This window comes from Podarcis vaucheri (genome assembly GCF_965113315.1).
Source record: "Podarcis vaucheri genome assembly, chromosome: 9".
In the NCBI taxonomy this organism is placed as follows: domain Eukaryota; kingdom Metazoa; phylum Chordata; class Lepidosauria; order Squamata; family Lacertidae; genus Podarcis; species Podarcis vaucheri.
This window is the reverse complement of record NC_138767.1, coordinates 76,471,546-76,611,337: the sequence shown is the minus strand read 5'-3', so window position 1 is coordinate 76,611,337 and position 139,792 is coordinate 76,471,546. Positions and strand designations below refer to the sequence as shown.

At 48.7% G+C, this 139,792-nt stretch overlaps 7 protein-coding genes, 1 long non-coding RNA gene and 2 pseudogenes across 12 annotated transcripts; all 10 read right to left on the bottom strand.

The window, feature by feature from the left end:
• Positions 1-8,669: 8,669 nt before the first annotated feature.
• On the bottom strand, positions 8,670-9,738 carry LOC309540213 (elongation factor 2-like). Its single transcript, XM_082236836.1, has 2 exons — positions 9,597-9,738; positions 8,670-8,930 (listed from the first exon to the last, which is right to left on the bottom strand). The coding sequence occupies exons 1-2, from the start codon at positions 9,637-9,639 to the stop codon at positions 8,737-8,739; spliced, it is 237 nt and encodes a 78-aa protein (XP_082092962.1). The 5' UTR covers positions 9,640-9,738; the 3' UTR covers positions 8,670-8,736.
• Positions 9,739-14,296: 4,558 nt separating this feature from the next.
• On the bottom strand, positions 14,297-16,339 carry LOC309541085 (elongation factor 2 pseudogene; annotated as a pseudogene). The gene is made up of 2 exons (XR_014224557.1): positions 16,075-16,339; positions 14,297-14,539 (listed from the first exon to the last, which is right to left on the bottom strand). The product of XR_014224557.1 is annotated as an elongation factor 2 pseudogene (transcript).
• A 12,613-nt stretch (positions 16,340-28,952) lies between these two features.
• LOC309540211 (elongation factor 2-like) lies at positions 28,953-80,166 on the bottom strand. 3 transcript variants are annotated; one of them, XM_082236833.1, is made up of 5 exons: positions 79,884-80,166; positions 77,950-78,034; positions 44,330-44,427; positions 44,092-44,224; positions 43,170-43,429 (listed from the first exon to the last, which is right to left on the bottom strand). In XM_082236833.1, the coding sequence occupies exons 1-5, from the start codon at positions 80,139-80,141 to the stop codon at positions 43,236-43,238; spliced, it is 768 nt and encodes a 255-aa protein (XP_082092959.1). In that variant the 5' UTR covers positions 80,142-80,166; the 3' UTR covers positions 43,170-43,235. The 3 variants fall into 3 exon arrangements, with proteins under 3 accessions (XP_082092960.1, XP_082092959.1, XP_082092958.1); XM_082236834.1 differs by lacking the exons at positions 43,170-43,429; positions 77,950-78,034; positions 79,884-80,166 and adding exons at positions 28,953-29,444; positions 46,024-46,322 and having other exon boundaries at positions 44,330-44,512; XM_082236832.1 differs by lacking the exons at positions 77,950-78,034; positions 79,884-80,166 and adding an exon at positions 46,024-46,319 and having other exon boundaries at positions 44,330-44,512.
• LOC309541058 (elongation factor 2-like) lies at positions 29,473-35,934 on the bottom strand (the record flags this gene model as incomplete). Its single annotated transcript, XM_082238468.1, has 6 exons — positions 29,473-29,479; positions 29,758-29,870; positions 31,712-31,997; positions 33,007-33,083; positions 33,744-33,805; positions 35,922-35,934. The coding sequence occupies 6 exons, from the start codon at positions 35,932-35,934 to the stop codon at positions 29,473-29,475; spliced, it is 558 nt and encodes a 185-aa protein (XP_082094594.1).
• Positions 48,973-52,265, bottom strand: LOC309540589. The gene is made up of 3 exons (XR_014223372.1): positions 52,175-52,265; positions 49,832-49,899; positions 48,973-49,025 (listed from the first exon to the last, which is right to left on the bottom strand). It is a non-coding gene; the product is annotated as an uncharacterized lncRNA (long non-coding RNA).
• Positions 60,731-64,437, bottom strand: LOC309540212 (elongation factor 2-like). Its single transcript, XM_082236835.1, has 4 exons — positions 64,155-64,437; positions 62,437-62,619; positions 62,199-62,331; positions 60,731-61,534 (listed from the first exon to the last, which is right to left on the bottom strand). Exons 1-4 carry the CDS (start codon positions 64,410-64,412, stop codon positions 61,341-61,343), a joined length of 768 nt encoding a protein of 255 aa, XP_082092961.1. The 5' UTR covers positions 64,413-64,437; the 3' UTR covers positions 60,731-61,340.
• Positions 80,167-93,603: 13,437 nt separating the features above from the next.
• LOC309540526 (elongation factor 2-like) lies at positions 93,604-96,748 on the bottom strand. The gene is made up of 4 exons (XM_082237466.1): positions 96,457-96,748; positions 94,764-94,946; positions 94,526-94,658; positions 93,604-93,863 (listed from the first exon to the last, which is right to left on the bottom strand). Exons 1-4 carry the CDS (start codon positions 96,712-96,714, stop codon positions 93,670-93,672), a joined length of 768 nt encoding a protein of 255 aa, XP_082093592.1. The 5' UTR covers positions 96,715-96,748; the 3' UTR covers positions 93,604-93,669.
• A 7,278-nt stretch (positions 96,749-104,026) lies between these two features.
• Positions 104,027-107,190, bottom strand: LOC309540527 (elongation factor 2-like). Its single transcript, XM_082237467.1, has 4 exons — positions 106,908-107,190; positions 105,190-105,372; positions 104,952-105,084; positions 104,027-104,287 (listed from the first exon to the last, which is right to left on the bottom strand). The coding sequence occupies exons 1-4, from the start codon at positions 107,163-107,165 to the stop codon at positions 104,094-104,096; spliced, it is 768 nt and encodes a 255-aa protein (XP_082093593.1). The 5' UTR covers positions 107,166-107,190; the 3' UTR covers positions 104,027-104,093.
• A 12,978-nt stretch (positions 107,191-120,168) lies between these two features.
• On the bottom strand, positions 120,169-122,919 carry LOC309541084 (elongation factor 2 pseudogene; annotated as a pseudogene). The gene is made up of 3 exons (XR_014224556.1): positions 122,637-122,919; positions 120,651-120,788; positions 120,169-120,291 (listed from the first exon to the last, which is right to left on the bottom strand). The product of XR_014224556.1 is annotated as an elongation factor 2 pseudogene (transcript).
• A 13,433-nt stretch (positions 122,920-136,352) lies between these two features.
• Positions 136,353-139,478, bottom strand: LOC309540525 (elongation factor 2-like). Its single transcript, XM_082237465.1, has 4 exons — positions 139,206-139,478; positions 137,513-137,695; positions 137,275-137,407; positions 136,353-136,612 (listed from the first exon to the last, which is right to left on the bottom strand). The coding sequence occupies exons 1-4, from the start codon at positions 139,461-139,463 to the stop codon at positions 136,419-136,421; spliced, it is 768 nt and encodes a 255-aa protein (XP_082093591.1). The 5' UTR covers positions 139,464-139,478; the 3' UTR covers positions 136,353-136,418.
• Positions 139,479-139,792: the final 314 nt, after the last annotated feature.

The following is a 139,792-nucleotide window of genomic DNA, read 5'->3' as shown; positions in this document are numbered from 1 at the left end:
AAGCCAAGCCCTGGCTCCATGGCTCACCTGAATCAAAAGAATCTTCTTGCTTCCAAGTCTGGAGAGACCCCTTTCTTGCTGCGTTAAACGGCCACATTCTCGGAGAAATGACGGCTGTGTGCAGCTCAGCTTCAGCCCCCCCCCTCGTGCCGCCTTCTAGAACCCACCGCTCTCAACCGACTCTCACCTGCAGATGTGCCGTCGCTAGTTACGTTCGCTTCTGGATGCGAATGGGGCTCCGGAACGGATCCCGTTCGCATGGTGAGATACCACTGTACTGTAGCATATATTCAACACAAAAAACAGCGGCAATTTGTTTTTGACAAAGGACAGCTGGCCATATAAAGGGCCCCATTACCTTCAGTAGCTTCGGGCCTCATCAATCCTAAATCTGGCCCTGCGTCGGACGTTTGGCTTCCAAAGAACGTTTGCAAACCAGAACACTCATTCCGGGGTTGCAGTATTTGGGGACCGGAATGCAAGGCGTTTGAGATCCAAGGTATAACTGTATGTTCTTTTAAATATTTATTTTTCTCCGTGAAAAAGACCCTGATGTTGGGAAAGATGGAGGGCGCAAGGAGAAGGGGATGACAGAGGACGAGATGGTGGGACAGTGTTCTTGAAGTGTTCATAAGTTTGACCAAACTGCGGGAGGCAATGGAAGACAGGAGTGCCTGGCGTGCTCTGGTCCAGGGGGTCACGAAGAGTCGGACACAACTAAGCGACTCAACAACAACAACCATGTCTGGTCTTCAATATGAAGTTTCAGATTGAGTGTAGCAATTTCGAAGAGACGTTTTATTAACAAGCGAACACCCATTTATGTACAACATCCATCAATGAACTTCACCTTCTCTAACAGAACAAGCTAACTGACAGCCAGGCTCTTTAGAGTCTATTCAGCTTAAAGATACAGTACTGTGGCTGTGCAACAGGAGAGGGGGGAAGGAATGGAAATGGGTTGTGATCTGGGTTCAAGGGAGAGTTGAGAAAAGCAAGGAGGGGTCAAGGGAGAAAATGGGGTGCAAAGGTTGTATTTTTTGTTGTTGCAAAAATGGAGAGAGCAAGTTGGCATGGGAATGGGGTTGAAGAACAGGTGCGGACGATGGCTCCATAATTGTCAAGGCTGGGTTCAGATGCAGGTTGAGACACAAGAAGCAGAGCCTGTCAGTGCAACTGATTCTTTGTTCAAGAAAACAGCATAGAGTCGGACATGACTAAACAAAAACAAGTCACCATGTTCCCTAAAGCGGTGGGGATCAGCTTGTCCAGACCTTACAACCAGCCTCTGACTTCCCAAGCTACAACATGGGACCGACGTCCGCATTTCTGCTTACAGTTTACACTTAATGTAGAGGGGGAGGAAACCCGGGGGGGGGGGAATTCACTGGCATCACTTGGGTTTCAGACAGAACGTGGGTAAAGGTATTTTAATTTCACCATCTGCAGTGATCATGGAGCCCAAGAAAGTAAAATCTCTCACTTCCTCCATTTCTTCCCCTTCTATTTGCCAGGAGGTGATGGGACCAGTGGCCATGATCTTCGTTTTTTGGATGTTGAGCTTCAGACCATATTTTGTACTCTCCCCTTTCACCCTCATTTAGAGGTTCTTTAATGGTGACTTTATGGGACAATAAACTCCATCACCCGTGCCAACAAAGATCTGTATAGTTCAAGCTATGGTTTTCCCAGTAGTGATGTATGGAAGTGAGAGCTGGACCATCAAGAAGGCTGATCGCCAAAGAATGGATGCTTTTGAATTATGGTGCTGGAGGAGACTCTTGAGAGTCCCGTGGACTGCAAGAAGATCCAACCTCTCCATCCTGAAGGAAATCAGCCCTGAGTGCTCACTGGAAGGACAGATCCTGAAGCTGAGGCTCCAAGACTTTGGCCACCTCATGAGAAGAGAAGACTCCCTGGAAAAGACCCTGATGTTGGGAAAAATGGAGGGCACAAGGAGAAGGGGATGGAAGAGGACGAGATGGTTGGACACTGTTCTCGAAGCTACCAGCATGAGTCTGACCAAACTGCGGGAGGCAGTGGAAGACAGGAGTGCCTGGCGTGCTCTGGTCCAGGGGGGTCACGAAGAGGCGGACACGACTAAACAACAACAAGTTGCTTTGGGAGACGATAATCAGGCATAGCCCAGTTCTGTGAAGCTTGGAGGGGGGTGTGAGGCATCTGGGCTTTAGCAGCACAGTGGTGGCTCGGGTTAAGAACTTAATTCGTTCTGGAGGTCTGTTCTTAACCTGAAACTGTTCTTAACCTGAGGTACCACTTTTGCTAATGGGGCCTTCCGCTGCCGCCGCGCCGCCAGAGCACGATTTCTGTCCTCATCCTGAAGCAAAGTTCTTAACCTGAGGTACAATTTCTGTACAAGCCAAGCCCTGGCTCCATGGCTCACCTGAATCAAAAGAATCTTCTTGCTTCCAATTTTGGAGAGAGACCCTTCTTGCTGCGTTAAACGGCCACATTCTTGCAGAAATGACGGCTGTGTGCAGCTCAGCTTCAGCCCCCCCCCTCGTGCCGCCTTCTAGAACCCACCGCTCTCAGCCGACTCTCACCTGCTCCCCGTTCAAACTCCCTTTCCAAGCCTCCTTCCATCTTCCATCTCCACCAGAATTCCTCTCTCTTCCCCCTCCCTCCCTGCTTTGGAATTGTAATAGCACCTCCGCACAATAATAATATTGCCACTCATCTCCTCTAGGCCTCCTACCTGGAGAACCCATCTTTCTCTACCAACTCTCACTGTCATCTGACAGGCATCCCCCTTGCAGGGCATTATCAGGCTTGCTTGCATAGCAGCACTTTGTGACATCAGCTGGCAAACAGGGGCCAGGCTGCTGGGTTGTCTGGTAGCTGAATGAAGAAAAATAAAACTAGGGGGGTCAAAGTGTGCTGGGATGAGGCCCCCGTGGGTCAGGCCAGAGGGGGCTGTTGGGGGTGTGGTTGTGCCTCCCCTTCTTCTGAATCTTGCTCCCCCACCCGTTCCTTCTGGTGCTCGAAAGAATCAGAGCATGGCAGAGTTGGAAGGGGTGCCAAGGGGCATCTAATCCAACCCCCGGCAGTGCAAGGATCCTGCCCACAACCAGCCCTGTTACGGAAAAGGAGCAATGCGGCAGCGAGCTGCAGCTGGCTGGAAAGCAAAACATGATGGGAATGTTTGGGACTGTACCATGGGAACAAAGGGACAGTCTATTCACTGTGCTGAGCACCGGATTTAGCTCGGAGTGTAATTTGACCTGTACAGGAAGTACAGGAGGTGGAGTTTGTCTCTCTGCTGTTGGAGTTTGAAGAGAGCAGACACGTTTCTCTGTAATGCTGCAAAGACAGAAATAAAGGCATGTAAATACATTCCTGTCTATCTCTTTCCCCTCCCTGGGGGGAGCAGGGAAGAGTGGTGTGTTCTTCTCACGCTTGAGGAGGATCGCCGATCATGACCTGGCCTGTATCCTGCCGGGAAACGCAGACAGGGAGGTCAACCGGGATTCAAGCCGGGTGCCTGGAGAGTGGCCAGTTTCTCCTGATAAGGCTTGAATTTCCTGACAGGCTCCACACTCCCACCACCTTCTTCCCAGCCGGATGCACAGACCCCTTGCCCTTCTGCATGGGGTGGGGAAAGGGGAGAGAGAGATGTTTTGCTCCCTATCCCTCCGGACATGGATATGAGAGCCCTGCCAACATCTCAAAGGCATCCCAGGGAGGAAACTTGTCTTCTCCTGCTCCAGAGGCCCTCAGGACCTGAAGCCCTGGCTTCAAGCGACCAGGAAGGAGAGTCCGACTCCAGGAAGAACTTTCTGACAGCAAGAGCTGTTTGACAGTGAGAGGAAATCCCTCAGAAGGTGATAGACTCTCCTTCCTTGGAGGTTTTCAGCAGAGCTTGGGGCGGCCATCTGCCATGGGTTCTTGAGCTGAGATTCCGGCATTGCAAGGGGTTGGACTAGAGCGTGTTACTTCCAGGTTTCGACGCTCATGCATACGCCGACACTCAAAATGATGTCACGCGCATGCGCAGAAAGGCGAAAAGCGACGCATGTGTGCACGCGCAGATGTGCAGTCGCTAGTTACATTCGCTTCTGGATGCGAATGGGGCTCCGGAACGGATCCCGTTCGCATGGTGAGATACCACTGTACTGTAGCATATATTCAACACAAAAAACAGCGGCAATTTGTTTTTGACAAAGGACAGCTGGACATATAAAGGGCCCCATTACCTTCAGTAGCTTCGGGCCTCATCAATCCTAAATCTGGCCCTGCGTCGGACGTTTGGCTTCCAAAGAACGTTTGCAAACCAGAACACTCATTCCGGGGTTGCAGTATTTGGGGACCGGAATGCAAGGCGTTTGAGATCCAAGGTATAACTGTATGTTCTTTTAAATATTTATTTTTCTCCATGAAAAAGACCCTGAAGTTGGGAAAGATGGAGGGCGCAAGGAGAAGGGGATGACAGAGGACGAGATGGTGGGACAGTGTTCTCGAAGCTACTAACATGAGTTTGACCAAACTGAAGACAGTAGTGCATGGCGTGCTCTGGTCCAGGGGGTCACGAAGAGTCGGACACGACTAAGCGACTCAACAACCACCACCCTGTCTGGTCTTCAACATGAAGTTTCAGATTGAGTGTAGCAATTTCGAAGAGACGTTTTATTAACAAGCGAACACCCATTTATGTACAACATCCATCAATGAACCTTCTCTAACAGAACAAGCTAACTGACAGCCAGGCAGTGGCGTAGTGTGGGTTGTTAGTACCCGGGGCAAGACAAGTAATTTGCACCCTCTAACCCGTGGATTTGCGACCCCTAACCCTAACCCCCAGATGTTGTGCCCGATGCGGCTGGCCCCCCCTGCACCCCCCCACGCTACGCCACTGCAGCCAGGCTCTTTAAAATCTGTTCAGCTTAAAGATACAGTACTGTGGCTGTGCAACGGGAGAGGGGGAAAGGAATGGAAATGGGTTGTGATCTGGGTTCAAGGGAGAGTTGAGAAAAGCAAGGAGGGGTCAAGGAGAAAATGGGGTGCAAAGGTTGTATTTGTTGTTGTTGCAAAAATGGAGAGAGCAAGTTGGCATGGGAATGCGGTTGAAGAACAGGTGCAGACGATGGCTCCATAATTGTCAAGGCTGGGTTCAGATGCAGGTTGAGACACAAGAAGCAGAGCCTGTCAGTGCAACTGATTCTTTGTTCAAGAAAACAGCATACAGAGTCAGACATGACTAAACAAAAACAAGTCACCATGTTCCCTAAAGCGGTGGGGATCAGCTTGTCCAGACCTTACAACCAGCCTCTGACTTCCCAAGCTGGAAAATGGGACCGACGTCCGCATTTCTGCTTACAGTTTACACTTAATGTAGAGGGGGAGGAAAGCGGGGGTTGGGGGATTCACTGGCATCCCTTGGGTTTCAGACAGTACGTGGGTAAAGGTATTTTAATTTCACCATCTGCAGTGATCATGGAGCCCAAGAAAGTAAAATCTCTCACTGCCTCCATTTCTTCCCCTTCTATTTGCCAGGAGGTGATGGGACCAGTGGCCATGATCTTCATTTTTTTGATGTTGAGCTTCAGACCATAGTTTTTTGACCCGTGCTAGATAGCAAACACAGATCGCAAGGGACGGGTCGATTGTTCCTTTTTGCTTGGAGCAGTGTGTTCCCGGTGCCCATCAGCTGGTAAAATGCAGGGTTGGGACTGGCAATACACAACGCCCTTTGTGCAGCCAGCTGTTGGGAGCCCTCCATAAGGAATTTTGACAGGTGGAGAAAACTCACGTGTACATGATGCCATGCGATTTGACCTGTGGGTTGCCCCACACAGCCAGTCCGCCCACTTGGTGGGGTCAGGTAGTAAAGATCCGGACCCCAAAGCCCAAACGATTCCCCACCTGAATATATCTAACATGAGCCTCCCCAAACACAAACTTCAGGCTGAGTCTATCTTAAGAGCCATTAGGCTGGCAGGTACTAGCAGGTCAGATGCGGGTGGCGCTGTGGGTTAAACCACAGAGCCTAGGACTTGCCAATCAGGTCGGCGGTTGAAATCCCCGCAATGGGGTGAGCTCCCGTTGCTCGGTCCCTGCTCCTGCCAACCTAGCAGTTCAAAAGGACACCAGTGCAAGTAGATAAATAGGTACCGCTCCGGCAGGAAGGGAAACGGCGTTTCCGTGCGCTGCTCTGGTTCGCCAGAAGCGGCTTAGTCCTGCTGGCCACATGACCCAGAAGCTGTACGCCGGCTCCCTTGGCCGATAAAGTGAGATGAGCGCCGCAAGCCCAGAGTCGGCCACGACTGGACCTAAAGGTCAGGGGTCCCTTTACCTTTGCTTTTTACCAGCAGGCCAGACTGCGTGACCTCAATGCTTGTAGATATCAGGCTGTCTCAAAAGACAATGGAGTGCACCTCCAGGGGTGAAATCAAACCACTGCGTTAGCAACACCCAAGTAACAACCCCAGGGGGGCGTAAGCCTGGGCAGCGAATATGGGGGTCCTGCGCTGCCCAGATGACAAGACTCGCTGATGGGGTCGAAAGGAAAGCAGAGCAAGACACCTGGATGCAGGTGTTGCCAGTGTACAAGCACCACCCAACCATTTTAGGGAATCCATTTAGGATTTGTGCACTTTACTCCTTAACCCTTTCTTTTCCCCCAAGGTATCTTCGCAAGGCATGGGAGGTTTAGAATCAGTTTCCCTTATCTTCCCAGGTTAATAAGCCCTATCTGGCCATACCATAATTAGTGATTAAGACAAATGACAATTTGATAGAAGAAATTTAAAGAATATTTAACTAAATATTGTGATATAAGGGAATTAGAAAATTCTTGGAACAAATAGGCTTAGGGGCAGAATAAGAATAGGTGGTAGTAAATATTAAGGATTTGAATATTAATAAAAGAGATGAAGATAGTAAATGAAAGGAGTGAATATTATTATAAATACGAATTTGGAGAACTACTATACAGGGGTTATAATGAAATTCAGTTACAGGGGATTTGAGGAAGTCAGGTATCAATGTAACGAGAATTAGAGATTTGAAATTTTGTGTTTTTCTTTCATTGGTGTGTGTTTTGTAGTATTTTCTTTTTTTCTGCGATATGTGGAAACGAATAAGGAATGGCAATTTGTTTCCCATCTTTCCCAATCACACATTCAGTTGCACATTTGTTTTTTCGGGGTGGGGCGTTAGCTTGTTTGTTAAAAGTTCTAATGAAAATTTCTCCCAATATCCAGATTTTCATATGCAATTTTGCTCATACACACATTATGCAAGCAATTTCCTGTAATATACAGCAATGCAGTTTTCTGCCATTCGTTTCCATGTCCACTTTAGCCTAATTTAGGCATTTCGGCATACGCTGGGCTGGATTTGCTAAATTCAGAGAAGTGTGACTTTCAAAGGATAGCCATTGTTTTGGTTAGCCTATTGTTTCAGGAAACATGAAACAAGTCCACTTATTTATTCAGTGAAGTGTATATACATCTTAATTATCGCAAAGGTATCATTCACTCAATCACTACTGGTCTTTATTCATGTCTGTGAGTCCCCAGGCGACTTATTTTGATTGCTTGCAAACAGGTTAGATTATATCTATTCCTCATGGAGCCAGCTGTTTGCAAGGGAAGAGGGGGTGGTTACAAGTTAATGAGCACTCATCCTGATTTGCTTGCTGGGGCTTTGCGAAAACCATCCTGTGTGTTTTTGACCAGCTATTCACAAAAATTAAACCCAGAGGCCTTCAGCCGCTAATGCTCAACAGGCTTCAATTCTATTGTCTTTTGAAAAGACCAACCCTGGGTCGTATGACAGCAACCTACGCCAAAATCAGGGAGCTGTGAAGCTTCAAGTCAAGGGCCACTCATCTTTTTGAGGCCTGTGGGCATTATCTGCCGAACCAGATAAACTGTTGTGGGCACCACAAACTGCAGCCTGGTCTATGGGCTACAGCTGAATGCTTGCCGCACGCCTCATTGCAACAGCCCTGTAGGCGCCAGCGAAGGACTGTGTGCACACATACAACCCCAGTTTTCTAAATAAAACTGCTTTCGTACAGCACAGATGGAGCTCCCCCCTTGCTTCCAAGTGTGTGGGGCTCAGGTCTCAACAGCTGTTAAAGACATCCAACACAACAGCCAGCCTCGTCTTATTAAATTTATTATTCCAGTGGTACTAATACATTGATTTGAACAAGGACACCCATTTAGCAGAGAGGCTGCTTTTGCCCAACTAGAAAAGCCTCCCCCCCCCTTTTCTCTCCCAATCCTAAAAGAAAATTCCTCCAGACTGCCCCCCTCCTCCCCATCGAATCCAGTATTTGAGTATGGAATGAAATTTCACGCACCCTTTTCTTTTCAGAAGTTTGCCTGTCCTCCCCAATCTGCAAACCAAGGGAGGAAAAACCCCCCTTCACTTGGCTCTGAGCGTCAAATAAATATGGAGACGGGCAACGTTTCAGTTGCATCAAATGGAAATGTATTTTTGGAAGTTATAATGGCACTGGGTGAGCGGCCCCGCTGGTTCGTGTGCAGACGGCTTGGAACCTCTAAGGCTGAATGCAGACACGGCTCTTTTTAAAATCTGCCCCGAGACGGAAGATCAAGCAAGGAAGTGGCCCAATGCCTTTTGCAAGACACCTGCAGCACTGATGTTATTATGCAAGTTAAATTTGGAGTCCCACAACATACATTTTTAAATTTATTCTTTTACATCTGGTGTTGCATTTTTAATTCAGCTTGGTTGATTGGTTTTTTACAATTTGTCCAGGAAGTTATCTAGTGCGGGAATGCCCTCCTTCAGCCCTTTGCGCTTGCGGGTCTCAGCGACCACCTGGCAGGGGCGGCTGGTGTTGTCGAACGGGTCTCCGGGCAGGATCTGCCAGTGGTCGAACACACACTGGGGGAAAGCCTGGCCACCCGTGTTGGATCTCAAGTCAGCAGTGAAGCCTGTGAAGAGAGAGGGAGAGAGAGAGAAGAGTTTATACTATAAGCAAACAAAACTGTAAGACAGAAATACAGGTGTTCAAGTTTACCCACACACCCCACAACCAGCTAAAAGCAGCATCTTAGCTAAAAGCAGCATCCTGGAGGCATCTACCTTAATAAATAATATTAGTAATGATTTATTAATTTATACCCCACCCATCTGGCTGAGTTTCCCCAGCCACTGTAGGCGGCTCTCAACAAAATATTAAAAGCACAAGAAAACATCAAACATTGAAAACTTCCCTAAACAGGGTTGCCTTCAGATGTCTTCTAAAAGTTTATTTCCTTGACATCTGATAGGAAGACGTTCCACGGGGAGGGCGCCACTACCGAGAAGGCCCTCAGAGCTGGGCCTCAGTGTCCAAGCTGAACCATGGGGGTAGAGATGTTCCTTCAGGTATAACGGGCCATTTAGGGCTTTTAAAGGTCATTCCCAAACTTTGAATTGTGCTCAGAAATGTACTTAAGAGGAACAGAAGTCTGCTACCAGGGCAAGACCTGCTCAACTTTGTAGCAGCCATCTCAGATTAGCCTGGGAGACAACCTCTGATCGATCCTTCACACCTCCAGCTGCTGACAAAGGTTACCTGGAAGATGCAAGTGCAAGTGATAAAAGCTGACACTTACCAAAGGACTCGTTGACAGGGAGATAGGCCTTGACCACAAACATGGGGGTGCCGGCCACCTGGGACTCCTCAAAGACGTGCCCCCGCTTCCTGTTCAGCACGCCATAGATGCCACCCACAACCTGTTCTGGGCACTGGAAGGGGAAGAAAGTGGGTATAATAATAATAATAATAATAATAAATTTTATTTATATCCCGCCCTCCCCAGCCAAAGCCGGGCTCAGGGCGGCTAACAACAATCAAATAATCAGTCAAATAATCACACAATCTAAAATATTTCATTATAAAATTAATTAAATCAAATTGATGGCAACCAATTATGCAGAATTATGTGCAGGTTGCCAGAGGAGGGAGTCAGGCTGCGCCCTGACCAAAGGCCTGGCGGAACAACTCTGTCTTGCAGGCCCTGCGGAAAGATGTCAGGTCCCGCAGGGCCCTAGTCTCTTTTGACAGAGCATTCCACCAATTTGGAGCTACAGCCGAGAAGGCCCTGGCTCTAGTTGAGGCCAGCCTAACCTCTCTGAGGCCTGGGACCTTGAGGATGTTATTATTTGCAGACCGTAGGTTTCTCTGTGGGGCATACCAGGAGAGGCGGTCCCGTAGGTACGAGGGTCCTAGGCCGTATAGGGCTTTAAAGGTTAAAACCAGCACCTTAAACCTGATCCTGTACTCCACCGGGAGCCAGTGCAGCTGGTATAATACCGGATGAATGTGCTCTCGCAGCGAAGACCCCATAAGGAGTCTCGCCGCGGCATTCTGCACCCGCTGGAGTTTCTGGGTCAGTCTCAAGGGCAGCCCCACGTAGAGCGAGTTACAATAATCCAGTCTGGAGGTGACCGTCGCATGGATCACAGTGGCTAGGTCAGGACGAGAGAGATAAGGGGCCAACTGCTTAGCTTGGCGGAGATGAAAAAATGCCGCCTTTGTTATAGCTGTAATCTGCGACTCCATAGAGAGGGAGGTATCGAAGATTACACCCAAACTCTTAACGGACGGTGCTGGCACTAATTGCACCCCCGCAAGAGATGGGAGTTGCCCCCCTGATCCCATATCTTCCCGCCCCAGCCAGAGGACCTCTGTCTTCGCAGGATTTAACTTCAACCGGCTCCCACGTAACCATCCAGCCACAGCTTCCAGACATCTGGTCAGTGTGTCGGGGGCCGAGTCAGGATGGCCATCCATCAACAGATAGAGTTGGGTGTCATCAGCATACTGATGGCAACCCAGCCCAAAACTCCGGACAAGCTGGGCGAGGGGGCGCATAAAGATGTTAAAAAGCATCGGGGAGAGAATTGCACCCTGAGGCACTCCACACACCAAGGAGTGGCGTGATGACAATTCCCCCCCAAGCGCCACCCTCTGTCCCCGACCAGAGAGAAACGAGCGCAGCCATTGAAGGACTGTGCCCTGGATCCCCACGTCGGCAAGGCGGTGGTCCAGGAGTTCGTGATCGACCATGTCAAAGGCTGCTGACAGATCTAGAAGAATCAGCAGCCCTGACCCGCCTCGATCCAGCTGCCTGCGGAGATCATCTGTTAGGGCGACCAGAGCCGTCTCGGTCCCATGACCAGCGCGGAAGCCGGACTGGAATGGGTCCAGAGCAGATGTTTCATCCAGAAACCTACCAAGCTGTTCAGCAACCGCTCTCTCAATCACCTTACCCAGGAATGGAAGATTCGAGACCGGGCGGTAATTGGATAGATCTGAGGGATCTAATGATGTTTTCTTTAAGAGCGGACGCACCACCGCCTCCTTCAGTTCCCCTGGGAATATCCCGGTGCCAAGGGACAAATTGATGATATCCCCCAGGGGGCCCCGCACCTCGTCTGGACACGCTCTAATCAGCCATGACGGGCACGGGTCAAGAGGACAGGTGGTGGGCTTTCCAGCTTGGAGGAATCTGTCCACATCAGCTGGAGATATCCGGTCAAAGTGGTCCAATACTGGACCCGAGGACAGTCGAGGGGCCTCCAGTTCCTTTATTGTATCCAAATTGGCAGAGAGGTCATGGCGGAGCAACAGGACCTTCTCCGCAAAAAAGCTCGCAAATGCCTCACAGCTGTGTGTCAGATTGTTATTTAAATTTGGCTGTCCTTCAAGGGACGTTAAAGACCGAATTATACTAAATAATTGCGCCGGGCGAGAGCTAGCGGATGCAATGGAGGCCGAGAAGTAAGACTTCTTAGCAGCCTTCACTGCCATCTCATAGGTTTTCATAAAAACCCTATAAGATGTTCTTGAGGCTCCGTCACGGGCACCCTGCCATACTCGCTCTAGCCGTCTGAGGTCCCGCTTCATTTTCCGAAGCTCCTCGGTAAACCAGGGAGCCCGGTTTCTGCGGGGTCGCAGAGGGCGCTTAGGTGCGATCTCATCGATGGCTGCCAGGAGCTGGGTATTCCAGCCCTCAACAAGCTCAGTCAATGAGTCGCCAGGGGGAGCAAGGTCCCGCAAGGCTTGACGGAATCTATCCGGGTCCATCAGCCTCCGCGGGCGAGCCCAAATCGGCTCGCCACCTAAGCAGGGTGGGGGTGGAAAGTCAATCCTGGCTTTCAGAGCGTAGTGATCAGACCATGGCACCTTCATCGAAGGAGACATGATCACATCTATACCGGCGCCAAAGATCAAATCCAGCGTGTGGCCTGCTTGATGTGTGGGGCCCGAAACAAACTGGGAGAGCCCTAGTGTCGCCATGGAAGACACCAGGTCCAGAGCCTGTGAGGAGGGAGTGGCATCAGTGTGGAAGTTGAAGTCTCCCAATACCAATAGGTTAGGGAACTCCAAGGCCCAGCCGGCCACCGCCTCCAGCAGGCCTGACAGGGTGGCTGCTGGTGCGCTAGGTGGCCGGTACACCAGCCAGACAGCCAAGCTCTCCTCGGAGCCCCACACTAGGCCAACACATTCAATGCCGGGGATCGATGGCGATGGTAGAGCCCTGAAAGAACAATCTTCCCGGATTAATACTGCCACCCCTCCCCCCCGGCCCACAGTCCGTGACTGGTGGAGGACGGAGAAACCCGGGGGCGCCATCTCTCGTAAGGTAACAGTTACCCCTTCGCGCACCCAGGTCTCCGTCACACAAGCCAGGTCAACTCCCTGCGAGATAAAGAAATCTCGCAGGGTAGCAGTTTTGTTGCCTATAGACCTGGCATTGCACAACACCAGTGAAGGAGGTGAGTAATCCTTGCTCACCCTACCCTCGTCTCTCGGGATGGGGCGCAGATTGGAAGGGGTACGAGCATATCCATATCTCGATCCCCTTCGCCTATAACATCTGCCCCCACCGCCATACCTCCCTCGCCCCTCCACGGTCGCAATCCCAAGCCTCATACTAACCTCCATTTACAAATAGAAACAAAACAACCAAAACAATTATGCCCAAACAAAACCAATCCCCGCCCCACTCAGTGTCCAACCCCAAAAACAAAACAAAATGGAACAACAAAAATACATAAATAAAAACCACCATTCACGGTGGTACAACAAAGTAAACAATAAAAGCACCTTTAAAACACCTTAAAATATATATAAACATCTTTAACATTTGCAGCAGATAATGAAATAATATAATATTATAAAAAACAACAACCCCCATTTAAGGTGCTGCAAATTAAAAGCAATTAAAACATTTAAAACTATTTTGTCCATTGCTGCCGGTAGCTGCTCTGTCCTCTAAACTGTGATGGTAGTGCAGGCCCCGCCCCCTAGGCCGGATGGAGTTGGCAGGAGAGGGAGCGGTCTTCCCAGCACTCACGAAGCAGCAACAGCAGTCGTGTCCCGGAGGCCTCTCCCAGACCTCTTATGCTGTGGCGATGAATGCAGGCCCCGCCCCCTAGGCCAGATGGAGTTGGCAGAAAGGGAGCGGTCCTCCCAGCACTCACACAAGCAGCAGCACCAGCAGTCGTGTCCCGGAGGCCTCTCCCAGGCCTCTTATGCTGTGGCGATGAATGCAGGCCCCGCCCCCTAGGCCAGATGGAGTTGGCAGAAAGGGAGCGGTCCTCCCAGCACTCACGCAAGCAGCAGCACCAGCAGTCGTGTCCCGGAGGCCTCTCCCAGACCTCTTATGCTGTGGCGATGAATGCAGGCCCCGCCCCCTAGGCCAGATGGAGTTGGCAGAAAGGGAGCGGTCCTCCCAGCACTCACGCAAGCAGCAGCACCAGCAGTCGTGTCCCGGAGGCCTCTCCCAGACCTCTTATGCTGTGGCGATGAATGCAGGCCCCGCCCCCTAGGCCAGATGGAGTTGGCAGAAAGGGAGCGGTCCTCCCAGCACTCACGCAAGCAGCAGCACCAGCAGTCGTGTCCCGGAGGCCTCTCCCAGACCTCTTATGCTGTGGCGATGAATGCAGGCCCCGCCCCCTAGGCCAGATGGAGTTGGCAGAAAGGGAGCGGTCCTCCCAGCACTCACGCAAGCAGCAGCACCAGCAGTCGTGTCCCGGAGGCCTCTCCCAGACCTCTTATGCTGTGGCGATGAATGCAGGCCCCGCCCCCTAGGCCAGATGGAGTTGGCAGAAAGGGAGCGGTCCTCCCAGCACTCACGCAAGCAGCAGCACCAGCAGTCGTGTCCCGGAGGCCTCTCCCAGGCCTCTTATGCTGTGGCGATGAATGCAGGCCCCGCCCCCTAGGCCAGATGGAGTTGGCAGAAAGGGAGCGGTCCTCCCAGCACTCACGCAAGCAGCAGCACCAGCAGCACAGCACTGCACAGAGTCAAGCCAGTGGGCTGCCGGCGCCGCCTCTTAAGAACACAGCCTGCCTCCCGTTACCCACCTGGATCTCCACCAGGTAGATGGGCTCCATGAGGCGGGGCTGAGCCGTCAACACGCAGGCATAGAGGCACCTTCTGGCCGTGGGAATGATTTGGCCACCTCCGCGGTGGATGGCGTCCGCGTGCAGGGTCACGTCGTGCACGTCAAAGCGGATGGCGCGCATGTTTTCCTCGCAAAGGGCACCCTGGAGAAAAGAGAGAGGTTGAGGGTGGGAGAGAAAATCATTTTCCAGTTTGCATTCAACCCAACTTTTCTGTCCTTCCTCTCTGAAGCAGGCAACGTAGTTTTTTTTTTAAAAAAAGCAATTAAGCACTCTGCCATAGCAGCCAAGAAGCAAAGGCAGGGCCAATGCTTCCTTCGGCTCACGGTCAGCCTTCTTCCTGCAAACTGTCAGAGCCAGGAGGAGGAGGAGGAGTTGCCCAGGGGGACCAGAGGATGGGAAGAGCGTGATCTACTAAGGGGCAGAGAATCGGAGTCTAGATATGATGGAGAGCAACAACAACTGAGAAAGGATAGGCATAATATTTTACAAGGATGGGAAGGAACATCATGGACAGAATAACTGTCACACACAGGAGGTTTACGGTAACATGTCAATACGAATAGATGTCGTTAGTACTGCAGTTGTTGTAAGAGGGATTGTTATTTTAACTGGAGTGTAATTGAGATGGGTAAGATTTTGGAACGCAGAAATAAAGCAAATAATCAAACCATCAATTCTAGCACATGGGAGGCCACCTAAGTTATTTAATTTGGCATCTGAATAATTGGAATTAGCAATTGTATATAATTTGGTATTGCTATAATGAGGCCATTACAGGGTTATTGTAATTGAAAACTAATGATGATTATTATATATAAAAAGAGAGAATTGGAGACTAGAAACAGGGGAGATGCAAATGATGATTATTATATATAAAAAGAGAGAATTGGAGACTAGAAACAGGGGAGATGCAAATATCCGTTGATTCCCTTTCCATCCCTGCCCCGCAGCACAGGCGTCCCATGAAATCGGAAGGGATCCCAGAGGTCATCTTGTCCTCTTGCAATGCAGGAATCTTTCCCCCCATGTGGGACCAGAACTCATGACCCTGAGATTGAAAGCCTCATCCTCTACCATCTCCCCACTGCCCATGGCAGCTCCTCCTGAGGAAGAGGTAGTGTGTGGGGGGACGGACAGAGCACCTAGCAGGAGGAAGGGGAATTCGGAGACGACACCCCCACCCCCCTCGATCAAGGAGGAGAAACGCAGGCCAAGCAACCCCCAGCAAGGAAAAGTGAGCACCTGAAAAGGACGCCCCATCGCAACTCAGGGGGAGGGGGCAAGAGGAAATCACATACGAGGCTGATTCAACTTCCTAAAGCTGGAACACAGCCTTGAGGGGCTGATGTGACAAAGCGCTCAAAAGTTACAGGGAACCAGGCAGAGGGCCTGTGGAACGCCCTCCCACCAGATGTCAAAGAGGAAAACAACTGCCAGACTTTTAGAAGACATCTGAAGGCAGCCCTGTTTAGGGAAGCTTTTAATGTTTGACGGACTATTGTATTTTAATATTTTGTTGGAAGCTGCCCAGAACGGCTGGGGAAACCCAGCCAGATGAGCGGGGTGCAAGTAATAAATTATTATTTGGAAACTGCAGCAAGTCTCGGCTCCGTTCCAAGAAGGCAGGACGCAGACAGCCCACCGCCCTGCAATGAGGGGCGCCCACTCCTGCTTACCTCCTTCGTGGCCCACTGGAAGCCTGCCACAACGCTGTCCTTGATCTCGTTGAGGTACTGCACCCCCTTGGTGATGTCCGTCAGGATGTTGGGGCCAGTGCCGTCCGGGCCGAAGCACCAGATCTTGCGGGCCTCGGCCGCGTCCCACTCGCACTTCTCAGCCAGGTAACGGGCCCGTGTTTTCAGCTCCTGGCAGGCGGAGACGTCTCCTTTGTCGATGTCCTCGGCCAGGCCGCCGGGGAAGGGACGGGCTTTCATGTACAGGCGGTTGCATACACAACGTGGCCTGTGGGAGAAGAAGACTCACTTTAGCTCAGGTCTGTGTTACGATATGGATGCAATGCGGCAGCGAGCTGCAGCTGGCTGGAAAGCAAAACATGATGGGAATGTTGGGATTGTACCGTGGGAACAAAGGGACAGTCTATTCACAGTGCGGAGCACTGGATTTAGCTCAGAGTGTAATTTGACCTGTACAGGAAGTACAGGAGGTGGAGTTTGTCTCTCTGCTGTTGGTGTTTGAAGAAAGCAGACGTGTTTCTCTGTAACGCTGCAAAGACAGAAATAAAGGCATGTAAATACATTTCTGTCTATCTCTTTCCCCTGCCTGGGGGCAGGGAAGAGTGGTGTGTTCTTCTCACGCTTGAGGAGGATCGCCGATCGTGACCTAGCCTGGATCCTGCCAGAGAATGCAGACAGGGAGGTCAACTGGGATTCAAGCCGGGTGCCTGGAGAGTGGCCAGTTTCTCCTGATAAGGCTTGATTTCCTAACAGTCTGTCCTCCTTGCCCAAACCTTGAGCACTGCATTCCTTATCAGCTATAGTTCCGCCTTATCCATTTCTGTGATTTTGATACCAGCTCTCATAGGAACGCCTTGGTTTTAAGTATGAGAGTTCGTCTGGAAGTCTGGAGCAGGGTGTTCTCTGTGCAAATCCTCCCTTCGTCCTCTTACCTGTATTACTTGCGGGGAGGGGGTTTCGGCAGCAGCCTCAGCGGTGCAGGAGCCATACCCTGCAAGAAAGAAGGAATCCCTGAATGTGTGAATGGTCTGTCACTGACCAAACAACCAGGGACGGGCTTCAAGAAGCCGTTGCAGGAAGTCAAGTCCCAGGTGAGCAGAGGGCTCTTGGGTTCGAATCCTGTTTCTGGCGAGGGGCGTACTGATGGGGGCAGGGGGGCGGGCTGCCCCAGGTGCCATCCTGAAGGGGGGTGACATTCTGACGCGCCCCCCAAACCCGCAAATCGCGAGTGGCAAAGCATAGAGCGGCACAGCAATGAAATCCCCCTGTCCCCTTACCTGTGAGGCGAGAGGCCGTTGTCTCGGCTCCAGGCCCTCCCGGGACGCGGCGGCTCCCAAGCTGAGCCTTCTCCTCGCTGCAATACAAAGGGAGACATCAGCCGGCGCCTGGCTCCCAGCCATGCAAGCCCCAGTCTGGGACAGGAGGGTGGGGACCTGGGAAGGGGGCATATTCTCCTACCTGATCTTATTAACTGCCCCACCCTGAACTCCTCCGTGCGGGCATCTGGGCTCCATCCCGACCGGTCTGCCACAGAGGCAGCAGCCATAGTCTCCCCCGCCTCCGGAATCACTCGGGTGGCGTTCTTAATGGGGGGAAACCTTGGCTGCTGCTTCTGCGCCAGGAACGGCCGGGAAGGAGCCATTCCCGCACGGGGAACGGAGGGAGGGTGAGGCAGGCGAGAATCGGGAACAGCTGGGAACCGCCAATATGCTCTGTCGATCTTCACCCCGGGAGCAGGCACTGAAGCCTCGTTCTTGCCAGCCTCTCGCCTAAGAAAGAAACAAGCTCTGTTATTCTGATTCCTTGGAGGAGTTCCAGATAAATATATATATAATATTTCTTATTGTTGTTGTTGTTTAGGCGTTTAGTCGTGTCCGACTCTTCGTGACCCCATGGACCAGAGCACGCCAGGCACTCCTGTCTTCCACTGCCTCCCACAGTTTGGTCAGACTCATGTTTGTAGCTTCGAGAACACTGTCCCACCATCTCGTCCTCTGCCGTTCCCTCCTCCTTGTGCCCTCCATCTTTCCCAACATCAGGGTCTTTTCCAGGGAGTCTTCTCTTCTCATGAGGTGGCCAAAGTCTTGGAGCCTCAGCTTCAGGATCTGTCCTTCCAGTGAGCACTCAGGGCTGATTTTCTTCAGAATGGAGAGGTTTGATCTTCTTGCAGTCCATGGGACTCTCAAGAGTCTCCTCCAGCACCATAATTCAAAAGCATCGATTCTTTGGCGATCAGCCTTCTCTATGGTCCAGCTCTCACTTCCATACATCACTACTGGGAAAACCATGGCTTTTACTATACGGACATTTGTTGGCAAGGTGATGTCTCTGCTTTTTAAGATGTTGTCTAGGTTTGCCATCGCCTTTCTCCCAAGAAGCAGGTGTCGTTTAATTTTGTGACTGCTGTCACCATCTGCAGTGATCATGCAGCCCAAGAAAGTAAAATCTCTCACTGCCTCCATTTCTTTCCCTTCTACTTGCCAGGCGGTGATGGGACCAGTGGCCATGATCTTAGTCTTTTTTATGTTGAGCTTCAGACCATATTTTGCGCTCTCCTCTTTCACCCTCATTAAAAGGTTCTTTAATTCCTCCTCACTTTCTGCCATCGAGGTTGTGTCATCTGCATATCTGAGGTTGTTGATGTTTCTTATTATCATCTATATATTTATATATCTATATATTTATAATATTTCTTATTGTCATCTATATATTTAGACATATCTATGAGCCAATTTTGTGCCCCACCCCTCACCTGCGCCCCTGGCGGGGGCCCATCTCACCACCCCCTAGCTAGGGCCCTGCTTGGACCACAGAGAAACCCTCTCCATAAAACTACAGGGATCTCTAAATCAGGTCTTCCTCCTCCACCCCCATGATCCCTGGGAAACACTTCCCCTGCCACACAAAGTCACAACATACCTCCGGATGTTCCTGGGTTTTCCTGCACCGCTGGGCTGCTGCTCCTTCCCCAAACCACGGCCCTGCAAAAGAAGAAGGACACTGTACTCTCTAGGGGGGCAGAACTAGCACCCCTGGCAGGCTGCCCATGCCCACGTCACCACAGGCTGCCAGCCTGCTCTTGCCTGGGCGCCTGACCCCTGGCTTGGAAGGAGGGGGGCGAGGGGCTGGGGCGAGACGGGACTGCAACCCCCCAACCCAGCCCTGTTTCACTCAGGTCAGCGCCATGACCTCCCTGCACATGTGGGGAATGGATTCCCCACGGAATTAACCTACCCCAATTAATGAGTGTTAGAATGGCGCTGGTTCTATAAATTAAGGGGTTTACAGCTGTAAAGATTAAGATTGAAAAGAAGAAAGGAGGTTATAAATTTGAGAAGATTGAGAGTAAGAATTTGTTGGGGGAAAAGTTTGAAATTAGAATGCAATAAGGGGAGGTATGGGGGAGTCTGGGAAATAAGTTATATGGAAATAAGGATTTGAAATTATACATGTTTTTGGTCTGTTTTGTGTTTGTTTGTTTGTGTTGTTTTGTTTGTTAAATTTTTTTTGTGAAATTTGAATAAATTTTTTTTAAAAAAGGAATTGCTGAAACAATTAACAGAAGTGGAATACAAAAAGGGAGGTGTGAGGAGGTCGTTGAAATAAGTGGATGAAAGATAAGATATTGAAATTGTTTGATGTGTTTTAAACGGTTTTTGCTTTGTTTTGTTAGTTTAGTGTTAGTGTTATATAGTGTCTTTGTATTGTATTGTGTTGTCTTTCTTTCTTTCTTTTTGGGTTTAAATTGTTGGAAAAGTAATAAATATTATTATTTTTTTTAAAAAAAGGAATTAACCTACCACAATCTCGAGAGGTGGTGCCCCTCCAGCCTCCCTCAGGTTCGGGCGCCTCAGGAGCCTTTTATTTCCTAGGAGACAGAAAGGAAAATAAAAAACAGAGGAAGAGGTTACAGGTGGGAAGACTTATAACACCTTATAGAAATGACACCAAAGAAGGATGTTCTTCTCATTATAGGGGATTGGAATGCTAAATTAGGGAGTCAAGAAATAAAAGGAACAAGTGGCAAGTTTGGCCTTGGAGTTCAAAACGAAGCAGGGCAAAGGCTAATAGAGTTCTGCCAAGAGAACAAGCTGGTCATCGCAAACACTCTTTTCCAAGAACACAAGAGACGACTCTACACATGGACATCACCAGATGGGCAGCATCGAAATCAGATTGATTATATTCTCTGCAGCCAAAGATGGAGAAGCTCTATACAGTCAGCAAAAACAAGACCTGGAGCTGACTGTGGCTCAGATCATCGGCTTCTTATAGCAAAATTCAAGCTTAAACTGAAGAAAGTAGGAAAAACCACTGGGCCGGTTAGATACAATCAAAATCAAATCCCTTATGAATACACAGGGGAAATGAGGAACAGGTTTAAGGATTTAGATTTGGTGGACAGAGTGCCTGAAGAACTATGGATGGAGGCTCGCAACATTATACAGGAGGCAGCAACTAAAACCATCCCAATGAAAAGGAAATGCAAGAAAACAAAGTGGCTGTCCAACGAAGCCTTACAAATAGCGGGGGAGAGAAGGCAAGCAAAATGCGAGGGAGATAGTGAAAGATACAGGAAATTGAATGCAGATTTCCAAAAAATAGCAAGGAGAGACAAGAAGGCCTTCTTAAATGAGCAATGCAAAGAAATAGAGGAAAACAATAGAATGGAAAAAAACAGAGATCTGTTCAAGAAACTGGAGATATGAAAGGAACATTTCGCTCAAAGATTACCATAATAAAAGACAAAAGTGGAAAGGACCTAACAGAAGCAGAAGACATCAAAAAGAGGTGGCAAGAATACACAGAGGAATTATACCAGAAAGATATGGATGTCTCATACACCCCAGGTAGTGTGGTTGCTGACCTTGAGCCAGACATCCTGGAGAGTGAAGTCAAATGGGCCTTAGAAAGCACTGCTAATAACAAGGCCAGTGGAAGTGATGATATTCCAGCTGAACTATTTAAATTTTTAAACGATGATGCTGTTAAGGTGCTACACTCAATATGCCAGCAAGTTTGGAAAACTCAGCAGTGGCCAGAGGATTGGAGAAGATCAGTCTACATCCCAATCCCAAAGAAGGGCAGTGCCAAAGAATGCTCCAACTAGCGCACAATTGCACTCATTTCACACACTAGCAAGGTTATGCTTAAAATTCTACAAGACAGGCTTAAGCAGTATGTGGACCGAGAACGAAAACAAAAAAACATCCCAATGAAAAGGAAATGCAAGAAGGGGGAGAAATGGAGGCAGTGAGAGATTTTACTTTCTTGGGTTCCATGATCACTGCAGATGGTGACAGCAGTCACGAAATTAAAAGACGCCTGCTTCTTGGGAGAAAAGCAATGACAAACCTGGACAGCATCTTAAAAAGCAGAGACATCACCTTGCCAACAAAGGTCCGTATAGTTCAAGCTATGGTTTTCCCAGCAGTGATGAACGGAAGTGAGAGCTGGACCATAAAGAAGGCTGATCGCCAAAGAATGGATGCTTTTGAATTATGGTGCTGGAAGGAGACTCTTGAGGGTCCCATGGAGTGCAAGAAGATCAAACCTCTCCATTCTGAAGGAAATTAGCCCTGAGTGCTCACTGGAAGGACAGATCCTGAAACTGAGGCTGCAAGACTTTGGCCACCTCAGGAGAAGAGAAGACTCCCTGGAAAAGACCCTGATGTTGGGAAAAATGGAGGGCACAAGGAGAAGGGGATGGAAGAGGACGAGATGGTTGGACACTGTTCTCGAAGCTACCAGCATGAGTCTGACCAAACTGCGGGAGGCAGTGGAAGGCAGGAGTGCCTGGCGTGCTCTGGTCCAGGGGGGTCATGAAGAGGCGGACACGACTAAACAACAACAAGTTGCTTTGGGAGACGATAATCAGGCATAGCCCAGTTCTGTGAAGCTTGGAGGGGGGTGTGAGGCATCTGGGCTTTAGCAGCACAGTGGTGGCTCGGGTTAAGAACTTAATTCGTTCTGGAGGTCTGTTCTTAACCTGAAACTGTTCTTAACCTGAGGTACCACTTTTGCTAATGGGGCCTTCCGCTGCCGCCGCGCCGCCAGAGCACGATTTCTGTCCTCATCCTGAAGCAAAGTTCTTAACCTGAGGTACAATTTCTGTACAAGCCAAGCCCTGGCTCCATGGCTCACCTGAATCAAAAGAATCTTCTCGCTTCCAAGTCTGGAGAGAGCCTTTTCTTGCTGCGTTAAACAGCCACATTCTCGGAGAAATGACGGCTGTGTGCAGCTCAGCTTCAGCCCCCCCTCGTGCCGCCTTCTAGAACCCACCGCTCTCAACCGCCTCTCACCTGCCCCCCTTTCAAACTGCTTTTAAAAGCCTCCTTCCATCTTCCATCTCCACCAGAATTCCACTCTCTCTCTCTCTCTCTTCCCCCTCCCTCCCTGCTTTGGAATTGTAATAGCATCACCTCACAATAATAATATTGCCACTCATCTCCTCTGGGCCTCCTACCTTCAGCATTCATTTTCTCTACAAATCTCTCACCATCATCTGACAGGCATCCCCCTTGCAGGGCATTATCAGGCTTGCTTGCAAAGCAGCACTTTGTGACATAGGCTGGCAAACAGGGGCCAGGCTGCTGGGTTGTCTGGTAGCTGAATGAAGAAAAATAAAACTAGGGGCGTCAAAGTGTGCTGGGATGAGGCCCCCGTGGATCAGGCCAGAGGGGGCTGGTGGGGGTGTGTGGTTGTGCCTCCCTTTCTTCTACATCTTGCTCCCCCGCCCATTCCTTCTGGTGCTCGAAAGAATCAGAGCATGGCAGAGTTGGAAGGGGTGCCAAGGGGCATCTAGTCCAACCCCCGGCAGTGCAAGGATCCTGCCCACAGCCAGCCCCTGGCTGGACTCCACACTCCCACCACCTTCTTCCCAGCCAGATGCACAGACCCCTTGCCCTTCTGCATGGGGTGGGGAAAGGGGAGAGAGAGATGTTTTGCTCCCTATCCCTCCGGACATGGATATGAGAGCCCTGCCAATATATCAAGGGCGTCACAGGGAGGAAGCTTGTCTTCTCCTGCTCCAGAGGCCCTCAGGACCTGAAGCCCTGGCTTCAAGCGACCAGGAAGGAGAGTCCGACTCCAGGAAGAACTTTCTGACAGCAAGAGCTGTTTGACAGTGAGAGGAAATCCCTCAGAAGGTGATAGACTCTCCTTCCTTGGAGGTTTTCAGCAGAGCTTGGGGCGGCCACCTGCCATGGGTTCGCAGGGTGTTGGACTAGAGCGTGTTACTTCCAGGTTTCGACGCTCATGCATACGCCGACGCTCAAAATGATGTCACGCGCATGCGCAGAAAGGCAAAAACGACGTGTGTGTGTGTACGCAGATGTGCCGTCGCTAGTTACGTTCGCTTCTGGATGCGAATGGGGCTCTGGAACGGATCCCGTTCGCATGGTGAGATACAGTGGTGCCTCGCAAGACGAAATTAATTCGTTCCGCAAGTCTCTTCGTCTTGCGGTTTTTTCGTCTTGCGATGCACGGTTTCCCATAGGAATGCATTGAAAATCAATTAATGCGTTCCTAGGGAAACCGCCTTCAGACCAGGTCCGGGGACAGTCTGTCCCCGGACCTCTTCTGAAGGCTGGGGGGGGGGGAGACAAGGGCTTTTCTTTCCACCCCCAGCATTTAAAAAAACCCCGGGACAGCGGAGGACTTCTCCGCTGTCCGGGCGATCTTAAAATGCTGGCGGGCGGCATTTTAAAATCGCCCCGGACAGCAGAGGACTTCTCCGCTGTCCGGGGCGATTTAAAAGCCCCTGAGAAGGCAGGCAGGGGCACAAAGACTTTGGCCCCCCGCCAGCCTTCAGAAGAGGTCCTGGACCTCTTCTGAAGGCGGGCGGGGGGCCAAAGTCTTTGCTCCCCCCGCCTGCCTTCAAAAGGTGTCCCTGCTGCGGCGGGAGGTGTCCCCTGCCCCCCCGCCCAGCTTCCCCGCTTCCCCCGGACGTATTTTGCAGCAAGGGGCTGCAGGGAGATTGCTATCTCCCCGCAGCCCCTTGCTTCAAAAGAGAAGACCCGCTGTCCCCGGGGCAAGCTTCATTTTGCGAAGCAAGCCCATAGGGAAATTCGTCTTGCGAGGGAACTCGAAAACGAAAAAACCTTTCGTTTTGCGAGTTTTTCGTCTCGCGAGGCGTTCGTCTTGCGGGGTAGCACTGTACCACTGTACTGTAGCATATATTCAACACAAAAAACAGCGGCAATTTGTTTTTGACAAAGGACAGCTGGACATATAAATGCCCCCATTACCTTCAGTAGCTTCGGGCCTCATCAATCCTAAATCTGGCCCTGCGTCGGACGTTTGGCTTCCAAATAATGTTTGCAAACCAGAACACTCATTCTGGGGTTGCAGTATTTGGGGACTGGAATGCAAGGCGTTTGAGATCCAAGGTATAACTGTATGTTCTTTTAAATATTTTTTTTTCTCCGTGAGAAAGACCCTGATGTTGGGAAAGATGGAGGGCACAAGGAGAAGGGGATGACAGAGGACGAGATGGTGGGACAGTGTTCTCGAAGCTACCAGCATGAGTCTGACCAAACTGCGGGAGGCAGTGGAAGACAGGAGGGCCTGGCGTGCTCTGGTCCAGGGGGTCACGAAGAGTCGGACACGACTAAGCGACTCAACAACAACAACCATGTCTGGTCTTCAACATGAAGTTTCAGACTGAGTGTAGCAATTTCGAAGAGACGTTTTATTAACAAGCGAACACCCATTTATGTACAACATCCATCAATGAACTTAACCTTCTCTAACAGAACAAGCTAACTGACAGCCAGGCTCTTTAGAGTCTATTCAGCTTAAAGATACAGTACTGTGTGTGGAAGAGGACTGGAAGAAATTTAAGGATTATTTGCAAAAGTATTGTAAGCTGTATGAATGTTAGAATGATGCAGGATATAAAGATAATGTGGCATTAGTGATATACTTGAAAGGAGTATGCAAAATTGGTTTAAAAGAATAAAAGTAAAATTGGAATAATATTATGTCAAGCTAAAAAAAATAGATAATAAAAGGGAAAAATTGGAGACACAATAGTTGAAGGGTATAACATAAAATAAGATTTGAAAAAAGGTGAAATATTGCTGAATAAGATTTTGTAAATGGGAACACAGAAAAGGGAGATGTGAGGGAGTCAAAAAAGAGGGTTATGGAAACAACATTTAAGAAAGTGAATATTCTCTTTTTATCTATGCTTTTTCTTATGTCTTTTTTTCCTTTTTTTCTTTTCCTTTATGTGTTTAATGTTTGTATTTTTTGTATTGTATTTTTTGTCATTTTGTATTCTCTCTGTTTTTTATTGTGAAAACTTAATAAAACATTTATTAAAAAAAAGATACAGTACTGTGGCTGTGCAACAGGAGAGGGGGGAAAGGAATGGAAATGGGTTGTGATCTGGGTTCAAGGGAGAGTTGAGAAAAGCAAGGAGGGGGTCAAGGAGAAAATGGGGTGCGAAGGTTGTTTTTTGTTGTTGTTGCAAAAATGGAGAGAGCAAGTTGGCATGGGAATGGGGTTGAAGAACAGGTGCAGACGATGGCTCCATAATTGTCAAGGCTGGGTTCAGATGCAGGTTGAGACACAAGAAGCAGAGCCTGTCAGTGCAACTGATTCTTGGTTCAAGAAAACAGCATACAGAGTCGGACATGACTAAACAAAAGCAAGTCACCATGTTCCCTAAAGCGGTGGGGGTCAGCCTGTCCAGACCTTACAACCAACCTCTGACTTCCCAAGCTGGAAAATGGGACCGACGTCCGCATTTCTGCTTACAGTTTACACTTAATGTAGAGGGGGAGGAAAGCGGGGGGGGGGGGATGCACTGGCATCCCTTGGGTTTCAGACAGTACGTGGGTAAAGGTATTTTAATTTCACCATCTGCAGTGATCATGGAGCCCAAGAAAGTAAAATCTCTCACTGCCTCCATTTCTTCCCCTTCTATTTGCCAGGAGGTGATGGGACCAGTGGCCATGATCTTCGTTTTTTTGATGTTGAGCTTCAGACCATAGTTTTTTGACCCGTGCTAGATAGCAAACACAGATCGCAAGGGACGGGTCGATTGTTCCTTTTTGCTTGGAGCAGTGTGTTCCCGGTGCCCATCAGCTGGTAAAATGCAGGGTTGGGACTGGCAATACACAACGCCCTTTGTGCAGCCAGCTGTTGGGAGCCCTCCATAAGGAATTTTGACAGGTGGAGAAAACTCACGTGTACATGATGCCATGCGATTTGACCTGTGGGTTGCCCCACACAGCCAGTCCGCCCACTTGGTGGGGTCAGGTAGTAAAGATCCGGACCCCAAAGCCCAAACGATTCCCCACCTGAATATATCTAACATGAGCCTCCCCAAACACAAACTTCAGGCTGAGTCTACCTTAAGAGCCATTAGGCTGACAGGTACCAGCAGGTCAGATGCGGGTGGCGCTGTGGGTTAAACCACAGAGCCTAGGACTTGCCAATCAGGTCGGCGGTTGAAATCCCCGCAATGGGGTGAGCTCCCGTTGCTCGGTCCCTGCTCCTGCCAACCTAGCAGTTCAAAAGGACACCAGTGCAAGTAGATAAATAGGTACCGCTCCGGCAGGAAGGGAAACGGCGTTTCCGTGCGCTGCTCTGGTTCGCCAGAAGCGGCTTAGTCCTGCTGGCCACATGACCCAGAAGCTGTACGCCGGCTCCCTTGGCCGATAAAGTGAGATGAGCGCCGCAAGCCCAGAGTCGGCCACGACTGGACCTAATGGTCAGGGGTCCCTTTACCTTTGCTTTTTACCAGCAGGCCAGACTGCGTGACCTCAATGCTTGTAGATATCAGGCTGTCTCAAAAGACAATGGAGTGCACTTCCAGGGGTGAAATCAAACTACTGTGTTAGCAACACCCAAGTAACAACCGCAGGGCGTAAGCCTGGGCAGCGAATATGGGGGTCCTGCACTGCCTAGATGACAAGACCCGCTGATGGGGTCCAAAGGAAAGCAGAGCAAGACACCTGGATGCAGGTGTTGCCAGTGTACAAGCACCACCCAACCATTTTAGGGAATCCATTTAGGATTTGTGCACTTTACTCCTTAACCCTTTCTTTTCCCCAAGGTATCTTCGCAAGGCATGGGAGGTTTAGGATCAGTTTCCCTTATCTTCCCAGGTTAATAAGCCCTATCTGGCCATACCATGATTAGTGATTAAGACAAATGACAATGTGATAGAAGAAATTTAAAGAATATTTAGCTAAATATTGTGATATAAGGGAATTAGAAAATTCTTGGAAGTAACAGGCTTAGGGGCAGAATAAGAATAGGTGGTAGTAAATATTAAGGATTTGAATATTAATAAAAGAGATGAAGATAGTAAATGAAAGGAGTGAATATTATTAGAAATACGAATTTGGAGAACTACTATACAGGGGTTATAATGAAATTCAGTTAGAGGGGATTTGAGGAAGTCAGGTATCAATGTAACGAGAATTAGAGATTTGAAGAATTCTGTTTTGTGTTTTTCTTTTCTTGGTGTGTGCTTTGTAATATTTTCTTTTTTTCTGTGATATGTGGAAACAAATAGGAAATGGCAATTTGTTTCCCATTTTTCCCAATCACACATTCAGTTGCACATTTGTTTTTTCGGGGTGGGGCGTTTGCTTGTTTGTTAAAAGTTCTAATGAAAATTTCTCCCAATATCCAGATTTTCATATGCAATTTTGCTCATACACACATTATGCAAGCAATTTCCTGTAATATACAGTAATGCAGTTTTCTGCCGTTCATTTCAATGTCCACTTTAGCCTAATTTAGACGTTTCGGCATACACTGGGCTGGATTTGCTAAATTCAGAGAAGTGTGACTTTTTGTTTTGGTTTGCCTATTGTTTCAGGAAACATGAAACAAGTCCACTTATTTATTCAGTGAAGTGTATATACATCTTAATTATCGCAAAGGTATCATTCGCTCAATCACTACTGGTCTTTATTCATGTCTGTGAGAGTCCCCAGGCGACTTATTTTGATTGCTTGCAAACAGGTTAGATTATATCTATTCCTCATGGAGCCAGCTGTTTGCAAGGGAAGAGGGGGTGGTTACAAGTTAATGAGCACTCATCCTGATTTGCTTGCTGGGACTTTGCGAAAACCATCCTGTGTGTTTTTGACCAGCTATTCACAAAAATTAAACCCAGAGGCCTTCAGCCGCTAATGCTCTACAGGCTTCAAATCTATTGTCTTTTGAAAAGACCAACCCTGGGTCGTATGACAGCAACCTACGCCAAAATCAGGGAGCTGTGAAGCTTCAAGTCAAGGACCACTCATCTTTTTGAGGCCTGTGGGCATTATCTGCCGAACCAGATAAACTGTTGTGGGCACCACAAACTGCAGCCTGGTCTATGGGCTACAGCTGAATGCTTGCCGCACGCCTCATTGCAACAGCCCTGTAGGCGCCAGCGAAGGACTGTGTGCACACATACAACCCCAGTTTTCTAAATAAAACTGCTTTCGTACAGCACAGATGGAGCTCCCCCCTTGCTTCCAAGTGTGTGGGGCTCAGGTCTCAACAGCTGTTAAAGACATCCAACACAACAGCCAGCCTCGTCTTATTAAATTTATTATTCCAGTGGTACTAATACATTGATTTGCACAAGGACACCCATTTAGCAGAGAGGCTGCTTTTGCCCAACTAGAAAAGCCTCCCCCCCCCTTTTCTCTCCCAATCCTAAAAGAAAATTCCTCCAGACTGCCCCCCTCCTCCCCATCGAATCCAGTATTTGAGTATGGAATGAAATTTCACGCACCCTTTTCTTTTCGGAAGTTTGCCTGTCCTCCCCAATCTGCAAACCAAGGGAGGAAAAAACCCCCTTTCACTTGGCTCTGAGCGTCAAATAAATATGGAGACGGGCAACGTTTCAGTTGCATCAAATGGAAATGTATTTTTGGAAGTTATAATGGCACTGGGTGAGCGGCCCCGCTAGTTCGTGTGCAGACGGCCTGGAACCTCTAAGGCTGAATGCAGACACGGCTCTTTTTAAAATCTGCCCCGAGACGGAAGATCAAGCAAGGAAGTGGCCCAATGCCTTTTGCAAGACACCTGCAGCACTGATGTTATTATGCAAGTTAAATTTGGAGTCCCACAACATACATTTTTAAATTTATTCTTTTACATCTGGTGTTGCATTTTAAATTCAGCTTGGTTGATTGGTTTTTACAATTTGTCCAGGAAGTTATCTAGTGCGGGAATGCCCTCCTTCAGCCCTTTGCGCTTGCGGGTCTCAGCGACCACCTGGCAGGGGCGGCTGGTGTTGTCGAACGGGTCTCCGGGCAGGATCTGCCAGTGGTCGAACACACACTGGGGGAAAGCCTGGCCCCCTGTGTTGGATCTCAAGTCAGCAGTGAAGCCTGTGAAGAGAGAGGGAGAGAGAAGAGTTTATACTCTAAGCAAACAAAACTGTAAGACAGAAATACGGGTGTTCCAAGTTTACCCACACATCCCACAACCAGCTCATTGTCTTAGCTAAAAGCAGCATCCTGGAGGCATCTACCTTAATAAATAATATTAGTAATGATTTATTAATTTATACCCCACCCATCTGGCTGAGTTTCCCCAGCCACTGTAGGCGGCTCTCAACAAAATATTAAAAGCACAAGAAAACATCAAACATTGAAAACTTCCCTAAACAGGGTTGCCTTCATAAGCCCCATCTGGCCATACCTTCTGGCCGTGGGAATGATTTGGCCACCTCCGCGGTGGATGGCGTCCGCGTGCAGGGTCACGTCGTGCACGTCAAAGCGGACGGCGCGCATGTTTTCCTCGCAAAGGGCACCCTGGAGAAAAGAGAGAGGTTGAGGGTGGGAGAGAAAATCATTTTCCAGTTTGCATTCAACCCAACTTTGCTGTCCTTCCTCTCTGAAGCAGGAAACATAGTTTTTTTTTTTTTTAAAAAAAAGCAATTAAGCACTCTGCCATAGCAGCCAAGAAGAGGAGTCGACGCCCAGGGGGACCAGAGGATGGGAAGAGCGTGATCTACTAAGGGGCGGAGAATCGGAGTCTAGATATGATGGAGAGCAGCAACAACTGAGAAAGGATAGGCATAATATTTTACAAGGATGGGAAGGAACATCATGGACAGAATAACTGTCACACACAGGAGGTTTAAGGTAACATGTCAATACGAATAGATGTCGTTAGTACTGCAGTTGTTGTAAGAGGGATTGTTATTTTAACTGGAGTGTAATTGAGATGGGCAAGATTTTGGAACGCAGAAATAAAGCAAATAATCAAACCATCGATTCTAGCACATGGGAGGCCACCTATTTAATTTGGCATCTGAATAATTGGAATTAGCAATTGTATATAATTTGGCATTGCTATAACGAGGCAATTACCGGGTTATTGAAATTGAAAACTAATGATGATTATTATATATAAAAAGAGAGAATTGGAGACTAGAAACAGGGGAGATGCAAATATCCGTTGATTCCCTTTCCATCCCTGCCCCGCAGTACAGTCGTCCCATGGAATCGGAAGGGATCCCAGAGGTCATCTTCTCCTCTTGCAATGCAGGAATCTTTCCCCCTATGTGAGACCAGAACTCATGACCCTGAGGTTGAAAGCCTCATCCTCTACCATCTCCCCACTGCCCATGGCAGCTCCTCCTGAGGAAGAGGTAGTGTGTGTGTGCTGGGCAGTACTGGTCAAAGGCCTGGAAACGATGCCTTATGAGGAACGGCTAAGGGAGCTGGGCATGTTTAGCCTGGAGAAGAGGAGGTTAAGGGGTGATATGATAGCCATGTTCAAATATATAAAAGGAGGTCACCTAGAGGAGGGAGAAAGGTTGTTTTCTGCTGCTCCAGAGAAGCGGACACGGAGCAATGGATCCAAACTACAAGAAAGAAGATTCCACCTAAACATTAGGAAGAACTTCCTGACAGTAAGAGCTGTTCGACAGTGGAATTTGCTGCCAAGGAGTGTGGTGGAGTCTCCTGCTTTGGAGGTCTTTAAGCAGAGGCTTGACAACCATATGTCAGGAGTGCTCTGATGGTGTTTCCTGCTTGGCAGGGGGTTGGACTCGATGGCCCTTGCGGTCTCTTCCAACTCTATGATTCTATTCTATGATTCTAACCCATGCCCTCAGAGGGGGAATGGACAGAGCACCTAGCAGGAGGAAGGGGAATTCGGAGACGACACCCCCACCCCCCTCGATCAAGGAGGAGAATCGCAGGCCAAGCAACCCCCAGCAAGGAAAAGTGAACACCTGAAAAGGACGCCCCATCGCAACTCAGGGGGAGGGCCAAGAGGAAATCACATACGAGGCTGATTCAACTTCCTAAAGCTGGAACACAGCCTTGAGGGGCTGATGTGACAAAGCACTCAAAAGCTACAGGGAACCAGGCAGAGGGCCTGTGGAACGCCCTCCCACCAGATGTCAAAGAGGAAAACAACTGCCAGACTTTTAGAAGACATCTGAAGGCAGCCCTGTTTAGGGAAGCTTTTAATGTTTGACAGACTATTGTATTTTACTATTTTGTTGGAAACCCAGCCAGATGAGCAGGGTGCAAGTAATAAATTATTATTCGGAAACTGCAGCAAGTCTCTGCTCCGTTCCAAGAAGGCAGGACGCAGACAGCCCACCGCCCTGCGATGAGGGGCGCCCACTCTTGCTTACCTTCTTCGTGGCCCACTGGAAGCCTGCCACAACGCTGTCCTTGATCTCGTTGAGGTACTGCACCCCCTTGGTGATGTCCGTCAGGATGTTGGGGCCAGTGCCGTCCGGGCCGAAGCACCAGATCTTGCGGGCCTCGGCCACGTCACACTCATACTTCTCGGCCAGGTAACGGGCCCGTGTTTTCAGCTCCTGGCGGGCGGAGATGTCGCCTTTGTCGATGTCCTCGGCCAGGCCGCCGGGGAAGGGGTGGGCTTTCATGTACAGGTGGTTGCATACACGACGTGGCCTGTGGGAGAAGAAGACTCGCTTTAGCTCAGGTCTGTGTTACGATATGGATGCAATGCGGCAGCGAGCTGCAGCTGGCTGGAAAGCAAAACATGATGGGAATGTTGGGATTGTACCGTGGGAACAAAGGGACAGTCTATTCACAGTGCGGAGCACTGGATTTAGCTCAGAGTGTAATTTGACCTGTACAGGAAGTACAGGAGGTGGAGTTTGTCTCTCTGCTGTTGGTGTTTGAAGAAAGCAGACGTGTTTCTCTGTAACGCTGCAAAGACAGAAATAAAGGCATGTAAATACATTTCTGTCTATCTCTTTCCCCTGCCTGGGGGCAGGGAAGAGTGGTGTGTTCTTCTCACGCTTGAGGAGGATCGCCGATCGTGACCTAGCCTGGATCCTGCCAGAGAATGCAGACAGGGAGGTCAACCGGGATTCAAGCCGGGTGCCTGGAGAGTGGCCAGTTTCTCCTGATAAGGCTTGATTTCCTAACAGTCTGTCCTCCTTGCCCAAACCTTGAGCACTGCATTCCTTATCAGCTATAGTTCCGCCTTATCCATTTCTGTGATTTTGATACCAGCTCTCATAGGAACGCCTTGGTTTTAAGTATGAGAGTTCGTCTGGAAGTCTGGAGCAGGGTGTTCTCTGTGCAAATCCTCCCTTCGTCCTCTTACCTGTATTACTTGCGGGGAGGGGGTTTCGGCAGCAGCCTCAGCGGTGCAGGAGCCATACCCTGCAAGAAAGAAGGAATCCCTGAATGTGTGAATGGTCTGTCACTGACCAAACAACCAGGGACGGGCTTCAAGAAGCCGTTGCAGGAAGTCAAGTCCCAGGTGAGCAGAGGGCTCTTGGGTTCGAATCCTGTTTCTGGCGAGGGGCGTACTGATGGGGGCAGGGGGGCGGGCTGCCCCAGGTGCTATCCTGAAGGGGGGTGACATTCTGACGCGCCCCCCAAACCCGCAAATCGCGAGTGGCAAAGCATAGAGTGGCACAGCAATGAAATCCCCCTGTCCCCTTACCTGTGAGGCGAGAGGCCGTTGTCTCGGCTCCAGGCCCTCCCGGGACGCGGCGGCTCCCAAGCTGAGCCTTCTCCTCGCTGCAATACAAAGGGAGACATCAGCCGGCGCCTGGCTCCCAGCCAGACCTTTGTTGGCAAGGTGATGTCTCTGCTTTTTAAGATGTTGTCTAGGTTTGCCATCGCCTTTCTCCCAAGAAGCAGGCATCTTTTAATTTCGTGACTGCTGTCACCATCTGCAGTGATCATGGAGCCCAAGAAAGTAAAATCTCTCACTGCCTCCATTTCTTCCCCTTCTATTTGCCAGGCGGTGATGGGCCCAGTGGCCATGATCTTCGTTTTTTTGAGGTTGAGCTTCAGACCATCTTTTGCACTCTCCTCTTTCACCCCCATTAAAAGGTTCTTTAATTCCTCCTCACTTTCTGCCATCAAGGTTGTGTCATCTGCATATCTGAGGTTGTTGATATTTCTTATTATCATCTATATATTTATATATCTATATATTTGTAATATTTCTTATTGTCATCTATATATTTAGACATATCTATGAGCCAATTTTGTGCCCCACCTCTCACCTGCGCCCCTGGTGGGGGCCCATCTCACCACCCCCTAGCTAGGGCCCTGCCTGGACCACAGAGAAACCCTCTCCATAAAACTATAGGGATCTCTAAATCAGGTTTCCTCCTCCACCCCCATGATCCCTGGGAAACACTTCCCCGGCCACACAAAGTCACAACATACCTCCGGATGTTCCTGGGTTTTCCTGCACCGCTGGGCTGCTGCTCCTTCCCCAAACCACGGCCCTGCAAAAGAAGAAGGACACTGTACTCTCTAGGGGGGCAGAACCAACACCCCTGGCAGGCTGCCCATGCCCACGTCGCCACAGGCTGCCAGCCTGCTCTTGCCTGGGCGCCTGACCCCTGGCTTGGAAGGAGGGGAGCAAGGGGCTGGGGCGAGACGGGACTGCAACCCCCCAACCCAGCCCTGTTTCACTCAGGTCAGCGCCACGACCTCCCTGCACATGTGGGGAATGGATTCCCCACGGAATTAACCTACCACAATTAATGAGTGTTAGAATGGCGCTGGTTCTATAAATTAAGGGGTTTACAGCTGTAAAGATTAAGATTGAAAAGAAGAAAGGAGGTTCTAAATTTGAGAAGATTGAGAGTAAGAATTTGTTGGGAAAAAAGTTTGAAATTAGAATGCAGTAAGGGGAGGTATGGGGGAGTCTGGGAAATAAGTTATATGGAAATAAGGATTTGAAATTATACATGTTTTTGGTCTGTTTTGTGTTTGTTTGTGTTGTTTTGTTTGTTAAAATTGTTTGAGCCAGACATCCTGGAGAGTGAAGTCAAATGGGCCTTAGAAAGCTCTGCTAATAACAAGGCCAGTGGAAGTGATGATATTCCAGCTGAACTATTTAAATTTTTAAACGATGATGCTGTTAAGGTGCTACACTCAATATGCCAGCAAGTTTGGAAAACTCAGCAGTGGCCAGAGGATTGGAGAAGATCAGTCTACATCCCAATCCCAAAGAAGGGCAGTGCCAAAGAATGCTCCAACTAGCGCACAATTGCACTCATTTCACACACTAGCAAGGTTATGCTTAAAATTCTACAAGACAGGCTTAAGCAGTATGTGGACCGAGAACGAAAACAAAAAAACATCCCAATGAAAAGGAAATGCAAGAAGGGGGAGAAATGGAGGCAGTGAGAGATTTTACTTTCTTGGGTTCCATGATCACTGCAGATGGTGACAGCAGTCACGAAATTAAAAGACGCCTGCTTCTTGGGAGAAAAGCAATGACAAACCTGGACAGCATCTTAAAAAGCAGAGACATCACCTTGCCAACAAAGGTCCGTATAGTTCAAGCTATGGTTTTCCCAGCAGTGATGAACGGAAGTGAGAGCTGGACCGTAAAGAAGGCTGATCGCCAAAGAATGGATGCTTTTGAATTATGGTGCTGGAAGGAGACTCTTGAGGGTCCCATGGAGTGCAAGAAGATCAAACCTCTCCATTCTGAAGGAAATTAGCCCTGAGTGCTCACTGGAAGGACAGATCCTGAAACTGAGGCTGCAAGACTTTGGCCACCTCAGGAGAAGAGAAGACTCCCTGGAAAAGACCCTGATGTTGGGAAAAATGGAGGGCACAAGGAGAAGGGGATGGAAGAGGACGAGATGGTTGGACACTGTTCTCGAAGCTACCAGCATGAGTCTGACCAAACTGCGGGAGGCAGTGGAAGACAGGAGTGCCTGGCGTGCTCTGGTCCAGGGGGGTCATGAAGAGGCGGACACGACTAAACAACAACAAGTTGCTTTGGGAGACGATAATCAGGCATAGCCCAGTTCTGTGAAGCTTGGAGGGGGGTGTGAGGCATCTGGGCTTTAGCAGCACAGTGGTGGCTCGGGTTAAGAACTTAATTCGTTCTGGAGGTCTGTTCTTAACCTGAAACTGTTCTTAACCTGAGGTACCACTTTTGCTAATGGGGCCTTCCGCTGCCGCCGCGCCGCCAGAGCACGATTTCTGTCCTCATCCTGAAGCAAAGTTCTTAACCTGAGGTACAATTTCTGTACAAGCCAAGCCCTGGCTCCATGGCTCACCTGAATCAAAAGAATCTTCTCGCTTCCAAGTCTGGAGAGAGCCTTTTCTTGCTGCGTTAAACAGCCACATTCTCGGAGAAATGACGGCTGTGTGCAGCTCAGCTTCAGCCCCCCCCTCGTGCCGCCTTCTAGAACCCACCGCTCTCAACCGCCTCTCACCTGCCCCCCTTTCAAACTGCTTTTAAAAGCCTCCTTCCATCTTCCATCTCCACCAGAATTCCACTCTCTCTCTCTCTTCCCCCTCCCTCCCTGCTTTGGAATTGTAATAGCATCACCTCACAATAATAATATTGCCACTCATCTCCTCTAGGCCTCTTACCTGGAGAATCCATCTTTCTCTACCAACTCTCACTGTCATCTGACAGGCATCCCCCTTGCAGGGCATTATCAGGCTTGCTTGCAAAGCAGCACTTTGTGACATAGGCTGGCAAACAGGGGCCAGGCTGCTGGGTTGTCTGGTAGCTGAATGAAGAAAAATAAAACTAGGGGCGTCAAAGTGTGCTGGGATGAGGCCCCCGTGGATCAGGCCAGAGGGGGCTGTTGGGGGTGTGGTTGTGCCTCCCTTTCTTCTACATCTTGCTCCCCCGCCCATTCCTTCTGGTGCTCGAAAGAATCAGAGCATGGCAGAGTTGGAAGGGGTGCCAAGGGGCATCTAGTCCAACCCCCGGCAGTGCAAGGATCCTGCCCACAGCCAGCCCCTGGCTGGACTCCACACTCCCACCACCTTCTTCCCAGCCAGATGCACAGACCCCTTGCCCTTCTGCATGGGGTGGGGAAAGGGGAGAGAGAGATGTTTTGCTCCCTGTCCCTCCGGACATGGATATGAGAGCCCTGCCAATATATCAAGGGCGTCACAGGGAGGAAGCTTGTCTTCTCCTGCTCCAGAGGCCCTCAGGACCTGAAGCCCTGGCTTCAAGCGACCAGGAAGGAGAGTCCGACTCCAGGAAGAACTTTCTGACAGCAAGAGCTGTTTGACAGTGAGAGGAAATCCCTCAGAAGGTGATAGACTCTCCTTCCTTGGAGGTTTTCAGCAGAGCTTGGGGCGGCCACCTGCCATGGGTTCTTGAGCTGAGATTATTGCAAATTGCAGGGTGTTGGACTAGAGCGTGTTACTTCCAGGTTTCGACGCTCATGCATACACCGACGCTCAAAATGATGTCACGCGCATGCGCAGAAAGGCAAAAAGTGACGCGTGTGTGTGTGCGGAGATGTGCCATCGCTAGTTACGTTCGCTTCTGGATGCGAATGGTAGCATATATTCAACACAAAAAACAGCAGCAATTTGTTTTTGACAAAGGACAGCTGGACATATAAAGGGCCCTGTCAGGGAACTGACATCGGAGCGAGAGGCGAAGGGGAGGCTCCCAGATGATGCTGGCGAAGGACCCAGCAGCAGGGGGAGAAACAGCTCAGTAGAGGGGGAAGCCAATCAGCGCAACACCAGGGATGAAGGGGGGCAGATGGGGAAATTGGAGAGAGGGCTCCAGGACTCTTCACTGGACATCAGTGAGGAGAGCCCAGGTCCTCCGCTACCCACGCCTTCCCTGCGCAGAAGACTCCCGCGCAGTGAGAGGAGGAGGAGAAGACTGGGTGTCAAACAACTTTTATGTTGGAAGAGGTTCAAGAAACGCCCACTGACGGATTCTGCCAGTGACTGAGGCAGCCACCATGAGAAGGGGCTGTGCAGTCAGAAAGGTTTAACAAGGCAAATTAACTGAGAAAGGCACCAGCTTACGCATGAGTAACTCATACCTATTACAGGCCCCATTACCTTCAGTACCTTCGGGCCTCAATCTGGCCCTGCGTCGGACGTTTGGCTTCCAAAGAACGTTTGCAAACCAGAACACTCATTCCGGGGTTGCAGTATTTGGGGACCGGAATGCAAGGCGTTTGAGATCCAAGGTATAACTGTATGTTCTTTTAAATATTTTTTTTTCTCCGTGAAAAAGACCCTGATGTTGGGAAATATGGAGGGCGCAAGGAGAAGGGGACGACAGAGGACGAGATGGTGGGACAGTGTTCTCAAAGCTACTAACATGAGTTTGACCAAATGGCGGGAGGCAGTGGAAGACAGGAGTGCCTGGCGTGCTCTGGTCCAGGGGGTCACAAAGAGTCGGACACGACTAAGCGACTCAACAACAACAACAACCATGTCTGGTCTTCAACATGAAGTTTCAGATTGAGTGTAGCAATTTCGAAGAGACGTTTTATTAACAAGCGAACACCCATTTATGTACAACATCCATCAATGAACTTCTCTAACAGAACAAGCTAACTGACAGCCAGGCAGTGGCGTAGCGTGGGTTGTCAGCACCCACGGCAAGGCAAGTAATTTGTGCCCCCTAACCCGTGGATTTGCGCCCCCTAACCCTAACCCCCAGATGTGCGGCCGGCCCCCCCTGCACCCCCCACGCTACGCCACTGCAGTCAGGCTCTTTAAAGTCTGTTCAGCTTAAAGATACAGTACTGTGGCTGTGCAACAGGAGAGGAGGAAAGGAATGGAAATGGGTTGTGATCTGAGTTCAAGGGAGAGTTGAGAAAAGCAAGGAGGGGTCAAGGGAGAAAATGGGGTGCGAAGGTTGTTTTTTGTTGTTGTTGCAAAAATGGAGAGAGCAAGTTGGCATGGGAATGGGGTTGAAGAACAGGTGCAGGCGATGGCTCCATAATTGTCAAGGCTGGGTTCAGATGCAGGCACAAGACACAAGAAGCAGAGCCTGTCAGTGCAACTGATTCTTGGTTCAAGAAAACAGCATACAGAGTCGGACATGACTAAACAAAGACAAGTCACCATGTTCCCTAAAGCGGTGGGGATCAGCTTGTCGAGACCTTACAACCAACCTCTGACTTCCCAAGCTACAACATGGGAGCGACGCCTGCATTTCTGCTTACAGTTTACACTTAATGTAGAGGGGGAGGAAAGGGGGGGGGGACTCACTGGCATCCCTTGGGTTTCAGACAGTACGTGAGTAAAGGTATTTTAATTTCACCATCTGCAGTGATCATGGAGCCCAAGAAAGTAAAATCTCTCACTTCCTCCATTTCTTCCCTTTCTATTTGCCAGGAGGTGATGGGACCAGTGGCCATGATCTTTGTTTTTTGGATGTTGAGCTTCAGTCCATAGTTTTTTGACCCGTGCTAGATAGCAAACACAGATCGCAAGGGACGGGTCGATTGTTCCTTTTTGCTTGGAGCAGTGTGTTCCCGGTGCCCATCAGCTGGTAAAATGCAGGGTTGGGACTGGCAATACACAACGCCCTTTGTGCAGCCAGCTGTTGGGAGCCCTCCATAAGGAATTTTGACAGGTGGAGACAACTCACGTGTACATGATGCCGTGCGATTGACCTGTGGGTTGCCCCACGCAGCCAGTCCGCCCACTCGGTGGGGCCAGGTAGTAAAGGTCCGGACCCCGAAGCCCAAAATATTCCCCACCTGAATATATCTAACATGAGCCTCCCCAAACACAAACTTCAGGCTGAGTCTACCTTAAGAGCCATTAGGCTGGCAGGTACTAGCAGGCCAGACGCGGGTGGCGCTGTGGGTTAAACCACAGAGCCTAGGACTTGCCGATCAGGCCGGCGGCTGAAATCCCCGCAATGGGGTGAGCTCCCGTTGCTCGGTCCCTGCTCCTGCCAACCTAGCAGTTCGGAAGCACGCCAGTGCAAGTAGATAAATAGGTACCACTCCAGCAGGAAGGGAAACGGCGTTTCCGTGCGCTGCTCTGGTTCGCCAGAAGCGGCTTACTCCTGCTGGCCACATGACCAGCTGTACGCTCCCTTGGCCGATAAAGCGAGATGAGCGCCGCCAGCCCAGAGTCGGTCACGACTAGACCTAATGGTCAGGGGTCCCTTTACCTTTACTTTTTACCAGCAGGCCAGACTGCGTGACCTCAATGCTTGTAGATATCAGGCTGTCTCAAAAGACAATGGAGTACACCTCCAGGGGTGAAATCAAACCACTGTTAGCAGCACCCAAGTAACAACCCCAGGGGGGCGTAAGCCTGGGCAGCGAATATGGGGGTCCTGCGCTGCCCAATGACAAGACTCGCTGATGGGGTCCAAAGTGTCGCCGGAAATCGCCCCCCCCCCACACTAACACATGTTCGCACAAGCACCACACTCACACGTACACGCATCTTCCCTCCTTAGCCCAGAGGTGTCCCTCTAGAGGGCCACCTCTTAAAGAAGCCTTCCGTAAATAAGGAAGCGCTAGCTTGACAGTTTCACGCCACGGCACTCCGCATAGGCCTATCTTTATTACGAGTAGACCGGACGACCAGGATTTGCTGTCAACCGGCGGCCGCCTTAGCCAATCAGCGTTATCGAACAGCGCCCCTTGCGGCAGCCACGCTGGTACTGCAGGCTACTGCCGCACTTTCCCCTTACCTTTGACAGTTCTCAATACAAAGTTTCCGAGTTCAATTGACCGTGACTGATCTAATCAAAATGTAGCAAGCCGCTTCCTGAAGGGAAAGTGCTTTGAACTTCAAGGACATTATTCTCTATAAATTCGCTAAAAATCAGCCGTACTTTGGATTTTCACCGGACCACTTTTGTTCAGCAGGATATTACAAGGACTATCAAAGGGGGGTGGTCTGATACGGAGCGGCCATAATCCCTTGACCGAGCAGTCACGTACCCTGTGCTCCCTCCAAGCGGACGTGACAACCTTGATAGCCACAGGTGATGGGCTCAGACAGAAGGCTATCAGGGACACAATGAGCTGCATATCTCAGTGTATTCTGCACAGACTCTCACAAAGAACTTCGACTGGATTCCCCCCCCGGGGGCAGGAAACTTCGCCCTTCTTCTTTGTTCTTAAGCGTGACTCATGTGGGGAGGGGGAAGGAGATTCCGGCCAGGTGTCAGGACACTCAGATTACCTGTGTAACCCCTCCCCAGCTCCTCCTATTTTTAATATAATCATGATGTAAATGTGATGTAATTCTGGGGGTGTAGCTTGGGGGATTAGTAACAAATAAAAGTTGGGGTCTCCTTTTGTTCGGGGCTTCCATTTTGCTTCACCTTGTGGGCGGTGGGAGTCCTGTCGCGACAGTCTTTCTAAATAAAGACCGAGCCTACTGGCTGCTGTTTTGCTCTGACTTGCTCTGGTCGGTGTCTTCATTTGCCCAAGAGGACCCTCGATTTTCCGTTAACAGAAGGAAAGCAGAGCAAGACACCTGGATGTAGGTGTTGCCAGTGTACAAGCACCACCCAACCATTTTAGGGAATCCATTTAGGATTTGGGCACTTTACTCCTTAACCCTTTCTTTTCCCCCAAGGTATCTTCGCACGGCATGGGAGGTTTAGGATCCTTTTTCCTTTTCCTTCCCAGGTTAATAAGCCCCATCTGGCCATACCATGATTAGTGATTAAGACAAATGACAATTTGATAGAAGAAATTTAAAGAATATTTAACTAAATATTGTGATATAAGGGAATTCTTGGAAGTAACAAATAGGCTTAGGGGCAGAATAAGAATAGGTGGTAGTAAATATTAAGGATTTGAATATTAATAAAAGAGATGAGGATAGTAAATGAAAGGAGTGAATATTATTAGAAATATGAATTTGGAGAACTACTATACAGGGGTTATAATGAAATTCAGTTAGAGGGGATTTGAGGAAGTCAGGTATCAATGTAACGAGAATTAGAGATTTGAAGAATTCTGTTTTGTGTTTTTCTTTTCTTGGTGTGTGTTTTGTAATATTTTCTTTTTTTCTGTGATATGTGGAAATGAATAAAAAATGGCAATTTGTTTCCCATTTTTCCCAATCACACATTCAGTTGCACATTTGTTTTTTCGGGGTGGGGCGTTTGCTTGTTTGTTAAAAGTTCTAATGAAAATTTCTCCCAATATCCAGATTTTCATATGCAATTTTGCTCATACACACATTATGCAAGCAATTTCCTGTAATATACAGTAATGCAGTTTTCTGCCGTTCATTTCAATGTCCACTTTTAGCCTAATTTAGACGTTTCGGCATACACTGGGCTGGATTTGCTAAATTCAGAGAAGTGTGACTTTTTGTTTTGGTTTGCCTATTGTTTCAGGAAACATGAAACAAGTCCCTTTATTTACTCAGTGAAGTGTATATACATCTTAATTATCGTAAACGTATCATTCACTCAATCACTACTGGTCTTTATTCATGGAGCCTGCTGTTTGCAAGGGAAGAGGGGGTGGTTACAAGTTAATGAGCACTCATCCTGATGTGATTGCTGGGACTTTGCGAAAACCATCCTGTGTGTTTTTGACCAGCTACTCACAAAAATTAAACCCAGAGGCCTTCAGCCGCTAATGCTCTACAGCAGTGTTTTTCAACCTTTTTTGGGCAAAGGCACACTTGTTTCATGAAAAAAATCACGAGGCACACCACCACTGTGCGCGGAGAGATGTCAGAGCCCCGCTGCTCTCTATGGGGAATCGGATGAGAGCGGACCGCCTGTCCGCTCTCATCCGATCCCATCCGATCTGATCCCCACCCAGGACGGATGGAAAATAGGGTGGACACAGTCCGGCGCCCGCCTAGTGGGCGAAAATTTGACATTTTTTTTAAAAAAAATCTTTCGAATTTTTCAATTTTTCCCACGGCACACCAGGCAACATCTCGCGGCACACTAGTGTGCCGCGGAACAGTGGTTGAAAAACACTGCTCTACAGGCTTCAATTCTATTGTCTTTTGAAAAGACCAACCCTGGGTCGTATGACAGCAACCTACGCCAAAATCAGGGAGCTGTGACAAGTCAAGGACCGCTGATCTTTTTGAGGCCTGTGGGCATTATCTGCCGAACCAGATAAACTGATGTGGGCACCACAAACTGGTCTATGGGCTACAGCTGAATGCTTGCCGCACGCCTCATTACAACAGCCCTGTAGGCGCCAGCGAAGGACTGTGTGCACACATACAACCCCAGTTTTCTAAATAAAACTGCTTTCGTACAGCACAGATGGAGCTCCCCCCTTGCTTCAAGTGTGTGGGCTCAGGTCTCAACAGCTGTTAAAGACATCCAACACGACAGGCAGCCTCGTCTTATTAAATTTATTATTCCAGTGGTACTAATACATTGATTTGAACAAGGACACCCATTTAGCAGAGAGGCTGCTTTTGCCCAACTAGAAAAGCCTCCCCCCCTTTTCTCTCCCAATCCTAAAAGAAAATTCCTCCAGACTGCCCCCCTCCTCCCCATCGAATCCAGTATTTGAGTATGGAATGAAATTTCACGCACCCTTTTCTTTTCGGAAGTTTGCCTGTCCTCCCCAATCTGCAAACCAAGGGAGGAAAAAAAACCCCTTCACTTGGCTCTGAGCGTCAAATAAATATGGAGACGGGCAACGTTTCAGTTGCATCAAATGGAAATGTATTTTTGGAAGTTATAATGGCACTGGGTGAGCGGCCCCGCTGGTTCGTGTGCAGACGGCCTGGAACCTCTAAGGCTGAATGCAGACACGGCTCTTTTTAAAATCTGCCCCGAGACGGAAGATCAAGCAAGGAAGTGGCCCAATGCCTTTTGCAAGACACCTGCAGCACTGATGCTATTATGCAAGTTAAATTTGGAGTCCCACAACATACATTTTTAAATTTATTCTTTTACATCTGGTGTTGCATTTTTAATTCAGCTTGGTTGATTGGTTTTTACAATTTGTCCAGGAAGTTATCTAGTGCGGGAATGCCCTCCTTCAGCCCTTTGCGCTTGCGGGTCTCAGCGACCACCTGGCAGGGGCGGCTGGTGTTGTCGAACGGGTCTCCGGGCAGGATCTGCCAGTGGTCGAACACACACTGGGGGAAAGCCTGGCCACCCGTGTTGGATCTCAAGTCAGCAGTGAAGCCTGTGAAGAGAGAGGGAGAGAGAGAGAAGAGTTTATACTATAAGCAAACAAAACTGTAAGACAGAAATACAGGGGTTCAAGTTTACCCACACACCCCACAACCAGCTCATTCTCTTAGCTAAAAGCAGCATCCTGGAGGCATCTACCTTAATAAATAATATTAGTAATGATTTATTAATTTATACCCCACCCATCTGGCTGAGTTTCCCCAGCCACTGTAGGCGGCTCTCAACAAAATATTAAAAGCACAAGAAAACATCAAACATTGAAAACTTCCATAAACAGGGTTGCCTTCAGATGTCTTCTAAAAGTTTATTTCCTTGACATCTGATAGGAAGACGTTCCACGGGGAGGGCGCCACTACCGAGAAGGCCCCCTCAGAGCTGGGCCTCAGTGTCCAAGCTGAACGGTGGGGGTAGAGATGTTCCTTCAGGTATAACGGGCCATTTAGGGCTTTAAAGGTCATTCCCAAACTTTGAATTGTGCTCAGAAATGTACTTAAGAGGAACAGAAGTCTGCTAACAGGGCAAGACCTGCTCAACTTTGTAGCAGCCATCTCAGATTAGCCTAGGAGACAACCTCTGATCGATCCTTCACACCTCCAGCTGCTGACAAAGGTTACCTGGAAGATGCAAGTGCAAGTGATAAAAGCTGACGCTTACCAAAGGACTCGTTGACAGGGAGATAGGCCTTGACCACAAACATGGGGGTGCCGGCCACCTGGGACTCCTCAAAGACGTGCCCCCGCTTCCTGTTCAGCACGCCATAGATGCCACCCACAACCTGTTCTGGGCACTGGAAGGGGAAGAAAGTGGGTATACGTTACAGCACTGCACAGAGTCAGGGCAGTGGGCTGCCGCCGCCGCCTCTTAAGAACACAGCCTGCCTCCCGTTACCCACCTGGATCTCCACAAGGTAGATGGGCTCCATGAGGCGGGGCTGAGCCGTCAACACGCAGGCATAGAGGCACCTTCTGGCCGTGGGAATGATTTGGCCACCTCCGCGGTGGATAGCGTCTGCGTGCAGGGTCACGTTGTGCACGTCAAAGCGGACGGCGCGCATGTTTTCCTCGCAAAGGGCACCCTGGAGAAAAGAGAGAGGTTGAGGGTGGGAGAGAAAATCATTTTCTAGTTTGCATTCAACCCAACTTTTCTGTCCTCCCTCTCTGAAGCAGGCAATGTAGTTTTTTTTTAAAAAAGCAATTAAGCACTCTGCCATAGCAGCCAAGAAGCAAAGGTAGGGCCGATGCTTCCTTCAGCTCACGGTCAGCCTTCTTCCTGCAAACTGTCAGAGCCAGGAGGAGGAGGAGGAGTCGCCCAGGGGGACCAGAGGATGGGAAGAGCGTGATCTACTAAGGGGCAGAGAATCGGAGTCTAGATATGATGGAGAGCAGCAACAACTGAGAAAGGATAGGCATAATATTTTACAAGGATGGGAAGGAACATCATGGACAGAATAACTGTCACACACAGGAGGTTTAAGGTAACATGTCAATACGAATAGATGTCGTTAGTACTGCAGTTGTTGTAAGAGGGATTGTTATTTTAACTGGAGTGTAATTGAGATGGGTAAGATTTTGGAACGCAGAAATAAAGCAAATAATCAAACCATCAATTCTAGCACATGGGAGGCCACCTAAGTTATTTAATTTGGCACCTGAATAATTGGAATTAGCAATTGTATATAATTTGGCATTGCTATAATGAGGCCATTACTGTGTTATTGTAATTGAAAACTAATGATGATTATTATATATAAAAAGAGAGAATTGGAGACTAGAAACAGGGGAGATGCAAATGATGATTATTATATATAAAAAGAGAGAATTGGAGACTAGAAACAGGGGAGATGCAAATATCCGTTGATTCCCTTTCCATCCCTGCCCTACAGTACAGTCGTCCCATGGAATCGGAAGGGATCCCAGAGGTCATCTTGTCCTCTTGCAATGCAGGAATCTTTCCCCCCATGTGGGACCAGAACTTATGACCCTGAGATTGAAAGCCTCATCCTCTACCATCTCCCCACTGCCCATGGCAGCTCCTCCTGAGGAAGAGGTAGTGTGTGGGGGGACGGACAGAGCACCTAGCAGGAGGAAGGGGAATTCGGAGACGACACCCCCACCCCCCTCGATCAAGGAGGAGAAACGCAGGCCAAGCAACCCCCAGCAAGGAAAAGTGAGCACCTGAAAAGGACGCCCCATCGCAACTCAGGGGGAGGGGGCAAGAGGAAATCACATACGAGGCTGATTCAACTTCCTAAAGCTGGAACACAGCCTTGAGGGGCTGATGTGACAAAGCGCTCAAAAGTTACAGGGAACCAGGCAGAGGGCCTGTGGAACGCCCTCCCACCAGATGTCAAAGAGGAAAACAACTGCCAGACTTTTAGAAGACATCTGAAGGCAGCCCTGTTTAGGGAAGCTTTTAATGTTTGACGGACTATTGTATTTTACTATTTTGTTGGAAACCCAGCCAGATGAGCAGGGTGCAAGTAATAAATTATTATTTGGAAACTGCAGCAAGTCTCGGCTCCGTTCCAAGAAGGCAGGACGCAGACAGCCCACCGCCCTGCGATGAGGGGCGCCCACTCTTGCTTACCTCCTTCGTGGCCCACTGGAAGCCTGCCACAATGCTGTCCTTGATCTCGTTGAGGTACTGCACCCCCTTGGTGATGTCCGTCAGGATGTTGGGGCCAGTGCCGTTCGGGCCGAAGCACCAGATCTTGCGGGCCTCGGCCACATCCCACTCATACTTCTCGGCCAGGTAATGGGCCCGTGTCTTCAGCTCCTGGCGGGCGGAGACGTCGCCTTTGTCGATGTCCTCGGCCAGGCCGCCGGGGAAGGGGCGGGCTTTCATGTACAGGCGGTTGCATACACGACGTGGCCTGTGGGAGAAGAAGACTCGCTTTAGCCCAGGTCTGTGTTACGATATGGATGCAATGCGGCAGCGAGCTGCAGCTGGCTGGAAAGCAAAACATGATGGGAATGTTGGGATTGTACCGTGGGAACAAAGGGACAGTCTATTCACAGTGCTGAGCACCGGATTTAGCTCAGAGTGTAATTTGACCTGTACAGGAAGTACAGGAGGTGGAGTTTGTCTCTCTGCTGTTGGTGTTTGAAGAGAGCAGACGTGTTTCTCTGTAATGCTGCAAAGACAGAAATAAAGGCATGTAAATACATTTCTGTCTATCTCTTTCCCCTGCCTGGGGGCAGGGAAGAGTGGTGTGTTCTTCTCACGCTTGAGGAGGATCGCCGATCGTGACCTAGCCTGGATCCTGCCAGAGAATGCAGACAGGGAGGTCAACCGGGATTCAAGCCGGGTGCCTGGAGAGTGGCCAGTTTCTCCTGATAAGGCTTGATTTCCTAACAGTCTGTCCTCCTTGCCCAAACCTTGAGCACTGCATTCCTTATCAGCTATAGTTCCGCCTTATCCATTTCTGTGATTTTGATACCGGCTCTCATAGGAACGCCTTGGTTTTAAGTATGAGAGTTCGTCTGGAAGTCTGGAGCAGGGTGTTCTCTGTGCAAATCCTCCCTTCGTCCTCTTACCTGTATTACTTGCGGGGAGGGGGTTTCGGCAGCAGCCTCAGCGGTGCAGGAGCCATACCCTGCAAGAAAGAAGGAATCCCTGAATGTGTGAATGGTCTGTCACTGACCAAACAACCAGGGACGGGCTTCAAGAAGCCGTTGCAGGAAGTCGAGTCCCAGGTGAGCAGAGGGCTCTTGGGTTCGAATCCTGTTTCTGGCGAGGGGCGTACTGATGGGGGGCAGGGGGGCGGGCTGCCCCAGGTGCTATCCTGAAGGGGGGTGACATTCTGACGCGCCCCCCAAACCCGCAAATCGCGAGCGGCAAAGCATAGAGCGGCACAGCAATGAAATCCCCCTGTCCCCTTACCTGTGAGGCGAGAGGCCGTTGTCTCGGCTCCAGGCCCTCCCGGGACGCGGCGGCTCCCAAGCTGAGCCTTCTCCTCGCTGCAATACAAAGGGAGACATCAGCCGGCGCCTGGCTCCCAGCCATGCAAGCCCCAGTCTGGGACAGGAGGGTGGGGACCTGGGAAGGGGGCATATTCTCCTACCTGATCTTATTAACTGCCCCACCCTGAACTCCTCCGTGCGGGCATCTGGGCTCCATCCCGACCGGTCTGCCACAGAGGCAGCAGCCATAGTCTCCCCCGCCTCCGGAATCACTCGGGTGGCGTTCTTAATGGGGGGAAACCTTGGCTGCTGCTTCTGCGCCAGGAACGGCCGGGAAGGAGCCATTCCCGCACGGGGAACGGAGGGAGGGTGAGGCAGGCGAGAATCGGGAACAGCTGGGAACCGCCAATATGCTCTGTCGATCTTCACCCCGGGAGCAGGCACTGAAGCCTCGTTCTTGCCAGCCTCTCGCCTAAGAAAGAAACAAGCTCTGTTATTCTGATTCCTTGGAGGAGTTCCAGATAAATATATATATGATAATATGTCTTGTTGTTGTTGTTGTTTAGTCGTTTAGTCGTGTCCGACTCTTCGTGACCCCATGGACCAGAGCACGCCAGGCACTCCTGTCTTCCCCTGCCTCCCGCAGTTTGGTCAGACTCATGTTTGTAGCTTCGAGAACACTGTCCCACCATCTCGTCCTCTGCCGTCCCCTTCTCCTTGTGCCCTCCATCTTTCCCAACATCAGGGTCTTTTCCAGGGAGTCTTCTCTTCTCATGAGGTGGCCAAAGTCTTGGAGCCTCAGCTTCGGGATCTGTCCTTCCAGTGAGCACTCAGGGCTGATTTCCTTCAGAATGGAGAGGTTTGATCTTCTTGCAGTCCATGGGACTCTCAAGAGTCTCCTCCAGCACCATAATTCAAAAGCATCGATTCTTTGGCGATCAGCCTTCTTTATGGTCCAGCTCTCACTTCCATACATCACTACTGGGAAAACCATAGCTTTAACTATACGGACCTTTGTCCGCAAGGTGATGTCTCTGCTTTTTAAGATGCTGTCTAGGTTTGTCATTGCTTTTCTCCCAAGAAGCAGGCGTCTTTTAATTTCGTGACTGCTGTCACCATCTGCAGTGATAATGGAGCCCAAGAAAGTAAAATCTCTCACTGCCTCCATTTCTTCCCCTTCTATTTGCCAGGAGGTGATGGGCCCAGTGGCCATGATCTTCGTTTTTTTGATGTTGAGCTTCAGACCATCTTTTGCACTCTCCTCTTTCACCCCCATTAAAAGGTTCTTTAATTCCTCCTCACTTTCTGCCATCAAGGTTGTGTCCTCTGCATATCTGAGGTTGTTGATATTTCTTATTATCATCTATATATTTATATATCTATATATTTGTAATATTTCTTATGATCATCTATACATTTAGACATATTTATGAGCCAATTTTGTGCCCCACCCCTCACCTGCGCCCCTGGCGGGGGCCCATCTCACCACCCCCTAGGTAGGGCCCTGCCTGGACCACAGAGAAACCCTCTCCATCAAACTATAGGGATCTCTAAATCAGGTTTCCTCCTCCACCCCCCAGATCACTGGGAAACACTTCCCCAGCCACACAAAGTCACAACATACCTCCGGATGTTCCTGGGTTTTCCTGCACCGCTGGGCTGCTGCTCCTTCCCCAAACCACGGCCCTGCAAAAGAAGAAGGACACTGTACTCTCTAGGGGGGCAGAACTAGCACCCCTGGCAGGCTGCCCATGCCCACGTCGCCACAGGCTGCCAGCCTGCTCTTGCCTGGGCGCCTGACCCCTGGCTTGGAAGGAGGGGAGCAAGGGGCTGGGGCGAGACGGGACTGCAACCCCCCAACCCAGCCCTGTTTCACTCAGGTCAGCGCCATGACCTCCCTGCACATGCGGGGAATGGATTCCCCACGGAATTAACCTACCACAATTAATGAGTGTTAGAATGGCGCTGGTTCTATAAATTAAGGGGTTTACAGCTGTAAAGAATAAGATTGAAAAGAAGAAAGGAGGTTATAAATTTGAGAAGATTGAGAGTAAGAATTTGTTGGGGGAAAAGTTTGAAATTAGAATGCAGTAAGGGGAGGTATGGGGGAGTCTGGGAAATAAGTTATATGGAAATAAGGATTTGAAATTATACATGTTTTTGGTCTGTTTTGTGTTTGTTTGTTAAAAAAAAATTTGTGAAATTTGAATAAAATTTTTAAAAAAAGGAATTGCTGAAACAATTAACAGAAGTGGAATACAAAAAGGGAGGTGTGAGGAGGTCGTTGAAATAAGTGGATGAAAATAAGATATTGAAATTGTTTGATGTGTTTTAAACGGTTTTTGTTTTGTTTTTTTAGTTTAGTGTTAGTGTTATGTAGTGTCTTTGTATTGTATTGTGTTGTCTTTCTTTCTTTCTTTTTGTGTTTAAATTGTTGGAAAAGTAATAAATATTATTATTATTTTTTTTTTTAAAAAAAGGAATTAACCTACCACAATCTCGAGAGGTGGTGCCCCTCCAGCCTCCCTCAGGTTCGGGCGCCTCAGGAGCCTTTTATTTCCTAGGAGACAGAAAGGTAAATAAAAAACAGAGGAAGAGGTTACAGGTGGGAAGACTTATAACACCTTATGGAAATGACACCAAAGAAGGATGTTCTTCTCATTATAGGGGATTGGAATGCTAAATTAGGGAGTCAAGAAATAAAAGGAACAAGTGGCAAGTTTGGCCTTGGAGTTCAAAATGAAGCAGGGCAAAGGCTAATAGAGTTCTGCCAAGAGAGCAAGCTGGTCATCACAAACACGCTTTTCCAACAACACAAGAGACGACTCTACACATGAACATCACCAGATGGGCAGCATCGAAATCAGATTGATTAAATTCTCTGCAGCCAAAGATGGAGAAGCTCTATACAGTCAGCAAAAACAAGACCTGGAGCTGACTGTGGCTCAGAACATCGGCTTCTTATAGCAAAATTCAAGCTTAAACTGAAGAAAGTAGGAAAAACCACTGGACAGGTAAGATACAATCTAAGTCAAATCCCTTATGAATACACAGTGGAAGGGAGGAACAGGTTTAAGGATTTAGATTTGGTGGACAGAGTGCCTGAAGAGCTGTGGATGGAGGCTCGCAACATTATACAGGAGGCAGCAACAAAAACCATCCCAATGAAAAGGAAATGCAAGAAAGCAACGTGGCTGTCCAACGAAGCCTTACAAATAGCGGGGGAGAGAAGGCAAGCAAAATGCGAGGGAGATAGTGAAAGATACAGGAAATTGAATGCAGATTTCCAAAAAATAGCAAGGAGAGACAAGAAGGCCTTTTTAAACGAGCAATGCAAAGAAATAGAGGAAAACAATAGAATGGAAAAAGCCAGAGATCTGTTCAAGAAAATTGGAGATATGAAAGGAACATTTCGCTCAAAGATTACCATAATAAAAGACAAAAGTGGAAAGGACCTAACAGAAGCAGAAGGCATCAAGAAGAGGTGGCAAGTATACACAGAGGAATTATACCAGAAAGATATGGATGTCTCATACACCCCAGGTAGTGTGGTTGCTGACCTTGAGCCAGACATCCTGGAGAGTGAAGTCAAATGGGCCTTAGAAAGCTCTGCTAATAACAAGGCCAGTGGAAGTGATGATATTCCAGCAGAACTATTTAAATTTTTAAACGATGATGCTGTTAAGGTGCTACGCTCAATACGACAACAAATTTGGAAAACTCAGCAGTGGCCAGAGGATTGGAGAAGATCAGTCTACATCTCAATCCCAAAGAAGGGCAGTGCCAAAGAATGCTCCAACTAGCGCACAATTGCACTCATTTCACACGCTAGCAGGGTTATGCTTAAAATTCTACAAGGCAGGCTTAAGCAGTATGTGGACTGAGAACGAAAACAAAAACCATCCCAATGAAAAGGAAATGCAAGAAGGGGAAGAAATGGAGGCAGTGAGAGATTTTACTTTCTTGGGCTCCATGATCACTGCAGATGGTGACAGCAGTCACGAAATTAAACGACGCCTGCTTGTTGGGAGAAAAGCAATGACAAACCTGGACAGCATCTTAAAAAGCAGAGACATCACCTTGCCAACAAAGGTCCGTATAGTTAAAGCTATGGTTTCCCCAGTAGTGACGTATGGAAGTAAGAGCTGGACCATAAAGAAGGCTGATCGCCAAAGAATGGATGCTTTTGAATTCTGGTGCTGGAGGAGACTCTTGAGAGTCCCGTGGACTGCAAGAAGATCCAACCTCTCCATTCTGAAGGAAATTAGCCCTGAGTGCTCACTGGAAGGACTGATCCTGAAGCTGACACTCCAAGACTTTGGCCACCTCATGAGAAGAGAAGACTCCCTGGAAAAGACCTTGATGTTGGGAAAGATGGAGGGCACAAGGAGAAGGGGACGGAAGAGGACGAGATGGTGGGACAGTGTTCTTGAAGCTACCAGCATGAGTCTGACCAAACTGCGGGAGGCAGTGGAAGACAGGAGTGCCTGGCGTGCTCTGGTCCAGGGGGGTCACGAAGAGGCGGACACGACTAAAGAACAACAAGTTGCTTTGGGAGACGATAATCAGGCATAGCCCAGTTCTGTGAAGCTTGGAGGGGGGGGGTGAGGCATCTGGGCTTTAGCAGCACAGTGGTGGCTCGGGTTAAGAACTTAATTCGTTCTGGAGCTCCGTTCTTAACCTGAAACTGTTCTTAACCTGAGGTACTACTTTTGCTAATGGGGCCTCCCACTGCCGCCGCGCCACCAGAGCACGACTTCTGTCTCATCCTGAAGCAAAGTTCTTAACCTGAGGTACAATTTCTGTACAAGCCAAGCCCTGGCTCCATGGCTCACCTGAATCAAAAGAATCGTCTTGCTTCCAAGTCTGGAGAGACCCCTTTCTTGCTGCGTTAAACGGCCACATTCTTGGAGAAATGACGGCTGTGTGCAGCTCAGCTTCAGCCCCCCCCTCGTGCCGCCTTCTAGAACCCACCGCTCTCAACCGACTCTCACCTGCAGATGTCCCGTCGCTAGTTACGTTCGCTTCTGGATGCGAATGGGGCTCCGGAACGGATCCCGTTCGCATGGTGAGATACCACTGTACTGTAGCATATATTCAACACAAAAAACAGTGGCAATTTGTTTTTGACAAAGGACAGCTGGACATATAAAGGGCCCCATTACCTTCAGTAGCTTCGGGCCTCATCAATCCTAAATCTGGCCCTGCGTCAGACGTTTGGCTTCCAAAGAACGTTTGAAAACCAGAACACTCATTCCGGGGTTGCAGTATTTGGGGACCGGAATGCAAGGCATTTGAGATCCAAGGTATAACTGTATGTTCTTTTAAATATTTATTTTTCTCCGTGAAAAAGACCCTGATGTTGGGAAAGATGGAGGGCGCAAGGAGAAGGGGATGACAGAGGACGAGATGGTGGGACAGTGTTCTTGAAGTGTTCATAAGTTTGACCAAACTGCGGGAGGCAGTGGAAGACAGTAGTGCCTGGCGTGCTCTGGTCCAGGGGGTCACGAAGAGTCGGACACGACTAAGCGACTCAACAACAACAACCATGTCTGGTCTTCAATATGAAGTTTCAGATTGAGTGTAGCAATTTCGAAGAGACGTTTTATTAACAAGCGAACACCCATTTATGTACAACATCCATCAATGAACTTCACCTTCTCTAACAGAACAAGCTAACTGACAGCCAGGCTCTTTAGAGTCTATTCAGCTTAAAGATACAGTACTGTGGCTGTGCAACAGGAGAGGGGGGAAGGAATGGAAATGGGTTGTGATCTGGGTTCAAGGGAGAGTTGAGAAAAGCAAGGAGGGGTCAAGGGAGAAAATGGGGTGCAAAGGTTGTATTTTTTGTTGTTGCAAAAATGGAGAGAGCAAGTTGGCATGGGAATGGGGTTGAAGAACAGGTGCGGACGATGGCTCCATAATTGTCAAGGCTGGGTTCAGATGCAGGTTGAGACACAAGAAGCAGAGCCTGTCAGTGCAACTGATTCTTTGTTCAAGAAAACAGCATAGAGTCGGACATGACTAAACAAAAACAAGTCACCATGTTCCCTAAAGCGGTGGGGATCAGCTTGTCCAGACCTTACAACCAGCCTCTGACTTCCCAAGCTACAACATGGGACCGACGTCCGCATTTCTGCTTACAGTTTACACTTAATGTAGAGGGGGAGGAAACCCGGGGGGGGGAATTCACTGGCATCACTTGGGTTTCAGACAGAACGTGGGTAAAGGTATTTTAATTTCACCATCTGCAGTGATCATGGAGCCCAAGAAAGTAAAATCTCTCACTTCCTCCATTTCTTCCCCTTCTATTTGCCAGGAGGTGATGGGACCAGTGGCCATGATCTTCGTTTTTTGGATGTTGAGCTTCAGACCATATTTTGTACTCTCCCCTTTCACCCTCATTTAGAGGTTCTTTAATGGTGACTTTATGGGACAATAAACTCCATCACCCGTGCCGACAAAGATCTGTATAGTTCAAGCTATGGTTTTCCCAGTAGTGATGTATGGAAGTGAGAGCTGGACCATCAAGAAGGCTGATCGCCAAAGAATGGATGCTTTTGAATTATGGTGCTGGAGGAGACTCTTGAGAGTCCCGTGGACTGCAAGAAGATCCAACCTCTCCATCCTGAAGGAAATCAGCCCTGAGTGCTCACTGGAAGGACAGATCCTGAAGCTGAGGCTCCAAGACTTTGGCCACCTCATGAGAAGAGAAGACTCCCTGGAAAAGACCCTGATGTTGGGGAAAATGGAGGGCACAAGGAGAAGGGGATGGAAGAGGACGAGATGGTTGGACACTGTTCTCGAAGCTACCAGCATGAGTCTGACCAAACTGCGGGAGGCAGTAGAAGACAGGAGTGCCTGGCGTGCTCTGGTCCAGGGGGGTCACGAAGAGGCGGACACGACTAAACAACAACAAGTTGCTTTGGGAGACGATAATCAGGCATAGCCCAGTTCTGTGAAGCTTGGAGGGGGTGTGTGTGAGGCATCTGGGCTTTAGCAGCACAGTGGTGGCTCGGGTTAAGAACTTAATTCGTTCTGGAGGTCTGTTCTTAACCTGAAACTGTTCTTAACCTGAGGTACCACTTTTGCTAATGGGGCCTTCCGCTGCCGCCGCGCTGCCAAAGCACGATTTCTGTCCTCATCCTGAAGCAAAGTTCTTAACCTGAGGTACAATTTCTGTACAAGCCAAGCCCTGGCTCCATGGCTCACCTGAATCAAAAGAATCTTCTCGCTTCCAAGTCTGGAGAGAGCCTTTTCTTGCTGCGTTAAACGGCCACATTCTTGCAGAAATGACGGCTGTGCGCAGCTCAGCTTCAGCCCCCCCCCTCGTGCCGCCTTCTAGAACCCACCGCTCTCAGCCGACTCTCACCTGCCCCCCTTTCAAACTCCCTTTCCAAGCCTCCTTCCATCTTCCATCTCCACCAGAATTCCTCTCACTCTCTCTCTCTTCCCCCTCCCTCCCTGCTTTGGAATTGTAATAGCACCTCCGCACAATAATAATATTGCCACTCATCTCCTCTAGGCCTCCTACCTGGAGAACCCATCTTTCTCTACCAACTCTCACTGTCATCTCACAGGCATCCCCCTTGCAGGGCATTATCAGGCTTGCTTGCATAGCAGCACTTTGTGACATCAGCTGGCAAACAGGGGCCAGGCTGCTGGGTTGTCTGGTAGCTGAATGAAGAAAAATAAAACCAGGGGGGGGGGGTCAAAGTGTGCTGGGATGAGGCCCCCGTGGGTCAGGCCAGAGGGGGCTGTTGGGGGTGTGGTTGTGCCTCCCCTTCTTCTGAATCTTGCTCCCCCACCCGTTCCTTCTGGTGCTCGAAAGAATCAGAGCATGGCAGAGTTGGAAGGGGTGCCAAGGGGCATCTAGTCCAACCCCCGGCAGTGCAAGGATCCTGCCCACAACCAGCCCTGTTACGGAAAAGGAGCAATGCGGCAGCGAGCTGCAGCTGGCTGGAAAGCAAAACATGATGGGAATGTTTGGGACTGTACCATGGGAACAAAGGGACAGTCTATTCACTGTGCTGAGCACCGGATTTAGCTCGGAGTGTAATTTGACCTGTACAGGAAGTACAGGAGGTGGAGTTTGTCTCTCTGCTGTTGGAGTTTGAAGAGAGCAGACACGTTTCTCTGTAATGCTGCAAAGACAGAAATAAAGGCATGTAAATACATTCCTGTCTATCTCTTTCCCCTCCCTGGGGGGAGCAGGGAAGAGTGGTGTGTTCTTCTCACGCTTGAGGAGGATCGCCGATCATGACCTGGCCTGTATCCTGCCGGGAAACGCAGACAGGGAGGTCAACCGGGATTCAAGCCGGGTGCCTGGAGAGTGGCCAGTTTCTCCTGATAAGGCTTGAATTTCCTGACAGGCTCCACACTCCCACCACCTTCTTCCCAGCCGGATGCACAGACCCCTTGCCCTTCTGCATGGGGTGGGGAAAGGGGAGAGAGAGATGTTTTGCTCCCTATCCCTCCGGACATGGATATGAGAGCCCTGCCAACATCTCAAAGGCATCCCAGGGAGGAAGCTTGTCTTCTCCTGCTCCAGAGGCCCTCAGGACCTGAAGCCCTGGCTTCAAGCGACCAGGAAGGAGAGTCCGACTCCAGGAAGAACTTTCTGACAGCAAGAGCTGTTTGATAGTGAGAGGAAATCCCTCAGAAGGTGATATACTCTCCTTCCTTGGAGGTTTTCAGCAGAGCTTGGGGCGGCCATCTGCCATGGGTTCTTGAGCTGAGATTCCGGCATTGCAGGGTGTTGGACTAGAGCGTGTTACTTCCAGGTTTCGACGCTCATGCATACGCCGACGCTCAAAATGATGTCACGCGCATGCGCAGAAAGGCGAAAAGCGACGCATGTGTGTGTACGCAGATGTGCCGTCGCTAGTTACATTCGCTTCTGGATGCGAATGGGGCTCCGGAACGGATCCCGTTGGCATGGTGAGATACCACTGTACTGTAGCATATATTCAACACAAAAAACCAGCGGCAATTTGTTTTTGACAAAGGACAGCTGGACATATAAAGGGCCCTGTCAGGGAACTGACATCGGAGCGAGAGGCGAAGAGGAGGCTCCCAGATGATGCTGGCGAAGGACCCAGCAGCAGGGGGAGAAACAGCTCAGTAGAGGGGGAAGCCAATCAGCGCAACACCAGGGATGAAGGGGGGCAGATGGGGAAATTGGAGAGAGGGCTCCAGGACTCTTCACTGGACATCAGTGAGGAGAGCCCAGGTCCTCCGCTACCCACGCCTTCCCTGCGCAGAAGACTCCCGCGCAGTGAGAGGAGGAGGAGAAGACTGGGTGTCAAACAACTTTTATGTTGGAAGAGGTTCAAGAAACGCCCACTGACGGATTCTGCCAGTGACTGAGGCAGCCACCATGAGAAGGGGCTGTGCAGTCAGAAAGGTTTAACAAGGCAAATTAACTGAGAAAGGCACCAGCTTACGCATGAGTAACTCATACCTATTACAGGCCCCATTACCTTCAGTAGCTTCGGGCCTCATAAATCCTAAATCTGGCCCTGCGTCAGACGTTTGGCTTCCAAAGAACGTTTGCAAACCAGAACACTCATTCCGGGGTTGCAGTATTTGGGGACCGGAATGCAAGGCGTTTGAGATCCAAGGTATAACTGTATGTTCTTTTAAATATTTTTTTTTCTCTGTGAAAAAGACCCTGATGTTGGGAAAGATGGAGGGCGCAAGGAGAAGGGGACGACAGAGGACGAGATGGTGGGACAGTGTTCTCGAAGCTACTAACATGAGTTTGACCAAACTGCGGGAGGCAGTGGAAGACAGGAGTGCCTGGCGTGCTCTGGTCCAGGGGGTCACGAAGAGTCGGACACGACTAAGCGACTCAACAACAACAACCATGTCTGGTCTTCAACATGAAGTTTCAGATTGAGCGTAGCAATTTCGAAGAGACGTTTTATTAACAAGCGAACACCCATTTATGTACAACATCCATCAATGAACTTCTCTAACAGAACAAGCTAACTGACAGCCAGGCAGTGGCATAGCGTGGGTTGTCAGCACTCGGGGCAAGGCAAGTAATTTGCGCCCCGTAACCCGTGGATTTGCGCCCCCTAACCCTAACCCCCAGATGTTGCGCCCGGCCCCCCCTGCACCCCCCACGCTACACCACTACAGCCAGGCTCTTTAAAGTCTGTTCAGCTTAAAGATACAGTACTGTGGCTGTGCAACAGGAGAGGGGGAAAGGAATGGAAATGGGTTGTGATCTGGGTTCAAGGGAGAGTTGAGAAAAGCAAGGAGGGGTCAAGGGAGAAAATGGGGTGCGAAGGTTGTTTTTTGTTGTTTCAAAAATGGAGAGAGCAAGTTGGAATGGGAATGGGGTTCTTACAGGTGCAGACGATGGCTCCATAATTGTCAAGGCTGGGTTCAGATGCAGGTTGAGACACAAGAAGCAGAGCCTGTCAGTGCAAGTGATTCTTTGTTCAAGAAAACAGCATACAGAGTCGGACATGACTAAACAAAAACAAGTCACCATGTTCCCTAAAGCGGTGGGGGTCAGCTTGTCGAGACCTTACAACCAGCCTCTGACTTCCCAAGCTGGAAAATGGGACCGATGTCTGCATTTCTGCTTACAGTTTACACTTAATGTAGAGGGGGAGGAAAGCGGGGGGGGGGGATGCACTGGCATCCCTTGGGTTTCAGACAGTACGTGGGTAAAGGTATTTTAATTTCACCATCTGCAGTGATCATGGAGCTCAAGAAAGTAAAATCTCTCACTTCCTCCATTTCTTCCTCCATTTCTTCCCTTTCTATTTGCCAGGAGGTGATGGGCCCAGTGGCCATGATCTTCGTTTTTTGAATGTTGAGCTTCAGACCATAGTTTTTTGACCCGTGCTAGATAGCAAACACAGATCGCAAGGGACGGGTCGATTGTTCCTTTTTGCTTGGAGCAGTGTGTTCCCGGTGCCCATCAGCTGGTAAAATGCAGGGTTGGGACTGGCAATACACAACGCCCTTTGTGCAGCCAGCAGTTGGGAGCCCTCCATAAGGAATTTTGACAGGTGGAGAAAACTCACGTGTACATGATGCCATGCGATTGACCTGTGGGTTGCCCCACAGAGCCAGTCCGCCCACTCGGTGGGGTCAGGTAGTAAAGATCTGGACCCCAAAGCCCAAACGATTCCCCACCTGAATATATCTAACATGAGCCTCCCCAAACACAAACTTCAGGCTGAGTCTACCCTAAGAGCCATTAGGCTGGCAGGTACTAGCAGGTTAGACGCGGGTGGCGCTGTGGGTTAAACCACAGAGCCTAGGACTTGCCGATCAGGCCGGCGGCTGAAATCCCCGCAATGGGGTGAGCTCCCGTTGCTCGGTCCCTGCTCCTGCCAACCTAGCAGTTCGAAAGCACGCCAGTGCAAGTAGATAAATAGGTACCGCTCCGGCAGGAAGGGAAACGGCGTTTCCGTGCGCTGCTCTGGTTCGCCAGAAGCGGCTTAGTCCTGCTGGCCACATGACCCGGAAGCTGTACGCCGGCTCCCTCGGCCAATAAAGCGAGATGAGCGCCGCAAGCCCAGAGTCGGCCACGACTGGACCTAATGGTCAGGGGCCCCTTTACCTTTGCTTTTTACCAGCAGGCCAGACTGCGTGACCTCAATGCTTGTAGATATCAGGCTGTCTCAAAAGACAATGGAGTGCACCTCCAGGGGTGAAATCAAACTACTGTGTTAGCAATACCCAAGTAACAACCGCAGGGCGTAAGCCTGGGCAGCGAATATGGGGGTCCTGCGCTGCCTAGATGACAAGACCCGCTGATGGGGTCCAAAGGAAAGCAGAGCAAGACACCTGGGTGCAGGTGTTGCCAGTGTACAAGCACCACCCAACCATTTTAGGGAATCCATTTAGGATTTGGGCACTTTACTCCTTAACCCTTTCTTTTCCCCAAGGTATCTTCGCACGGCATGGGAGGTTTAGGATCCTTTTTTCCTTTTCCTTCCCAGGTTAATAAGCCCCATCTGGCCATACCATGATTAGTGATTAAGACAAATGACAATTTGATAGAAGAAATTTAAAGAATATTTAACTAAATATTGTGATATAAGGGATTTAGAAAATTCTTGGAAGTAACAAATAGGCTTAGGGGCAGAATAATAGGTGGTAGTAAATATTAAGGATTTGAATATTAATAAAAGAGATGATAGTAAATGAAACGAGTGAATATTATTAGAAATATGAATTTGGAGAACTACTATACAGGGGTTATAATTAAATTCAGTTAGATGGGATTTGAGGAAGTCAGGTATCAATGTAACGAGAATTAGAGATTTGAAGAATTCTGTTTTTTGTTTTTCTTTTCTTGGTGTGTGTTTTGTAATATTTTCTTTTTTTCTGCGATATGTGGAAACGAATAAAAAATGGCAATTTGTTTCCCATTTTCCCCAATCACACATTCAGTTGCACATTTGTTTTTTCGGGGTGGGGCGTTTGCTTGTTTGTTAAAAGTTCTAATGAAAATTTCTCCCATTATCCAGATTTTCATATGCAATTTTGCTCATACACACATTATGCAAGCAATTTCCTGTAATATACAGTAATGCAGTTTTCTGCCGTTCATTTCCATGTCCACTTTAGCCTAATTTAGACATTTCGGCATACGCTGGGCTGGATTTGCTAAATTCAGAGAAGTGTGACTTTTTGTTTTGGTTTGCCTATTGTTTCAAGAAACATGAAACAAGCCCACTTATTTATTCAGTGAAGTGTATATACATCTTAATTATCGCAAAGGTATCATTCGCTCAATCACTACTGGTCTTTATTCATGTCTGTGAGAGTCCCCAGGCGACTTATTTTGATTGCTTGCAAACAGGTTAGATTATGTCTATTCCTCATGGAGCCTGTTTGCAAGGGAAGAGGGGGTGGTTACAAGTTAATGAGCACTCATCCTGATTTGCTTGCTGGGACTTTGCGAAAACCATCCTGTGTGTTTTTGACCAGCTATTCACAAAAATTAAACCCAGAGGCCTTCAGCCACTAATGCTCTACAGTCTTCAAATCTATTGTCTTTTGAAAAGACCAACCCTGGGTCGTATGACAGTAACCTACGCCAAAATCAGGGAGCTGTGAAGATTCAAGTCAAAGACCACTCATCTTTTTGAGGCCTGTGGGCATTATCTGCCGAACCAGATAAACTGTTGTGGGCACCACAAACTGCAGCCTGGTCTATGGGCTACAGCTGAATGCTTGCCGCACGCCTCATTGCAACAGCGCTGTAGGCGCCAGCGAAGGACTGTGTGCACACATACAACCCCAGTTTTCTAAATAAAACTGCTTTCGTACAGCACAGATGGAGCTCCCCCCTTGCTTCCAAGTGTGTGGGGCTCAGGTCTCAACAGCTGTTAAAGACATCCAACACAACAGCCAGCCTCGTCTTATTAAATTTATTATTCCAGTGGTACTAATACATTGATTTGCACAAGGACACCCATTTAGCAGAGAGGCTGCTTTTGCCCAACTAGAAAAGCCTCCCCCCCCTTTTCTCTCCCAATCCTAAAAGAAAATTCCTCCAGACTGCCCCCCTCCTCCCCATCGAATCCAGTATTTGAGTATGGAATGAAATTTCACGCACCCTTTTCTTTTCAGAAGTTTGCCTGTCCTCCCCAATCTGCAAACCAAGGGAGGAAAAACCCCCCTTCACTTGGCTCTGAACGTCAAATAAATATGGAGACGGGCAACGTTTCAGTTGCATCAAATGGAAATGTATTTTTGGAAGTTATAATGGCACTGGGTGAGCGGCCCCGCTGGTTCGTGTGCAGACGGCTTGGAACCTCTAAGGCTGAATGCAGACACGGCTCTTTTTAAAATCTGCCCCGAGACGGAAGATCAAGCAAGGAAGTGGCCCAATGCCTTTTGCAAGACACCTGCAGCACTGATGTTATTATGCAAGTTAAATTTGGAGTCCCACAACATACATTTTTAAATTTATTCTTTTACATCTGGTGTTGCATTTTTAATTCAGCTTGGTTGATTGGTTTTTTACAATTTGTCCAGGAAGTTATCTAGTGCCGGAATGCCCTCCTTCAGCCCTTTGCGCTTGCGGGTCTCAGCGACCACCTGGCAGGGGCGGCTGGTGTTGTCGAACGGGTCTCCGGGCAGGATCTGCCAGTGGTCGAACACACACCGGGGGAAAGCCTGGCCACCTGTGTTGGATCTCAAGTCAGCAGTGAAGCCTGTGAAGAGAGAGGGAGAGAGAGAAGAGTTTCTACTATAAGCAAACAAAACTGTAAGACAGAAATACAGGTGTTCAAGTTTACCCACACACCCCACAACCAGCTAAAAGCAGCATCTTAGCTAAAAGCAGCATCCTGGAGGCATCTACCTTAATAAATAATATTAGTAATAATTTATTAATTTATACCCCACCCATCTGGCTGAGTTTCCCCAGCCACTGTAGGCGGCTCTCAACAAAATATTAAAAGCACAAGAAAACATCAAACATTGAAAACTTCCCTAAACAGGGTTGCCTTCAGATGTCTTCTAAAAGTTTATTTCCTTGACATCTGATAGGAAGACGTTCCACGGGGAGGGCGCCACTACCGAGAAGGCCCTCAGAGCTGGGCCTCAGTGTCCAAGCTGAACCATGGGGGTAGAGATGTTCCTTCAGGTATAACGGGCCATTTAGGGCTTTTAAAGGTCATTCCCAAACTTTGAATTGTGCTCAGAAATGTACTTAAGAGGAACAGAAGTCTGCTACCAGGGCAAGACCTGCTCAACTTTGTAGCAGCCATCTCAGATTAGCCTGGGAGACAACCTCTGATCGATCCTTCACACCTCCAGCTGCTGACAAAGGTTACCTGGAAGATGCAAGTGCAAGTGATAAAAGCTGACACTTACCAAAGGACTCGTTGACAGGGAGATAGGCCTTGACCACAAACATGGGGGTGCCGGCCACCTGGGACTCTTCAAAGACGTGCCCCCGCTTCCTGTTCAGCACGCCATAGATGCCACCCACAACCTGTTCTGGGCACTGGAAGGGGAAGAAAGTGGGTATACGTTACAGCACTGCACAGAGTCAAGCCAGTGGGCTGCCGGCGCCGCCTCTTAAGAACACAGCCTGCCTCCCGTTACCCACCTGGATCTCCACCAGGTAGATGGGCTCCATGAGGCGGGGCTGAGCCATCAACACGCAGGCATAGAGGCACCTTCTGGCCGTGGGAATGATTTGGCCACCTCCGCGGTGGATGGCGTCCGCGTGCAGGGTCACGTCGTGCACGTCAAAGCGGATGGCGCGCATGTTTTCCTCGCAAAGGGCACCCTGGAGAAAAGAGAGAGGTTGAGGGTGGGAGAGAAAATCATTTTCCAGTTTGCATTCAACCCAACTTTTCTGTCCTTCCTCTCTGAAGCAGGCAACGTAGTTTTTTTTTAAAAAAAAGCAATTAAGCACTCTGCCATAGCAGCCAAGAAGCAAAGGCAGGGCCAATGCTTCCTTCAGCTCACGGTCAGCCTTCTTCCTGCAAACTGTCAGAGCCAGGAGGAGGAGGAGGAGTTGCCCAGGGGGACCAGAGGATGGGAAGAGCGTGATCTACTAAGGGGCAGAGAATCGGAGTCTAGATATGATGGAGAGCAACAACAACTGAGAAAGGATAGGCATAATATTTTACAAGGATGGGAAGGAACATCATGGACAGAATAACTGTCACACACAGGAGGTTTACGGTAACATGTCAATACGAATAGATGTCGTTAGTACTGCAGTTGTTGTAAGAGGGATTGTTATTTTAACTGGAGTGTAATTGAGATGGGTAAGATTTTGGAACGCAGAAATAAAGCAAATAATCAAACCATCAATTCTAGCACATGGGAGGCCACCTAAGTTATTTAATTTGGCATCTGAATAATTGGAATTAGCAATTGTATATAATTTGGTATTGCTATAATGAGGCCATTACAGGGTTATTGTAATTGAAAACTAATGATGATTATTATATATAAAAAGAGAGAATTGGAGACTAGAAACAGGGGAGATGCAAATGATGATTATTATATATAAAAAGAGAGAATTGGAGACTAGAAACAGGGGAGATGCAAATATCCGTTGATTCCCTTTCCATCCCTGCCCTACAGTACAGTCGTCCCATGGAATCGGAAGGGATCCCAGAGGTCATCTTGTCCTCTTGCAATGCAGGAATCTTTCCCCCCATGTGGGACCAGAACTTATGACCCTGAGATTGAAAGCCTCATCCTCTACCATCTCCCCACTGCCCATGGCAGCTCCTCCTGAGGAAGAGGTAGTGTGTGGGGGGACGGACAGAGCACCTAGCAGGAGGAAGGGGAATTCGGAGACGACACCCCCACCCCCCTCGATCAAGGAGGAGAAACGCAGGCCAAGCAACCCCCAGCAAGGAAAAGTGAGCACCTGAAAAGGACGCCCCATCGCAACTCAGGGGGAGGGGGCAAGAGGAAATCACATACGAGGCTGATTCAACTTCCTAAAGCTGGAACACAGCCTTGAGGGGCTGATGTGACAAAGCGCTCAAAAGTTACAGAGAACCAGGCAGAGGGCCTGTGGAACGCCCTCCCACCAGATGTCAAAGAGGAAAACAACTGCCAGACTTTTAGAAGACATCTGAAGGCAGCCCTGTTTAGGGAAGCTTTTAATGTTTGACGGACTATTGTATTTTAATATTTTGTTGGAAGCTGCCCAGAACGGCTGGGGAAACCCAGCCAGATGAGCGGGGTGCAAGTAATAAATTATTATTTGGAAACTGCAGCAAGTCTCGGCTCCGTTCCAAGAAGGCAGGACGCAGACAGCCCACCGCCCTGCAATGAGGGGCGCCCACTCTTGCTTACCTCCTTCGTGGCCCACTGGAAGCCTGCCACAACGCTGTCCTTGATCTCGTTGAGGTACTGCACCCCCTTGGTGATGGCCGTCAGGATGTTGGGGCCAGTGCCGTCCGGGCCGAAGCACCAGATCTTGCGGGCCTCGGCCGCGTCCCACTCGCACTTCTCAGCCAGGTAACGGGCCCGTGTTTTCAGCTCCTGGCAGGCGGAGACGTCTCCTTTGTCGATGTCCTCGGCCAGGCCGCCGGGGAAGGGGCGGGCTTTCATGTACAGGCGGTTGCATACACAACGTGGCCTGTGGGAGAAGAAGACTCACTTTAGCTCAGGTCTGTGTTACGATATGGATGCAATGCGGCAGCGAGCTGCAGCTGGCTGGAAAGCAAAACATGATGGGAATGTTGGGATTGTACCGTGGGAACAAAGGGACAGTCTATTCACAGTGCGGAGCACTGGATTTAGCTCAGAGTGTAATTTGACCTGTACAGGAAGTACAGGAGGTGGAGTTTGTCTCTCTGCTGTTGGTGTTTGAAGAAAGCAGACGTGTTTCTCTGTAACGCTGCAAAGACAGAAATAAAGGCATGTAAATACATTTCTGTCTATCTCTTTCCCCTGCCTGGGGGCAGGGAAGAGTGGTGTGTTCTTCTCACGCTTGAGGAGGATCGCCGATCGTGACCTAGCCTGGATCCTGCCAGAGAATGCAGACAGGGAGGTCAACTGGGATTCAAGCCGGGTGCCTGGAGAGTGGCCAGTTTCTCCTGATAAGGCTTGATTTCCTAACAGTCTGTCCTCCTTGCCCAAACCTTGAGCACTGCATTCCTTATCAGCTATAGTTCCGCCTTATCCATTTCTGTGATTTGATACCAGCTCTCATAGGAACGCCTTGGTTTTAAGTATGAGAGTTCGTCTGGAAGTCTGGAGCAGGGTGTTCTCTGTGCAAATCCTCCCTTCGTCCTCTTACCTGTATTACTTGCGGGGAGGGGGTTTCGGCAGCAGCCTCAGCGGTGCAGGAGCCATACCCTGCAAGAAAGAAGGAATCCCTGAATGTGTGAATGGTCTGTCACTGACCAAACAACCAGGGACGGGCTTCAAGAAGCCGTTGCAGGAAGTCAAGTCCCAGGTGAGCAGAGGGCTCTTGGGTTCGAATCCTGTTTCTGGCGAGGGGCGTACTGATGGGGGCAGGGGGGCGGGCTGCCCCAGGTGCTATCCTGAAGGGGGGTGACATTCTGACGCGCCCCCCAAACCCGCAAATCGCGAGCGGCAAAGCATAGAGCGGCACAGCAATGAAATCCCCCTGTCCCCTTACCTGTGAGGCGAGAGGCCGTTGTCTCGGCTCCAGGCCCTCCCGGGACGCGGCGGCTCCCAAGCTGAGCCTTCTCCTCGCTGCAATACAAAGGGAGACATCAGCCGGCGCCTGGCTCCCAGCCATGCAAGCCCCAGTCTGGGACAGGAGGGTGGGGACCTGGGAAGGGGGCATATTCTCCTACCTGATCTTATTAACTGCCCCACCCTGAACTCCTCCGTGCGGGCATCTGGGCTCCATCCCGACCGGTCTGCCACAGAGGCAGCAGCCATAGTCTCCCCCGCCTCCGGAATCACTCGGGTGGCGTTCTTAATGGGGGGAAACCTTGGCTGCTGCTTCTGCGCCAGGAACGGCTGGGAAGGAGCCATTCCCGCACGGGGAACGGAGGGAGGGTGAGGCAGGCGAGAATCGGGAACAGCTGGGAACCGCCAATATGCTCTGTCGATCTTCACCCCGGGAGCAGGCACTGAAGCCTCGTTCTTGCCAGCCTCTCGCCTAAGAAAGAAACAAGCTCTGTTATTCTGATTCCTTGGAGGAGTTCCAGATAAATATATATATAATATTGCTTATTGTTGTTGTTGTTTAGGCGTTTAGTCGTGTCCGACTCTTCGTGACCCCATGGACCAGAGCACGCCAGGCACTCCTGTCTTCCACTGCCTCCCACAGTTTGGTCAGACTCATGTTTGTAGCTTCGAGAACACTGTCCCACCATCTCGTCCTCTGCCGTTCCCTCCTCCTTGTGCCCTCCATCTTTCCCAACATCAGGGTCTTTTCCAGGGAGTCTTCTCTTCTCATGAGGTGGCCAAAGTCTTGGAGCCTCAGCTTCAGGATCTGTCCTTCCAGTGAGCACTCAGGGCTGATTTTCTTCAGAATGGAGAGGTTTGATCTTCTTGCAGTCCATGGGACTCTCAAGAGTCTCCTCCAGCACCATAATTCAAAAGCATCGATTCTTTGGCGATCAGCCTTCTCTATGGTCCAGCTCTCACTTCCATACATCACTACTGGGAAAACCATGGCTTTTACTATACGGACATTTGTTGGCAAGGTGATGTCTCTGCTTTTTAAGATGTTGTCTAGGTTTGCCATCGCCTTTCTCCCAAGAAGCAGGTGTCGTTTAATTTTGTGACTGCTGTCACCATCTGCAGTGATCATGCAGCCCAAGAAAGTAAAATCTCTCACTGCCTCCATTTCTTTCCCTTCTACTTGCCAGGCGGTGATGGGACCAGTGGCCATGATCTTAGTCTTTTTTATGTTGAGCTTCAGACCATATTTTGCGCTCTCCTCTTTCACCCTCATTAAAAGGTTCTTTAATTCCTCCTCACTTTCTGCCATCGAGGTTGTGTCATCTGCATATCTGAGGTTGTTGATGTTTCTTATTATCATCTATATATTTATATATCTATATATTTATAATATTTCTTATTGTCATCTATATATTTAGACATATCTATGAGCCAATTTTGTGCCCCACCCCTCACCTGCGCCCCTGGCGGAGGCCCATCTCACCACCCCCTAGCTAGGGCCCTGCTTGGACCACAGAGAAACCCTCTCCATAAAACTACAGGGATCTCTAAAATAGGGTCTTCCTCCTCCACCCCCATGATCCCTGGGAAACACTTCCCCGGCCACACAAAGTCACAACATACCTCCGGATGTTCCTGGGTTTTCCTGCACCGCTGGGCTGCTGCTCCTTCCCCAAACCACGGCCCTGCAAAAGAAGAAGGACACTGTACTCTCTAGGGGGGCAGAACTAGCACCCCTGGCAGGCTGCCCATGCCCACGTCGCCACAGGCTGCCAGCCTGCTCCTGCCTGGGCGCCTGACCCCTGGCTTGGAAGGAGGGGAGCAAGGGGCTGGGGCGAGACGGGACTGCAACCCCCCAACCCAGCCCTGTTTCACTCAGGTCAGCGCCACGACCTCCCTGCACATGTGGGGAATGGATTCCCCACGGAATTAACCTACCACAATTAATGAGTGTTAGAATGGCGCCGGTTCTATAAATTAAGGGGTTTACAGCTGTAAAGATTAAGATTGAAAAGAAGAAAGGAGGTTATAAATTTGAGAAGATTGAGAGTAAGAATTTGTTGGGGGAAAAGTTTGAAATTAGAATGCAGTAAGGGGAGGTATGGGGGAGTCTGGGAAATAAGTTATATGGAAATAAGGATTTGAAATTATACATGTTTTTGGTCTGTTTTGTGTTTGTTTGTGTTGTTTTGTTTGTTAAATTTTTTTTGTGAAATTTGAATAAATTTTTTTTAAAAAAGGAATTGCTGAAACAAATAACAGAAGTGGAATACAAAAAGGGAGGTGTGAGGAGGTCGTTGAAATAAGTGGATGAAAGATAAGATATTGAAATTGTTTGATGTGTTTTAAACGGTTTTTGCTTTGTTTTGTTAGTTTAGTGTTAGTGTTATATAGTGTCTTTGTATTGTATTGTGTTGTCTTTCTTTCTTTCTTTCTTTTTGGGTTTAAATTGTTGGAAAAGTAATAAATATTATTTTTTTTTTTTAAAAAAGGAATTAACCTACCACAATCTCGAGAGGTGGTGCCCCTCCAGCCTCCCTCAGGTTCGGGCGCCTCAGGAGCCTTTTATTTCCTAGGAGACAGAAAGGAAAATAAAAAACAGAGGAAGAGGTTACAGGTGGGAAGACTTATAACACCTTATAGAAATGACACCAAAGAAGGATGTTCTTCTCATTATAGGGGATTGGAATGCTAAATTAGGGAGTCAAGAAATAAAAGGAACAAGTGGCAAGTTTGGCCTTGGAGTTCAAAATGAAGCAGGGCAAAGGCTAATAGAGTTCTGCCAAGAGAACAAGCTGGTCATCGCAAACACTCTTTTCCAAGAACACAAGAGACGACTCTACACATGGACATCACCAGATGGGCAGCATCGAAATCAGATTGATTATATTCTCTGCAGCCAAAGATGGAGAAGCTCTATACAGTCAGCAAAAACAAGACCTGGAGCTGACTGTGGCTCAGATCATCGGCTTCTTATAGCAAAATTCAAGCTTAAACTGAAGAAAGTAGGAAAAACCACTGGGGCGGTTAGATACAATCAAAATCAAATCCCTTATGAATACACAGGGGAAATGAGGAACAGGTTTAAGGATTTAGATTTGGTGGACAGAGTGCCTGAAGAACTATGGATGGAGGCTCGCAACATTATACAGGAGGCAGCAACTAAAACCATCCCAATGAAAAGGAAATGCAAGAAAACAAAGTGGCTGTCCAACGAAGCCTTACAAATAGCAGGGGAGAGAAGGCAAGCAAAATGCGAGGGAGATAGTGAAAGATACAGGAAATTGAATGCAGATTTCCAAAAAATAGCAAGGAGAGACAAGAAGGCCTTCTTAAATGAGCAATGCAAAGAAATAGAGGAAAACAATAGAATGGAAAAAAACAGAGATCTGTTCAAGAAACTGGAGATATGAAAGGAACATTTCGCTCAAAGATTACCATAATAAAAGACAAAAGTGGAAAGGACCTAACAGAAGCAGAAGACATCAAAAAGAGGTGGCAAGAATACACAGAGGAATTATACCAGAAAGATATGGATGTCTCATACACCCCAGGTAGTGTGGTTGCTGACCTTGAGCCAGACATCCTGGAGAGTGAAGTCAAATGGGCCTTAGAAAGCACTGCTAATAACAAGGCCAGTGGAAGTGATGATATTCCAGCTGAACTATTTAAATTTTTAAACGATGATGCTGTTAAGGTGCTACACTCAATATGCCAGCAAGTTTGGAAAACTCAGCAGTGGCCAGAGGATTGGAGAAGATCAGTCTACATCCCAATCCCAAAGAAGGGCAGTGCCAAAGAATGCTCCAACTAGCGCACAATTGCACTCATTTCACACACTAGCAAGGTTATGCTTAAAATTCTACAAGACAGGCTTAAGCAGTATGTGGACCGAGAACGAAAACAAAAAAACATCCCAATGAAAAGGAAATGCAAGAAGGGGGAGAAATGGAGGCAGTGAGAGATTTTACTTTCTTGGGTTCCATGATCACTGCAGATGGTGACAGCAGTCACGAAATTAAAAGACGCCTGCTTCTTGGGAGAAAAGCAATGACAAACCTGGACAGCATCTTAAAAAGCAGAGACATCACCTTGCCAACAAAGGTCCGTATAGTTCAAGCTATGGTTTTCCCAGCAGTGATGAACGGAAGTGAGAGCTGGACCATAAAGAAGGCTGATCGCCAAAGAATGGATGCTTTTGAATTATGGTGCTGGAAGGAGACTCTTGAGGGTCCCATGGAGTGCAAGAAGATCAAACCTCTCCATTCTGAAGGAAATTAGCCCTGAGTGCTCACTGGAAGGACAGATCCTGAAACTGAGGCTGCAAGACTTTGGCCACCTCAGGAGAAGAGAAGACTCCCTGGAAAAGACCCTGATGTTGGGAAAAATGGAGGGCACAAGGAGAAGGGGATGGAAGAGGACGAGATGGTTGGACACTGTTCTCGAAGCTACCAGCATGAGTCTGACCAAACTGCGGGAGGCAGTGGAAGACAGGAGTGCCTGGCATGCTCTGGTCCAGGGGGGTCATGAAGAGGCGGACACGACTAAACAACAACAAGTTGCTTTGGGAGACGATAATCAGGCATAGCCCAGTTCTGTGAAGCTTGGAGGGGGTGTGTGTGAGGCATCTGGGCTTTAGCAGCACAGTGGTGGCTCGGGTTAAGAACTTAATTCGTTCTGGAGGTCTGTTCTTAACCTGAAACTGTTCTTAACCTGAGGTACCACTTTTGCTAATGGGGCCTTCCGCTGCCGCCGCGCCGCCAGAGCACGATTTCTGTCCTCATCCTGAAGCAAAGTTCTTAACCTGAGGTACAATTTCTGTACAAGCCAAGCCCTGGCTCCATGGCTCACCTGAATCAAAAGAATCTTCTCGCTTCCAAGTCTGGAGAGAGCCTTTTCTTGCTGCGTTAAACAGCCACATTCTCGGAGAAATGATGGCTGTGTGCAGCTCAGCTTCAGCCCCCCCTCGTGCCGCCTTCTAGAACCCACCGCTCTCAACCGCCTCTCACCTGCCCCCCTTTCAAACTGCTTTTAAAAGCCTCCTTCCATCTTCCATCTCCACCAGAATTCCACTCTCTCTCTCTCTCTTCCCCCTCCCTCCCTGCTTTGGAATTGTAATAGCATCACCTCACAATAATAATATTGCCACTCATCTCCTCTAGGCCTCTTACCTGGAGAATCCATCTTTCTCTACAAATCTCTCACCATCATCTGACAGGCATCCCCCTTGCAGGGCATTATCAGGCTTGCTTGCAAAGCAGCACTTTGTGACATAGGCTGGCAAACAGGGGCCAGGCTGCTGGGTTGTCTGGTAGCTGAATGAAGAAAAATAAAACTAGGGGCGTCAAAGTGTGCTGGGATGAGGCCACTGTGGATCAGGCCAGAGGGGGCTGGTGGGGGTGTGTGGTTGTGCCTCCCTTTCTTCTACATCTTGCTCCCCCGCCCGTTCCTTCTGGTGCTCGAAAGAATCAGAGCATGGCAGAGTTGGAAGGGGTGCCAAGGGGCATCTAGTCCAACCCCCGGCAGTGCAAGGATCCTGCCCACAGCCAGCCCCTGGCTGGACTCCACACTCCCACCACCTTCTTCCCAGCCGGATGCACAGACCCCTTGCCCTTCTGCATGGGGTGGGGAAAGGGGAGAGAGAGATGTTTTGCTCCCTGTCCCTCCGGACATGGATATGAGAGCCCTGCCAATATATCAAGGGCGTCACAGGGAGGAAGCTTGTCTTCTCCTGCTCCAGAGGCCCTCAGGACCTGAAGCCCTGGCTTCAAGCGACCAGGAAGGAGAGTCCGACTCCAGGAAGAACTTTCTGACAGCAAGAGCTGTTTGACAGTGAGAGGAAATCCCTCAGAAGGTGATAGACTCTCCTTCCTTGGAGGTTTTCAGCAGAGCTTGGGGCGGCCATCTGCCATGGGTTCGCAGGGTGTTGGACTAGAGCGTGTTACTTCCAGGTTTCGACGCTCATGCATACGCCGACGCTCAAAATGATGTCACGCGCATGCGCAGAAAGGCAAAAACGACGTGTGTGTGTGTACGCAGATGTGCCGTCGCTAGTTACGTTCGCTTCTGGATGCGAATGGGGCTCTGGAACGGATCCCGTTCGCATGGTGAGATACAGTGGTGCCTCGCAAGACGAAATTAATTCGTTCCGCAAGTCTCTTCGTCTTGCGGTTTTTTCGTCTTGCGATGCACGGTTTCCCATAGGAATGCATTGAAAATCAATTAATGCGTTCCTAGGGAAACCGCCTTCAGACCAGGTCCGGGGACAGTCTGTCCCCGGACCTCTTCTGAAGGCTGGGGGGGGGAGACAAGGGCTTTTCTTTCCACCCCCAGCATTTAAAAAAACCCCGGGACAGCGGAGGACTTCTCCGCTGTCCGGGCGATCTTAAAATGCTGGCGGGCGGCATTTTAAAATCGCCCCGGACAGCAGAGGACTTCTCCGCTGTCCGGGGCGATTTAAAAGCCCCTGAGAAGGCAGGCAGGGGGGACAAAGACTTTGGCCCCCCGCCAGCCTTCAGAAGAGGTCCTGGACCTCTTCTGAAGGCGGGCGGGGGGCCAAAGTCTTTGCTCCCCCCGCCTGCCTTCAAAAGGTGTCCCCGCTGCGGCGGGAGGTGTCCCCTGCCCCCCCGCCCGGCTTCGGAGCACCGGGAGAAGCCATCTCCCCGCAGCCCCTTGCTGCAAAAGACGTCGGGGGAAGCGGGGAAGCGAAGCGCTTCGCTTCCCCGCTTCCCCCGGACGTATTTTGCAGCAAGGGGCTGCAGGGAGATTGCTATCTCCCCGCAGCCCCTTGCTTCAAAAGAGAAGACCCGCTGTCCCCGGGGCAAGCTTCATTTTGCGAAGCAAGCCCATAGGGAAATTCGTCTTGCGAGGGAACTCGAAAACGAAAAAACCTTTCGTTTTGCGAGTTTTTCGTCTCGCGAGGCGTTCGTCTTGCGGGGTAGCACTGTACCACTGTACTGTAGCATATATTCAACACCAAAAACAGCGGCAATTTGTTTTTGACAAAGGACAGCTGGACATATAAATGCCCCCATTACCTTCAGTAGCTTCGGGCCTCATCAATCCTAAATCTGGCCCTGCGTCGGACGTTTGGCTTCCAAATAATGTTTGCAAACCAGAACACTCATTCTGGGGTTGCAGTATTTGGGGACCGGAATGCAAGGCGTTTGAGATCCAAGGTATAACTGTATGTTCTTTTAAATATTTTTTTTTCTCCGTGAGAAAGACCCTGATGTTGGGAAAGATGGAGGGCACAAGGAGAAGGGGATGACAGAGGACGAGATGGTGGGACAGTGTTCTCGAAGCTACCAGCATGAGTCTGACCAAACTGCGGGAGGCAGTGGAAGACAGGAGGGCCTGGCGTGCTCTGGTCCAGGGGGTCACGAAGAGTCGGACACGACTAAGCGACTCAACAACAACAACCATGTCTGGTCTTCAACATGAAGTTTCAGATTGAGTGTAGCAATTTTGAAGAGACGTTTTATTAACAAGCGAACACCCATTTATGTACAACATCCATCAATGAACTTAACCTTCTCTAACAGAACAAGCTAACTGACAGCCAGGCTCTTTAGAGTCTATTTAGCTTAAAGATACAGTACTGTGTGTGGAAGAGGACTGGAAGAAATTTAAGGATTATTTGCAAAAGTATTGTAAGCTGTATGAATGTTAGAATGATGCAGGATATAAAGATAATGTGGCATTAGTGATATACTTGAAAGGAGTATGCAAAATTGGTTTAAAAGAATAAAAGTAAAATTGGAATAATATTATGTCAAGCTAAAAAAAATAGATAATAAAAGGGAAAAATTGGAGACACAATAGTTGAAGGGTATAACATAAAATAAGATTTGAAAAAAGGTGAAATATTGCTGAATAAGATTTTGTAAATGGGAACACAGAAAAGGGAGATGTGAGGGAGTCAAAAAAGAGGGTTATGGAAACAACATTTAAGAAAGTGAATATTCTCTTTTTATCTATGCTTTTTCTTATGTCTTTTTTTCCTTTTTTTCTTTTCCTTTATGTGTTTAATGTTTGTATTTTTTGTATTGTATTTTTTGTCATTTTGTATTCTCTCTGTTTTTTATTGTGAAAACTTAATAAAACATTTATTAAAAAAAAGATACAGTACTGTGGCTGTGCAACAGGAGAGGGGGGAAAGGAATGGAAATGGGTTGTGATCTGGGTTCAAGGGAGAGTTGAGAAAAGCAAGGAGGGGTCAAGGAGAAAATGGGGTGCGAAGGTTGTTTTTTGTTGTTGTTGCAAAAATGGAGAGAGCAAGTTGGCATGGGAATGGGGTTGAAGAACAGGTGCAGACGATGGCTCCATAATTGTCAAGGCTGGGTTCAGATGCAGGTTGAGACACAAGAAGCAGAGCCTGTCAGTGCAACTGATTCTTGGTTCAAGAAAACAGCATACAGAGTCGGACATGACTAAACAAAAACAAGTCACCATGTTCCCTAAAGCGGTGGGGGTCAGCCTGTCCAGACCTTACAACCAACCTCTGACTTCCCAAGCTGGAAAATGGGACCGACGTCCGCATTTCTGCTTACAGTTTACACTTAATGTAGAGGGGGAGGAAAGCGGGGGGGGGGGGGATGCACTGGCATCCCTTGGGTTTCAGACAGTACGTGGGTAAAGGTATTTTAATTTCACCATCTGCAGTGATCATGGAGCCCAAGAAAGTAAAATCTCTCACTGCCTCCATTTCTTCCCCTTCTATTTGCCAGGAGGTGATGGGACCAGTGGCCATGATCTTCGTTTTTTTGATGTTGAGCTTCAGACCATAGTTTTTTGACCCGTGCTAGATAGCAAACACAGATCGCAAGGGACGGGTCGATTGTTCCTTTTTGCTTGGAGCAGTGTGTTCCCGGTGCCCATCAGCTGGTAAAATGCAGGGTTGGGACTGGCAATACACAACGCCCTTTGTGCAGCCAGCTGTTGGGAGCCCTCCATAAGGAATTTTGACAGGTGGAGAAAACTCACGTGTACATGATGCCATGCGATTTGACCTGTGGGTTGCCCCACACAGCCAGTCCGCCCACTTGGTGGGGTCAGGTAGTAAAGATCCGGACCCCAAAGCCCAAACGATTCCCCACCTGAATATATCTAACATGAGCCTCCCCAAACACAAACTTCAGGCTGAGTCTACCTTAAGAGCCATTAGGCTGACAGGTACCAGCAGGTCAGATGCGGGTGGCGCTGTGGGTTAAACCACAGAGCCTAGGACTTGCCAATCAGGTCGGCGGTTGAAATCCCCGCAATGGGGTGAGCTCCCGTTGCTCGGTCCCTGCTCCTGCCAACCTAGCAGTTCAAAAGGACACCAGTGCAAGTAGATAAATAGGTACCGCTCCGGCAGGAAGGGAAACGGCGTTTCCGTGCGCTGCTCTGGTTCGCCAGAAGCGGCTTAGTCCTGCTGGCCACATGACCCAGAAGCTGTACGCCGGCTCCCTTGGCCGATAAAGTGAGATGAGCGCCGCAAGCCCAGAGTCGGCCACGACTGGACCTAATGGTCAGGGGTCCCTTTACCTTTGCTTTTTACCAGCAGGCCAGACTGCGTGACCTCAATGCTTGTAGATATCAGGCTGTCTCAAAAGACAATGGAGTGCACTTCCAGGGGTGAAATCAAACTACTGTGTTAGCAACACCCAAGTAACAACCGCAGGGCGTAAGCCTGGGCAGCGAATATGGGGGTCCTGCACTGCCTAGATGACAAGACCCGCTGATGGGGTCCAAAGGAAAGCAGAGCAAGACACCTGGATGCAGGTGTTGCCAGTGTACAAGCACCACCCAACCATTTTAGGGAATCCATTTAGGATTTGTGCACTTTACTCCTTAACCCTTTCTTTTCCCCAAGGTATCTTCGCAAGGCATGGGAGGTTTAGGATCAGTTTCCCTTATCTTCCCAGGTTAATAAGCCCTATCTGGCCATACCATGATTAGTGATTAAGACAAATGACAATGTGATAGAAGAAATTTAAAGAATATTTAGCTAAATATTGTGATATAAGGGAATTAGAAAATTCTTGGAAGTAACAGGCTTAGGGGCAGAATAAGAATAGGTGGTAGTAAATATTAAGGATTTGAATATTAATAAAAGAGATGAAGATAGTAAATGAAAGGAGTGAATATTATTAGAAATACGAATTTAGAGAACTACTATACAGGGGTTATAATGAAATTCAGTTAGAGGGGATTTGAGGAAGTCAGGTATCAATGTAACGAGAATTAGAGATTTGAAGAATTCTGTTTTGTGTTTTTCTTTTCTTGGTGTGTGCTTTGTAATATTTTCTTTTTTTCTGTGATATGTGGAAACAAATAGGAAATGGCAATTTGTTTCCCATTTTTCCCAATCACACATTCAGTTGCACATTTGTTTTTTCGGGGTGGGGCGTTTGCTTGTTTGTTAAAAGTTCTAATGAAAATTTCTCCCAATATCCAGATTTTCATATGCAATTTTGCTCATACACACATTATGCAAGCAATTTCCTGTAATATACAGTAATGCAGTTTTCTGCCGTTCATTTCAATGTCCACTTTAGCCTAATTTAGACGTTTCGGCATACACTGGGCTGGATTTGCTAAATTCAGAGAAGTGTGACTTTTTGTTTTGGTTTGCCTATTGTTTCAGGAAACATGAAACAAGTCCACTTATTTATTCAGTGAAGTGTATATACATCTTAATTATCGCAAAGGTATCATTCGCTCAATTACTACTGGTCTTTATTCATGTCTGTGAGAGTCCCCAGGCGACTTATTTTGATTGCTTGCAAACAGGTTAGATTATATCTATTCCTCATGGAGCCAGCTGTTTGCAAGGGAAGAGGGGGTGGTTACAAGTTAATGAGCACTCATCCTGATTTGCTTGCTGGGACTTTGCGAAAACCATCCTGTGTGTTTTTGACCAGCTATTCACAAAAATTAAACCCAGAGGCCTTCAGCCGCTAATGCTCTACAGTCTTCAAATCTATTGTCTTTTGAAAAGACCAACCCTGGGTCGTATGACAGCAACCTACGCCAAAATCAGGGAGCTGTGAAGCTTCAAGTCAAGGACCACTCATCTTTTTGAGGCCTGTGGGCATTATCTGCCGAACCAGATAAACTGTTGTGGGCACCACAAACTGCAGCCTGGTCTATGGGCTACAGCTGAATGCTTGCCGCACGCCTCATTGCAACAGCCCTGTAGGCGCCAGCGAAGGACTGTGTGCACACATACAACCCCAGTTTTCTAAATAAAACTGCTTTCGTACAGCACAGATGGAGCTCCCCCCTTGCTTCCAAGTGTGTGGGGCTCAGGTCTCAACAGCTGTTAAAGACATCCAACACAACAGCCAGCCTCGTCTTATTAAATTTATTATTCCAGTGGTACTAATACATTGATTTGCACAAGGACACCCATTTAGCAGAGAGGCTGCTTTTGCCCAACTAGAAAAGCCTCCCCCCCCCTTTTCTCTCCCAATCCTAAAAGAAAATTCCTCCAGACTGCCCCCCTCCTCCCCATCGAATCCAGTATTTGAGTATGGAATGAAATTTCACGCACCCTTTTCTTTTCGGAAGTTTGCCTGTCCTCCCCAATCTGCAAACCAAGGGAGGAAAAAACCCCCTTTCACTTGGCTCTGAGCGTCAAATAAATATGGAGACGGGCAACGTTTCAGTTGCATCAAATGGAAATGTATTTTTGGAAGTTATAATGGCACTGGGTGAGCGGCCCCGCTAGTTCGTGTGCAGACGGCCTGGAACCTCTAAGGCTGAATGCAGACACGGCTCTTTTTAAAATCTGCCCCGAGACGGAAGATCAAGCAAGGAAGTGGCCCAATGCCTTTTGCAAGACACCTGCAGCACTGATGTTATTATGCAAGTTAAATTTGGAGTCCCACAACATACATTTTTAAATTTATTCTTTTACATCTGGTGTTGCATTTTAAATTCAGCTTGGTTGATTGGTTTTTACAATTTGTCCAGGAAGTTATCTAGTGCGGGAATGCCCTCCTTCAGCCCTTTGCGCTTGCGGGTCTCAGCGACCACCTGGCAGGGGCGGCTGGTGTTGTCGAACGGGTCTCCGGGCAGGATCTGCCAGTGGTCGAACACACACTGGGGGAAAGCCTGGCCCCCTGTGTTGGATCTCAAGTCAGCAGTGAAGCCTGTGAAGAGAGAGGGAGAGAGAAGAGTTTATACTCTAAGCAAACAAAACTGTAAGACAGAAATACGGGTGTTCCAAGTTTACCCACACATCCCACAACCAGCTCATTGTCTTAGCTAAAAGCAGCATCCTGGAGGCATCTACCTTAATAAATAATATTAGTAATGATTTATTAATTTATACCCCACCCATCTGGCTGAGTTTCCCCAGCCACTGTAGGCGGCTCTCAACAAAATATTAAAAGCACAAGAAAACATCAAACATTGAAAACTTCCCTAAACAGGGTTGCCTTCATAAGCCCGATCTGGCCATACCTTCTGGCCGTGGGAATGATTTGGCCACCTCCGCGGTGGATGGCGTCCGCGTGCAGGGTCACGTCGTGCACGTCAAAGCGGACGGCGCGCATGTTTTCCTCGCAAAGGGCACCCTGGAGAAAAGAGAGAGGTTGAGGGTGGGAGAGAAAATCATTTTCCAGTTTGCATTCAACCCAACTTTGCTGTCCTTCCTCTCTGAAGCAGGAAACATAGTTTTTTTTTTTTTTAAAAAAAAGCAATTAAGCACTCTGCCATAGCAGCCAAGAAGAGGAGTCGACGCCCAGGGGGACCAGAGGATGGGAAGAGCGTGATCTACTAAGGGGCGGAGAATCGGAGTCTAGATATGATGGAGAGCAGCAACAACTGAGAAAGGATAGGCATAATATTTTACAAGGATGGGAAGGAACATCATGGACAGAATAACTGTCACACACAGGAGGTTTAAGGTAACATGTCAATACGAATAGATGTCGTTAGTACTGCAGTTGTTGTAAGAGGGATTGTTATTTTAACTGGAGTGTAATTGAGATGGGCAAGATTTTGGAACGCAGAAATAAAGCAAATAATCAAACCATCGATTCTAGCACATGGGAGGCCACCTATTTAATTTGGCATCTGAATAATTGGAATTAGCAATTGTATATAATTTGGCATTGCTATAACGAGGCAATTACCGGGTTATTGAAATTGAAAACTAATGATGATTATTATATATAAAAAGAGAGAATTGGAGACTAGAAACAGGGGAGATGCAAATATCCGTTGATTCCCTTTCCATCCCTGCCCCGCAGTACAGTCGTCCCATGGAATCGGAAGGGATCCCAGAGGTCATCTTCTCCTCTTGCAATGCAGGAATCTTTCCCCCTATGTGAGACCAGAACTCATGACCCTGAGGTTGAAAGCCTCATCCTCTACCATCTCCCCACTGCCCATGGCAGCTCCTCCTGAGGAAGAGGTAGTGTGTGTGTGCTGGGCAGTACTGGTCAAAGGCCTGGAAACGATGCCTTATGAGGAACGGCTAAGGGAGCTGGGCATGTTTAGCCTGGAGAAGAGGAGGTTAAGGGGTGATATGATAGCCATGTTCAAATATATAAAAGGAGGTCACCTAGAGGAGGGAGAAAGGTTGTTTTCTGCTGCTCCAGAGAAGCGGACACGGAGCAATGGATCCAAACTACAAGAAAGAAGATTCCACCTAAACATTAGGAAGAACTTCCTGACAGTAAGAGCTGTTCGACAGTGGAATTTGCTGCCAAGGAGTGTGGTGGAGTCTCCTGCTTTGGAGGTCTTTAAGCAGAGGCTTGACAACCATATGTCAGGAGTGCTCTGATGGTGTTTCCTGCTTGGCAGGGGGTTGGACTCGATGGCCCTTGCGGTCTCTTCCAACTCTATGATTCTATGATTCTATTCTATGATTCTAACCCATGCCCTCAGAGGGGGAATGGACAGAGCACCTAGCAGGAGGAAGGGGAATTCGGAGACGACACCCCCACCCCCCTCGATCAAGGAGGAGAATCGCAGGCCAAGCAACCCCCAGCAAGGAAAAGTGAACACCTGAAAAGGACGCCCCATCGCAACTCAGGGGGAGGGCCAAGAGGAAATCACATACGAGGCTGATTCAACTTCCTAAAGCTGGAACACAGCCTTGAGGGGCTGATGTGACAAAGCACTCAAAAGCTACAGGGAACCAGGCAGAGGGCCTGTGGAACGCCCTCCCACCAGATGTCAAAGAGGAAAACAACTGCCAGACTTTTAGAAGACATCTGAAGGCAGCCCTGTTTAGGGAAGCTTTTAATGTTTGACAGACTATTGTATTTTACTATTTTGTTGGAAACCCAGCCAGATGAGCAGGGTGCAAGTAATAAATTATTATTCGGAAACTGCAGCAAGTCTCTGCTCCGTTCCAAGAAGGCAGGACGCAGACAGCCCACCGCCCTGCGATGAGGGGCGCCCACTCTTGCTTACCTTCTTCGTGGCCCACTGGAAGCCTGCCACAACGCTGTCCTTGATCTCGTTGAGGTACTGCACCCCCTTGGTGATGTCCGTCAGGATGTTGGGGCCAGTGCCGTCCGGGCCGAAGCACCAGATCTTGCGGGCCTCGGCCACGTCACACTCATACTTCTCGGCCAGGTAACGGGCCCGTGTTTTCAGCTCCTGGCGGGCGGAGATGTCGCCTTTGTCGATGTCCTCGGCCAGGCCGCCGGGGAAGGGGTGGGCTTTCATGTACAGGCGGTTGCATACACGACGTGGCCTGTGGGAGAAGAAGACTCACTTTAGCTCAGGTCTGTGTTACGATATGGATGCAATGCGGCAGCGAGCTGCAGCTGGCTGGAAAGCAAAACATGATGGGAATGTTGGGATTGTACCGTGGGAACAAAGGGACAGTCTATTCACAGTGCGGAGCACTGGATTTAGCTCAGAGTGTAATTTGACCTGTACAGGAAGTACAGGAGGTGGAGTTTGTCTCTCTGCTGTTGGTGTTTGAAGAAAGCAGACGTGTTTCTCTGTAACGCTGCAAAGACAGAAATAAAGGCATGTAAATACATTTCTGTCTATCTCTTTCCCCTGCCTGGGGGCAGGGAAGAGTGGTGTGTTCTTCTCACGCTTGAGGAGGATCGCCGATCGTGACCTAGCCTGGATCCTGCCAGAGAATGCAGACAGGGAGGTCAACCGGGATTCAAGCCGGGTGCCTGGAGAGTGGCCAGTTTCTCCTGATAAGGCTTGATTTCCCAACAGTCTGTCCTCCTTGCCCAAACCTTGAGCACTGCATTCCTTATCAGCTATAGTTCCGCCTTATCCATTTCTGTGATTTTGATACCAGCTCTCATAGGAACGCCTTGGTTTTAAGTATGAGAGTTCGTCTGGAAGTCTGGAGCAGGGTGTTCTCTGTGCAAATCCTCCCTTCGTCCTCTTACCTGTATTACTTGCGGGGAGGGGGTTTCGGCAGCAGCCTCAGCGGTGCAGGAGCCATACCCTGCAAGAAAGAAGGAATCCCTGAATGTGTGAATGGTCTGTCACTGACCAAACAACCAGGGACGGGCTTCAAGAAGCCGTTGCAGGAAGTCAAGTCCCAGGTGAGCAGAGGGCTCTTGGGTTCGAATCCTGTTTCTGGCGAGGGGCGTACTGATGGGGGCAGGGGGGCGGGCTGCCCCAGGTGCTATCCTGAAGGGGGGTGACATTCTGACGCGCCCCCCAAACCCGCAAATCGCGAGCGGCAAAGCATAGAGTGGCACAGCAATGAAATCCCCCTGTCCCCTTACCTGTGAGGCGAGAGGCCGTTGTCTCGGCTCCAGGCCCTCCCGGGACGCGGCGGCTCCCAAGCTGAGCCTTCTCCTCGCTGCAATACAAAGGGAGACATCAGCCGGCGCCTGGCTCCCAGCCATGCAAGCCCCAGTCTGGGACAGGAGGGTGGGGACCTGGGAAGGGGGCATATTCTCCTACCTGATCTTATTAACTGCCCCACCCTGAACTCCTCCGTGCGGGCATCTGGGCTCCATCCCGACCGGTCTGCCACAGAGGCAGCAGCCATAGTCTCCCCCGCCTCCGGAATCACTCGGGTGGCGTTCTTAATGGGGGGAAACCTTGGCTGCTGCTTCTGCGCCAGGAACGGCCGGGAAGGAGCCATTCCCGCACGGGGGGCGGAGGGAGGGTGAGGCAGGCGAGAATCGGGAACAGCTGGGAACCGCCAATATGCTCTGTCGATCTTCACCCCGGGAGCAGGCACTGAAGCCTCGTTCTTGCCAGCCTCTCGCCTAAGAAAGAAACAAGCTCTGTTATTCTGATTCCTTGGAGGAGTTCCAGATAAATATATATATAATATTTCTTATTGTTGTTGTTGTTTAGTCGTTTAGTCGTGTCCGACTCTTCGTGACCCCATGGACCAGAGCACGCCAGGCACTCCTGTCTTCCACTGCCTCCCACAGTTTGGTCAGACTCATGTTTGTAGCTTCGAGAACACTGTCCCACCATCTCGTCCTCTGCCGTCCCCTTCTCCTTGTGCCCTCCATCTTTCCCAACATCAGGGTCTTTTCCAGGGAGTCTTCTCTTCTCATGAGGTGGCCAAAGTCTTGGAGCCTCAGCTTCAGGATCTGTCCTTCCAGTGAGCCCTTAGGGCTGATTTTCTTAAGAATGAAGAGGTTTGATCTTCTTGCAGTCCATGGGACTCTCAAGAGTCTCCTCCAGCACCATAATTCAAAAGCATCGATTCTTTGGCGATCAGCCTTCTCTATGGTCCAGCTCTCACTTCCATACATCACTACTGGGAAAACCATGGCTTTTACTATACGGACCTTTGTTGGCAAGGTGATGTCTCTGCTTTTTAAGATGTTGTCTAGGTTTGCCATCGCCTTTCTCCCAAGAAGCAGGCATCTTTTAATTTCGTGACTGCTGTCACCATCTGCAGTGATCATGGAGCCCAAGAAAGTAAAATCTCTCACTGCCTCCATTTCTTCCCCTTCTATTTGCCAGGCGGTGATGGGCCCAGTGGCCATGATCTTCGTTTTTTTGAGGTTGAGCTTCAGACCATCTTTTGCACTCTCCTCTTTCACCCCCATTAAAAGGTTCTTTAATTCCTCCTCACTTTCTGCCATCAAGGTTGTGTCATCTGCATATCTGAGGTTGTTGATATTTCTTATTATCATCTATATATTTATATATCTATATATTTGTAATATTTCTTATTGTCATCTATATATTTAGACATATCTATGAGCCAATTTTGTGCCCCACCTCTCACCTGCGCCCCTGGTGGGGGCCCATCTCACCACCCCCTAGCTAGGGCCCTGCCTGGACCACAGAGAAACCCTCTCCATAAAACTATAGGGATCTCTAAATCAGGTTTCCTCCTCCACCCCCATGATCCCTGGGAAACACTTCCCCGGCCACACAAAGTCACAACATACCTCCGGATGTTCCTGGGTTTTCCTGCACCGCTGGGCTGCTGCTCCTTCCCCAAACCACGGCCCTGCAAAAGAAGAAGGACACTGTACTCTCTAGGGGGGCAGAACCAACACCCCTGGCAGGCTGCCCATGCCCACGTCGCCACAGGCTGCCAGCCTGCTCTTGCCTGGGCGCCTGACCCCTGGCTTGGAAGGAGGGGAGCAAGGGGCTGGGGCGAGACGGGACGGGACTGCAACCCCCCAACCCAGCCCTGTTTCACTCAGGTCAGCGCCACGACCTCCCTGCACATGTGGGGAATGGATTCCCCACGGAATTAACCTACCACAATTAATGAGTGTTAGAATGGCGCCGGTTCTATAAATTAAGGGGTTTACAGCTGTAAAGATTAAGATTGAAAAGAAGAAAGGAGGTTCTAAATTTGAGAAGATTGAGAGTAAGAATTTGTTGGGAAAAAAGTTTGAAATTAGAATGCAGTAAGGGGAGGTATGGGGGAGTCTGGGAAATAAGTTATATGGAAATAAGGATTTGAAATTATACATGTTTTTGGTCTGTTTTGTGTTTGTTTGTGTTGTTTTGTTTGTTAAAAATTTTTTGTGAAATTTGAACAAAAATTTTTTTAAAAAGGAATTGCTGAAACAATTAACAGAAGTGGAATACAAAAAGGGAGGTGTGAGGAGGTCGTTGAAATAAGTGGATGAAAGATAAGATATTGAAATTGTTTGATGTGTTTTAAACGGTTTTTGTTTTGTTTTGTTAGTTTAGTGTTAGTGTTATGTAGTGTCTTTGTATTGTATTGTGTTGTCTTTCTTTCTTTTTGTGTTTAAAATGTTGGAAAAGTAATAAATATTATTTTTTTTTAAAAAAAGGAATTAACCTACCACAATCTCGAGAGGTGGTGCCCCTCCAGCCTCCCTCAGGTTCGGGCGCCTCAGGAGCCTTTTATTTCCTAGGAGACAGAAAGGAAAATAAAAAACAGAGGAAGAGGTTACAGGTAGGAAGACTTATAACACCTTATAGAAATGACACCAAAGAAGGATGTTCTTCTCATTATAGGGGATTGGAATGCTAAAGGAGGGAGTCAAGAGATAAAAGGAACAACTGGCAAGTTTGGCCTTGGAGTTCAAAACGAAGCAGGGCAAAGGCTAATAGAGTTCTGCCAAGAGAACAAGCTGGTCATCACAAACACGCTTTTCCAACAACACAAGAGATGACTCTACACATGAACATCACCAGATGCGCAGCATCGAAATCAGATTGATTATATTCTCTGCAGCCAAAGATGGAGAAGCTCTATACAGTCAGCAAAAACATGACCTGGCGCTGACTATGGCTCAGATCATTGGCTTCTTATAGCAAAATTAAAGCTTGAACTGAAGAAAGTCGGAAAAATCACTGGGCTGGTTAGATACAATCAAAATCAAATCCCTTATGAATACACAGCGGAAATGAGGAACAGGTTTAAGGATTTAGATTTGGTGGACAGAGTGCCTGAAGAACTATGGATTGAGGCTCGCAACATTATACAGGAGGCAGCAACAAAAACCATCCCAACGAAAAGGAAATGCAAGAAAGCAAAGTGGCTGTCCAACGAAGCCTTACAAATAGCAGGGGAGAGAAGGCAAGCAAAATGCGACGGAGATAGTGAAAGATACAGGAAATTGAATGCAGATTTCCAAAAAATAGCAAGGAGAGACAAGAAGGCCTTCTTAAACGAGCAATGCAAAGAAATAGAGGAAAACAATAGAATGGAAAAAGCCAGAGATCTGTTCAAGAAAATTGGAGATATGAAAGGAACATTTCGTTCAAAGATTACCATAATAAAAGACAAAAGTGGAAAGGACCTAACAGAAGCAGAAGACATCAAAAAGAGGTGGCAAGAATACACAGAGGAATTATACCAGAAAGATATGGATGTCTCATACACCCCAGGTAGTGTGGTTGCTGACCTTGAGCCAGACATCCTGGAGAGTGAAGTCAAATGGGCCTTAGAAAGCACTGCTAATAACAAGGCCAGTGGAAGTGATGATATTCCAGCTGAACTATTTAAATTTTTAAACGATGATGCTGTTAAGGTGCTACACTCAATATGCCAGCAAGTTTGGAAAACTCAGCAGTGGCCAGAGGATTGGAGAAGATCAGTCTACATCCCAATCCCAAAGAAGGGCAGTGCCAAAGAATGCTCCAACTAGCGCACAATTGCACTCATTTCACACACTAGCAAGGTTATGCTTAAAATTCTACAAGACAGGCTTAAGCAGTATGTGGACCGAGAACGAAAACAAAAAAACATCCCAATGAAAAGGAAATGCAAGAAGGGGGAGAAATGGAGGCAGTGAGAGATTTTACTTTCTTGGGTTCCATGATCACTGCAGATGGTGACAGCAGTCACGAAATTAAAAGACGCCTGCTTCTTGGGAGAAAAGCAATGACAAACCTGGACAGCATCTTAAAAAGCAGAGACATCACCTTGCCAACAAAGGTCCGTATAGTTCAAGCTATGGTTTTCCCAGCAGTGATGAACGGAAGTGAGAGCTGGACCATAAAGAAGGCTGATCGCCAAAGAATGGATGCTTTTGAATTATGGTGCTGGAAGGAGACTCTTGAGGGTCCCATGGAGTGCAAGAAGATCAAACCTCTCCATTCTGAAGGAAATTAGCCCTGAGTGCTCACTGGAAGGACAGATCCTGAAACTGAGGCTGCAAGACTTTGGCCACCTCAGGAGAAGAGAAGACTCCCTGGAAAAGACCCTGATGTTGGGAAAAATGGAGGGCACAAGGAGAAGGGGATGGAAGAGGACGAGATGGTTGGACACTGTTCTCGAAGCTACCAGCATGAGTCTGACCAAACTGCGGGAGGCAGTGGAAGACAGGAGTGCCTGGCGTGCTCTGGTCCAGGGGGGTCATGAAGAGGCGGACACGACTAAACAACAACAAGTTGTTTTGGGAGACGATAATCAGGCATAGCCCAGTTCTGTGAAGCTTGGGGTGTGTGTGAGGCATCTGGGCTTTAGCAGCACAGTGGGTGGCTCGGGTTAAGAACTTAATTCGTTCTGGAGGTCTGTTCTTAACCTGAAACTGTTCTTAACCTGAGGTACCACTTTTGCTAATGGGGCCTTCCGCTGCCGCCGCGCCGCCAGAGCACGATTTCTGTCCTCATCCTGAAGCAAAGTTCTTAACCTGAGGTACAATTTCTGTACAAGCCAAGCCCTGGCTCCATGGCTCACCTGAATCAAAAGAATCTTCTCGCTTCCAAGTCTGGAGAGAGCCTTTTCTTGCTGCGTTAAACAGCCACATTCTCGGAGAAATGACGGCTGTGTCCAGCTCAGCTTCAGCCCCCCCTCGTGCCGCCTTCTAGAACCCACCGCTCTCAACCGCCTCTCACCTGCCCCCCTTTCAAACTGCTTTTAAAAGCCTCCTTCCATCTTCCATCTCCACCAGAATTCCACTCTCTCTCTCTCTTCCCCCTCCCTCCCTGCTTTGGAATTGTAATAGCATCACCTCACAATAATAATATTGCCACTCATCTCCTCTAGGCCTCTTACCTGGAGAATCCATCTTTCTCTACCAACTCTCACTGTCATCTGACAGGCATCCCCCTTGCAGGGCATTATCAGGCTTGCTTGCAAAGCAGCACTTTGTGACATAGGCTGGCAAACAGGGGCCAGGCTGCTGGGTTGTCTGGTAGCTGAATGAAGAAAAATAAAACTAGGGGCGTCAAAGTGTGCTGGGATGAGGCCCCCGTGGATCAGGCCAGAGGGGGCTGGTGGGGGGGTGTGGTTGTGCCTCCCTTTCTTCTACATCTTGCTCCCCCGCCCATTCCTTCTGGTGCTCGAAAGAATCAGAGCATGGCAGAGTTGGAAGGGGTGCCAAGGGGCATCTAGTCCAACCCCCGGCAGTGCAAGGATCCTGCCCACAGCCAGCCCCTGGCTGGACTCCACACTCCCACCACCTTCTTCCCAGCCAGATGCACAGACCCCTTGCCCTTCTGCATGGGGTGGGGAAAGGGGAGAGAGAGGTGTTTTGCTCCCTATCCCTCCGGACATGGATATGAGAGCCCTGCCAATATATCAAGGGCGTCACAGGGAGGAAGCTTGTCTTCTCCTGCTCCAGAGGCCCTCAGGACCTGAAGCCCTGGCTTCAAGCGACCAGGAAGGAGAGTCCGACTCCAGGAAGAACTTTCTGACAGCAAGAGCTGTTTGACAGTGAGAGGAAATCCCTCAGAAGGTGATAGACTCTCCTTCCTTGGAGGTTTTCAGCAGAGCTTGGGGCGGCCACCTGCCATGGGTTCTTGAGCTGAGATTATTGCAAATTGCAGGGTGTTGGACTAGAGCGTGTTACTTCCAGGTTTCGACGCTCATGCATACACCGACGCTCAAAATGATGTCACGCGCATGCGCAGAAAGGCAAAAAGTGACGCGTGTGTGTGTGCGGAGATGTGCCATCGCTAGTTACGTTCGCTTCTGGATGCGAATGGTAGCATATATTCAACACAAAAAACAGCAGCAATTTGTTTTTGACAAAGGACAGCTGGACATATAAAGGGCCCTGTCAGGGAACTGACATCGGAGCGAGAGGCGAAGGGGAGGCTCCCAGATGATGCTGGCGAAGGACCCAGCAGCAGGGGGAGAAACAGCTCAGTAGAGGGGGAAGCCAATCAGCGCAACACCAGGGATGAAGGGGGGCAGATGGGGAAATTGGAGAGAGGGCTCCAGGACTCTTCACTGGACATCAGTGAGGAGAGCCCAGGTCCTCCGCTACCCACGCCTTCCCTGCGCAGAAGACTCCCGCGCAGTGAGAGGAGGAGGAGAAGACTGGGTGTCAAACAACTTTTATGTTGGAAGAGGTTCAAGAAACGCCCACTGACGGATTCTGCCAGTGACTGAGGCAGCCACCATGAGAAGGGGCTGTGCAGTCAGAAAGGTTTAACAAGGCAAATTAACTGAGAAAGGCACCAGCTTACGCATGAGTAACTCATACCTATTACAGGCCCCATTACCTTCAGTACCTTCGGGCCTCAATCTGGCCCTGCGTCGGACGTTTGGCTTCCAAAGAACGTTTGCAAACCAGAACACTCATTCCGGGGTTGCAGTATTTGGGGACCGGAATGCAAGGCGTTTGAGATCCAAGGTATAACTGTATGTTCTTTTAAATATTTTTTTTTCTCCGTGAAAAAGACCCTGATGTTGGGAAATATGGAGGGCGCAAGGAGAAGGGGACGACAGAGGACGAGATGGTGGGACAGTGTTCTCAAAGCTACTAACATGAGTTTGACCAAATGGCGGGAGGCAGTGGAAGACAGGAGTGCCTGGCGTGCTCTGGTCCAGGGGGTCACAAAGAGTCGGACACGACTAAGCGACTCAACAACAACAACCATGTCTGGTCTTCAACATGAAGTTTCAGATTGAGTGTAGCAATTTCGAAGAGACGTTTTATTAACAAGCGAACACCCATTTATGTACAACATCCATCAATGAACTTCTCTAACAGAACAAGCTAACTGACAGCCAGGCAGTGGCGTAGCGTGGGTTGTCAGCACCCACGGCAAGGCAAGTAATTTGTGCCCCCTAACCCGTGGATTTGCGCCCCCTAACCCTAACCCCCAGATGTGCGGCCGGCCCCCCCTGCACCCCCCACGCTACGCCACTGCAGTCAGGCTCTTTAAAGTCTGTTCAGCTTAAAGATACAGTACTGTGGCTGTGCAACAGGAGAGGAGGAAAGGAATGGAAATGGGTTGTGATCTGAGTTCAAGGGAGAGTTGAGAAAAGCAAGGAGGGGTCAAGGGAGAAAATGGGGTGCGAAGGTTGTTTTTTGTTGTTGTTGCAAAAATGGAGAGAGCAAGTTGGCATGGGAATGGGGTTGAAGAACAGGTGCAGGCGATGGCTCCATAATTGTCAAGGCTGGGTTCAGATGCAGGCACAAGACACAAGAAGCAGAGCCTGTCAGTGCAACTGATTCTTGGTTCAAGAAAACAGCATACAGAGTCGGACATGACTAAACAAAGACAAGTCACCATGTTCCCTAAAGCGGTGGGGATCAGCTTGTCGAGACCTTACAACCAACCTCTGACTTCCCAAGCTACAACATGGGAGCGACGCCTGCATTTCTGCTTACAGTTTACACTTAATGTAGAGGGGGAGGAAAGGGGGGGGGACTCACTGGCATCCCTTGGGTTTCAGACAGTACGTGAGTAAAGGTATTTTAATTTCACCATCTGCAGTGATCATGGAGCCCAAGAAAGTAAAATCTCTCACTTCCTCCATTTCTTCCCTTTCTATTTGCCAGGAGGTGATGGGACCAGTGGCCATGATCTTTGTTTTTTGGATGTTGAGCTTCAGACCATAGTTTTTTGACCCGTGCTAGATAGCAAACACAGATCGCAAGGGACGGGTCGATTGTTCCTTTTTGCTTGGAGCAGTGTGTTCCCGGTGCCCATCAGCTGGTAAAATGCAGGGTTGGGACTGGCAATACACAACGCCCTTTGTGCAGCCAGCTGTTGGGAGCCCTCCATAAGGAATTTTGACAGGTGGAGACAACTCACGTGTACATGATGCCGTGCGATTGACCTGTGGGTTGCCCCACGCAGCCAGTCCGCCCACTCGGTGGGGCCAGGTAGTAAAGGTCCGGACCCCGAAGCCCAAAATATTCCCCACCTGAATATATCTAACATGAGCCTCCCCAAACACAAACTTCAGGCTGAGTCTACCTTAAGAGCCATTAGGCTGGCAGGTACTAGCAGGCCAGACGCGGGTGGCGCTGTGGGTTAAACCACAGAGCCTAGGACTTGCCGATCAGGCCGGCGGCTGAAATCCCCGCAATGGGGTGAGCTCCCGTTGCTCGGTCCCTGCTCCTGCCAACCTAGCAGTTCGGAAGCACGCCAGTGCAAGTAGATAAATAGGTACCACTCCAGCAGGAAGGGAAACGGCGTTTCCGTGCGCTGCTCTGGTTCGCCAGAAGCGGCTTACTCCTGCTGGCCACATGACCAGCTGTACGCTCCCTTGGCCGATAAAGCGAGATGAGCGCCGCCAGCCCAGAGTCGGTCACGACTAGACCTAATGGTCAGGGGTCCCTTTACCTTTACTTTTTACCAGCAGGCCAGACTGCGTGACCTCAATGCTTGTAGATATCAGGCTGTCTCAAAAGACAATGGAGTACACCTCCAGGGGTGAAATCAAACCACTGTTAGCAGCACCCAAGTAACAACCCCAGGGGGGCGTAAGCCTGGGCAGCGAATATGGGGGTCCTGCGCTGCCCAATGACAAGACTCGCTGATGGGGTCCAAAGTGTCGCCGGAAATCGCCCCCCCCCACACTAACACATGTTCGCACAAGCACCACACTCACACGTACACGCATCTTCCCTCCTTAGCCCAGAGGTGTCCCTCTAGAGGGCCACCTCTTAAAGAAGCCTTCCGTAAATAAGGAAGCGCTAGCTTGACAGTTTCACGCCACGGCACTCCGCATAGGCCTATCTTTATTACGAGTAGACCGGACGACCAGGATTTGCTGTCAACCGGCGGCCGCCTTAGCCAATCAGCGTTATCGAACAGCGCCCCTTGCGGCAGCCACGCTGGTACTGCAGGCTACTGCCGCACTTTCCCCTTACCTTTGACAGTTCTCAATACAAAGTTTCCGAGTTCAATTGACCGTGACTGATCTAATCAAAATGTAGCAAGCCGCTTCCTGAAGGGAAAGTGCTTTGAACTTCAAGGACATTATTCTCTATAAATTCGCTAAAAATCAGCCGTACTTTGGATTTTCACCGGACCACTTTTGTTCAGCAGGATATTACAAGGACTATCAAAGGGGGGTGGTCTGATACGGAGCGGCCATAATCCCTTGACCGAGCAGTCACGTACCCTGTGCTCCCTCCAAGCGGACGTGACAACCTTGATAGCCACAGGTGATGGGCTCAGACAGAAGGCTATCAGGGACACAATGAGCTGCATATCTCAGTGTATTCTGCACAGACTCTCACAAAGAACTTCGACTGGATTCCCCCCAGGGGGCAGGAAACTTCGCCCTTCTTCTTTGTTCTTAAGCGTGACTCATGTGGGGAGGGGGAAGGAGATTCCGGCCAGGTGTCAGGACACTCAGATTACCTGTGTAACCCCTCCCCAGCTCCTCCTATTTTTAATATAATCATGATGTAAATGTGATGTAATTCTGGGGGTGTAGCTTGGGGGATTAGTAACAAATAAAAGTTGGGGTCTCCTTTTGTTCGGGGCTTCCATTTTGCTTCACCTTGTGGGCGGTGGGAGTCCTGTCGCGACAGTCTTTCTAAATAAAGACCGAGCCTACTGGCTGCTGTTTTGCTCTGACTTGCTCTGGTCGGTGTCTTCATTTGCCCAAGAAGACCCTCGATTTTCCGTTAACAGAAGGAAAGCAGAGCAAGACACCTGGGTGCAGGTGTTGCCAGTGTACAAGCACCACCCAACCATTTTAGGGAATCCATTTAGGATTTGGGCACTTTACTCCTTAACCCTTTCTTTTCCCCCAAGGTATCTTCGCACGGCATGGGAGGTTTAGGATCCTTTTTCCTTTTCCTTCCCAGGTTAATAAGCCCCATCTGGCCATACCATGATTAGTGATTAAGACAAATGACAATTTGATAGAAGAAATTTAAAGAATATTTAACTAAATATTGTGATATAAGGGAATTCTTGGAAGTAACAAATAGGCTTAGGGGCAGAATAAGAATAGGTGGTAGTAAATATTAAGGATTTGAATATTAATAAAAGAGATGAGGATAGTAAATGAAAGGAGTGAATATTATTAGAAATATGAATTTGGAGAACTACTATACAGGGGTTATAATGAAATTCAGTTAGAGGGGATTTGAGGAAGTCAGGTATCAATGTAACGAGAATTAGAGATTTGAAGAATTCTGTTTTGTGTTTTTCTTTTCTTGGTGTGTGTTTTGTAATATTTTCTTTTTTTCTGTGATATGTGGAAATGAATAAAAAATGGCAATTTGTTTCCCATTTTTCCCAATCACACATTCAGTTGCACATTTGTTTTTTCGGGGTGGGGCGTTTGCTTGTTTGTTAAAAGTTCTAATGAAAATTTCTCCCAATATCCAGATTTTCATATGCAATTTTGCTCATACACACATTATGCAAGCAATTTCCTGTAATATACAGTAATGCAGTTTTCTGCCGTTCATTTCAATGTCCACTTTTAGCCTAATTTAGACGTTTCGGCATACACTGGGCTGGATTTGCTAAATTCAGAGAAGTGTGACTTTTTGTTTTGGTTTGCCTATTGTTTCAGGAAACATGAAACAAGTCCACTTATTTACTCAGTGAAGTGTATATACATCTTAATTATCGTAAACGTATCATTCACTCAATCACTACTGGTCTTTATTCATGGAGCCTGCTGTTTGCAAGGGAAGAGGGGGTGGTTACAAGTTAATGAGCACTCATCCTGATGTGATTGCTGGGACTTTGCGAAAACCATCCTGTGTGTTTTTGACCAGCTACTCACAAAAATTAAACCCAGAGGCCTTCAGCCGCTAATGCTCTACAGCAGTGTTTTTCAACCTTTTTTGGGCAAAGGCACACTTGTTTCATGAAAAAAATCACGAGGCACACCACCACTGTGCGCGGAGAGATGTCAGAGCCCCGCTGCTCTCTATGGGGAATCGGATGAGAGCGGACCGCCTGTCCGCTCTCATCCGATCCCATCCGATCTGATCCCCACCCAGGACGGATGGAAAATAGGGTGGACACAGTCCGGCGCCCGCCTAGTGGGCGAAAATTTGACATTTTTTTAAAAAAAAATCTTTCGAATTTTTCAATTTTTCCCACGGCACACCAGGCAACATCTCGCGGCACACTAGTGTGCCGCGGAACAGTGGTTGAAAAACACTGCTCTACAGGCTTCAATTCTATTGTCTTTTGAAAAGACCAACCCTGGGTCGTATGACAGCAACCTACGCCAAAATCAGGGAGCTGTGACAAGTCAAGGACCGCTGATCTTTTTGAGGCCTGTGGGCATTATCTGCCGAACCAGATAAACTGATGTGGGCACCACAAACTGGTCTATGGGCTACAGCTGAATGCTTGCCGCACGCCTCATTACAACAGCCCTGTAGGCGCCAGCGAAGGACTGTGTGCACACATACAACCCCAGTTTTCTAAATAAAACTGCTTTCGTACAGCACAGATGGAGCTCCCCCCTTGCTTCAAGTGTGTGGGCTCAGGTCTCAACAGCTGTTAAAGACATCCAACACGACAGGCAGCCTCGTCTTATTAAATTTATTATTCCAGTGGTACTAATACATTGATTTGAACAAGGACACCCATTTAGCAGAGAGGCTGCTTTTGCCCAACTAGAAAAGCCTCCCCCCCCTTTTCTCTCCCAATCCTAAAAGAAAATTCCTCCAGACTGCCCCCCTCCTCCCCATCGAATCCAGTATTTGAGTATGGAATGAAATTTCACGCACCCTTTTCTTTTCGGAAGTTTGCTTGTCCTCCCCAATCTGCAAACCAAGGGAGGAAAAAAAACCCCTTCACTTGGCTCTGAGCGTCAAATAAATATGGAGACGGGCAACGTTTCAGTTGCATCAAATGGAAATGTATTTTTGGAAGTTATAATGGCACTGGGTGAGCGGCCCCGCTGGTTCGTGTGCAGACGGCCTGGAACCTCTAAGGCTGAATGCAGACACGGCTCTTTTTAAAATCTGCCCCGAGACGGAAGATCAAGCAAGGAAGTGGCCCAATGCCTTTTGCAAGACACCTGCAGCACTGATGCTATTATGCAAGTTAAATTTGGAGTCCCACAACATACATTTTTAAATTTATTCTTTTACATCTGGTGTTGCATTTTTAATTCAGCTTGGTTGATTGGTTTTTACAATTTGTCCAGGAAGTTATCTAGTGCGGGAATGCCCTCCTTCAGCCCTTTGCGCTTGCGGGTCTCAGCGACCACCTGGCAGGGGCGGCTGGTGTTGTCGAACGGGTCTCCGGGCAGGATCTGCCAGTGGTCGAACACACACTGGGGGAAAGCCTGGCCACCCGTGTTGGATCTCAAGTCAGCAGTGAAGCCTGTGAAGAGAGAGGGAGAGAGAGAGAAGAGTTTATACTATAAGCAAACAAAACTGTAAGACAGAAATACAGGGGTTCAAGTTTACCCACACACCCCACAACCAGCTCATTGTCTTAGCTAAAAGCAGCATCCTGGAGGCATCTACCTTAATAAATAATATTAGTAATAATTTATTAATTTATACCCCACCCATCTGGCTGAGTTTCCCCAGCCACTGTAGGCGGCTCTCAACAAAATATTAAAAGCACAAGAAAACATCAAACATTGAAAACTTCCATAAACAGGGTTGCCTTCAGATGTCTTCTAAAAGTTTATTTCCTTGACATCTGATAGGAAGACGTTCCACGGGGAGGGCGCCACTACCGAGAAGGCCCCCTCAGAGCTGGACCTCAGTGTCCAAGCTGAACGGTGGGGGTAGAGATGTTCCTTCAGGTATAACGGGCCATTTAGGGCTTTAAAGGTCATTCCCAAACTTTGAATTGTGCTCAGAAATGTACTTAAGAGGAACAGAAGTCTGCTAACAGGGCAAGACCTGCTCAACTTTGTAGCAGCCATCTCAGATTAGCCTAGGAGACAACCTCTGATCGATCCTTCACACCTCCAGCTGCTGACAAAGGTTACCTGGAAGATGCAAGTGCAAGTGATAAAAGCTGACGCTTACCAAAGGACTCGTTGACAGGGAGATAGGCCTTGACCACAAACATGGGGGTGCCGGCCACCTGGGACTCCTCAAAGACGTGCCCCCGCTTCCTGTTCAGCACGCCATAGATGCCACCCACAACCTGTTCTGGGCACTGGAAGGGGAAGAAAGTGGGTATACGTTACAGCACTGCACAGAGTCAAGGCATTGGGCTGCCGCCGCCGCCTCTTAAGAACACAGCCTGCCTCCCGTTACCCACCTGGATCTCCACAAGGTAGATGGGCTCCATGAGGCGGGGCTGAGCCGTCAACACGCAGGCATAGAGGCACCTTCTGGCCGTGGGAATGATTTGGCCACCTCCGCGGTGGATAGCGTCTGCGTGCAGGGTCACGTCGTGCACGTCAAAGCGGACGGCGCGCATGTTTTCCTCGCAAAGGGCACCCTGGAGAAAAGAGAGAGGTTGAGGGTGGGAGAGAAAATCATTTTCTAGTTTGCATTCAACCCAACTTTTCTGTCCTCCCTCTCTGAAGCAGGCAATGTAGTTTTTTTTTAAAAAAGTAATTAAGCACTCTGCCATAGCAGCCAAGAAGCAAAGGTAGGGCCGATGCTTCCTTCAGCTCACGGTCAGCCTTCTTCCTGCAAACTGTCAGAGCCAGGAGGAGGAGGAGGAGTCGCCCAGGGGGACCAGAGGATGGGAAGAGCGTGATCTACTAAGGGGCAGAGAATCGGAGTCTAGATATGATGGAGAGCAGCAACAACTGAGAAAGGATAGGCATAATATTTTACAAGGATGGGAAGGAACATCATGGACAGAATAACTGTCACACACAGGAGGTTTAAGGTAACATGTCAATACGAAAAGATGTCGTTAGTACTGCAGTTGTTGTAAGAGGGATTGTTATTTTAACTGGAGTGTAATTGAGATGGGTAAGATTTTGGAACGCAGAAATAAAGCAAATAATCAAACCATCAATTCTAGCACATGGGAGGCCACCTAAGTTATTTAATTTGGCACCTGAATAATTGGAATTAGCAATTGTATATAATTTGGCATTGCTATAATGAGGCCATTACTGTGTTATTGTAATTGAAAACTAATGATGATTATTATATATAAAAAGAGAGAATTGGAGACTAGAAACAGGGGAGATGCAAATGATGATTATTATATATAAAAAGAGAGAATTGGAGACTAGAAACAGGGGAGATGCAAATATCCGTTGATTCCCTTTGCATCCCTGCCCTACAGTACAGGCGTCCCATGGAATCGGAAGGGATCCCAGAGGTCATCTTGTCCTCTTGCAATGCAGGAATCTTTCCCCCCATGTGGGACCAGAACTTATGACCCTGAGATTGAAAGCCTCATCCTCTACCATCTCCCCACTGCCCATGGCAGCTCCTCCTGAGGAAGAGGTAGTGTGTGGGGGGACGGACAGAGCACCTAGCAGGAGGAAGGGGAATTCGGAGACGACACCCCCACCCCCCTCGATCAAGGAGGAGAAACGCAGGCCAAGCAACCCCCAGCAAGGAAAAGTGAACACCTGAAAAGGACGCCCCATCGCAACTCAGGGGGAGGGCCAAGAGGAAATCACATACGAGGCTGATTCAACTTCCTAAAGCTGGAACATAGCCTTGAGGGGCTGATGTGACAAAGCGCTCAAAAGTTACAGGGAACCAGGCAGAGGGCCTGTGGAACGCCCTCCCACCAGATGTCAAAGAGGAAAACAACTGCCAGACTTTTAGAAGACATCTGAAGGCAGCCCTGTTTAGGGAAGCTTTTAATGTTTGACGGACTATTGTATTTTACTATTTTGTTGGAAACCCAGCCAGATGAGCAGGGTGCAAGTAATAAATTATTATTCGGAAACTGCAGCAAGTCTCTGCTCCGTTCCAAGAAGGCAGGACGCAGACAGCCCACCGCCCTGCGATGAGGGGCGCCCACTCTTGCTTACCTCCTTCGTGGCCCACTGGAAGCCTGCCACAATGCTGTCCTTGATCTCGTTGAGGTACTGCACGCCCTTGGTGATGTCCGTCAGGATGTTGGGGCCAGTGCCGTTCGGGCCGAAGCACCAGATCTTGCGGGCCTCGGCCACATCCCACTCATAGTTCTCGGCCAGGTAATGGGCCCGTGTCTTCAGCTCCTGGCGGGCGGAGACGTCGCCTTTGTCGATGTCCTCGGCCAGGCCGCCGGGGAAGGGGCGGGCTTTCATGTACAGGCGGTTGCATACACGACGTGGCCTGTGGGAGAAGAAGACTCGCTTTAGCCCAGGTCTGTGTTACGATATGGATGCAATGCGGCAGCGAGCTGCAGCTGGCTGGAAAGCAAAACATGATGGGAATGTTGGGATTGTACCGTGGGAACAAAGGGACAGTCTATTCACAGTGCTGAGCACCGGATTTAGCTCAGAGTGTAATTTGACCTGTACAGGAAGTACAGGAGGTGGAGTTTGTCTCTCTGCTGTTGGTGTTTGAAGAGAGCAGACGTGTTTCTCTGTAATGCTGCAAAGACAGAAATAAAGGCATGTAAATACATTTCTGTCTATCTCTTTCCCCTGCCTGGGGGCAGGGAAGAGTGGTGTGTTCTTCTCACGCTTGAGGAGGATCGCCGATCGTGACCTAGCCTGGATCCTGCCAGAGAATGCAGACAGGGAGGTCAACCGGGATTCAAGCCGGGTGCCTGGAGAGTGGCCAGTTTCTCCTGATAAGGCTTGATTTCCTAACAGTCTGTCCTCCTTGCCCAAACCTTGAGCACTGCATTCCTTATCAGCTATAGTTCCGCCTTATCCATTTCTGTGATTTTGATACCGGCTCTCATAGGAATGCCTTGGTTTTAAGTATGAGAGTTCGTCTGGAAGTCTGGAGCAGGGTGTTCTCTGTGCAAATCCTCCCTTCGTCCTCTTACCTGTATTACTTGCGGGGAGGGGGTTTCGGCAGCAGCCTCAGCGGTGCAGGAGCCATACCCTGCAAGAAAGAAGGAATCCCTGAATGTGTGAATGGTCTGTCACTGACCAAACAACCAGGGACGGGCTTCAAGAAGCCGTTGCAGGAAGTCGAGTCCCAGGTGAGCAGAGGGCTCTTGGGTTCGAATCCTGTTTCTGGCTAGGGGCGTACTGATGGGGGGGCAGGGGGGCGGGCTGCCCCAGGTGCTATCCTGAAGGGGGGTGACATTCTGACGCGCCCCCCAAACCCGCAAATCGCGAGCGGCAAAGCATAGAGCGGCACAGCAATGAAATCCCCCTGTCCCCTTACCTGTGAGGCGAGAGGCCGTTGTCTCGGCTCCAGGCCCTCCCGGGACGCGGCGGCTCCCAAGCTGAGCCTTCTCCTCGCTGCAAAACAAAGGGAGACATCAGCCGGCGCCTGGCTCCCAGCCATGCAAGCCCCAGTCTGGGACAGGAGGGTGGGGACCTGGGAAGGGGGCATATTCTCCTACCTGATCTTATTAACTGCCCCACCCTGAACTCCTCCGTGCGGGCATCTGGGCTCCATCCCGACCGGTCTGCCACAGAGGCAGCAGCCATAGTCTCCCCCGCCTCCGGAATCACTCGGGTGGCGTTCTTAATGGGGGGAAACCTTGGCTGCTGCTTCTGCGCCAGGAACGGCCGGGAAGGAGCCATTCCCGCACGGGGAACGGAGGGAGGGTGAGGCAGGCGAGAATCGGGAACAGCTGGGAACCGCCAATATGCTCTGTCGATCTTCACCCCGGGAGCAGGCACTGAAGCCTCGTTCTTGCCAGCCTCTCGCCTAAGAAAGAAACAAGCTCTGTTATTCTGATTCCTTGGAGGAGTTCCAGATAAATATATATATGATAATATTTCTTGTTGTTGTTGTTGTTTAGTCGTTTAGTCGTGTCCGACTCTTCGTGACCCCATGGACCAGAGCACGCCAGGCACTCCTGTCTTCCACAGCCTCCCACAGTTTGGTCAGACTCATGTTTGTAGCTTCGAGAACACTGTCCCACCATCTCGTCCTCTGCCGTCCCCTTCTCCTTGTGCCCTCCATCTTTCCCAACATCAGGGTCTTTTCCAGGGAGTCTTCTCTTCTCATGAGGTGGCCAAAGTCTTGGAGCCTCAGCTTCAGGATCTGTCCTTCCAGTGAGCACTCAGGGCTGATTTCCTTCAGAATGGAGAGGTTTGATCTTCTTGCGGTCCATGGGACTCTCAAGAGTCTCTTCCAGCACCATAATTCAAAAGCATAAATTCTTCGGCGATCAGCCTTCTTTATGGTCCAGCTCTCACTTCCATACATCACTATTGGGGAAACCATAGCTTTAACTATACGGACCTTTGTCCGCAAGGTGATGTCTCTGCTTTTTAAGATGCTGTCTAGGTTTGTCATTGCTTTTCTCCCAAGAAGCAGGCGTCTTTTAATTTCGTGACTGCTGTCACCATCTGCAGTGATAATGGAGCCCAAGAAAGTAAAATCTCTCACTGCCTCCATTTCTTCCCCTTCTATTTGCCAGGAGGTGATGGGCCCAGTGGCCATGATCTTCGTTTTTTTGATGTTGAGCTTCAGACCATCTTTTGCACTCTCCTCTTTCACCCCCATTAAAAGGTTCTTTAATTCCTCCTCACTTTCTGCCATCAAGGTTGTGTCCTCTGCATATCTGAGGTTGTTGATATTTCTTATTATCATCTATATATTTATATATCTATATATTTGTAATATTTCTTATGATCATCTATACATTTAGACATATTTATGAGCCAATTTTGTGCCCCACCCCTCACCTGCGCCCCTGGCGGGGGCCCATCTCACCACCCCCTAGGTAGGGCCCTGCCTGGACCACAGAGAAACCCTCTCCATAAAACTATAGGGATCTCTAAATCAGGTTTCCTCCTCCACCCCCCAGATCACTGGGAAACACTTCCCCAGCCACACAAAGTCACAACATACCTCCGGATGTTCCTGGGTTTTCCTGCACCGCTGGGCTGCTGCTCCTTCCCCAAACCACGGCCCTGCAAAAGAAGAAGGACACTGTACTCTCTAGGGGGGCAGAACTAGCACCCCTGGCAGGCTGCCCATGCCCACGTCGCCACAGGCTGCCAGCCTGCTCTTGCCTGGGCGCCTGACCCCTGGCTTGGAAGGAGGGGAGCAAAGGGCTGGGGCGAGACGGGACTGCAACCCCCCAACCCAGCCCTGTTTCACTCAGGTCAGCGCCATGACCTCCCTGCACATGCGGGGAATGGATTCCCCACGGAATTAACCTACCACAATTAATGAGTGTTAGAATGGTGCTGGTTCTATAAATTAAGGGGTTTACAGCTGTAAAGATTAAGATTGAAAAGAAGAAAGGAGGTTATAAATTTGAGAAGATTGAGAGTAAGAATTTGTTGGGGGAAAAGTTTGAAATTAGAATGCAGTAAGGGGAGGTATGGGGGAGTCTGGGAAATAAGTTATATGGAAATAAGGATTTGAAATTATACATGTTTTTGGTCTGTTTTGTGTTTGTTTGTTAAAAAAAAATTTGTGAAATTTGAATAAATTTTAAAAAAAAAGGAATTGCTGAAACAATTAACAGAAGTGGAATACAAAAAGGGAGGTGTGAGGAGGTCGTTGAAATAAGTGGATGAAAATAAGATATTGAAATTGTTTGATGTGTTTTAAACGGTTTTTGTTTTGTTTTGTTAGTTTAGTGTTAGTGTTATGTAGTGTCTTTGTATTGTATTGTGTTGTCTTTCTTTCTTTCTTTTTGTGTTTAAATTGTTGGAAAAGTAATAAATATTATTATTATTTTTTTTAAAAAAAAGGAATTAACCTACCACAATCTCGAGAGGTGGTGCCCCTCCAGCCTCCCTCAGGTTCGGGCGCCTCAGGAGCCTTTTATTTCCTAGGAGACAGAAAGGAAAATAAAAAACAGAGGAAGAGGTTACAGGTGGGAAGACTTATAACACCTTATAGAAATGACACCAAAGAAGGGTGTTCTTCTCATTATAGGGGATTGGAATGCTAAATTAGGGAGTCAAGAAATAAAAGGAACAAGTGGCAAGTTTGGCCTTGGAGTTCAAAATGAAGCAGGGCAAAGGCTAATAGAGTTCTGCCAAGAGAGCAAGCTGGTCATCACAAACACGCTTTTCCAACAACACAAGAGACGACTCTACACATGAACATCACCAGATGGGCAGCATCGAAATCAGATTGATTATATTCTCTGCAGCCAAAGATGGAGAAGCTCTATACAGTCAGCAAAAACAAGACCTGGAGCTGACTGTGGCTCAGAACATCGGCTTCTGAGGGGGGGGGGGATGCACTGGCATCCCTTGGGTTTCAGACAGTACGTGGGTAAAGGTATTTTAATTTCACCATCTGCAGTGATCATGGAGCTCAAGAAAGTAAAATCTCTCACTTCCTCCATTTCTTCCTCCATTTCTTCCCTTTCTATTTGCCAGGAGGTGATGGGCCCAGTGGCCATGATCTTTGTTTTTTGGATGTTGAGCTTCAGACCATAGTTTTTTGACCCGTGCTAGATAGCAAACACAGATCGCAAGGGACGGGTCGATTGTTCCTTTTTGCTTGGAGCAGTGTGTTCCCGGTGCCCATCAGCTGGTAAAATGCAGGGTTGGGACTGGCAATACACAACGCCCTTTGTGCAGCCAGCTGTTGGGAGCCCTCCATAAGGAATTTTGACAGGTGGAGACAACTCACGTGTACATGATGCCGTGCGATTGACCTGTGGGTTGCCCCACGCAGCCAGTCCGCCCACTCGGTGGGGCCAGGTAGTAAAGGTCCGGACCCCGAAGCCCAAAATATTCCCCACCTGAATATATCTAACATGAGCCTCCCCAAACACAAACTTCAGGCTGAGTCTACCTTAAGAGCCATTAGGCTGGCAGGTACTAGCAGGCCAGACGCGGGTGGCGCTGTGGGTTAAACCACAGAGCCTAGGACTTGCCGATCAGGCCGGCGGCTGAAATCCCCGCAATGGGGTGAGCTCCCGTTGCTCGGTCCCTGCTCCTGCCAACCTAGCAGTTCGGAAGCACGCCAGTGCAAGTAGATAAATAGGTACCACTCCAGCAGGAAGGGAAACGGCGTTTCCGTGCGCTGCTCTGGTTCGCCAGAAGCGGCTTAGTCCTGCTGGCCACATGACCCAGAAGCTGTACGCCGGCTCCCTTGGCCGATAAAGTGAGATGAGCGCCGCAAGCCCAGAGTCGGCCACGACTGGACCTAATGGTCAGGGGTCCCTTTACCTTTGCTTTTTACCAGCAGGCCAGACTGCGTGACCTCAATGCTTGTAGATATCAGGCTGTCTCAAAAGACAATGGAGTGCACTTCCAGGGGTGAAATCAAACTACTGTGTTAGCAACACCCAAGTAACAACCGCAGGGCGTAAGCCTGGGCAGCGAATATGGGGGTCCTGCACTGCCTAGATGACAAGACCCGCTGATGGGGTCCAAAGGAAAGCAGAGCAAGACACCTGGATGCAGGTGTTGCCAGTGTACAAGCACCACCCAACCATTTTAGGGAATCCATTTAGGATTTGTGCACTTTACTCCTTAACCCTTTCTTTTCCCCAAGGTATCTTCGCAAGGCATGGGAGGTTTAGGATCAGTTTCCCTTATCTTCCCAGGTTAATAAGCCCTATCTGGCCATACCATGATTAGTGATTAAGACAAATGACAATGTGATAGAAGAAATTTAAAGAATATTTAGCTAAATATTGTGATATAAGGGAATTAGAAAATTCTTGGAAGTAACAGGCTTAGGGGCAGAATAAGAATAGGTGGTAGTAAATATTAAGGATTTGAATATTAATAAAAGAGATGAGGATAGTAAATGAAAGGAGTGAATATTATTAGAAATACGAATTTGGAGAACTACTATACAGGGGTTATAATGAAATTCAGTTAGAGGGGATTTGAGGAAGTCAGGTATCAATGTAACGAGAATTAGAGATTTGAAGAATTCTGTTTTGTGTTTTTCTTTTCTTGGTGTGTGTTTTGTAATATTTTCTTTTTTTCTGTGATATGTGGAAATGAATAAAAAATGGCAATTTGTTTCCCATTTTTCCCAATCACACATTCAGTTGCACATTTGTTTTTTCGGGGTGGGGCGTTTGCTTGTTTGTTAAAAGTTCTAATGAAAATTTCTCCCAATATCCAGATTTTCATATGCAATTTTGCTCATACACACATTATGCAAGCAATTTCCTGTAATATACAGTAATGCAGTTTTCTGCCGTTCATTTCAATGTCCACTTTAGCCTAATTTAGACGTTTCGGCATACACTGGGCTGGATTTGCTAAATTCAGAGAAGTGTGACTTTTTGTTTTGGTTTGCCTATTGTTTCAGGAAACATGAAACAAGTCCACTTATTTATTCAGTGAAGTGTATATACATCTTAATTATCGCAAAGGTATCATTCGCTCAATCACTACTGGTCTTTATTCATGTCTGTGAGAGTCCCCAGGCGACTTATTTTGATTGCTTGCAAACAGGTTAGATTATATCTATTCCTCATGGAGCCAGCTGTTTGCAAGGGAAGAGGGGGTGGTTACAAGTTAATGAGCACTCATCCTGATTTGCTTGCTGGGACTTTGCGAAAACCATCCTGTGTGTTTTTGACCAGCTATTCACAAAAATTAAACCCAGAGGCCTTCAGCCGCTAATGCTCTACAGTCTTCAAATCTATTGTCTTTTGAAAAGACCAACCCTGGGTCGTATGACAGCAACCTACGCCAAAATCAGGGAGCTGTGAAGCTTCAAGTCAAGGACCACTCATCTTTTTGAGGCCTGTGGGCATTATCTGCCGAACCAGATAAACTGTTGTGGGCACCACAAACTGCAGCCTGGTCTATGGGCTACAGCTGAATGCTTGCCGCACGCCTCATTGCAACAGCCCTGTAGGCGCCAGCGAAGGACTGTGTGCACACATACAACCCCAGTTTTCTAAATAAAACTGCTTTCGTACAGCACAGATGGAGCTCCCCCCTTGCTTCCAAGTGTGTGGGGCTCAGGTCTCAACAGCTGTTAAAGACATCCAACACAACAGCCAGCCTCGTCTTATTAAATTTATTATTCCAGTGGTACTAATACATTGATTTGCACAAGGACACCCATTTAGCAGAGAGGCTGCTTTTGCCCAACTAGAAAAGCCTCCCCCCCCTTTTCTCTCCCAATCCTAAAAGAAAATTCCTCCAGACTGCCCCCCTCCTCCCCATTTGAGTATGGAATGAAATTTCACGCACCCTTTTCTTTTCAGAAGTTTGCCTGTCCTCCCCAATCTGCAAACCAAGGGAGGAAAAACCCCCCTTCACTTGGCTCTGAGCGTCAAATAAATATGGAGACGGGCAACGTTTCAGTTGCATCAAATGGAAATGTATTTTTGGAAGTTATAATGGCACTGGGTGAGCGGCCCCGCTGGTTCGTGTGCAGACGGCTTGGAACCTCTAAGGCTGAATGCAGACACGGCTCTTTTTAAAATCTGCCCCGAGACGGAAGATCAAGCAAGGAAGTGGCCCAATGCCTTTTGCAAGACACCTGCAGCACTGATGTTATTATGCAAGTTAAATTTGGAGTCCCACAACATACATTTTTAAATTTATTCTTTTACATCTGGTGTTGCATTTTTAATTCAGCTTGGTTGATTGGTTTTTTACAATTTGTCCAGGAAGTTATCTAGTGCCGGAATGCCCTCCTTCAGCCCTTTGCGCTTGCGGGTCTCAGCGACCACCTGGCAGGGGCGGCTGGTGTTGTCGAACGGGTCTCCGGGCAGGATCTGCCAGTGGTCGAACACACACTGGGGGAAAGCCTGGCCACCTGTGTTGGATCTCAAGTCAGCAGTGAAGCCTGTGAAGAGAGAGGGAGAGAGAGAAGAGTTTATACTATAAGCAAACAAAACTGTAAGACAGAAATACAGGTGTTCAAGTTTACCCACACACCCCACAACCAGCTAAAAGCAGCATCTTAGCTAAAAGCAGCATCCTGGAGGCATCTACCTTAATAAATAATATTAGTAATAATTTATTAATTTATACCCCACCGATCTGGCTGAGTTTCCCCAGCCACTGTAGGCGGCTCTCAACAAAATATTAAAAGCACAAGAAAACATCAAACACTGAAAACTTCCCTAAACAGGGTTGCCTTCAGATGTCTTCTAAAAGTTTATTTCCTTGACATCTGATAGGAAGACGTTCCACGGGGAGGGCGCCACTACCGAGAAGGCCCTCAGAGCTGGGCCTCAGTGTCCAAGCTGAACCATGGGGGTAGAGATGTTCCTTCAGGTATAACGGGCCATTTAGGGCTTTTAAAGGTCATTCCCAAACTTTGAATTGTGCTCAGAAATGTACTTAAGAGGAACAGAAGTCTGCTACCAGGGCAAGACCTGCTCAACTTTGTAGCAGCCATCTCAGATTAGCCTGGGAGACAACCTCTGATCGATCCTTCACACCTCCAGCTGCTGACAAAGGTTACCTGGAAGATGCAAGTGCAAGTGATAAAAGCTGACACTTACCAAAGGACTCGTTGACAGGGAGATAGGCCTTGACCACAAACATGGGGGTGCCGGCCACCTGGGACTCCTCAAAGACGTGCCCCCGCTTCCTGTTCAGCACGCCATAGATGCCACCCACAACCTGTTCTGGGCACTGGAAGGGGAAGAAAGTGGGTATACGTTACAGCACTGCACAGAGTCAAGCCAGTGGGCTGCCGGCGCCGCCTCTTAAGAACACAGCCTGCCTCCCGTTACCCACCTGGATCTCCACCAGGTAGATGGGCTCCATGAGGCGGGGCTGAGCCGTCAACACGCAGGCATAGAGGCACCTTCTGGCCGTGGGAATGATTTGGCCACCTCCGCGGTGGATGGCGTCCGCGTGCAGGGTCACGTCGTGCACGTCAAAGCGGATGGCGCGCATGTTTTCCTCGCAAAGGGCACCCTGGAGAAAAGAGAGAGGTTGAGGGTGGGAGAGAAAATCATTTTCCAGTTTGCATTCAACCCAACTTTTCTGTCCTTCCTCTCTGAAGCAGGCAACGTAGTTTTTTTTTAAAAAAAAGCAATTAAGCACTCTGCCATAGCAGCCAAGAAGCAAAGGCAGGGCCAATGCTTCCTTCGGCTCACGGTCAGCCTTCTTCCTGCAAACTGTCAGAGCCAGGAGGAGGAGGAGGAGTTGCCCAGGGGGACCAGAGGATGGGAAGAGCGTGATCTACTAAGGGGCAGAGAATCGGAGTCTAGATATGATGGAGAGCAACAACAACTGAGAAAGGATAGGCATAATATTTTACAAGGATGGGAAGGAACATCATGGACAGAATAACTGTCACACACAGGAGGTTTACGGTAACATGTCAATACGAATAGATGTCGTTAGTACTGCAGTTGTTGTAAGAGGGATTGTTATTTTAACTGGAGTGTAATTGAGATGGGTAAGATTTTGGAATGCAGAAATAAAGCAAATAATCAAACCATCAATTCTAGCACATGGGAGGCCACCTAAGTTATTTAATTTGGCATCTGAATAATTGGAATTAGCAATTGTATATAATTTGGTATTGCTATAATGAGGCCATTACAGGGTTATTGTAATTGAAAACTAATGATGATTATTATATATAAAAAGAGAGAATTGGAGACTAGAAACAGGGGAGATGCAAATGATGATTATTATATATAAAAAGAGAGAATTGGAGACTAGAAACAGGGGAGATGCAAATATCCGTTGATTCCCTTTCCATCCCTGCCCCGCAGCACAGGCGTCCCATGGAATCGGAAGGGATCCCAGAGGTCATCTTGTCCTCTTGCAATGCAGGAATCTTTCCCCCCATGTGGGACCAGAACTTATGACCCTGAGATTGAAAGCCTCATCCTCTACCATCTCCCCACTGCCCATGGCAGCTCCTCCTGAGGAAGAGGTAGTGTGTGGGGGGACGGACAGAGCACCTAGCAGGAGGAAGGGGAATTCGGAGACGACACCCCCACCCCCCTCGATCAAGGAGGAGAAACGCAGGCCAAGCAACCCCCAGCAAGGAAAAGTGAGCACCTGAAAAGGACACCCCATCGCAACTCAGGGGGAGGGGGCAAGAGGAAATCACATACGAGGCTGATTCAACTTCCTAAAGCTGGAACACAGCCTTGAGGGGCTGATGTGACAAAGCGCTCAAAAGTTACAGGGAACCAGGCAGAGGGCCTGTGGAACGCCCTCCCACCAGATGTCAAAGAGGAAAACAACTGCCAGACTTTTAGAAGACATCTGAAGGCAGCCCTGTTTAGGGAAGCTTTTAATGTTTGACGGACTATTGTATTTTAATATTTTGTTGGAAGCTGCCCAGAACGGCTGGGGAAACCCAGCCAGATGAGCGGGGTGCAAGTAATAAATTATTATTTGGAAACTGCAGCAAGTCTCGGCTCCGTTCCAAGAAGGCAGGACGCAGACAGCCCACCGCCCTGCAATGAGGGGCGCCCACTCTTGCTTACCTCCTTCGTGGCCCACTGGAAGCCTGCCACAACGCTGTCCTTGATCTCGTTGAGGTACTGCACCCCCTTGGTGATGTCCGTCAGGATGTTGGGGCCAGTGCCGTCCGGGCCGAAGCACCAGATCTTGCGGGCCTCGGCCGCGTCCCACTCGCACTTCTCAGCCAGGTAACGGGCCCGTGTTTTCAGCTCCTGGCAGGCGGAGACGTCTCCTTTGTCGATGTCCTCGGCCAGGCCGCCGGGGAAGGGGCGGGCTTTCATGTACAGGCGGTTGCATACACAACGTGGCCTGTGGGAGAAGAAGACTCACTTTAGCTCAGGTCTGTGTTACGATATGGATGCAATGCGGCAGCGAGCTGCAGCTGGCTGGAAAGCAAAACATGATGGGAATGTTGGGATTGTACCGTGGGAACAAAGGGACAGTCTATTCACAGTGCGGAGCACTGGATTTAGCTCAGAGTGTAATTTGACCTGTACAGGAAGTACAGGAGGTGGAGTTTGTCTCTCTGCTGTTGGTGTTTGAAGAAAGCAGACGTGTTTCTCTGTAACGCTGCAAAGACAGAAATAAAGGCATGTAAATACATTTCTGTCTATCTCTTTCCCCTGCCTGGGGGCAGGGAAGAGTGGTGTGTTCTTCTCACGCTTGAGGAGGATCGCCGATCGTGACCTAGCCTGGATCCTGCCAGAGAATGCAGACAGGGAGGTCAACTGGGATTCAAGCCGGGTGCCTGGAGAGTGGCCAGTTTCTCCTGATAAGGCTTGATTTCCTAACAGTCTGTCCTCCTTGCCCAAACCTTGAGCACTGCATTCCTTATCAGCTATAGTTCCGCCTTATCCATTTCTGTGATTTTGATACCAGCTCTCATAGGAACGCCTTGGTTTTAAGTATGAGAGTTCGTCTGGAAGTCTGGAGCAGGGTGTTCTCTGTGCAAATCCTCCCTTCGTCCTCTTACCTGTATTACTTGCGGGGAGGGGGTTTCGGCAGCAGCCTCAGCGGTGCAGGAGCCATACCCTGCAAGAAAGAAGGAATCCCTGAATGTGTGAATGGTCTGTCACTGACCAAACAACCAGGGACGGGCTTCAAGAAGCCGTTGCAGGAAGTCAAGTCCCAGGTGAGCAGAGGGCTCTTGGGTTCGAATCCTGTTTCTGGCGAGGGGCGTACTGATGGGGGCAGGGGGGCGGGCTGCCCCAGGTGCTATCCTGAAGGGGGGTGACATTCTGACGCGCCCCCCAAACCCGCAAATCGCGAGCGGCAAAGCATAGAGCGGCACAGCAATGAAATCCCCCTGTCCCCTTACCTGTGAGGCGAGAGGCCGTTGTCTCGGCTCCAGGCCCTCCCGGGACGCGGCGGCTCCCAAGCTGAGCCTTCTCCTCGCTGCAATACAAAGGGAGACATCAGCCGGCGCCTGGCTCCCAGCCATGCAAGCCCCAGTCTGGGACAGGAGGGTGGGGACCTGGGAAGGGGGCATATTCTCCTACCTGATCTTATTAACTGCCCCACCCTGAACTCCTCCGTGCGGGCATCTGGGCTCCATCCCGACCGGTCTGCCACAGAGGCAGCAGCCATAGTCTCCCCCGCCTCCGGAATCACTCGGGTGGCGTTCTTAATGGGGGGAAACCTTGGCTGCTGCTTCTGCGCCAGGAACGGCCGGGAAGGAGCCATTCCCGCACGGGGAACGGAGGGAGGGTGAGGCAGGCGAGAATCGGGAACAGCTGGGAACCGCCAATATGCTCTGTCGATCTTCACCCCGGGAGCAGGCACTGAAGCCTCGTTCTTGCCAGCCTCTCGCCTAAGAAAGAAACAAGCTCTGTTATTCTGATTCCTTGGAGGAGTTCCAGATAAATATATATATAATATTTCTTATTGTTGTTGTTGTTTAGGCGTTTAGTCGTGTCCGACTCTTCGTGACCCCATGGACCAGAGCACGCCAGGCACTCCTGTCTTCCACTGCCTCCCACAGTTTGGTCAGACTCATGTTTGTAGCTTCGAGAACACTGTCCCACCATCTCGTCCTCTGCCGTTCCCTCCTCCTTGTGCCCTCCATCTTTCCCAACATCAGGGTCTTTTCCAGGGAGTCTTCTCTTCTCATGAGGTGGCCAAAGTCTTGGAGCCTCAGCTTCAGGATCTGTCCTTCCAGTGAGCACTCAGGGCTGATTTTCTTCAGAATGGAGAGGTTTGATCTTCTTGCAGTCCATGGGACTCTCAAGAGTCTCCTCCAGCACCATAATTCAAAAGCATCGATTCTTTGGCGATCAGCCTTCTCTATGGTCCAGCTCTCACTTCCATACATCACTACTGGGAAAACCATGGCTTTTACTATACGGACATTTGTTGGCAAGGTGATGTCTCTGCTTTTTAAGATGTTGTCTAGGTTTGCCATCGCCTTTCTCCCAAGAAGCAGGTGTCGTTTAATTTTGTGACTGCTGTCACCATCTGCAGTGATCATGCAGCCCAAGAAAGTAAAATCTCTCACTGCCTCCATTTCTTTCCCTTCTACTTGCCAGGCGGTGATGGGACCAGTGGCCATGATCTTAGTCTTTTTTATGTTGAGCTTCAGACCATATTTTGCGCTCTCCTCTTTCACCCTCATTAAAAGGTTCTTTAATTCCTCCTCACTTTCTGCCATCGAGGTTGTGTCATCTGCATATCTGAGGTTGTTGATGTTTCTTATTATCATCTATATATTTATATATCTATATATTTATAATATTTCTTATTGTCATCTATATATTTAGACATATCTATGAGCCAATTTTGTGCCCCACCCCTCACCTGCGCCCCTGGCGGAGGCCCATCTCACCACCCCCTAGCTAGGGCCCTGCTTGGACCACAGAGAAACCCTCTCCATAAAACTACAGGGATCTCTAAAATAGGGTCTTCCTCCTCCACCCCCATGATCCCTGGGAAACACTTCCCCGGCCACACAAAGTCACAACATACCTCCGGATGTTCCTGGGTTTTCCTGCACCGCTGGGCTGCTGCTCCTTCCCCAAACCACGGCCCTGCAAAAGAAGAAGGACACTGTACTCTCTAGGGGGGCAGAACTAGCACCCCTGGCAGGCTGCCCATGCCCACGTCGCCACAGGCTGCCAGCCTGCTCTTGCCTGGGCGCCTGACCCCTGGCTTGGAAGGAGGGGAGCAAGGGGCTGGGGCGAGACGGGACTGCAACCCCCCAACCCAGCCCTGTTTCACTCAGGTCAGCGCCACGACCTCCCTGCACATGTGGGGAATGGATTCCCCACGGAATTAACCTACCACAATTAATGAGTGTTAGAATGGCGCTGGTTCTATAAATTAAGGGGTTTACAGCTGTAAAGATTAAGATTGAAAAGAAGAAAGGAGGTTATAAATTTGAGAAGATTGAGAGTAAGAATTTGTTGGGGGAAAAGTTTGAAATTAGAATGCAATAAGGGGAGGTATGGGGGAGTCTGGGAAATAAGTTATATGGAAATAAGGATTTGAAATTATACATGTTTTTGGTCTGTTTTGTGTTTGTTTGTGTTGTTTTGTTTGTTAAATTTTTTTTTGTGAAATTTGAATAAATTTTTTTTAAAAAAGGAATTGCTGAAACAAATAACAGAAGTGGAATACAAAAAGGGAGGTGTGAGGAGGTCGTTGAAATAAGTGGATGAAAGATAAGATATTGAAATTGTTTGATGTGTTTTAAACGGTTTTTGCTTTGTTTTGTTAGTTTAGTGTTAGTGTTATATAGTGTCTTTGTATTGTATTGTGTTGTCTTTCTTTCTTTCTTTCTTTTTGGGTTTAAATTGTTGGAAAAGTAATAAATATTATTTTTTTTTTAAAAAAAAAGGAATTAACCTACCACAATCTCGAGAGGTGGTGCCCCTCCAGCCTCCCTCAGGTTCGGGCGCCTCAGGAGCCTTTTATTTCCTAGGAGACAGAAAGGAAAATAAAAAACAGAGGAAGAGGTTACAGGTGGGAAGACTTATAACACCTTATAGAAATGACACCAAAGAAGGATGTTCTTCTCATTATAGGGGATTGGAATGCTAAATTAGGGAGTCAAGAAATAAAAGGAACAAGTGGCAAGTTTGGCCTTGGAGTTCAAAATGAAGCAGGGCAAAGGCTAATAGAGTTCTGCCAAGAGAACAAGCTGGTCATCGCAAACACTCTTTTCCAAGAACACAAGAGACGACTCTACACATGGACATCACCAGATGGGCAGCATCGAAATCAGATTGATTATATTCTCTGCAGCCAAAGATGGAGAAGCTCTATACAGTCAGCAAAAACAAGACCTGGAGCTGACTGTGGCTCAGATCATCGGCTTCTTATAGCAAAATTCAAGCTTAAACTGAAGAAAGTAGGAAAAACCACTGGGGCGGTTAGATACAATCAAAATCAAATCCCTTATGAATACACAGGGGAAATGAGGAACAGGTTTAAGGATTTAGATTTGGTGGACAGAGTGCCTGAAGAACTATGGATGGAGGCTCGCAACATTATACAGGAGGCAGCAACTAAAACCATCCCAATGAAAAGGAAATGCAAGAAAACAAAGTGGCTGTCCAACGAAGCCTTACAAATAGCAGGGGAGAGAAGGCAAGCAAAATGCGAGGGAGATAGTGAAAGATACAGGAAATTGAATGCAGATTTCCAAAAAATAGCAAGGAGAGACAAGAAGGCCTTCTTAAATGAGCAATGCAAAGAAATAGAGGAAAACAATAGAATGGAAAAAAACAGAGATCTGTTCAAGAAACTGGAGATATGAAAGGAACATTTCGCTCAAAGATTACCATAATAAAAGACAAAAGTGGAAAGGACCTAACAGAAGCAGAAGACATCAAAAAGAGGTGGCAAGAATACACAGAGGAATTATACCAGAAAGATATGGATGTCTCATACACCCCAGGTAGTGTGGTTGCTGACCTTGAGCCAGACATCCTGGAGAGTGAAGTCAAATGGGCCTTAGAAAGCACTGCTAATAACAAGGCCAGTGGAAGTGATGATATTCCAGCTGAACTATTTAAATTTTTAAACGATGATGCTGTTAAGGTGCTACACTCAATATGCCAGCAAGTTTGGAAAACTCAGCAGTGGCCAGAGGATTGGAGAAGATCAGTCTACATCCCAATCCCAAAGAAGGGCAGTGCCAAAGAATGCTCCAACTAGCGCACAATTGCACTCATTTCACACACTAGCAAGGTTATGCTTAAAATTCTACAAGACAGGCTTAAGCAGTATGTGGACCGAGAACGAAAACAAAAAAACATCCCAATGAAAAGGAAATGCAAGAAGGGGGAGAAATGGAGGCAGTGAGAGATTTTACTTTCTTGGGTTCCATGATCACTGCAGATGGTGACAGCAGTCACGAAATTAAAAGACGCCTGCTTCTTGGGAGAAAAGCAATGACAAACCTGGACAGCATCTTAAAAAGCAGAGACATCACCTTGCCAACAAAGGTCCGTATAGTTCAAGCTATGGTTTTCCCAGCAGTGATGAACGGAAGTGAGAGCTGGACCATAAAGAAGGCTGATCGCCAAAGAATGGATGCTTTTGAATTATGGTGCTGGAAGGAGACTCTTGAGGGTCCCATGGAGTGCAAGAAGATCAAACCTCTCCATTCTGAAGGAAATTAGCCCTGAGTGCTCACTGGAAGGACAGATCCTGAAACTGAGGCTGCAAGACTTTGGCCACCTCAGGAGAAGAGAAGACTCCCTGGAAAAGACCCTGATGTTGGGAAAAATGGAGGGCACAAGGAGAAGGGGATGGAAGAGGACGAGATGGTTGGACACTGTTCTCGAAGCTACCAGCATGAGTCTGACCAAACTGCGGGAGGCAGTGGAAGACAGGAGTGCCTGGCATGCTCTGGTCCAGGGGGGTCATGAAGAGGCGGACACGACTAAACAACAACAAGTTGCTTTGGGAGACGATAATCAGGCATAGCCCAGTTCTGTGAAGCTTGGAGGGGGTGTGTGTGAGGCATCTGGGCTTTAGCAGCACAGTGGTGGCTCGGGTTAAGAACTTAATTCGTTCTGGAGGTCTGTTCTTAACCTGAAACTGTTCTTAACCTGAGGTACCACTTTTGCTAATGGGGCCTTCCGCTGCCGCCGCGCCGCCAGAGCACGATTTCTGTCCTCATCCTGAAGCAAAGTTCTTAACCTGAGGTACAATTTCTGTACAAGCCAAGCCCTGGCTCCATGGCTCACCTGAATCAAAAGAATCTTCTCGCTTCCAAGTCTGGAGAGAGCCTTTTCTTGCTGCGTTAAACAGCCACATTCTCGGAGAAATGATGGCTGTGTGCAGCTCAGCTTCAGCCCCCCCTCGTGCCGCCTTCTAGAACCCACCGCTCTCAACCGCCTCTCACCTGCCCCCCTTTCAAACTGCTTTTAAAAGCCTCCTTCCATCTTCCATCTCCACCAGAATTCCACTCTCTCTCTCTCTCTTCCCCCTCCCTCCCTGCTTTGGAATTGTAATAGCATCACCTCACAATAATAATATTGCCACTCATCTCCTCTAGGCCTCTTACCTGGAGAATCCATCTTTCTCTACAAATCTCTCACCATCATCTGACAGGCATCCCCCTTGCAGGGCATTATCAGGCTTGCTTGCAAAGCAGCACTTTGTGACATAGGCTGGCAAACAGGGGCCAGGCTGCTGGGTTGTCTGGTAGCTGAATGAAGAAAAATAAAACTAGGGGCGTCAAAGTGTGCTGGGATGAGGCCACTGTGGATCAGGCCAGAGGGGGCTGGTGGGGGTGTGTGGTTGTGCCTCCCTTTCTTCTACATCTTGCTCCCCCGCCCGTTCCTTCTGGTGCTCGAAAGAATCAGAGCATGGCAGAGTTGGAAGGGGTGCCAAGGGGCATCTAGTCCAACCCCCGGCAGTGCAAGGATCCTGCCCACAGCCAGCCCCTGGCTGGACTCCACACTCCCACCACCTTCTTCCCAGCCGGATGCACAGACCCCTTGCCCTTCTGCATGGGGTGGGGAAAGGGGAGAGAGAGATGTTTTGCTCCCTGTCCCTCCGGACATGGATATGAGAGCCCTGCCAATATATCAAGGGCGTCACAGGGAGGAAGCTTGTCTTCTCCTGCTCCAGAGGCCCTCAGGACCTGAAGCCCTGGCTTCAAGCGACCAGGAAGGAGAGTCCGACTCCAGGAAGAACTTTCTGACAGCAAGAGCTGTTTGACAGTGAGAGGAAATCCCTCAGAAGGTGATAGACTCTCCTTCCTTGGAGGTTTTCAGCAGAGCTTGGGGCGGCCATCTGCCATGGGTTCGCAGGGTGTTGGACTAGAGCGTGTTACTTCCAGGTTTCGACGCTCATGCATACGCCGACGCTCAAAATGATGTCACGCGCATGCGCAGAAAGGCAAAAACGACGTGTGTGTGTGTACGCAGATGTGCCGTCGCTAGTTACGTTCGCTTCTGGATGCGAATGGGGCTCTGGAACGGATCCCGTTCGCATGGTGAGATACAGTGGTGCCTCGCAAGACGAAATTAATTCGTTCCGCAAGTCTCTTCGTCTTGCGGTTTTTTCGTCTTGCGATGCACGGTTTCCCATAGGAATGCATTGAAAATCAATTAATGCGTTCCTAGGGAAACCGCCTTCAGACCAGGTCCGGGGACAGTCTGTCCCCGGACCTCTTCTGAAGGCTGGGGGGGGGAGACAAGGGCTTTTCTTTCCACCCCCAGCATTTAAAAAAACCCCGGGACAGCGGAGGACTTCTCCGCTGTCCGGGCGATCTTAAAATGCTGGCGGGCGGCATTTTAAAATCGCCCCGGACAGCAGAGGACTTCTCCGCTGTCCGGGGCGATTTAAAAGCCCCTGAGAAGGCAGGCAGGGGGGACAAAGACTTTGGCCCCCCGCCAGCCTTCAGAAGAGGTCCTGGACCTCTTCTGAAGGCGGGCGGGGGGCCAAAGTCTTTGCTCCCCCCGCCTGCCTTCAAAAGGTGTCCCCGCTGCGGCGGGAGGTGTCCCCTGCCCCCCCGCCCGGCTTCGGAGCACCGGGAGAAGCCATCTCCCCGCAGCCCCTTGCTGCAAAAGACGTCGGGGGAAGCGGGGAAGCGAAGCGCTTCGCTTCCCCGCTTCCCCCGGACGTATTTTGCAGCAAGGGGCTGCAGGGAGATTGCTATCTCCCCGCAGCCCCTTGCTTCAAAAGAGAAGACCCGCTGTCCCCGGGGCAAGCTTCATTTTGCGAAGCAAGCCCATAGGGAAATTCGTCTTGCGAGGGAACTCGAAAACGAAAAAACCTTTCGTTTTGCGAGTTTTTCGTCTCGCGAGGCGTTCGTCTTGCGGGGTAGCACTGTACCACTGTACTGTAGCATATATTCAACACCAAAAACAGCGGCAATTTGTTTTTGACAAAGGACAGCTGGACATATAAATGCCCCCATTACCTTCAGTAGCTTCGGGCCTCATCAATCCTAAATCTGGCCCTGCGTCGGACGTTTGGCTTCCAAATAATGTTTGCAAACCAGAACACTCATTCTGGGGTTGCAGTATTTGGGGACCGGAATGCAAGGCGTTTGAGATCCAAGGTATAACTGTATGTTCTTTTAAATATTTTTTTTTCTCCGTGAGAAAGACCCTGATGTTGGGAAAGATGGAGGGCACAAGGAGAAGGGGATGACAGAGGACGAGATGGTGGGACAGTGTTCTCGAAGCTACCAGCATGAGTCTGACCAAACTGCGGGAGGCAGTGGAAGACAGGAGGGCCTGGCGTGCTCTGGTCCAGGGGGTCACGAAGAGTCGGACACGACTAAGCGACTCAACAACAACAACCATGTCTGGTCTTCAACATGAAGTTTCAGATTGAGTGTAGCAATTTTGAAGAGACGTTTTATTAACAAGCGAACACCCATTTATGTACAACATCCATCAATGAACTTAACCTTCTCTAACAGAACAAGCTAACTGACAGCCAGGCTCTTTAGAGTCTATTCAGCTTAAAGATACAGTACTGTGTGTGGAAGAGGACTGGAAGAAATTTAAGGATTATTTGCAAAAGTATTGTAAGCTGTATGAATGTTAGAATGATGCAGGATATAAAGATAATGTGGCATTAGTGATATACTTGAAAGGAGTATGCAAAATTGGTTTAAAAGAATAAAAGTAAAATTGGAATAATATTATGTCAAGCTAAAAAAAATAGATAATAAAAGGGAAAAATTGGAGACACAATAGTTGAAGGGTATAACATAAAATAAGATTTGAAAAAAGGTGAAATATTGCTGAATAAGATTTTGTAAATGGGAACACAGAAAAGGGAGATGTGAGGGAGTCAAAAAAGAGGGTTATGGAAACAACATTTAAGAAAGTGAATATTCTCTTTTTATCTATGCTTTTTCTTGTGTCTTTTTTTCCTTTTTTTCTTTTCCTTTATGTGTTTAATGTTTGTATTTTTTGTATTGTATTTTTTGTCATTTTGTATTCTCTCTGTTTTTTATTGTGAAAACTTAATAAAACATTTATTAAAAAAAAGATACAGTACTGTGGCTGTGCAACAGGAGAGGGGGGAAAGGAATGGAAATGGGTTGTGATCTGGGTTCAAGGGAGAGTTGAGAAAAGCAAGGAGGGGTCAAGGAGAAAATGGGGTGCGAAGGTTGTTTTTTGTTGTTGTTGCAAAAATGGAGAGAGCAAGTTGGCATGGGAATGGGGTTGAAGAACAGGTGCAGACGATGGCTCCATAATTGTCAAGGCTGGGTTCAGATGCAGGTTGAGACACAAGAAGCAGAGCCTGTCAGTGCAACTGATTCTTGGTTCAAGAAAACAGCATACAGAGTCGGACATGACTAAACAAAAACAAGTCACCATGTTCCCTAAAGCGGTGGGGGTCAGCCTGTCCAGACCTTACAACCAACCTCTGACTTCCCAAGCTGGAAAATGGGACCGACGTCCGCATTTCTGCTTACAGTTTACACTTAATGTAGAGGGGGAGGAAAGCGGGGGGGGGGGATGCACTGGCATCCCTTGGGTTTCAGACAGTACGTGGGTAAAGGTATTTTAATTTCACCATCTGCAGTGATCATGGAGCCCAAGAAAGTAAAATCTCTCACTGCCTCCATTTCTTCCCCTTCTATTTGCCAGGAGGTGATGGGACCAGTGGCCATGATCTTCGTTTTTTTGATGTTGAGCTTCAGACCATAGTTTTTTGACCCGTGCTAGATAGCAAACACAGATCGCAAGGGACGGGTCGATTGTTCCTTTTTGCTTGGAGCAGTGTGTTCCCGGTGCCCATCAGCTGGTAAAATGCAGGGTTGGGACTGGCAATACACAACGCCCTTTGTGCAGCCAGCTGTTGGGAGCCCTCCATAAGGAATTTTGACAGGTGGAGAAAACTCACGTGTACATGATGCCATGCGATTTGACCTGTGGGTTGCCCCACACAGCCAGTCCGCCCACTTGGTGGGGTCAGGTAGTAAAGATCCGGACCCCAAAGCCCAAACGATTCCCCACCTGAATATATCTAACATGAGCCTCCCCAAACACAAACTTCAGGCTGAGTCTACCTTAAGAGCCATTAGGCTGACAGGTACCAGCAGGTCAGATGCGGGTGGCACTGTGGGTTAAACCACAGAGCCTAGGACTTGCCAATCAGGTCGGCGGTTGAAATCCCCGCAATGGGGTGAGCTCCCGTTGCTCGGTCCCTGCTCCTGCCAACCTAGCAGTTCAAAAGGACACCAGTGCAAGTAGATAAATAGGTACCGCTCCGGCAGGAAGGGAAACGGCGTTTCCGTGCGCTGCTCTGGTTCGCCAGAAGCGGCTTAGTCCTGCTGGCCACATGACCCAGAAGCTGTACGCCGGCTCCCTTGGCCGATAAAGTGAGATGAGCGCCGCAAGCCCAGAGTCGGCCACGACTGGACCTAATGGTCAGGGGTCCCTTTACCTTTGCTTTTTACCAGCAGGCCAGACTGCGTGACCTCAATGCTTGTAGATATCAGGCTGTCTCAAAAGACAATGGAGTGCACTTCCAGGGGTGAAATCAAACTACTGTGTTAGCAACACCCAAGTAACAACCGCAGGGCGTAAGCCTGGGCAGCGAATATGGGGGTCCTGCACTGCCTAGATGACAAGACCCGCTGATGGGGTCCAAAGGAAAGCAGAGCAAGACACCTGGATGCAGGTGTTGCCAGTGTACAAGCACCACCCAACCATTTTAGGGAATCCATTTAGGATTTGTGCACTTTACTCCTTAACCCTTTCTTTTCCCCAAGGTATCTTCGCAAGGCATGGGAGGTTTAGGATCAGTTTCCCTTATCTTCCCAGGTTAATAAGCCCTATCTGGCCATACCATGATTAGTGATTAAGACAAATGACAATGTGATAGAAGAAATTTAAAGAATATTTAGCTAAATATTGTGATATAAGGGAATTAGAAAATTCTTGGAAGTAACAGGCTTAGGGGCAGAATAAGAATAGGTGGTAGTAAATATTAAGGATTTGAATATTAATAAAAGAGATGAAGATAGTAAATGAAAGGAGTGAATATTATTAGAAATACGAATTTAGAGAACTACTATACAGGGGTTATAATGAAATTCAGTTAGAGGGGATTTGAGGAAGTCAGGTATCAATGTAACGAGAATTAGAGATTTGAAGAATTCTGTTTTGTGTTTTTCTTTTCTTGGTGTGTGCTTTGTAATATTTTCTTTTTTTCTGTGATATGTGGAAACAAATAGGAAATGGCAATTTGTTTCCCATTTTTCCCAATCACACATTCAGTTGCACATTTGTTTTTTCGGGGTGGGGCGTTTGCTTGTTTGTTAAAAGTTCTAATGAAAATTTCTCCCAATATCCAGATTTTCATATGCAATTTTGCTCATACACACATTATGCAAGCAATTTCCTGTAATATACAGTAATGCAGTTTTCTGCCGTTCATTTCAATGTCCACTTTAGCCTAATTTAGACGTTTCGGCATACACTGGGCTGGATTTGCTAAATTCAGAGAAGTGTGACTTTTTGTTTTGGTTTGCCTATTGTTTCAGGAAACATGAAACAAGTCCACTTATTTATTCAGTGAAGTGTATATACATCTTAATTATCGCAAAGGTATCATTCGCTCAATCACTACTGGTCTTTATTCATGTCTGTGAGAGTCCCCAGGCGACTTATTTTGATTGCTTGCAAACAGGTTAGATTATATCTATTCCTCATGGAGCCAGCTGTTTGCAAGGGAAGAGGGGGTGGTTACAAGTTAATGAGCACTCATCCTGATTTGCTTGCTGGGACTTTGCGAAAACCATCCTGTGTGTTTTTGACCAGCTATTCACAAAAATTAAACCCAGAGGCCTTCAGCCGCTAATGCTCTACAGTCTTCAAATCTATTGTCTTTTGAAAAGACCAACCCTGGGTCGTATGACAGCAACCTACGCCAAAATCAGGGAGCTGTGAAGCTTCAAGTCAAGGACCACTCATCTTTTTGAGGCCTGTGGGCATTATCTGCCGAACCAGATAAACTGTTGTGGGCACCACAAACTGCAGCCTGGTCTATGGGCTACAGCTGAATGCTTGCCGCACGCCTCATTGCAACAGCCCTGTAGGCGCCAGCGAAGGACTGTGTGCACACATACAACCCCAGTTTTCTAAATAAAACTGCTTTCGTACAGCACAGATGGAGCTCCCCCCTTGCTTCCAAGTGTGTGGGGCTCAGGTCTCAACAGCTGTTAAAGACATCCAACACAACAGCCAGCCTCGTCTTATTAAATTTATTATTCCAGTGGTACTAATACATTGATTTGCACAAGGACACCCATTTAGCAGAGAGGCTGCTTTTGCCCAACTAGAAAAGCCTCCCCCCCCCTTTTCTCTCCCAATCCTAAAAGAAAATTCCTCCAGACTGCCCCCCTCCTCCCCATCGAATCCAGTATTTGAGTATGGAATGAAATTTCACGCACCCTTTTCTTTTCGGAAGTTTGCCTGTCCTCCCCAATCTGCAAACCAAGGGAGGAAAAAACCCCCTTTCACTTGGCTCTGAGCGTCAAATAAATATGGAGACGGGCAACGTTTCAGTTGCATCAAATGGAAATGTATTTTTGGAAGTTATAATGGCACTGGGTGAGCGGCCCCGCTAGTTCGTGTGCAGACGGCCTGGAACCTCTAAGGCTGAATGCAGACACGGCTCTTTTTAAAATCTGCCCCGAGACGGAAGATCAAGCAAGGAAGTGGCCCAATGCCTTTTGCAAGACACCTGCAGCACTGATGTTATTATGCAAGTTAAATTTGGAGTCCCACAACATACATTTTTAAATTTATTCTTTTACATCTGGTGTTGCATTTTAAATTCAGCTTGGTTGATTGGTTTTTACAATTTGTCCAGGAAGTTATCTAGTGCGGGAATGCCCTCCTTCAGCCCTTTGCGCTTGCGGGTCTCAGCGACCACCTGGCAGGGGCGGCTGGTGTTGTCGAACGGGTCTCCGGGCAGGATCTGCCAGTGGTCGAACACACACTGGGGGAAAGCCTGGCCCCCTGTGTTGGATCTCAAGTCAGCAGTGAAGCCTGTGAAGAGAGAGGGAGAGAGAAGAGTTTATACTCTAAGCAAACAAAACTGTAAGACAGAAATACGGGTGTTCCAAGTTTACCCACACATCCCACAACCAGCTCATTGTCTTAGCTAAAAGCAGCATCCTGGAGGCATCTACCTTAATAAATAATATTAGTAATGATTTATTAATTTATACCCCACCCATCTGGCTGAGTTTCCCCAGCCACTGTAGGCGGCTCTCAACAAAATATTAAAAGCACAAGAAAACATCAAACATTGAAAACTTCCCTAAACAGGGTTGCCTTCATAAGCCCGATCTGGCCATACCTTCTGGCCGTGGGAATGATTTGGCCACCTCCGCGGTGGATGGCGTCCGCGTGCAGGGTCACGTCGTGCACGTCAAAGCGGACGGCGCGCATGTTTTCCTCGCAAAGGGCACCCTGGAGAAAAGAGAGAGGTTGAGGGTGGGAGAGAAAATCATTTTCCAGTTTGCATTCAACCCAACTTTGCTGTCCTTCCTCTCTGAAGCAGGAAACATAGTTTTTTTTTTTTTTAAAAAAAGCAATTAAGCACTCTGCCATAGCAGCCAAGAAGAGGAGTCGACGCCCAGGGGGACCAGAGGATGGGAAGAGCGTGATCTACTAAGGGGCGGAGAATCGGAGTCTAGATATGATGGAGAGCAGCAACAACTGAGAAAGGATAGGCATAATATTTTACAAGGATGGGAAGGAACATCATGGACAGAATAACTGTCACACACAGGAGGTTTAAGGTAACATGTCAATACGAATAGATGTCGTTAGTACTGCAGTTGTTGTAAGAGGGATTGTTATTTTAACTGGAGTGTAATTGAGATGGGCAAGATTTTGGAACGCAGAAATAAAGCAAATAATCAAACCATCGATTCTAGCACATGGGAGGCCACCTATTTAATTTGGCATCTGAATAATTGGAATTAGCAATTGTATATAATTTGGCATTGCTATAACGAGGCAATTACCGGGTTATTGAAATTGAAAACTAATGATGATTATTATATATAAAAAGAGAGAATTGGAGACTAGAAACAGGGGAGATGCAAATATCCGTTGATTCCCTTTCCATCCCTGCCCCGCAGTACAGTCGTCCCATGGAATCGGAAGGGATCCCAGAGGTCATCTTCTCCTCTTGCAATGCAGGAATCTTTCCCCCTATGTGAGACCAGAACTCATGACCCTGAGGTTGAAAGCCTCATCCTCTACCATCTCCCCACTGCCCATGGCAGCTCCTCCTGAGGAAGAGGTAGTGTGTGTGTGCTGGGCAGTACTGGTCAAAGGCCTGGAAACGATGCCTTATGAGGAACGGCTAAGGGAGCTGGGCATGTTTAGCCTGGAGAAGAGGAGGTTAAGGGGTGATATGATAGCCATGTTCAAATATATAAAAGGAGGTCACCTAGAGGAGGGAGAAAGGTTGTTTTCTGCTGCTCCAGAGAAGCGGACACGGAGCAATGGATCCAAACTACAAGAAAGAAGATTCCACCTAAACATTAGGAAGAACTTCCTGACAGTAAGAGCTGTTCGACAGTGGAATTTGCTGCCAAGGAGTGTGGTGGAGTCTCCTGCTTTGGAGGTCTTTAAGCAGAGGCTTGACAACCATATGTCAGGAGTGCTCTGATGGTGTTTCCTGCTTGGCAGGGGGTTGGACTCGATGGCCCTTGCGGTCTCTTCCAACTCTATGATTCTATGATTCTATTCTATGATTCTAACCCATGCCCTCAGAGGGGGAATGGACAGAGCACCTAGCAGGAGGAAGGGGAATTCGGAGACGACACCCCCACCCCCCTCGATCAAGGAGGAGAATCGCAGGCCAAGCAACCCCCAGCAAGGAAAAGTGAACACCTGAAAAGGACGCCCCATCGCAACTCAGGGGGAGGGCCAAGAGGAAATCACATACGAGGCTGATTCAACTTCCTAAAGCTGGAACACAGCCTTGAGGGGCTGATGTGACAAAGCACTCAAAAGCTACAGGGAACCAGGCAGAGGGCCTGTGGAACGCCCTCCCACCAGATGTCAAAGAGGAAAACAACTGCCAGACTTTTAGAAGACATCTGAAGGCAGCCCTGTTTAGGGAAGCTTTTAATGTTTGACAGACTATTGTATTTTACTATTTTGTTGGAAACCCAGCCAGATGAGCAGGGTGCAAGTAATAAATTATTATTCGGAAACTGCAGCAAGTCTCTGCTCCGTTCCAAGAAGGCAGGACGCAGACAGCCCACCGCCCTGCGATGAGGGGCGCCCACTCTTGCTTACCTTCTTCGTGGCCCACTGGAAGCCTGCCACAACGCTGTCCTTGATCTCGTTGAGGTACTGCACCCCCTTGGTGATGTCCGTCAGGATGTTGGGGCCAGTGCCGTCCGGGCCGAAGCACCAGATCTTGCGGGCCTCGGCCACGTCACACTCATACTTCTCGGCCAGGTAACGGGCCCGTGTTTTCAGCTTCTGGCGGGCGGAGATGTCGCCTTTGTCGATGTCCTCGGCCAGGCCGCCGGGGAAGGGGTGGGCTTTCATGTACAGGCGGTTGCATACACGACGTGGCCTGTGGGAGAAGAAGACTCACTTTAGCTCAGGTCTGTGTTACGATATGGATGCAATGCGGCAGCGAGCTGCAGCTGGCTGGAAAGCAAAACATGATGGGAATGTTGGGATTGTACCGTGGGAACAAAGGGACAGTCTATTCACAGTGCGGAGCACTGGATTTAGCTCAGAGTGTAATTTGACCTGTACAGGAAGTACAGGAGGTGGAGTTTGTCTCTCTGCTGTTGGTGTTTGAAGAAAGCAGACGTGTTTCTCTGTAACGCTGCAAAGACAGAAATAAAGGCATGTAAATACATTTCTGTCTATCTCTTTCCCCTGCCTGGGGGCAGGGAAGAGTGGTGTGTTCTTCTCACGCTTGAGGAGGATCGCCGATCGTGACCTAGCCTGGATCCTGCCAGAGAATGCAGACAGGGAGGTCAACCGGGATTCAAGCCGGGTGCCTGGAGAGTGGCCAGTTTCTCCTGATAAGGCTTGATTTCCCAACAGTCTGTCCTCCTTGCCCAAACCTTGAGCACTGCATTCCTTATCAGCTATAGTTCCGCCTTATCCATTTCTGTGATTTTGATACCAGCTCTCATAGGAACGCCTTGGTTTTAAGTATGAGAGTTCGTCTGGAAGTCTGGAGCAGGGTGTTCTCTGTGCAAATCCTCCCTTCGTCCTCTTACCTGTATTACTTGCGGGGAGGGGGTTTCGGCAGCAGCCTCAGCGGTGCAGGAGCCATACCCTGCAAGAAAGAAGGAATCCCTGAATGTGTGAATGGTCTGTCACTGACCAAACAACCAGGGACGGGCTTCAAGAAGCCGTTGCAGGAAGTCAAGTCCCAGGTGAGCAGAGGGCTCTTGGGTTCGAATCCTGTTTCTGGCGAGGGGCGTACTGATGGGGGCAGGGGGGCGGGCTGCCCCAGGTGCTATCCTGAAGGGGGGTGACATTCTGACGCGCCCCCCAAACCCGCAAATCGCGAGCGGCAAAGCATAGAGTGGCACAGCAATGAAATCCCCCTGTCCCCTTACCTGTGAGGCGAGAGGCCGTTGTCTCGGCTCCAGGCCCTCCCGGGACGCGGCGGCTCCCAAGCTGAGCCTTCTCCTCGCTGCAATACAAAGGGAGACATCAGCCGGCGCCTGGCTCCCAGCCATGCAAGCCCCAGTCTGGGACAGGAGGGTGGGGACCTGGGAAGGGGGCATATTCTCCTACCTGATCTTATTAACTGCCCCACCCTGAACTCCTCCGTGCGGGCATCTGGGCTCCATCCCGACCGGTCTGCCACAGAGGCAGCAGCCATAGTCTCCCCCGCCTCCGGAATCACTCGGGTGGCGTTCTTAATGGGGGGAAACCTTGGCTGCTGCTTCTGCGCCAGGAACGGCCGGGAAGGAGCCATTCCCGCACGGGGGGCGGAGGGAGGGTGAGGCAGGCGAGAATCGGGAACAGCTGGGAACCGCCAATATGCTCTGTCGATCTTCACCCCGGGAGCAGGCACTGAAGCCTCGTTCTTGCCAGCCTCTCGCCTAAGAAAGAAACAAGCTCTGTTATTCTGATTCCTTGGAGGAGTTCCAGATAAATATATATATAATATTTCTTATTGTTGTTGTTGTTTAGTCGTTTAGTCGTGTCCGACTCTTCGTGACCCCATGGACCAGAGCACGCCAGGCACTCCTGTCTTCCACTGCCTCCCACAGTTTGGTCAGACTCATGTTTGTAGCTTCGAGAACACTGTCCCACCATCTCGTCCTCTGCCGTCCCCTTCTCCTTGTGCCCTCCATCTTTCCCAACATCAGGGTCTTTTCCAGGGAGTCTTCTCTTCTCATGAGGTGGCCAAAGTCTTGGAGCCTCAGCTTCAGGATCTGTCCTTCCAGTGAGCCCTTAGGGCTGATTTTCTTAAGAATGAAGAGGTTTGATCTTCTTGCAGTCCATGGGACTCTCAAGAGTCTCCTCCAGCACCATAATTCAAAAGCATCGATTCTTTGGCGATCAGCCTTCTCTATGGTCCAGCTCTCACTTCCATACATCACTACTGGGAAAACCATGGCTTTTACTATACGGACCTTTGTTGGCAAGGTGATGTCTCTGCTTTTTAAGATGTTGTCTAGGTTTGCCATCGCCTTTCTCCCAAGAAGCAGGCATCTTTTAATTTCGTGACTGCTGTCACCATCTGCAGTGATCATGGAGCCCAAGAAAGTAAAATCTCTCACTGCCTCCATTTCTTCCCCTTCTATTTGCCAGGCGGTGATGGGCCCAGTGGCCATGATCTTCGTTTTTTTGAGGTTGAGCTTCAGACCATCTTTTGCACTCTCCTCTTTCACCCCCATTAAAAGGTTCTTTAATTCCTCCTCACTTTCTGCCATCAAGGTTGTGTCATCTGCATATCTGAGGTTGTTGATATTTCTTATTATCATCTATATATTTATATATCTATATATTTGTAATATTTCTTATTGTCATCTATATATTTAGACATATCTATGAGCCAATTTTGTGCCCCACCTCTCACCTGCGCCCCTGGTGGGGGCCCATCTCACCACCCCCTAGCTAGGGCCCTGCCTGGACCACAGAGAAACCCTCTCCATAAAACTATAGGGATCTCTAAATCAGGTTTCCTCCTCCACCCCCATGATCCCTGGGAAACACTTCCCCGGCCACACAAAGTCACAACATACCTCCGGATGTTCCTGGGTTTTCCTGCACCGCTGGGCTGCTGCTCCTTCCCCAAACCACGGCCCTGCAAAAGAAGAAGGACACTGTACTCTCTAGGGGGGCAGAACCAACACCCCTGGCAGGCTGCCCATGCCCACGTCGCCACAGGCTGCCAGCCTGCTCTTGCCTGGGCGCCTGACCCCTGGCTTGGAAGGAGGGGAGCAAGGGGCTGGGGCGAGACGGGACTGCAACCCCCCAACCCAGCCCTGTTTCACTCAGGTCAGCGCCACGACCTCCCTGCACATGTGGGGAATGGATTCCCCACGGAATTAACCTACCACAATTAATGAGTGTTAGAATGGCGCCGGTTCTATAAATTAAGGGGTTTACAGCTGTAAAGATTAAGATTGAAAAGAAGAAAGGAGGTTCTAAATTTGAGAAGATTGAGAGTAAGAATTTGTTGGGAAAAAAGTTTGAAATTAGAATGCAGTAAGGGGAGGTATGGGGGAGTCTGGGAAATAAGTTATATGGAAATAAGGATTTGAAATTATACATGTTTTTGGTCTGTTTTGTGTTTGTTTGTGTTGTTTTGTTTGTTAAAAATTTTTTGTGAAATTTGAACAAAAATTTTTTTAAAAAGGAATTGCTGAAACAATTAACAGAAGTGGAATACAAAAAGGGAGGTGTGAGGAGGTCGTTGAAATAAGTGGATGAAAGATAAGATATTGAAATTGTTTGATGTGTTTTAAACGGTTTTTGTTTTGTTTTGTTAGTTTAGTGTTAGTGTTATGTAGTGTCTTTGTATTGTATTGTGTTGTCTTTCTTTCTTTTTGTGTTTAAAATGTTGGAAAAGTAATAAATATTATTTTTTTTTAAAAAAAGGAATTAACCTACCACAATCTCGAGAGGTGGTGCCCCTCCAGCCTCCCTCAGGTTCGGGCGCCTCAGGAGCCTTTTATTTCCTAGGAGACAGAAAGGAAAATAAAAAACAGAGGAAGAGGTTACAGGTAGGAAGACTTATAACACCTTATAGAAATGACACCAAAGAAGGATGTTCTTCTCATTATAGGGGATTGGAATGCTAAAGGAGGGAGTCAAGAGATAAAAGGAACAACTGGCAAGTTTGGCCTTGGAGTTCAAAACGAAGCAGGGCAAAGGCTAATAGAGTTCTGCCAAGAGAACAAGCTGGTCATCACAAACACGCTTTTCCAACAACACAAGAGATGACTCTACACATGAACATCACCAGATGCGCAGCATCGAAATCAGATTGATTATATTCTCTGCAGCCAAAGATGGAGAAGCTCTATACAGTCAGCAAAAACATGACCTGGCGCTGACTATGGCTCAGATCATTGGCTTCTTATAGCAAAATTAAAGCTTGAACTGAAGAAAGTCGGAAAAATCACTGGGCTGGTTAGATACAATCAAAATCAAATCCCTTATGAATACACAGCGGAAATGAGGAACAGGTTTAAGGATTTAGATTTGGTGGACAGAGTGCCTGAAGAACTATGGATTGAGGCTCGCAACATTATACAGGAGGCAGCAACAAAAACCATCCCAACGAAAAGGAAATGCAAGAAAGCAAAGTGGCTGTCCAACGAAGCCTTACAAATAGCAGGGGAGAGAAGGCAAGCAAAATGCGACGGAGATAGTGAAAGATACAGGAAATTGAATGCAGATTTCCAAAAAATAGCAAGGAGAGACAAGAAGGCCTTCTTAAACGAGCAATGCAAAGAAATAGAGGAAAACAATAGAATGGAAAAAGCCAGAGATCTGTTCAAGAAAATTGGAGATATGAAAGGAACATTTCGTTCAAAGATTACCATAATAAAAGACAAAAGTGGAAAGGACCTAACAGAAGCAGAAGACATCAAAAAGAGGTGGCAAGAATACACAGAGGAATTATACCAGAAAGATATGGATGTCTCATACACCCCAGGTAGTGTGGTTGCTGACCTTGAGCCAGACATCCTGAAGAGTGAAGTCAAATGGGCCTTAGAAAGCACTGCTAATAACAAGGCCAGTGGAAGTGATGATATTCCAGCTGAACTATTTAAATTTTTAAACGATGATGCTGTTAAGGTGCTACACTCAATATGCCAGCAAGTTTGGAAAACTCAGCAGTGGCCAGAGGATTGGAGAAGATCAGTCTACATCCCAATCCCAAAGAAGGGCAGTGCCAAAGAATGCTCCAACTAGCGCACAATTGCACTCATTTCACACACTAGCAAGGTTATGCTTAAAATTCTACAAGACAGGCTTAAGCAGTATGTGGACCGAGAACGAAAACAAAAAAACATCCCAATGAAAAGGAAATGCAAGAAGGGGGAGAAATGGAGGCAGTGAGAGATTTTACTTTCTTGGGTTCCATGATCACTGCAGATGGTGACAGCAGTCACGAAATTAAAAGACGCCTGCTTCTTGGGAGAAAAGCAATGACAAACCTGGACAGCATCTTAAAAAGCAGAGACATCACCTTGCCAACAAAGGTCCGTATAGTTCAAGCTATGGTTTTCCCAGCAGTGATGAACGGAAGTGAGAGCTGGACCATAAAGAAGGCTGATCGCCAAAGAATGGATGCTTTTGAATTATGGTGCTGGAAGGAGACTCTTGAGGGTCCCATGGAGTGCAAGAAGATCAAACCTCTCCATTCTGAAGGAAATTAGCCCTGAGTGCTCACTGGAAGGACAGATCCTGAAACTGAGGCTGCAAGACTTTGGCCACCTCAGGAGAAGAGAAGACTCCCTGGAAAAGACCCTGATGTTGGGAAAAATGGAGGGCACAAGGAGAAGGGGATGGAAGAGGACGAGATGGTTGGACACTGTTCTCGAAGCTACCAGCATGAGTCTGACCAAACTGCGGGAGGCAGTGGAAGACAGGAGTGCCTGGCGTGCTCTGGTCCAGGGGGGTCATGAAGAGGCGGACACGACTAAACAACAACAAGTTGTTTTGGGAGACGATAATCAGGCATAGCCCAGTTCTGTGAAGCTTGGGGTGTGTGTGAGGCATCTGGGCTTTAGCAGCACAGTGGGTGGCTCGGGTTAAGAACTTAATTCGTTCTGGAGGTCTGTTCTTAACCTGAAACTGTTCTTAACCTGAGGTACCACTTTTGCTAATGGGGCCTTCCGCTGCCGCCGCGCCGCCAGAGCACGATTTCTGTCCTCATCCTGAAGCAAAGTTCTTAACCTGAGGTACAATTTCTGTACAAGCCAAGCCCTGGCTCCATGGCTCACCTGAATCAAAAGAATCTTCTCGCTTCCAAGTCTGGAGAGAGCCTTTTCTTGCTGCGTTAAACAGCCACATTCTCGGAGAAATGACGGCTGTGTGCAGCTCAGCTTCAGCCCCCCCTCGTGCCGCCTTCTAGAACCCACCGCTCTCAACCGCCTCTCACCTGCCCCCCTTTCAAACTGCTTTTAAAAGCCTCCTTCCATCTTCCATCTCCACCAGAATTCCACTCTCTCTCTCTCTTCCCCCTCCCTCCCTGCTTTGGAATTGTAATAGCATCACCTCACAATAATAATATTGCCACTCATCTCCTCTAGGCCTCTTACCTGGAGAATCCATCTTTCTCTACCAACTCTCACTGTCATCTGACAGGCATCCCCCTTGCAGGGCATTATCAGGCTTGCTTGCAAAGCAGCACTTTGTGACATAGGCTGGCAAACAGGGGCCAGGCTGCTGGGTTGTCTGGTAGCTGAATGAAGAAAAATAAAACTAGGGGCGTCAAAGTGTGCTGGGATGAGGCCCCCGTGGATCAGGCCAGAGGGGGCTGGTGGGGGGGTGTGGTTGTGCCTCCCTTTCTTCTACATCTTGCTCCCCCGCCCATTCCTTCTGGTGCTCGAAAGAATCAGAGCATGGCAGAGTTGGAAGGGGTGCCAAGGGGCATCTAGTCCAACCCCCGGCAGTGCAAGGATCCTGCCCACAGCCAGCCCCTGGCTGGACTCCACACTCCCACCACCTTCTTCCCAGCCAGATGCACAGACCCCTTGCCCTTCTGCATGGGGTGGGGAAAGGGGAGAGAGAGGTGTTTTGCTCCCTATCCCTCCGGACATGGATATGAGAGCCCTGCCAATATATCAAGGGCGTCACAGGGAGGAAGCTTGTCTTCTCCTGCTCCAGAGGCCCTCAGGACCTGAAGCCCTGGCTTCAAGCGACCAGGAAGGAGAGTCCGACTCCAGGAAGAACTTTCTGACAGCAAGAGCTGTTTGACAGTGAGAGGAAATCCCTCAGAAGGTGATAGACTCTCCTTCCTTGGAGGTTTTCAGCAGAGCTTGGGGCGGCCACCTGCCATGGGTTCTTGAGCTGAGATTATTGCAAATTGCAGGGTGTTGGACTAGAGCGTGTTACTTCCAGGTTTCGACGCTCATGCATACACCGACGCTCAAAATGATGTCACGCGCATGCGCAGAAAGGCAAAAAGTGACGCGTGTGTGTGTGCGGAGATGTGCCATCGCTAGTTACGTTCGCTTCTGGATGCGAATGGTAGCATATATTCAACACAAAAAACAGCAGCAATTTGTTTTTGACAAAGGACAGCTGGACATATAAAGGGCCCTGTCAGGGAACTGACATCGGAGCGAGAGGCGAAGGGGAGGCTCCCAGATGATGCTGGCGAAGGACCCAGCAGCAGGGGGAGAAACAGCTCAGTAGAGGGGGAAGCCAATCAGCGCAACACCAGGGATGAAGGGGGGCAGATGGGGAAATTGGAGAGAGGGCTCCAGGACTCTTCACTGGACATCAGTGAGGAGAGCCCAGGTCCTCCGCTACCCACGCCTTCCCTGCGCAGAAGACTCCCGCGCAGTGAGAGGAGGAGGAGAAGACTGGGTGTCAAACAACTTTTATGTTGGAAGAGGTTCAAGAAACGCCCACTGACGGATTCTGCCAGTGACTGAGGCAGCCACCATGAGAAGGGGCTGTGCAGTCAGAAAGGTTTAACAAGGCAAATTAACTGAGAAAGGCACCAGCTTACGCATGAGTAACTCATACCTATTACAGGCCCCATTACCTTCAGTACCTTCGGGCCTCAATCTGGCCCTGCGTCGGACGTTTGGCTTCCAAAGAACGTTTGCAAACCAGAACACTCATTCCGGGGTTGCAGTATTTGGGGACCGGAATGCAAGGCGTTTGAGATCCAAGGTATAACTGTATGTTCTTTTAAATATTTTTTTTTCTCCGTGAAAAAGACCCTGATGTTGGGAAATATGGAGGGCGCAAGGAGAAGGGGATGACAGAGGACGAGATGGTGGGACAGTGTTCTCAAAGCTACTAACATGAGTTTGACCAAATGGCGGGAGGCAGTGGAAGACAGGAGTGCCTGGCGTGCTCTGGTCCAGGGGGTCACAAAGAGTCGGACACGACTAAGCGACTCAACAACAACAACCATGTCTGGTCTTCAACATGAAGTTTCAGATTGAGTGTAGCAATTTCGAAGAGACGTTTTATTAACAAGCGAACACCCATTTATGTACAACATCCATCAATGAACTTCTCTAACAGAACAAGCTAACTGACAGCCAGGCAGTGGCGTAGCGTGGGTTGTCAGCACCCACGGCAAGGCAAGTAATTTGTGCCCCCTAACCCGTGGATTTGCGCCCCCTAACCCTAACCCCCAGATGTGCGGCCGGCCCCCCCTGCACCCCCCACGCTACGCCACTGCAGTCAGGCTCTTTAAAGTCTGTTCAGCTTAAAGATACAGTACTGTGGCTGTGCAACAGGAGAGGAGGAAAGGAATGGAAATGGGTTGTGATCTGAGTTCAAGGGAGAGTTGAGAAAAGCAAGGAGGGGTCAAGGGAGAAAATGGGGTGCGAAGGTTGTTTTTTGTTGTTGTTGCAAAAATGGAGAGAGCAAGTTGGCATGGGAATGGGGTTGAAGAACAGGTGCAGGCGATGGCTCCATAATTGTCAAGGCTGGGTTCAGATGCAGGCACAAGACACAAGAAGCAGAGCCTGTCAGTGCAACTGATTCTTGGTTCAAGAAAACAGCATACAGAGTCGGACATGACTAAACAAAGACAAGTCACCATGTTCCCTAAAGCGGTGGGGATCAGCTTGTCGAGACCTTACAACCAACCTCTGACTTCCCAAGCTACAACATGGGAGCGACGCCTGCATTTCTGCTTACAGTTTACACTTAATGTAGAGGGGGAGGAAAGGGGGGGGGACTCACTGGCATCCCTTGGGTTTCAGACAGTACGTGAGTAAAGGTATTTTAATTTCACCATCTGCAGTGATCATGGAGCCCAAGAAAGTAAAATCTCTCACTTCCTCCATTTCTTCCCTTTCTATTTGCCAGGAGGTGATGGGACCAGTGGCCATGATCTTTGTTTTTTGGATGTTGAGCTTCAGACCATAGTTTTTTGACCCGTGCTAGATAGCAAACACAGATCGCAAGGGACGGGTCGATTGTTCCTTTTTGCTTGGAGCAGTGTGTTCCCGGTGCCCATCAGCTGGTAAAATGCAGGGTTGGGACTGGCAATACACAACGCCCTTTGTGCAGCCAGCTGTTGGGAGCCCTCCATAAGGAATTTTGACAGGTGGAGACAACTCACGTGTACATGATGCCGTGCGATTGACCTGTGGGTTGCCCCACGCAGCCAGTCCGCCCACTCGGTGGGGCCAGGTAGTAAAGGTCCGGACCCCGAAGCCCAAAATATTCCCCACCTGAATATATCTAACATGAGCCTCCCCAAACACAAACTTCAGGCTGAGTCTACCTTAAGAGCCATTAGGCTGGCAGGTACTAGCAGGCCAGACGCGGGTGGCGCTGTGGGTTAAACCACAGAGCCTAGGACTTGCCGATCAGGCCGGCGGCTGAAATCCCCGCAATGGGGTGAGCTCCCGTTGCTCGGTCCCTGCTCCTGCCAACCTAGCAGTTCGGAAGCACGCCAGTGCAAGTAGATAAATAGGTACCACTCCAGCAGGAAGGGAAACGGCGTTTCCGTGCGCTGCTCTGGTTCGCCAGAAGCGGCTTACTCCTGCTGGCCACATGACCAGCTGTACGCTCCCTTGGCCGATAAAGCGAGATGAGCGCCGCCAGCCCAGAGTCGGTCACGACTAGACCTAATGGTCAGGGGTCCCTTTACCTTTACTTTTTACCAGCAGGCCAGACTGCGTGACCTCAATGCTTGTAGATATCAGGCTGTCTCAAAAGACAATGGAGTACACCTCCAGGGGTGAAATCAAACCACTGTTAGCAGCACCCAAGTAACAACCCCAGGGGGGCGTAAGCCTGGGCAGCGAATATGGGGGTCCTGCGCTGCCCAATGACAAGACTCGCTGATGGGGTCCAAAGTGTCGCCGGAAATCGCCCCCCCCCACACTAACACATGTTCGCACAAGCACCACACTCACACGTACACGCATCTTCCCTCCTTAGCCCAGAGGTGTCCCTCTAGAGGGCCACCTCTTAAAGAAGCCTTCCGTAAATAAGGAAGCGCTAGCTTGACAGTTTCACGCCACGGCACTCCGCATAGGCCTATCTTTATTACGAGTAGACCGGACGACCAGGATTTGCTGTCAACCGGCGGCCGCCTTAGCCAATCAGCGTTATCGAACAGCGCCCCTTGCGGCAGCCACGCTGGTACTGCAGGCTACTGCCGCACTTTCCCCTTACCTTTGACAGTTCTCAATACAAAGTTTCCGAGTTCAATTGACCGTGACTGATCTAATCAAAATGTAGCAAGCCGCTTCCTGAAGGGAAAGTGCTTTGAACTTCAAGGACATTATTCTCTATAAATTCGCTAAAAATCAGCCGTACTTTGGATTTTCACCGGACCACTTTTGTTCAGCAGGATATTACAAGGACTATCAAAGGGGGGTGGTCTGATACGGAGCGGCCATAATCCCTTGACCGAGCAGTCACGTACCCTGTGCTCCCTCCAAGCGGACGTGACAACCTTGATAGCCACAGGTGATGGGCTCAGACAGAAGGCTATCAGGGACACAATGAGCTGCATATCTCAGTGTATTCTGCACAGACTCTCACAAAGAACTTCGACTGGATTCCCCCCAGGGGGCAGGAAACTTCGCCCTTCTTCTTTGTTCTTAAGCGTGACTCATGTGGGGAGGGGGAAGGAGATTCCGGCCAGGTGTCAGGACACTCAGATTACCTGTGTAACCCCTCCCCAGCTCCTCCTATTTTTAATATAATCATGATGTAAATGTGATGTAATTCTGGGGGTGTAGCTTGGGGGATTAGTAACAAATAAAAGTTGGGGTCTCCTTTTGTTCGGGGCTTCCATTTTGCTTCACCTTGTGGGCGGTGGGAGTCCTGTCGCGACAGTCTTTCTAAATAAAGACCGAGCCTACTGGCTGCTGTTTTGCTCTGACTTGCTCTGGTCGGTGTCTTCATTTGCCCAAGAGGACCCTCGATTTTCCGTTAACAGAAGGAAAGCAGAGCAAGACACCTGGGTGCAGGTGTTGCCAGTGTACAAGCACCACCCAACCATTTTAGGGAATCCATTTAGGATTTGGGCACTTTACTCCTTAACCCTTTCTTTTCCCCCAAGGTATCTTCGCACGGCATGGGAGGTTTAGGATCCTTTTTCCTTTTCCTTCCCAGGTTAATAAGCCCCATCTGGCCATACCATGATTAGTGATTAAGACAAATGACAATTTGATAGAAGAAATTTAAAGAATATTTAACTAAATATTGTGATATAAGGGAATTCTTGGAAGTAACAAATAGGCTTAGGGGCAGAATAAGAATAGGTGGTAGTAAATATTAAGGATTTGAATATTAATAAAAGAGATGAGGATAGTAAATGAAAGGAGTGAATATTATTAGAAATATGAATTTGGAGAACTACTATACAGGGGTTATAATGAAATTCAGTTAGAGGGGATTTGAGGAAGTCAGGTATCAATGTAACGAGAATTAGAGATTTGAAGAATTCTGTTTTGTGTTTTTCTTTTCTTGGTGTGTGTTTTGTAATATTTTCTTTTTTTCTGTGATATGTGGAAATGAATAAAAAATGGCAATTTGTTTCCCATTTTTCCCAATCACACATTCAGTTGCACATTTGTTTTTTCGGGGTGGGGCGTTTGCTTGTTTGTTAAAAGTTCTAATGAAAATTTCTCCCAATATCCAGATTTTCATATGCAATTTTGCTCATACACACATTATGCAAGCAATTTCCTGTAATATACAGTAATGCAGTTTTCTGCCGTTCATTTCAATGTCCACTTTTAGCCTAATTTAGACGTTTCGGCATACACTGGGCTGGATTTGCTAAATTCAGAGAAGTGTGACTTTTTGTTTTGGTTTGCCTATTGTTTCAGGAAACATGAAACAAGTCCACTTATTTACTCAGTGAAGTGTATATACATCTTAATTATCGTAAACGTATCATTCACTCAATCACTACTGGTCTTTATTCATGGAGCCTGCTGTTTGCAAGGGAAGAGGGGGTGGTTACAAGTTAATGAGCACTCATCCTGATGTGATTGCTGGGACTTTGCGAAAACCATCCTGTGTGTTTTTGACCAGCTACTCACAAAAATTAAACCCAGAGGCCTTCAGCCGCTAATGCTCTACAGCAGTGTTTTTCAACCTTTTTTGGGCAAAGGCACACTTGTTTCATGAAAAAAATCACGAGGCACACCACCACTGTGCGCGGAGAGATGTCAGAGCCCCGCTGCTCTCTATGGGGAATCGGATGAGAGCGGACCGCCTGTCCGCTCTCATCCGATCCCATCCGATCTGATCCCCACCCAGGACGGATGGAAAATAGGGTGGACACAGTCCGGCGCCCGCCTAGTGGGCGAAAATTTGACATTTTTTTTAAAAAAAATCTTTCGAATTTTTCAATTTTTCCCACGGCACACCAGGCAACATCTCGCGGCACACTAGTGTGCCGCGGAACAGTGGTTGAAAAACACTGCTCTACAGGCTTCAATTCTATTGTCTTTTGAAAAGACCAACCCTGGGTCGTATGACAGCAACCTACGCCAAAATCAGGGAGCTGTGACAAGTCAAGGACCGCTGATCTTTTTGAGGCCTGTGGGCATTATCTGCCGAACCAGATAAACTGATGTGGGCACCACAAACTGGTCTATGGGCTACAGCTGAATGCTTGCCGCACGCCTCATTACAACAGCCCTGTAGGCGCCAGCGAAGGACTGTGTGCACACATACAACCCCAGTTTTCTAAATAAAACTGCTTTCGTACAGCACAGATGGAGCTCCCCCCTTGCTTCAAGTGTGTGGGCTCAGGTCTCAACAGCTGTTAAAGACATCCAACACGACAGGCAGCCTCGTCTTATTAAATTTATTATTCCAGTGGTACTAATACATTGATTTGAACAAGGACACCCATTTAGCAGAGAGGCTGCTTTTGCCCAACTAGAAAAGCCTCCCCCCCCCTTTTCTCTCCCAATCCTAAAAGAAAATTCCTCCAGACTGCCCCCCTCCTCCCCATCGAATCCAGTATTTGAGTATGGAATGAAATTTCACGCACCCTTTTCTTTTCGGAAGTTTGCTTGTCCTCCCCAATCTGCAAACCAAGGGAGGAAAAAAAACCCCTTCACTTGGCTCTGAGCGTCAAATAAATATGGAGACGGGCAACGTTTCAGTTGCATCAAATGGAAATGTATTTTTGGAAGTTATAATGGCACTGGGTGAGCGGCCCCGCTGGTTCGTGTGCAGACGGCCTGGAACCTCTAAGGCTGAATGCAGACACGGCTCTTTTTAAAATCTGCCCCGAGACGGAAGATCAAGCAAGGAAGTGGCCCAATGCCTTTTGCAAGACACCTGCAGCACTGATGCTATTATGCAAGTTAAATTTGGAGTCCCACAACATACATTTTTAAATTTATTCTTTTACATCTGGTGTTGCATTTTTAATTCAGCTTGGTTGATTGGTTTTTACAATTTGTCCAGGAAGTTATCTAGTGCGGGAATGCCCTCCTTCAGCCCTTTGCGCTTGCGGGTCTCAGCGACCACCTGGCAGGGGCGGCTGGTGTTGTCGAACGGGTCTCCGGGCAGGATCTGCCAGTGGTCGAACACACACTGGGGGAAAGCCTGGCCACCCGTGTTGGATCTCAAGTCAGCAGTGAAGCCTGTGAAGAGAGAGGGAGAGAGAGAGAAGAGTTTATACTATAAGCAAACAAAACTGTAAGACAGAAATACAGGGGTTCAAGTTTACCCACACACCCCACAACCAGCTCATTGTCTTAGCTAAAAGCAGCATCCTGGAGGCATCTACCTTAATAAATAATATTAGTAATAATTTATTAATTTATACCCCACCCATCTGGCTGAGTTTCCCCAGCCACTGTAGGCGGCTCTCAACAAAATATTAAAAGCACAAGAAAACATCAAACATTGAAAACTTCCATAAACAGGGTTGCCTTCAGATGTCTTCTAAAAGTTTATTTCCTTGACATCTGATAGGAAGACGTTCCACGGGGAGGGCGCCACTACCGAGAAGGCCCCCTCAGAGCTGGACCTCAGTGTCCAAGCTGAACGGTGGGGGTAGAGATGTTCCTTCAGGTATAACGGGCCATTTAGGGCTTTAAAGGTCATTCCCAAACTTTGAATTGTGCTCAGAAATGTACTTAAGAGGAACAGAAGTCTGCTAACAGGGCAAGACCTGCTCAACTTTGTAGCAGCCATCTCAGATTAGCCTAGGAGACAACCTCTGATCGATCCTTCACACCTCCAGCTGCTGACAAAGGTTACCTGGAAGATGCAAGTGCAAGTGATAAAAGCTGACGCTTACCAAAGGACTCGTTGACAGGGAGATAGGCCTTGACCACAAACATGGGGGTGCCGGCCACCTGGGACTCCTCAAAGACGTGCCCCCGCTTCCTGTTCAGCACGCCATAGATGCCACCCACAACCTGTTCTGGGCACTGGAAGGGGAAGAAAGTGGGTATACGTTACAGCACTGCACAGAGTCAAGGCAGTGGGCTGCCGCCGCCGCCTCTTAAGAACACAGCCTGCCTCCCGTTACCCACCTGGATCTCCACAAGGTAGATGGGCTCCATGAGGCGGGGCTGAGCCGTCAACACGCAGGCATAGAGGCACCTTCTGGCCGTGGGAATGATTTGGCCACCTCCGCGGTGGATAGCGTCTGCGTGCAGGGTCACGTCGTGCACGTCAAAGCGGACGGCGCGCATGTTTTCCTCGCAAAGGGCACCCTGGAGAAAAGAGAGAGGTTGAGGGTGGGAGAGAAAATCATTTTCTAGTTTGCATTCAACCCAACTTTTCTGTCCTCCCTCTCTGAAGCAGGCAATGTAGTTTTTTTTAAAAAAAGTAATTAAGCACTCTGCCATAGCAGCCAAGAAGCAAAGGTAGGGCCGATGCTTCCTTCAGCTCACGGTCAGCCTTCTTCCTGCAAACTGTCAGAGCCAGGAGGAGGAGGAGGAGTCGCCCAGGGGGACCAGAGGATGGGAAGAGCGTGATCTACTAAGGGGCAGAGAATCGGAGTCTAGATATGATGGAGAGCAGCAACAACTGAGAAAGGATAGGCATAATATTTTACAAGGATGGGAAGGAACATCATGGACAGAATAACTGTCACACACAGGAGGTTTAAGGTAACATGTCAATACGAAAAGATGTCGTTAGTACTGCAGTTGTTGTAAGAGGGATTGTTATTTTAACTGGAGTGTAATTGAGATGGGTAAGATTTTGGAACGCAGAAATAAAGCAAATAATCAAACCATCAATTCTAGCACATGGGAGGCCACCTAAGTTATTTAATTTGGCACCTGAATAATTGGAATTAGCAATTGTATATAATTTGGCATTGCTATAATGAGGCCATTACTGTGTTATTGTAATTGAAAACTAATGATGATTATTATATATAAAAAGAGAGAATTGGAGACTAGAAACAGGGGAGATGCAAATGATGATTATTATATATAAAAAGAGAGAATTGGAGACTAGAAACAGGGGAGATGCAAATATCCGTTGATTCCCTTTGCATCCCTGCCCTACAGTACAGGCGTCCCATGGAATCGGAAGGGATCCCAGAGGTCATCTTGTCCTCTTGCAATGCAGGAATCTTTCCCCCCATGTGGGACCAGAACTTATGACCCTGAGATTGAAAGCCTCATCCTCTACCATCTCCCCACTGCCCATGGCAGCTCCTCCTGAGGAAGAGGTAGTGTGTGGGGGGACGGACAGAGCACCTAGCAGGAGGAAGGGGAATTCGGAGACGACACCCCCACCCCCCTCGATCAAGGAGGAGAAACGCAGGCCAAGCAACCCCCAGCAAGGAAAAGTGAACACCTGAAAAGGACGCCCCATCGCAACTCAGGGGGAGGGCCAAGAGGAAATCACATACGAGGCTGATTCAACTTCCTAAAGCTGGAACATAGCCTTGAGGGGCTGATGTGACAAAGCGCTCAAAAGTTACAGGGAACCAGGCAGAGGGCCTGTGGAACGCCCTCCCACCAGATGTCAAAGAGGAAAACAACTGCCAGACTTTTAGAAGACATCTGAAGGCAGCCCTGTTTAGGGAAGCTTTTAATGTTTGACGGACTATTGTATTTTACTATTTTGTTGGAAACCCAGCCAGATGAGCAGGGTGCAAGTAATAAATTATTATTCGGAAACTGCAGCAAGTCTCTGCTCCGTTCCAAGAAGGCAGGACGCAGACAGCCCACCGCCCTGCGAAGAGGGGCGCCCACTCTTGCTTACCTCCTTCGTGGCCCACTGGAAGCCTGCCACAACGCTGTCCTTGATCTCGTTGAGGTACTGCACGCCCTTGGTGATGTCCGTCAGGATGTTGGGGCCAGTGCCGTTCGGGCCGAAGCACCAGATCTTGCGGGCCTCGGCCACATCCCACTCATAGTTCTCGGCCAGGTAATGGGCCCGTGTCTTCAGCTCCTGGCGGGCGGAGACGTCGCCTTTGTCGATGTCCTCGGCCAGGACGCCGGGGAAGGGGCGGGCTTTCATGTACAGGCGGTTGCATACACGACGTGGCCTGTGGGAGAAGAAGACTCGCTTTAGCCCAGGTCTGTGTTACGATATGGATGCAATGCGGCAGCGAGCTGCAGCTGGCTGGAAAGCAAAACATGATGGGAATGTTGGGATTGTACCGTGGGAACAAAGGGACAGTCTATTCACAGTGCTGAGCACCGGATTTAGCTCAGAGTGTAATTTGACCTGTACAGGAAGTACAGGAGGTGGAGTTTGTCTCTCTGCTGTTGGTGTTTGAAGAGAGCAGACGTGTTTCTCTGTAACGCTGCAAAGACAGAAATAAAGGCATGTAAATACATTTCTGT

Bases quoted from the DNA above. Each gene is read 5' to 3' on its own strand.
- LOC309540213 (XM_082236836.1), bottom strand. From the start codon at position 9,639: ATGTTTGTGGTCAAGGCCTATCTCCCTGTCAACGAGTCCTTTG. The intron at 8,931-9,596 runs GTAAGTGTCAGC...CTCTCTTCACAG, and splicing joins CCCTGTCAACGAGTCCTTTG to GCTTCACTGCTGACTTGAGA.
- LOC309540212 (XM_082236835.1), bottom strand. From the start codon at position 64,412: ATGAAAGCCCGCCCCTTCCCCGGCGGCCTGGCCGAGGACATCGACAAA. The intron at 62,332-62,436 runs GTGGGTAACGGG...TTCCCCTTCCAG, and splicing joins TCTACCTGGTGGAGATCCAG to TGCCCAGAACAGGTTGTGGG. The intron at 61,535-62,198 runs GTAAGTGTCAGC...CTCTCTTCACAG, and splicing joins CCCTGTCAACGAGTCCTTTG to GCTTCACTGCTGACTTGAGA.
- LOC309540211 (XM_082236833.1), bottom strand. From the start codon at position 80,141: ATGAAAGCCCACCCCTTCCCCGGCGGCCTGGCCGAGGACATCGACAAA. The intron at 78,035-79,883 runs GTAAGCAAGAGT...TCTTTTCTCCAG, and splicing joins TCCAGTGGGCCACGAAGAAG to GGTGCCCTTTGCGAGGAAAA. The intron at 43,430-44,091 runs GTAAGCGTCAGC...CTCTCTTCACAG, and splicing joins CCCTGTCAACGAGTCCTTTG to GCTTCACTGCTGACTTGAGA.
- LOC309540526 (XM_082237466.1), bottom strand. From the start codon at position 96,714: ATGAAAGCCCGCCCCTTCCCCGGCGGCCTGGCCGAGGACATCGACAAA. The intron at 94,947-96,456 runs GTAAGCAAGAGT...TCTTTTCTCCAG, and splicing joins TCCAGTGGGCCACGAAGGAG to GGTGCCCTTTGCGAGGAAAA. The intron at 93,864-94,525 runs GTAAGCGTCAGC...CTCTCTTCACAG, and splicing joins CCCTGTCAACGAGTCCTTTG to GCTTCACTGCTGACTTGAGA.
- LOC309540527 (XM_082237467.1), bottom strand. From the start codon at position 107,165: ATGAAAGCCCGCCCCTTCCCCGGCGGCCTGGCCGAGGACATCGACAAA. The intron at 105,085-105,189 runs GTGGGTAACGGG...TTCCCCTTCCAG, and splicing joins TCTACCTGGTGGAGATCCAG to TGCCCAGAACAGGTTGTGGG. The intron at 104,288-104,951 runs GTAAGTGTCAGC...CTCTCTTCACAG, and splicing joins CCCTGTCAACGAGTCCTTTG to GCTTCACTGCTGACTTGAGA.
- LOC309540525 (XM_082237465.1), bottom strand. From the start codon at position 139,463: ATGAAAGCCCGCCCCTTCCCCGGCGTCCTGGCCGAGGACATCGACAAA. The intron at 137,696-139,205 runs GTAAGCAAGAGT...TCTTTTCTCCAG, and splicing joins TCCAGTGGGCCACGAAGGAG to GGTGCCCTTTGCGAGGAAAA. The intron at 137,408-137,512 runs GTGGGTAACGGG...TTCCCCTTCCAG, and splicing joins TCTACCTTGTGGAGATCCAG to TGCCCAGAACAGGTTGTGGG.